The 121896-nt window shown below is 37.7% G+C and overlaps 5 protein-coding genes and 1 long non-coding RNA gene across 14 annotated transcripts in view; 2 read left to right on the top strand and 4 right to left on the bottom strand.

Moving 5' to 3' along the window:
• Window positions 1-358: 358 nt before the first annotated feature.
• On the bottom strand, window positions 359-71222 carry LOC125237351. 7 transcript variants are annotated; one of them, XM_048144347.1, is made up of 14 exons: window positions 70985-71222; window positions 65097-65329; window positions 57089-57295; window positions 18872-18997; window positions 10548-10709; window positions 9431-9499; window positions 8543-8638; window positions 6407-6467; window positions 5243-5354; window positions 4839-4918; window positions 4371-4499; window positions 4001-4322; window positions 1957-2470; window positions 359-449 (listed from the first exon to the last, which is right to left on the bottom strand). In XM_048144347.1, the coding sequence occupies exons 1-14, from the start codon at window positions 71095-71097 to the stop codon at window positions 364-366; spliced, it is 2310 nt and encodes a 769-aa protein (XP_048000304.1). In that variant the 5' UTR covers window positions 71098-71222; the 3' UTR covers window positions 359-363. The 7 variants fall into 7 exon arrangements, with proteins under 7 accessions (XP_048000304.1, XP_048000303.1, XP_048000308.1 ...); XM_048144346.1 differs by having other exon boundaries at window positions 4001-4499; window positions 70985-71219; XM_048144351.1 differs by lacking the exon at window positions 57089-57295 and having other exon boundaries at window positions 4001-4499; window positions 70985-71214.
• Window positions 15730-16675, top strand: LOC125237353. The gene is made up of 2 exons (XR_007178320.1): window positions 15730-16114; window positions 16526-16675. It is a non-coding gene; the product is annotated as an uncharacterized LOC125237353 (long non-coding RNA).
• Window positions 34556-41055, bottom strand: LOC125237352. Of its 2 annotated transcripts, XM_048144354.1 has the most exons (5): window positions 40772-41055; window positions 40579-40680; window positions 40361-40441; window positions 40011-40231; window positions 34556-35027 (listed from the first exon to the last, which is right to left on the bottom strand). In XM_048144354.1, coding segments are annotated over exons 1-5 (519 nt in total). In that variant the 5' UTR covers window positions 40774-41055; the 3' UTR covers window positions 34556-34914. The 2 variants fall into 2 exon arrangements, with proteins under 2 accessions (XP_048000311.1, XP_048000310.1); XM_048144353.1 differs by lacking the exon at window positions 34556-35027 and having other exon boundaries at window positions 38773-40231; window positions 40772-41050.
• A 15624-nt stretch (window positions 71223-86846) lies between the features above and the next one.
• LOC125237549 lies at window positions 86847-110795 on the top strand. 2 transcript variants are annotated; one of them, XM_048144680.1, is made up of 10 exons: window positions 86847-86868; window positions 87154-87278; window positions 87907-88147; window positions 93304-93414; window positions 93871-93940; window positions 95410-95521; window positions 105103-105188; window positions 105899-106088; window positions 109105-110020; window positions 110720-110795. In XM_048144680.1, exons 2-9 carry the CDS (start codon window positions 87189-87191, stop codon window positions 109918-109920), a joined length of 1716 nt encoding a protein of 571 aa, XP_048000637.1. In that variant the 5' UTR covers window positions 86847-86868; window positions 87154-87188; the 3' UTR covers window positions 109921-110020; window positions 110720-110795. The 2 variants fall into 2 exon arrangements, with proteins under 2 accessions (XP_048000637.1, XP_048000636.1); XM_048144679.1 differs by lacking the exon at window positions 86847-86868 and having other exon boundaries at window positions 86932-87278.
• Window positions 100376-104443, bottom strand: LOC125237550. Its single transcript, XM_048144681.1, has 2 exons — window positions 103775-104443; window positions 100376-100964 (listed from the first exon to the last, which is right to left on the bottom strand). Exons 1-2 carry the CDS (start codon window positions 103790-103792, stop codon window positions 100389-100391), a joined length of 594 nt encoding a protein of 197 aa, XP_048000638.1. The 5' UTR covers window positions 103793-104443; the 3' UTR covers window positions 100376-100388.
• A 10466-nt stretch (window positions 110796-121261) lies between the features above and the next one.
• Window positions 121262-121896, bottom strand: part of LOC125237468 (two pore potassium channel protein sup-9-like) — a 17362-nt gene continuing 16727 nt past the window's right edge. Inside the window, exon 9 of the mRNA XM_048144572.1 lies at window positions 121262-121896. This exon is cut by the window's right edge and continues 442 nt beyond it. Coding sequence (XP_048000529.1) covers window positions 121795-121896 — 102 coding nt within the window. The 3' untranslated portion in view covers window positions 121262-121794.

Here is a 121896-nt window from a genome sequence, read left to right as displayed (position 1 = left end):
GATGTAATTGATTAATGAATAATGATTAATTATTACAATAAAATTATTTGAATCACCTATATGCAGCGTGACGTCAAACTGATGTCATCGGCATGAAAGTTACGGGCCCTGATGATTATAGTTACTCGCCCAGCGGTGAGCTATACTCTAATAATTTCAGGGTACGTAGCCGAATGGCACAAACGCTCACGAAACGAAATGCACGTATCTATCTCTATCGCTCTTGCGTATTGGCGCAACAGAGCCAGACTATCTTTCGTGGCGTTTCGTTTTCGTTTCGCGTCGCAGAAATGCCATTCGGCTTCGGCACCAGGCCAGCCTACCAAGAACATGTATTATATGGAATAGAAATAAAACACCAGTTTAATTATGTTTATTTCCGTCATTCTCCCTCTTGTCTATCCACTTCTGTAAATCCGACAACGTAAGGGGCTCCAGTTGCACCGCGGCTGAAACAAACAGTTTTCTTTAGATATAGAAGAATAAGGAACCACAGTACAGGCTGAAACTTAAATTGTGAACCGAAAAATTGTTTAACCCCCGACGCAAAAACGACGGGGTGCAGTCTGTCTGTGGCATAGTAGCTCCCGAACGGATGAACCGATTAGGATTTAGTTTTTTTTTGTTTGAAAGCTGTATTAGTCGGGAGTGGTCTTAGCCATGTTTCATGAAAATCGGTCCACTATGTCGGGGGTTTTTACAAAATTTTTATTTTGTGGTTAGGTTATTTCTCTATCAACAATTGACTATTAAGGGTCCCTCCACGTCTAGCGTCGCGTCGGTCCAACTGTATGGGCAAAGCCTGATGCCGCGTCGACGCGACGTCTTTTTCCATACAGTTGGCCCGACGCGACGCTCGCGAGACGCTAGATGTGGGGTGACCCTAAATGTTCCGGGTGTCGCTTAAAACAGAGAAGATTTTTTTTTGTGTTTAATTTCTGATTTCGTTGTGGTTTTAGGATATTATATGAAATGAAATGAAATATTTATTTTTCCAAGTAGGCATATTACAATGCGCTTATGAACGTCAAATAAAACTACGCCGGCTCTAACCCTACGCCTCAGCCTCGAGAAGATTTCAGTCGGTTCAGTCCCCCCTCAGTTGGAGGAGGGTATCCACTATGGGACCGGCAAGAAACTCGGCGGGCCACTTCTTTTCAAAACATTACATCTTATAATTAACATGCATTAAAAAAAACAAGATACAATTTAATAAGCAAAAGTATTCATAAAAAAAATATTAACACAAGAAATTATACAAAGTACAAAGCTATTATGATTATTAATAAGAGATGTTAGAGATGTATAGAGTCTCTAAGTGTCAAAGTACATCTAAAAAAATTATACATGAAGAAGAATAACTTTAGAGTTGTAAAAGACTCTTATTGTCTTAAGCAAAGGAAAAAAAAAATATATATATACTTAATCTACTTTTTTCCTTAGAGATGTATATGGTCTCCAAGAGTCAGAAAGAAAATAAACAAACAAGGACCGAACAGAGTGCCTCAACGTAATCTCATTCAAAATTAATGTTACATAGAATAGCATAGCCCCTATTAGCTGAAACAGACCGGTCTTCACAAACATGTATAGCAACTGGTACTACGCGCAGGCCGCGCGGCCAAGTACAAGTGTTCCAAGGGAGTTTCGAAATGACATTACCTTACACTTTACATACCATTTAACTTTTTTTTTATTGTAAGTGTGATGAAAAACATTGGGTGTAACTAGGGGCGTAAGAATATTGCAAACTCGAGTCTTTAAACCGGCAAGCCGCCGCGATTTAACTCTCATTTGCATTCTACTTCCGCCCCACGTTGTCGGTTGTACAGTAAACCAATTGGAACCCTAGGCCACTCTACAACCATGTCAAAATGACAAGCAGTAAGGGATTTCTTACAATTTGATTTAGAACGTCACATTCTACAGTGGCTCCAATGTACTGTAAAAACTCACCTTTAGAAGTCACCGATCGAAGCATCATTGCTTGTGGCCCCCTCACAGGCATATTCGTCTTATCCGTAACATCTTGTGCCACTCTGCTATATGCAACCTTCCGATCGCCAGAAGTAACCGCTTGCACTTTCATATTAGATGGGATCTGTACAAATTGTTTTTTTCTAATACTGTTAGAATTGACAGTAGCTAGTGACCCGTCGGTTGTTCTAGTGATGACTTTTTGTGATCTGTCATCAACTTTAAAGGGGACTTTTCGGGCTTTTACAGTATTAGAGTGTGTTATTTGACTCATTTGTGTTGTATCTTCGAGTTTGAAATCACTAGGATAAAAGATTTCTACAGGTCTGTTAGCAGCGTTTACTGCGTCAATTTTTTGGATTTTTGCTAAAATGTTGATTGGAACTTTTACTAGTTTAGCACGATCTACTTTAACTGTGACATTAGGTATCTGTGGCGTGGAGTCCATGAGTCGAATACGCTTGACAGGACTTTCTGTTTCTTCGTCGACACACTGTAAATACAAAAATAAAGTTAGATTTTTTTGTCTTGAAACCCTCGCATCTCTTACAATTCCACTTTTAAATTTAGGGGTAAATATGGGCACAGTTAAACAACTTTGCACTCCGTAGAATAATTAGTATAATAGGGGTGAACAATAAAAAAAATGGCATTCTGTTAAGTTCATCAAAGTTTCGGAGTGGGGACTTGTGACGTCACTTCTAAGTATAAAATTGTACCTAGGCGTGACGTCGCGCGAAACTTCAACGCACTGTACTGTCTTCATTTTTCGTTTACGAGAAAAAAGAAAAAAATACGTGCCTAAAATTCTTTGATAATCTAACTGACGGACTAATTAGTTTTTTTTTTAGTCGTCTCGCCTATTACAGATGTAGTGCGAAAAGCTTTTCCGGAAACGTTCGTATTTGTCATGCTAGTTCAGACCAAGGCTCGGAACCGGTTTATTTTTAACCGGTTAAAACCGGTTTATTTCGATTTTACTCCGAACTTTGTAAAGAACGCGAACGTTATGAAAACTTTATTTTAACCGAAATAAACCGGTTTATTAGACGAGCGGCGAAACGCACCGGCGCCGCGTAAATACACCTACGTTCACGCAGCGACTTTTTTGTTTGGTCAGAACAGTATTACCTATCCATGCTGCTTACTAAACCGGTTTATTTTATTCTAAACCGGTTAATCGAACGAAACCTTTATGAAAGCGTTCCCCTAAAAACCGGTTTAAAAATAGCGGTTTTTCGAGCGAAAACGAAATTTAAAGGTTTTGCCGCAAGTACATGATAACGGTTTGAAAATTTAACCGGTATCCGAGCCCTGGTTCAGATAGTGTCAGTACGTTTTGAGACTGACTGAAATATGACACGTTCAGTCAAGTGTAAAAATATGGGTGCGTACAACTTATCAAAAATATGTCCTATAGCACTTTATGTCGGCGGAATAAGGTCTCGGTACATATTTTTGAGCGGATAAAATCGATACGTATTTTTGCACTTGACTGTTCGTACGTTTCCATAATAATACGAAGGAAACTCTTTTCGCACTAATTCTGTAACTAATTAATCATAATCATCATTAAGTGGAATATACACAGTGTAATTTTTATAACAGGCAATAATTGCCTGTTTTCTGCCTCTATTTATAATCATTTTTTTTTGTCTCCACTGTATCTTTTGCTGAGGTGTGCCAATAACGAGTATTTTATCTATCTATCTATTTTATGGGCATGATAGTAACCAGTTGGTTACCTACGTAAAATGGTATATCCTCGTAAAGCCCACCATAGTCAGTTTTCCCATTTTGAATTTGAACCTTATTATAATAAATAAATTGGTGAGATTTTCATTGGTTTCAAAAATCAATGTAACAATGGAAATCTACTTTATTTAGTTCATGAAAGGTTCAAATTAGATTGCAACAACTATGTGCATTGTAATGTACATTGGGTCTTACCAGGATATTTTGTTCAATTTTAGTTGTCTTGTGAAAAATGAAGAAGAGCAGAAATCAAATTCTCAATAAGTACCTTTTTCTCTTTGGTATTGGAGGACGGAGCCGCGAAGACCGGGTCGGGACGAGGTTCCGCTAGTGAGACATGGGGTTCCTCTGCTTTTGATCCAAGGTCTGGCCTCTCAGTTAGCGAGGCAAGGTGAGGTTCCTCAGTGAGCGAGTCGTCTAGACTCTCAGACAGCGAGTCGTCTAGCCACTCAGTCAGCGAGTCGTCTAGCCTCTCAGTCAGCGAGTCGTCTAGCCTCGCAGTCAGCGAGTCGTCTAGCCTCTCAGTCAGCGAGTCGTCTAGCCTCTCAGTCAGCGAGTCGTCTAGCCTCGCAGTCAGCGAGTCGTCTAGCCTCTCAGTCAGCGAGTCGTCTAGCCTCGCAGTCAGCGAGTCGTCTAGCCTCTCAGTCAGCGAGTCATGGTGTGGCCCCTCAATGAGCGAGTCAATATGGGGCTCCACTGCAAGAGGGTCAGGGCAGGCAATTGGCGACAGGGACTCCAAAGGCTCATGTTTGACTTCCTCCTTCATACTGAAATAACACCCGTGTTTAATAGACTAGGTATTGTAAGAGGTTAGGTTTCATGAGCGGAATGAAACCTTTTACAGCATTTGTTGTTCGACGACTGGCCGTAGTCCCCGATTTTAGAATAATATATAAACGTCAAGGAGAACGAACACTTGACGGGGCATTGCAATAGAAGCAGCGATTGGGAGCTACCATGGAATAAAAAAATATATATTTTTGTGTTTCAATAATGTATGCCCTTCACCGATAGGCCGTCTCTCTTACAGTATATTTATTGCCTTTGGCTAGTCTGTGGCCATTTATAATAATAATAGTAAAGACAATAAATAAAGTATGACATACCCATCTATATCAGTCTTGACGAATGTTAAGTTTTCGGCGAGATGTTGTCGTATAACTGCCAACACTGCCCGAGTTGGGTTCTGAAAATAAAACAGTTTCAATCAAACAGTATGCTTGTTTGCCACCGTTGTAGTATATAACTAACGAAATGTGCTGTTATGGGGTCTGATCTGAGCGTAAAATACGTAGATATGTGCTTTATACGTTGAAATTTTCGAAACGGTGAAATTACCAGCACCAGAACGAAAACACACACTAATAATAATAAACCTTTTGGCGAGCATAGCAAAAAATGCGCGTAATGCGTATCGGTCGACGCGCACGCCGCGCACAGCGCACCGCACAAACCACGCACCAGAACGAGAACACACAGTAATAATAATAAACTACCACTTAGTACTGACCTGAGTAAACCCCTTTGGCGAGCGTAGCACGAAATGAGCATAATGCGTATCGGTAGACGCGCACGCCACGCACAGCGCACCGCGCAAACACTGCACGCACCAGAACGAAAACCTGCACAGTAACAATTTCCTGTATTTTGACGCAAAGGATTGCACTGTCAGCTCAGCTGCCCAAAGCCTTCCCGCGCACGCGCGCAGTATCGTTATAACAATGCGTTGCCATGGTTCCAGAGCCAAACAATGCGTTTTCAGTTTTTTCGATACTGCGCGCATTGCGCGGAAAGCCGGCGGACGCTGGCTTGAGGAATAGACTTGTATGTAGGGTTTTAAAGATCTATGCACGACCCTTAAATGACGAATAACAGTTCGGGAATAGAAAAAAAAAATTTGGCTGTTCCGTAGAAATGAGCGATATCATGACAGTCGAAATGTATGAAACAGTCAAAATTTTTTGCGATTTCGCCATTGGTCCCATAATAAATATTGTTCTTTATGACCTCGAAGATCATTACGCAAAGTGAGCAACGCTGCCACAAATAAGTATAACAATTACAGTACCTACAGTCTGACCAATAAGAGTAGAATTTAAAAAGTGGCAACATCGTAGTCGTCCAGTTTTCTCACACATATTGATTTGAAAGAGATCACACTACAATGCCACTTTTGACGTGACAACGTCTAATAACTCGTTACTACGGGCTACATGCACGAAAAAGTCGACGTCATTGTCCCGTTCCACAAGCGATTGTCCCGTTCCTGTAATGTTTGACGTTGCCACGTCAAACTACCGTCCGCGTAAACCGTCTTTACAGACAACCAATTTTCAGTTTCTACTCTTTTCGGTCAGACTGTATAACAAAAAAATCATTTCGACGATTTATATTTATTTGTTTCTGGGTGAATCAACTTTTTCATGTTACGGTCCCCTGAGTCACGCTGGTTTTATGCAAAATTATGGTACTTAAACTATGCAAACACGCATTTTTCTGATGTTACAAGCCCTTTCCTTAATTTGCCACCTACTAACATGGACTACATGTATGCTTGCATAATTTCAGTACTCAGTAGCATAATTTTGCATAAAACCAGCGTGACTCAGGGGACCGTAACCATGGCAATAACAGGCAAGAAAAAGTTGATTCACCCTTCTGCAATGACACTTACCCGTCAATGGCTTCGGAACAATCCTTGCACATGAGTTTGACATTTTCCGGAACTGTCAGATCTACAAGAAAAAATAATACTTTATTGCGTGGGGACGCAAAATAAATTATAGTAGGGTAAATTGCCAATATCTAACTAGCCACCGTCACATCTTTGACACTGGCGATCAAATATATGAAAAAGGCGCGTTCTTAGCACACATTCTAAGCCCGCGTACGTGAACTACAACTTACCATGCTTGTACGATTGAGATATGACAGGTCAACTGTTCGCCTTTTTGACAGGCGGTAACTGTGAGGTAACCGAGAGAGGGTGGGCGGCACTTTCAGCGGGCAGGGGGAGTAGTCATACTGTACGATAGTACTCTTTATTATACTGTGCTACCGTGTACCAAAAAATCGTAAAAATGAACTCTTTATATTGGTCAACAGAATTCCTTTTAGTATAACGTGGCCAATAATATAAATAAGAGTTTTGATTGATTCACGGTTATTTTCATTAGACCTATATTGACCGGGATATAGACCGTGATTACCTTTTTGATTTTGATGTATTAATCGCGGAAACACAAAATCAAAATAGTATTTTACACAATCGTTATAATACAAAGCTTTTCAGTCGAGTACCATGTTTAGGCCACGAAGCTTGCTGAGTGGCCTAATAGTACGGTACGAGAAATTGTTTGTAATAACCGTCTCTGACTGGCCGATACCGCGACAGATAAAAAAAATGTGTTTCAGATGAAGGAAAATTTTACAGGTATCGCAAATTAGTATAGAAATTGTATGAAGTTCTATTTTTGAAATTATTACAGTTAACTAAAGTCAACTATAATGAGCTTATTATAATTGAGTCGGAACTGCCATAGAGTATCCAACACTAAAAAGTTAGCACTTATAGTTTAGTCTGTGGTGTCCTAATTGACAGATTACAGTCGACAAGTAGAAAAAGGTAATCATAATCACGGTCTTTATCCCGGTCAATATAAGTCCCGTAATATAAATTTCATATAAAAATGGACTCTATATGCTAAGAGAATTCAGTTTAACCTACATAAGAAAATACACTTCTTAATTTGTGTACAAGGAAGATAAATGACATAATTGTTTACACTATTTACAGCGAGGGTGTAATTTGAATCCTGAACGAACCAATGGATTTCACAAAATGCATTTTTTATAACCGGCAGTAATTTCTGGAAATGACGTTGATGATTATCAAGTTAATGTTGATATTGATGATATGACGTCCGATAGAGATATAGAAGAAAAAGACACGTTGCGCCAACCCCAACTGATTGGGTTAAAGCGCAACCTGTAATCCTAATCACCTTAAAAAATTACAGCCTGTATAAATGGATTTTTTTATGCTGTGGTTAGGGTTGCAAAAAACGGTTTGTTTCTGGCTTGAAAAAAAAACATGAAAAAAAACAGTTTCCCGCAATTTTCCATGCGTCGGTGACCCAACGAACTAACGGATGCCAGGCATTTCTTACATTTGTATGCGGCCACCATTCAATTTATTAAAAGAACTTTGATTTCTGGTCTTATATAACCTAACCACAAAATTAAAATTTTGAAAAAACCCCCGACCGACCGCGACATAGTGGACCGATTTTCATGAAACATGGCTAAGAACACTCCCGACTAACTCAGCTTTCAAACAAAAAAAACTAAATCGAAATCGGTTCACCCGTTCGGGAGCTACGGTGCCACAGACAGACAAACGGACAGACAGACAGACACGTCAAACTTATAACACCCCGTCGTTTTTGCGTCGGGGGTTAAAAAGTAACATTTACGAAATCTGCAGTTGGTAGTTATCACTATTTACTGTTGGCAACACCACCACCTCTCCGAGTTGCACGCCGCATCGGGAATTCCCCAATAAACGTTTGTATACTGAATGTTAATCGAATTAAAATGTACGTTTTTTGTTATTTAAACATCTTACAACTCACGAAAAGCCGTTATTGTCGAATTATTTGTTCATCTGAAAAACCCATATTTAGAAAAACAATGGTGCTCGGTTTTTTTTCATGTTCTTTTTTCATCCCTAATTCTGAAAAAAAAAACATTTGTTTTTTTTTCTATTTGCAACCCTAGCTGTGGTTTATATTATTATAGAGTGGCTTGCCTGGTAAACTGGGTTTTGGTTCGTCACAGAATAGAGATGAAGTCACGATGTCGTCAGGTAATCTTGGTTTGTCGGGCACTGGCACTGCTGGATCATCTGAAATATATTTTACTAATTAATTAATAATATATATATATATCTACCATCTCCGACTCTCCTCTAAGGTTAATTTGAAGAAATCCCTTACGCCGTGGCATGCGTGGGCGACGGTCGCGCGTCGTCGATGCGACGCATACGAAATGAAATCAAATATGGAAGTAGACGATGCGATGAGACGCGACGTTAATGGGATAAGTTCGCCTTTGTACAAATGATGTGTGTTATTTTTTCCTGTTATATGTGTTCTTATTTTTGTAGAATAAAGAGTATTATTACTACTAAATGGGCTTACTCTTGGCAACAGACCAGCCAAAGGCAAAGACGTGGCCTACGATGGAGTGAGCTCGCCCAGAAGATGCCTGTTCAGCCTTGATTTGATATATAAATTACTTAATAATCTTAATATGTATATATATAGTTCTTATTTTTTATCATGCACAAAACGTTTGTGAGCGATACTACATGTTTGTAAATTAAAAGAAAAATTTAACAATTCACAATTTTATAGGTAGATGTCGCTATACAAAGGCAAAGGCCAAAGGCGTTTAGGAATTGAGGTAATGTATGGAGAAATTCGCACACATCCATTAGGCCTCTGTGGGTCACTTATCTGTCGGAGGTTTCCATTTTTTTCTTGAATTAAAGGGCGTATGAAAAAAGATGCCGCGTCGGCGCGACGTCAGTTTTTGCCAAACAGTTGGCAAGACGCTACGCTCGCGAGACGCTAGATGTGGGGTGGCCCTTAAAAAATGTATATGTATAAATATACAACTTCCTTATCTACAATACCTGCTTTTATCGGCTCTGTTCCTTGCCACGAGAAAATATGTTCTTGAACTTCTTCAGTCTTAATTATCTCTGAAAAAAAAAAATGTCTAGATTCAGAATTCAGATTAAAATATAGGTCATATGAGCAGACCAAGTTATCAATGGTGAACATTTATTAATATGATAATATGAAAGTACGTGTAGTCTATACATAAAGTTATCTTTTCTTCTTAGTACATCACCTTTTTGTTTTCTCTCTGCACCATTTGTATTAAATTTCTGATGTAGTCCATTGGTTATTACGGTTAATTAGTCTAACTAATGACAAACTTTTACTATGAGACCATAGTCCAGAAGTGTTAAATCAATTTTCAAAGTCACGAAGTCAAATTGTAATGAATTCGACGATTTATTCTGCTATTTTTAGTGTTGGTTGCCATGGTCGCGTAATTATTGCTTACATTATATATTAGACTAGTTTCTTGCCCGCGGCTTCGCTCGCGTTAGAAAGAGACAAAAAGTAGCCTGTCACTCTCCATCATTTCAACTATCTCCACCTAAAAATCACGTCGATTCGTCGCTCCGTTTTGCCGTGAAAGACGGTCAAACAAACAGACACACACACTTTCCCATTTTAATATTAGTATGGATGTACATCAAGTACAATACTAAATTATTACAGATGACTGTTAACCAGGGCTCGTATACCGGTTAAATTTTCAAACCGTTTTCATGTACTTGCGGCAAAACCTTTAAATTTCGTTTTCGCTCGAAAACCGCTATTATAAAACCGGTTTGGGAACGCTTTCATAAAGGTTTAGTTCGATTAACCGGTTTAGAACAAAATAAACCGGTTTATTACGCAGCATGGATAGGTAATACTGTTCAGACCAAACAAAAAAGTCGCTGCCTGAACGTAGGTGTATTTACGCGGCGCCAGTGCGTTTCGCCGCTCGTCGAATAAACCGGTGTATTTCGGTTAAAATAAAGTACTCATAACGTTCGCGTAATTCGCGTTCTTTACAAAGTTCGGAGTAAAATCGAAATAAACCGGTTTTAATCGGTAATAAAATAAACCAGTTCCGAGCCTTGCTATTATATTAACAAACACGCTGTATAAAGAGAGAAATAAATATACCTGGCACAGGCGAGGATGGTGAGTCATCATCAAACGTATCCGCATAAGAGTCTATGTGATCATCTAAGTTTATATGATCATCTGAGTGTATGTGACCATGAGTCTCTATTGCATAATCATCTAATTTAGTACTGTCAGTGTCATCCTTTTCTGCTGGCAAGTCTGCGGAAAAAAAAAGTCTAAACTATAGGTTTTTAACACAAAGAGTGGAAGGGTCAGTTGGAAGTGGAAGACCTAGGCGAACTTCGCTCGACCAAATCGGGGAAATATTGCAAAAAGGCCAGGTCAGAAGTATACTCGAAACCGACGAGCGTGTATGGAAACGTTATGAAAGTGTGTGAAGCGAAAGTGGTTTGTCAGGATCGTATAGTAAATGGAAATCCGTGATCTCTGTCTACCTCTCTGGGAAAAAAGGAATGTACTATAAGGACATCACTAGTCGAACGTCCCCTTCACTAGCATCGCTGTCAAAAATGGCGTCAGACGGACTCAGAGCGTCACTTGAAGATAGCTTGTCATTGAATTTGTATTTTGAGATTCCGTTTAATAAACTGTATAATTAATAATGGTATCCTGGTGTTTTTACTCTAACAGTTTCAGAAGCGCGATATTAAGTACCCATATACGCCCGTACTATGAAATTTGTCCGAAATTGACAATATCATTCTCGCGCCGCGCTCATAACCATTTATTGTCGTCCAACAGTATTTAATTAACACCAGTCGATCTGATTCAACGAGTAAAGACACTAGCACCATATACTACAGTTAAAAGTATCCATTGCAGTTTAAGATATATTCAAACTTTGGAGTAGTATTTGATCATAATGAGTGCGTAACAGGAAGTAAAGGTGGTCCAAACACAGTGTTCTGGGGCTGAAGTGATCAACATCCACTATTGTCCAATAGTGTGTTGTTTCTTTCTTTCAGATCAAATTATGTACATGTTGAAGAAGTAAATACTTGCTCACAAAGTGTATTACAGTAACCCATGGACTGTGAAAGATGAACCACATCCAAGTTGTCAAAGAGTATTATTAGTATAATATGTATAGAGAGGCTGTAGTGAATAATCATTAGCTCACCTTGTGTGTTGTGTTTTTGTGCTTCCAGATATGTTTCAGAATACATAATACATATTGTACCTACTTGTGATATATTGACAATTGTCATGGTGTCACAGTGAAACAGAATATAAGATAAGTTTCAATCTAAATGGCACCTAAATGATTCCTTATAACAGGTGACTTTATGGGTTTTATGATCTACAAAGAGAGATGATCATTATCTTGCCCTATTTGTCATATTAAAAATAAGTTTGTCCGGAATGACATGGAATAAGGTATTTATCCTACTCAATAATATTGTGCCATTGCATCTGGCTTATGTAAGTATACTGACAGTAAATACATTTTAAATTCACTACAGGTTAGTATAATGGATGAGTAAATAAGCATAAGAAAACTTTGACAACTCTTTTGTGACTATAAGTTTTGTCACTTTACCGGGGACTGTATTTTGAAATCTGTCTTAGTGACATTCTTATGCATATAAACTCTGTATGATCTTGCATTTTTCTAAATGAGGAAACATGTTGCTATATTACATGGCACAAATTCATCAAAAATGTTGATAAAATAATAATAATATTAACATAATAATATTTTGATGAGGTTAATTATGCATCTTTGTAAAACCATAATGTGTGTTAAAATTAAGGGCATAGCACTGAAGTATAGTGTATTGTTGATGCTGTTTTGTTTATAATAATGCTGGTTTATCATTGCAAACATTTTTGACAAAAAAAAATGTATTCAATGTAATCATGTTCTAAATTGAACCAAAGACAAATATATTACCTAGACAGACACTTGGAACATTTATTATCATGACATAGTCCAGTGTCCATTTAATGCATTGACAGTGATATAATTTGTTCTTTAAATTACATTCCTTTCCAGATTAATTTATTGATTACAGTAGTTGCCTGCCGGTAATCCGGAGACTATTGACCATAAGTTGAAAATACTTGCATTGATAAGGCATGATTCCAGAAGTTCCTGAGGTTAAATCTTGCTAAAAGCTGGAAACACCAAACTGGATATCTATTGAACTATTTATGACACTGGTAAAATTTGTCATAGCTAATGGTAAGAGATTTTGATATTTATAGACCCGATGGACTTTAACGGTCTACATGCTATACTTGTCTGTTACAACAAATCAGTTTGATTTGGAATTGGGCTTGAAACATGCCAATCAGTTAAGTTTTTAAAAGATGTGCAATAATCTGAGGTAAATAACTTAATTGGAGCTTCTAATAATTTTAACCACTTCACTGCGAAGGAATGTTTCCGAACCGAAGCATGACAAACAGGTTACCGTTTGAAGTTGACAAGTATTGTCTACTTTTAATATGTTCTGTTCCTTGAAATATAAAAATAACTGTACACTTCTATTGCTTCTTGATTTCACAAGAATATATATATTTTACATGTTTGTGACTTTTGCAAGAATCAAAAATAATGATATTTTGTTATAAAAACTCATTAACTTGTACTAAGTATTCTTACATATGCATAGTATTAACACAACTAACAAAATTATGTAGTTGTGCAGGTGGCAGCTATATGGATAATGTTGTGCTTTAAATTGCACATATACCTACAGCTATAGCATCTCTCTAGTGTGTCTTTTGAAGCATTGTCTGGCAAGCTTGATGGTTTAATCAATAAGCACCATGCCTGATGATGATATATAAATACCTTTGTCAAGTGCCATATGATTATTCTTGCTTGACTGGAATGTATTTCAATACTGGTATAGTAGGCGTGTTACCTTATTTAGGAGCACGGGAAAAATAAGCCAAGTTTCATAAAATTATTTTTGGTTGGCTGAAATGTATTTCAATACTGGTATTTATAGTAAGCGTGTTACCTTATTTAGGAGCACGGGAAAAATAAGCCAAGTTTCATAAAATTATTTTTGGTTGGCTGAAATGTATTTCAATACTGGTATTTATAGTAAGCGTGTTACCTTATTTAGGAGCACGGGAAAAATAAGCCAAGTTTCATAAAATTATTTTTGGTTGGCTGAAATGTATTTCAATACTGGTATTTATAGTAAGCGTGTTACCTTATTTAGGGGAACGGGAAAAATAAGCCAAGTTTCATAAAATTATTTTTGGTTGGCTGAAATGTATCTCAATAATGCTATCTATAGTAAGCGTGTTACCTTATTTAGGGGCACGGGAAAAATAAAACAAGTTGCACGCCGGATTGACAACCGAGTTGTGTTTTGTCTTATTAGTCTCAGATTAAGAACTGAGTTGTCATTACATATATGCACACCGGATTAAGAACCGAGTTATGTTTTGCCTTATTAATCTCAGATTAAGACATTAGTTGTCATTACATATATGCACACCGGATTAAGAACCGAGTTATGTTTTGCCTTATTAATCTCAGATTAAGACATTAGTTGTCATTACATATATGCACGCCGGATTAAGAACCGAGTTGTGTTTTGCCTTATTACTCTCAGATTTAAGAACTGAGTTGTCATTACATATATGCACACCGGATTAAGAACCGAGTTATGTTTTGCCTTATTAGTCTCAGATTAAGAACTGAGTTGTCATTACATATATGCACGCCGGATTAAGAACCGAGTTGTGTTTTGCCTTATTAGTCTCAGATTAAGAACTGAGTTGTCATTACATATATGCACGCCGGATTAAGAACCGAGTTGTGTTTTGCCTTATTAGTCTCAGATTAAGAACTGAGTTGTCATTACATATATGCACGCCGGATTAAGAACCGAGTTGTGTTTTGCCTTATTAGTCTCAGATTAAGAACTGAGTTGTCATTACATATATGCACGCTGGATTGAGAACCGAGTTGTGTTTTGCCTTATTAGTCTCAGATTAAGAACTGAGTTGTCATTACATATATGCACGCCGGATTAAGAATTGAGAACCGAGTTGTGTTTTGCCTTATTAGTCTCAGATTAAGAACTGAGTTGTCATTACATATATGCACGCCGGATTGAGAACCGAGTTGTGCTTGTGCTATTACTCTCAAATTAGGAACCGAGTTGCCATTGCATATATACACGCCGGATTAAGAACCGAGTTGTGTTGCCTATACATGATGTTAATAATATATTCTGTTCACAGGGTTTCCTGATAAGCACATTGTACCTGAATCTTGTGGTATCCACGGTAGTGTAACTAATGTGATATCCACAAGTAAAAATGAAGTGATTTCCGTCACTTAAAGTGTGAATCATAATTATATTGATTACTGTAATGTCTGCTATACATTTGTTACTTTGATTATTGTTTCTTAAATAGTTCTGTTTATGCAATGTTGGCCTTAGGAGGCGGACCATGTGCATAAGACCTATTATTGTGGTGCAGGTCTTTGGAGACGGGCCATCATGTGTTATATAGACTATCCTTGCGAGGTTAGTTCTGTTTCTGGTATTTGTGATGCAGGTCTTTGGAGACGGACCATCATGTGTTATATAGACTATCCTTGCGAGGTTAGTTCTGTTCTGGTATTTGTGGTGCAGGTCTTTGGAGACGGGCCATCATGTGTTATATAGACTATCCTTGCGAGGTTAGTTCTGTTTCTGGTATTTGTGATGCAGGTCTTTGGAGACGGACCATCATGTGTTATATAGACTATCCTTGCGAGGTTAGTTCTGTTCTGGTATTTGTGGTGCAGGTCTTTGGAGACGGGCCATCATGTGTTATATAGACTATCCTTGCGAGGTTAGTTCTGTTCTGGTATTTGTGGTGCAGGTCTTTGGAGACGGGCCATCATGTGTTATATAGACTATCCTTGCGAGGTTAGTTCTGTTCTGGTATTTGTGGTGCAGGTCTTTGGAGACGGGCCATCATGTGTTATATAGACTATCCTTGCGAGGTTAGTTCTGTTTCTGGTATTTGTGATGCAGGTCTTTGGAGACGGACCATCATGTGTTATATAGACTATCCTTGCGAGGTTAGTTCTGTTCTGGTATTTGTGGTGCAGGTCTTTGGAGACGGGCCATCATGTGTTATATAGACTATCCTTGCGAGGTTAGTTCTGTTCTGGTATTTGTGGTGCAGGTCTTTGGAGACGGGCCATCATGTGTTATATAGACTATCCTTGCGAGGTTAGTTCTGTTCTGGTATTTGTGGTGCAGGTCTTTGGAGACGGGCCATCATGTGTTATATAGACTATCCTTGCGAGGTTAGTTCTGTTTCTGGTATTTGTGATGCAGGTCTTTGGAGACGGACCATCATGTGTTATATAGTCTATCTTTAAGAGGTTAGCTTGAGACCTTGTTTGTCAAAAGCATGTTTTATGACCTTAAAGAGTAGTGATCTCAAGGTTACCTTGAAAGGGTTGCTTGCGCTAATACTTTCCAGAGGTTGCTGGTGGAATTACGGTTTCCAATAGAGTGCATGCTACAGGCTGCGCGACAACCTTGTCATGAAGGGCCAACGTCTGCGGTCGTTGCGCCGCCAGCCTCGAAAGCAGCCGTATCACCGTGGCTTGCGTATGAAGCTTTGATATGGTAATGTTTGTTATCTTATAGCAAAATTAGTGGCTAGTACACATTGATTATTACCTTTTATTAATTTTATCATGTTGATAGATAAATAATTAGCAGTTGTTAAAGGTCCTGCCAAGGAGCAGCCATGTATTCTGCTTAATATATTTTCATAAAAAAAAGCTTACATGACAATATTTTCTACTATCTTCATTGTCATTGTTTATTACTAAATTATTTTACGGCTATGTAAGCCGGGTCTGTAATTGAGAGCATCGACTATGCCAATCGTACATTAATTTCTCGTAACCTTATCATGTTACTTGAACGACAGTTGTGTTGTACTGATTCTATCACCTACTGGCTTAGTTCCAAGGAAAAATTATCACGTTCTCGTTACATTAAGGAACTTAGTATTTCCCATGTATGTTACAGAGCTTTTTAATAAGAGCTTTCTTGCTGCTTGCTGTGTTAGAAGGCGGCTATGCTCACGCATGGAGTGTGTCATGTTCACCTCTCACGAGTTTGATGTACGCGTTGTTGCGCGTGCGGGGAGCTTCACAGCCTACAGTGACGGAGCCAACTGTGAGTTTGTTCCATGTATTTGCTATTTTAACAACGCCAATCATCATTGTTATATTTAGCGGTTAGTTTGGAATGCACCGCTCACGTAAGGTCTTACTTAGAACATAATACTTGCCTGAAATGAAATGTATTGATGGGTAAAGATATTTACAAGCAAATATTGGATGGTGCTTTGTACACCGGTAATTACCTGCCCGCCGCTATATGTCATATATTTTACATAATTAATTTGACTAATATATAGTATCGATCATGGCGGTAAAACATGTAGTTTTCGTACCATTGGCACCTTAATAGTTTTAAAGCCTTACTGGCCGTGGAATTGTTAAAAAAAAAATGATCTGACTTACTTGTACTAGGCTAGTCTGATCATGCAATCTTGAGTTTAGTTATGTCATTACTATGATTCGACTATAAAATGAGACCAATTACATATCTTGGTGTAAGTTAGTCTTAAACTACACCGGCCGTTTCCAACGGTACTCGAGTTAATCACTTCAAAGGACCAGGGCCTGAGTGTATAGCTGGAGTATACAAAGTTCTTGTTCACTCCGCAGAAAAGAAAAGAACAAATGAACAGATGAAGTCTACCGCCATCAGTTGGAGGCGCAGCCTGCTTCGGCTGTGTTGACTGCGGCAGTCATCAGTAGCAGCATGGATAGCAGAGACCTTCGGGACGAAAGGTCAAGGTCAGAATGGTCGAGTATAAGGACATCACTAGTCGAACGTCCCCTTCACTAGCATCGCTGTCAAAAATGGCGTCAGACGGACTCAGAGCGTCACTTGAAGATAGCTTGTCATTGAATTTGTATTTTGAGATTCCGTTTAATAAACTGTATAATTAATAATGGTATCCTGGTGTTTTTACTCTAACAGTACCTATGTATTTAAGACAAATTAATATTTTTATTATACAAAAGCAAAATTCAATTTTTCTTTATCAATTAAGAAAAGTCAACGCGTGGTCCGATATTTAACTTGTGAGAGATTTAGCAGCTTCGATATTTGATGGCGACAGTAGTCTGTAGGTATAAAGTGAGCACTTTCATATTATTATTTGTTACTATACCTAGATATTTTGCTCATTGCTGGCACGAACTTCAAGTTGTTAGCGCTTCACAAAATAAAAAAATCGACATTCCTTTTATCGATAAATAGCTTCGCATAAGGTTACTGATTAGGTACCCCTAATAATAATCTCTAAAATCTTGAATAATCATTCATGTAAGAAATTATGTAAACTATGAAAATATGGTTCGTTTTATTACTATTGTCCATTTATTTTTAAACATATATGTGACATTTGTATAAAATGTTATGTTTATATACATAAATTCAAGCCTATATTCAATAAACGGGGTAGGCAGAGCACATGCAACTACTATTCAATGCCACGGCAATAATTAATGACGTAATAAAATTATAATTATTATTGTCATAATATATTATTATCGATAAATTAAATATCGAAAGGAAGTCACTAGCGTCACTTCGTTCCTGCCAGAAAAAATATCTAGGTATACAGGGCGTCCCACGGCGATGCCACATGGAGGGAAAATACTCGTACCTTAAATAATAAATATCATAGATAGCATATTTTGCTGAAAGAAGACTTCACTTTATTTTTAAAACTTAGTACAATTACAATTGCATTCAAATTTTTTTTAATTCTTTTTTATTGTATGGAAAAAAGTTATCGCGTCGTCGGAGGAAAAGTACTTACCTTAATTATTGTAAATGAACATCTTTTCGATTAAAAAAAAAACAAGTTGAATTGCATTTTAAATAATTTCATGGTTAAACCGGGAATCGAACCTGCTACACGAGAAAAAAAAAGTGTAGCGGGTTCGATTCCCGGTTTAACCACGAAATTATTAAAAATGCAATTCAACTTGTTGTTTTTAATCGAAAATATGTTCATTTACAATAATTAAGGTAAGTACTTTTCCTCCGACGACGCGATAACTTTTTTCCATACAATAAAAAAAAATTGAATGCAATTTTTTTTTAATCTTTTATTTTATAGAGGCTTCCGTACACTCGTGGTGACGATGTGAATGCAATTGTATTAAGTTTTAAAAATAAAATGAAGTCTTCTTTCAGCAAAATATGCTATCTATCATATTTAAGGTACTTTCCCTCCACCTGGCATCGCTGTTGGATGCCCTGCATTCACTTCTGCATACTTCGACTTACCAATTGGCGCTTCTGGTGTTGACACTTGCAATGATATTTCCTTCGAATAACAATGGTCAGAATGAACCTCAGCCGGTTGCGTTTTTGGTGCAGATTCAGTATCATTTTTCTTTTTACCATTCGAAACTGTGGACAAAATAAAATATTTCAAAAAAAGCACGTGTGAGACAGGTTTAAATAAATTATCTATGAGGAAAGAGAAAGTCATAGATTTTATAGGTCCCGATACATTCCAAAATTCTATTCTTATATCATATAATTTATATCATTTTTCTTTTTACCATTCGAAACTGTGGACAAAATAAAATATTTCAAAAAAAGCACGTGTGAGACAGGTTTAAATAAATTATCTATGAGGAAAGAGAAAGTCATAGATTTTATAGGTCCCGATACATTCCAAAATTCTATTCTTTCCAATAAAAAATAACATAAAAATAATATAAAGCCATTAATTTATTCCTGGTAACTTATTACATAAACTGAAATAAATAATAAATTTCGACCCTTGCCGCCGTGACCGGTTGGCCGAGTGGTTTGAGGCATCCGTGGCTATAACGGAGTACGCTGGTTCGAATCCAGCATCGGACACTTGGAGGCCTTGGTCATTTTTTCTTTGTATATGACATTTATTTCAGTTTATAGTTAAATAATAGTAGTGTGTCTACTAAAAAAACACAAATTAAAATATTTCCTATGAAATAATTTAATTTGGTCTTAGAGTGAACTTATTACATAATTTACATATCCAATCCAACAAGATATTTTTAATCCTATGTTACACGGGTTACACCAGAACCCTCATTGGAGGTATAGGCCTCCCAGCTGACCAAGGCTCAAACCGGTTTATTTCGATTTTACTCCAAACTTTGTAAAGAACGCAAACGACATAGGGAACGTGCAAGAACTATAGAGGGCAGCACTGGCCGACTAAAGCGACACTGCGGATAAAATGGAAAGCTAAAACTTATCTGTCAAACAGCGGTCACATATTACAAACTGAAAAACACGAGTAAATAAATAAAATTATGATTAAAATAATAAAGTACGGCTTTCTTTCCGTGAAGAGCGACATCGAGCGCGGTCAGAACAACGCCAAAGAGCTCAAATTATTTCAGGCGGGCCACGTTTTAGATGTGACTGAGAAAATCAACGTCGACAAAACATCTAAAATTAGTGGACGAATCGTAGCCCAAAACTAAAATTATCTATATACTAATCGTGACCTAAAATTATGTCGTTACTTTTTACAAATTATTTAGTAAAATAGAGCTCAAAAAGTGAAAATTAAATTATATAATATTATTATTTAATTTGTTTTTGTGATATGGGGACTATTATATATTAAATGTGCAAAATATTTCTGGTATAAAGTTTAGGTGGAAATTAAAAAAAAAATGTATATAGTAAAATATTTTTTCTACTCCCGTACTGTTATTCGTGAGTTACAAGGTCGTGCATAGAACTTTAAAACCCTACATAAAAGATGTCAGGAAAAGTCTATCTAGTCTATACCCTGAAAACATTTAGTAGCAGTCGCACGATATAGCTGTTTTACAGTTCAGTAAATACATTGCTACCAACTTAACAAACCAATTCGCAGAGTCGAGACTCCTTCGTTTTCTGCTGCGTTCATTGGCGACGCGTCGAATCGCATTCAAATGTATAGAACTCGATTCAACTCGGCTCGATTCGTCTTAGTGGCCAGGCTTCAAAGAACCATACCATAGACAGTTTTATTTTCATGTTTGCACTCAAACTGCATATTCAAAATGGTAGGCGTCCACCTAGATAACTAAGATGACTGAAAGTAGGTATTTGTTGAATTTATAATTTTCTTTCAAAATAAGTGCTTGGTCGTAGAAAAAGTATTGCATGCAACGGTGTTTAACTGAGTCAAAAAATGCTCGTGGCGTCTTTATTAACAATTTTCGGCTTCGCCTCAAATTGTTACCCACGCCACTCACCTTTTTTGACCTCTTTTAACCACCAGTTGCATAAAATACTATAATTTACATACCTACTATTTAAAACATGCTTCTAAAAGTAAATTATAAAAACACTAAATACCTATAAATTGTACAACTAGGGAACAAATCAAATTATTTTATTGAATATTTTTCGATAAGTTCTTTTTAATAAATTTGTAATAATTATAAATTTGTAAATAGATATCATACACGAAAGAAAAACCGACAGGGTCACTGGTGACCGAGCCGGGCAGTGGGCTCTGTCGGTTTTTCCTTCGTGTAAGTATGATATCTATTTAAAAATTTATAACCTATAAATTGTGTCAAAAAAGCAATAGATCGCTGCCAGCAGCAGCCAGGAGCAGGCCAAGCACTAAGCCGCCGATGGTCAGGCTCACCAAAGACTCATAGTGTGACATAATTTATTATTGGATACTAATTTAATAGTAGAGTACATTACATACATGACATTACTCTGGCCAAGAGATGTACCCACACTATTTTAATTTTTTCTGCTCAAAGGAGCCAGGAAGCGGTAACTTCCTTTAACATAGTAGCCCAAAAATGTACACATTCCGGTCGGAGAACACAATAGATCAATTATTACTTAATGATTGGATTTTCAACATTCACTAAAGCACAAACAACAGAAACTATTTCATCTCTGTCAAAAATGTGAAACTGTTTAATCCTCTGCATTAGTCTTTCAACATGTAAATGCACTGAAGCTACTTTATAGGTTTGTTCGACTTCTTCAGGTGAAAATTGTGGTTAGTGTAGAAGTCAGAAATTCCGTGAAATCCTTGACAAAGATATGTATCCGTTTCTAAGTTCAATGTATTGCAACTGGAATCCTTCACAACTTTTCGAAATGGGACAGTCAAGTGTAAAAATATGGGTGTACACATCTTACTCAAAAATATGTCCCACAGCAACTTAGTCCAGTGTAATAAGAGTGTAGTACCATATTTTGAGTCGATTTTTTTTGCACTTGACTGGACAATATCTACTTGACAACTCATATTAGTCATTTTATTTGTTAAAACAGTTTGAACTTCAACAGTGCAGGCACCATTTAAATTCACCATATTGCAAAAAAGGTATATCGGAACAGGAATCTGGTTTTCATTTGATAAGTCCCATTCTACACTACACTAAATTTAGCTGGTCCTCTAAATGAATCATTACCACTTGGGTCCGGATTGAAACTTTCAGATACTTATTGAGTTTGAAATCTGTCTTTACATGTTTCCGTGCAGGAACTTTCGGAGGGTTTCACTTGCGCTAGTTTCATCCTTCGCTGGTATCTTTCAAATCTTAACAACTTGCTAGTTGATTTCATTTTATCAGTATTAGAAAAAATTGTTGGAGTATATGCCGGGTGCGAAGGATTTTCCGATTTTTGATGACCCAAAAAATGGGCGCTGCATATTCGTGTGTTTCTAGATGGGACCCATATATCTGGATTTCTACTGAAAATAAAAATAAGAGAGGTTATGTTTATTGACAAACAAATCGATATTATTGTTGTGTTGAAAATCTGTTTTATAAAGAATCATTACCACAATTCAGATATAAGCGTTATAATTCAAGTATTGATCATACATACGTATGTTTCTTTATTGCATTTATCCATAAATTTCGCTTTTCACGAGTCCAAGGTATGAAAGTGCTTTCGGCTGGAATGCTGTAAAATCTTATATTTTTCACTTTATGCTTGTTGCCCCGCGTTGTGCTAGGACACCTAGATACACAACAATTCATTTTAACGTCCTTTTATTCCCTATTTTAGCAAATATTTCCTAATTTCCGCGACAAAGCAAAGTGACACTGCAGTGTTGCCAGACAGAATCTGAAGTATACAGTGTATATATTTAGTTTAGTCTAAGTATACAGTAGAAAAATGAATAAAAAACCAGTAGATCGGGAGAAAAAGCAGTAGACTACAAATATTGATACCAAGTGAAGAAGAATGAAAGAAAAACTATGCTGTTACACGAAAACGGTCCTGGAACACTTTTAGACTTCTCGCGATTTCAAATTCATGAAGATTTGCGTTTATAGGTTTTGGAAAAAACATACAAAGGTCATTTTGACAAACTTTTTTTCTTTCTTATCCATGATCAAATTTTTGTATGAAAAAAAAAACGAATCGAAAAGCCACACATCAAGAAAAAACTTATCCCATACAATTTCTACGAAGATAAACTTATTCGACACAAGCGGCCCGCCCCAGCTACGCATGGGGATTAATTAGAAATGGTTATACCAACGAAGTAAGATAAACATGGAAGCCGCTTTTAAGAACATTACTGTTCATATTCTTGGCACCGTTTAGGACACATACACAATTACGCCTACATTTACACAAGACAATACGTTTACAGGCCCTGGAATCAAAACTGGTAAACAAAACAATAGTCATCTCTTTTATACTAATGCACACAGATAAGTGTAGCTGAAATGCATATAATGTCACTAACTACCAGGGATGTAACGGATGTGGTTTTAACGGAACCGGAAGCGGAAGCGGAAGTTTTGAATTTAGTTTAACGGAAGCAGAAGCGGAACCGGAACCAGAAGCGGAAGTTATAGATGTTAAAAACGAAATGAAAAAATGAAAAAAACAAAACTAATTAAATTACCTAGAACTTTTAGGTGTTTACTGTTCAGCCTGTAATCAGCCTTTAGGCCCACTTAGGTTTTAAAAACGAAAAGAAAAGTTACCTGATATTTTATCTTTAAGTATATCATTCATTACAATCCAAAAATTTAAATCACCTTGAACTTTAAGATGTTTAATTGTTTAGGTAATCACTAAAAATCACATATGAATCCTTTTAAACCTTTATTATGCCGTAAAAGGTTTTAGAAACGAAAAGAAAACTTACTCGTAGGTAGTATAATACAATCCAAAACTAACCAGTAAAAATAATATATGTACCTAATTGTTAGCACACAATTAAATTTTTAAATTAAATGGAGTGATTGTAAAAGAAGTAAACTGTATTTAATAAACAAAAGCTTAGCAGCTTTATCTCCCGGCAGTTTTCTTCTAAGGGGATCGTAAATAAGCCCTGCACCACTGAATAGTTGTTCACTCGCTACTAACTAGGTGGACAGGACAAATATTAGCGCGCAATGGAATGAAGCGATTGATATCGCAGCACGTGGCAGCGGAGAGATGAGCGAATGACAGGTATAGACCTGTTGGTCTTTGATGTACGCCGCTCATGTCCCACCGTTGCGCTAGGTTCCGACATCCGCTATAACTTCCGTTTGAAAAATAACAGAACCGGAACAGAAGCGGATGTGTAAAACAAAACGGAAGTTCCGCAGAAACGGAAGCAGAAGCAGAGCTCCGTTACATCCCTGCTAACTACCAATCAGCGATTTTATTCGGCTAAAAACCTTCTTGCTGTACGTACTGGCCGCTAAGAATTTGCGGTTCATATTTGACTAAAATTTGACACGAAAAGGGATGGGTTTATGTCATACATTAAAGAACCAAGCAGAAATAATTTTAATTTTATGCATATTAAAAAATAACTACATAATTAATTTGTTGTTATGAAGTAACAACTAGGGCTTCCAATACCGGGATCCCGGTATCTCGGGATCCCGGGATCCCGCCTTTTTTTGGGCACATTTCAATACCGGTATTTAATTTAGTAATACCGGGATCCCGGTATTTTTAGAAATTAATAAATTTTGCCAAATGAACGTAAATTACTCATCAAAAACGTTACATTTCTGCACCATGATGGTGGCTACACGCGTAAATCTTGCTTCTTGCTCTCGTTTCGCGATTTGACACATTCTCTGTTTGGTGTTTTTACAATATTTGTATGAAAATGATAGTTTTTTCGATGATTACCTAGATAAAGATGCGTGTCAAAAGCATTAATTGAGGATGGCCTGTCGCGAACATTTTTTGACACATTTGTTGCGCTTGTGAATTCGCACGTAGTTAAGTGTGATACAAAGCAACACGTCAAACGTTGCAACAGGCCACAGACCACAGACCCTCTGTAAACAAATCGCTCTGATGATAAAACATTTTACAAAAAATTGGTTAATGCATACGAACTAACGTATAACGTAGCTACTCTATGATTTAATGTGCATGTGCGTTAATGTGTTGTACTCTAGCGCTAAACTTTGCCGTAACATTTCCTATAGTAACGAAATTGGGAAATCTGAAGTATCAAAATCAAGAAAATTACTTTCGTAATCCGTAGATTGTTCCTGTTCCTAACCTTCTTGATTTTGATTATCATGATTATTTCTTAATGTGATTTATAATGAAATTATTTATGTGGGACAATTTTGTTTTTTTTTGGATAATTGTTCAATGATTTGGCGATTTTGGCGAATTTATTGTATTAGTACTTTAGCGCCTTTAGCGCCACCAAAAACAAAAATACCACTAAATTGTACCACAGATATTGCTTACAAATATTACAATGTGTTTCAAAAAAAAAATCATCTCATGTACTGGTTTCAAAAGTCAATTATGTGTCTTGTTATTTAATAAAGTGATATTATAGTTAAATCTACAGTACAATTACACCATTAACATTGACTATAAAATGCAAGAGATTACCTACTGAACTACAAGGTTCTATTCCGGACGAGCCTGAAGAGATCGATTTGGCAGAAAACATGGTTTGCTATGGATGCCCGCGTCTTCTTGGGAAATGTCCGATCTGGCGGTGGGCGATATCTAACTTACATAATCCGTTCACTATTGTCTTGCAGAAACTTTTTTTCGCATATATTTGATTCGTATAAGAGTTCTTGGCAGGAGTCACGATTGGCAGAAACATCTTACGCAAAATATGCTTTGGCATAAATCATTTCGCAGATTTTTGTAATACCGAATTGTCTGTTATCATAATGTGTATGTGCATAATAGTCTTCTAGTCGAACAATACTTTCGCAAATAATATTTAGGCATAATGTTGCAGATTGCTTTTGGATAGCGAGTTGGATGTGTTGGGGATGCAAGATACCTAACACTCCTCCTCATTTCGCTCGTCGTCGCACCTAACGGTGACTCTGGGGCAGCATTTCCTTTTTGATAGCGTGTAATAATTCTGCTCATGTGCGATACGATTATTATGGTATTATAAAACTATGCTAAATCAAAGTCGAGTAACGTTCTGTAAAATGTTATTCTACCAAATGTGGCTTATGCGAGGGTGGTAGTAATAATGCCAACCAAGTTTTCTGCAAAATGACCATTCAACCGATAGTGCTTCTGCGAAACATGTTGTGCAAAGTGTGTTTCTAACTAAAACTATTCTACCAGATGAGGGTAACCCTAATACAGAATCACCTGAGTAGAGAATTGACGCTCTTTCCCGCTTGCTTTTACTTATATACTGCATCCTCAGTCCCACTCATAACAAAAATAAAGAGCACGGGGCGTAGCCCTTTGAACTATGTATACTTATAAACAATAGATATTGAACCGACTTGGCTACATAAGTTTGCGAACCGTTTTGGGTTCAAATCGAAATTTATGAATTTCGAAATGTATTCGATTTGACCCATCACTAAGTCGGATTGGCAAGATTTCGCTGTAGTATAACACTTACGAAAAGTAACAAACGAGATTTTGAATAAAATTTGTTATTTTAAGCAAATTACTTGGTTTTTATACTTTCGCGATCTCAATACCGGGATCCCGGGATCCCGGTATTGAAATCGTTAATACCGGAATTAATACCGGTATTGGATAACGTCCGGTATTTGGAAGCCCTAGTAACAACCTACATATGAAAATATTAATTATGTCGTACACGTATTGCGCTATAATAAGTATTTTTATGGCTAGATAAATTCAATTTATATCTGTATATCAATATATAGTCACGTTCAGGTTGTTGTCAGTTGCCATCTATTGTTAACTTAGGCTTTCATTTTATAAGTTTTACCTTTTCAGGGGTGGTTTTTCAATCGCCAGATAAATAATATCTGTCAGATAAATGTCAGCTGTCACTGTCATTTATACGTAAGTCACGTGGTAAAGGGCCAGGCCCCCCCGGGGGGGGGGGCACGTGGTCTATTTGTATGGCCAGCCTAGGCTCCAGGGAGGGGTCATGACCCCCATGACCCCCCCTGGATCCGCGCATGTTTATACGTGTGATGAAAAGGATAGTGATAACTTTATCTGGTAGATATATTTATCTGGCGACTGAAAAACCGGCCCTTAAATATGTAATTACTATAGATAGCATAGAACACTACTTTCAAACAAAATGCCAGCCGAAAAGTGGTTCCAAGATCATAATACGCCGTACTGACCCGGACCACAGGTCACGTCTATTTCTATTCTACAACCCTCTAAATTAACAAGTTTAGGGACGCTTAGTGACGTCATCTGTCATAGACCAAAGGAAACAAATGACTACGCGTATGCTATACCCTACGTGTCCACGAATGTGTTCAGGCAGGCAATTATGGTCGCGCGATAAATGATAAAACATCTGGCCGACCCTATCGAACTTACTAATAGTGCGATAGGGACGGCCTGATATTTTATCGTCTATCGCGTGACCATGCTTCCCGTGCAGATTGGCCATTTAAACCACTATACCGGTGACACAAGGTCTGTGATCAAAATAATCGAACTCCTATGCCACTGACACGTACGTGTGTTTAAACAAGTTTACTGGCCTATGTCGGCCGCACAGCAGGCAGACAAACATGGTCGCGCGATAAATAATAAAACATCAGGCAGGCAATTATGGCTGCGCGATAAATGATAAAACATCTGGCCGTTCCTATCGCACTAACTGATAGTGCGATAGGGACGGCACGGTATCGCGCGACCACACTTGCTTGGCAGATGTGTTTAAAAACTTCATATCCCTATACCGCTGGCATAGGAATAAAAAAATGACTTATGCCAGTGGCATAGGAATGAGAATTTAGTATATCTACCGGCATAGTGTATTAGGCATTTAAAACAGTGCCGGGGAGAAACGCTTCGAATAAAATTATACAAAAATTAAAGTTTTTAAGTATCAATGGCTATTAAAAATATTGCATAACATCATCCCCATACAAAAATAGCTCGTACAAAATAAATCGAAATAATTATGATCCTCGCCAAATTACACATGAAACTTAATCCCATATTTTTCTTCGTATTTGTTGGAACGACTAGCACTTGATATTACAATACAAAACAGTACGGCATATTCTTTTTGTAAACATATATTCTAAATATGCCATACTACGACTGTTCCGACTGGCCGCCATTAGCGCACTGACAAGCTCCGTGGCACAATTTTGAGGCCCCGCCTACCGTGGCACAATATTCGTGGGGTCATTTTTGAGAGCTCTTTAGACATCTAGGTATATTAACAATCGCTGGGTTATACATAGTAAGTTATCCGTAAAAAATAGGCATATGCTTTCGCGGACTTTTATGTAAACCTATGAGAGATACAGTATTTCGTTATACATCTCATTGATATAGCTGAAACGGTTTGGGCAGCGTTTTCGATTAAGGCTCTCAGCCTGTGGGATTTTGTCCGACTTGTTTAGTCATATATCAAACAAAGTCTCAACAAATTATATGCTTAAACCTTCCCCAAGAATCACTTATTATAGGTGAAAACCGCATGAAAATCCGTTCAGTAGTTTTTGAGTTTATCGCGAACACAGACTCGAAGGGGGACTTTGTTTTATAAGGTGTAGGATGCATTCAATTGATTCCATTCCTATTCAGTGGGGCAGTTGCACAAATAAGAACATTTTCTCAAACTTGCAATGAAATGTTGTCGGGACTACTACGTATCCGGTGAGCTGAGTGAAGATGATATTTCATAGTACTGTTCACACCAAAGCCTGAAGCACCCTCCATATTTGTTTCTAAACGTCAAATGCTGACACTACACCATGACATTTACGCTCCGCGCACACGGATGCAACAGTTGCACGGCGACATTTTTTGTCTCTGTCGTGCGTCTAAGGAGTGACGACAGAGACAAAAAATGTCGCCGTGCAACTGTTGCATCCGTGTGCGCGGGCCCTTAGTAATCAGAAAAAAAAAACATTAATAGTACTAATGCACAGGGACCGGCCCGCTATCCCTTATACGGGGTTTTGTATGGGTATTTCGTTAGGCTTAACTTACCCTACCCTTTTGACGCGATACCCTTTCATTTTGCTTTTAAAGCCCTAACGAAAGCGCTTACCTAAAATAGCCCAATACCCTTTCAAAACCCTTATCATCGGCTCAGCCTAACGCCATAAGGGTGAGCCTTATATTGGGTTTTATTTGCTTTCCCTTATAGATCATATCGTGCGAGTTTAAATCCTGTACCTCGCTCATAAAGCACACATTACTCCGAACGAAATAACATACGATCGTTACCTATGGCGGCACTGTGTGTGATATTTGCGCGTTTCTGTTTAATGGAAACGGCTGTAGATAAAATAATGTTCAATTTTCAATACCAAATACATATAGTTTCGGAATCCTTTGTGAGCTGATAAATAAACATTTTTATTATTATTATTAGTTATGATAGGCTCCTGCTTTGCTCGGGTGTAACACAGGCAAACGCTGCTTTTTAGGGTTCCGTAGTCAACTAGGAACCCTTATAGTTTCGCCATGTCTGTCTGTCCGTCCGTCCGTCCGCGGATAATCTCAGTAACCGTTAGCACTAGAAAGCTGAAATTTGGTCCCAATATGTATATCAAATCAATCACGCCAACAAAGTTCAAAAATAAAAAATGGCAAAAATGTTTTATTAGGGTACCCCCCATGTAAAGTGGGGGCTGATTTTTTTTTCATTCCAACCACAACGTGTGATATATTGTTGGATAGGTATTTAAAAATGAATAAGGGTTTACTAAGATTGTTTTTTGATAATATTGATATTTTCGGAAATAATCGCTCCTAAAGGAAAAAAAAGTGCGTCCCCCCCCCTCTAACTTTTGAACCATAAGTTTAAAAAATATGAAAAAATCACAAAACTAGAACTTTATAACGACTTTCTAGGAAAATTGTTTTGAACTTGATAGGTTCAGTAGTTTTTGAGAAAAATATGAAAAACTTCGGAACCCTACACTGACCGTGGCCCGACACGCTCTTGGCCGGTTTTTTTTTATCGGACTTGTCTTGATGAGTACCCGAAGTCTAGCTGATGCTGAACCCTGGCTGCACCTAGGAGAACTCGGGTTTAGTGTAACACAGGCAAACGCTGTTTTCGTCATCGGACTTGTCTTGATGAGTACTCGAGTGAGCAGTACCCGAAGTGCAGTTGATGCTGAACCCTGGCTGCACCTAGGGGAACTCGGGTTTAGTGTTACACAGGCAAACGCTGTTTTCGTCATCGGACTTGTCTTGATGAGTACTCGAGTGAGCAGTACCCGAAGTCCAGCTGATGCTGAACCCCGACTGTACCTAGGGGAACTCGGGTTTAGTGTAACCCAGGCAAACACTGTTTTCGTCATCGGACTTGTCTTGATGAGTACTCGAGTGAGCAGTACCCGAAGTCCAGCTGATGCTGAACCCTGGCTGCATCTAGGAGAACTCGGGTTTAGTGTAACACAGGCAAACGCTGTTTTCGTCATCGGACTTGTCTTGATGAGTACTCGAGTGAGCAGTACCCGAAGTCCAGCTGATGCTGAACCCTGGCTGCACCTAGGGGAACTCGGGTTTAGTGTTACACAGGCAAACGCTGTTTTCGTCATCGGACTTGTCTTGATGAGTACTCGAGTGAGCAGTACCCGAAATCCAGCTGATGCTAAACCCTGGCTGCAGCTAGGGGAACTCGGGTTTAGTGTAACCCAGGCAAACGCTGTTTTCGTCATCGGACTTGTCTTGATGAGTACTCGAGCGAGCAGTACCCAAAGTCCAGCTGATGCTGAACTCTGGCTGCACCTATGGGAACTCGGGTTTAGTGTAACACAGGCAAACGCTGTTTTCGTCATCGGACTTGTCTTGATGAGTACTCGAGTGAGCAGTACCCGAAGTCCAGCTGATGCTGAACCCTGGCTGCATCTAGGAGAACTCGGGTTTAGTGTAACACAGGCAAACGCTGTTTTCGTCATCGGACTTGTCTTGATGAGTACTCGAGTGAGCAGTACCCAAAGTCCAGCTGATGCAGAACCCTGGCTGCACCTATGGGAACTCGGGTTTAGTGTAACACAGGCAAACGCTGTTTTCGTCATCGGACTTGTCTTGAGTACTCGAGTGAGCAGTACCCAACGTCCAGCTGATGCTGAACTCTGTTTGCACCTAGGGGAACTCGGGTTTAGTGTAACACAGGCAAACGCTGTTTTCGTCATCGGACTTGTCTTAATGAGTATTTGGGTGAGCTGTACCCAAGATAGAGCTGATGCTGAAACCTAGCTGTACCTAGGGGAACTCGGGTTTGGTGTAACATAGGCAAACGCTGTTTGCGTCATCGGACATGTCTTGACGAGGACTTGGGTGCGCAGTAGCCAAGACAGCGCTGTAGCTGAGCCCTGGCGGTATCTAGGGCAACTCTGGTTTCGGTACATTATAATATAGAAATATTTCATGCAATCTCAAGTTAGGCATAAAAACATAATATTAACTGAACAAAAATCTTACCAGAAATGAATATTAACATCAAGTACTTAGAACACATTTATTAATTTGCCATACATGAAACACTTTATTTATGTCTAAAAAAATACGTATGTATATCCATTTGAATATCAAAATTAAGTACAGTCGATTTCACTAATAGTAACACAGGGAATAAAGAGAATACTGGAGTTCCAAGCGTCCATAGACTGCGGTAACTACTTACTATCAGACGCGCTGTATGTTTGATTTCCACCAGAAAAGTATTTCTGTTTCAAACGATCTTCATAGAATTCACAACAATCAACAGGGGCCTTACCATGATCTCTTAACGCGATTCAGTTTAGGACCTAAACTGAACTGCGTCGCTATTTCCTACCACGACGTTGTTATTGCGATCAAATTTCGACCGAGCGAGCGATAAGCGTCCCAGCCGTTTCATTCACTCATCTCAAGTGTATTTCGTACCATGACATGCCACTTGAGCCTAAACTGAATCGCAGGAATGTCAAATTTAGCGATTCATAAAAAGTTACTCACTTACCGCATTATTCTGAATCGCTTTGTTGTAACACTAGCGATACTAAATAGTTTTGTGTTTTTATAAGGAGTAGGAGATAGAAAATATAACTAAAGCTAGTTTCATCACCTGATTAATTTATTATTTTGGTTTTTCGATCCTTACCGATTCGATAATAAAATATAAAGTTTTATTTATGATTTTTTTTAGTAATATTTACGGACCAACTATTCCAACTAACTACACGTTTTTACATTTTTAGAGTGCCCTATGATCTCGCAACTTTCACAAAAACGCAAATCAAAAAGAGCGAGAAAAAGTCTGATCCTTTTTTAGTCGATATGCAAGGAGTCATGTTAACACTTGCGACAAACTATGCCTAGGATGGCTAAGGAATCAACTAGGTCTAGCATAACTTAGCGATATACATTAAATTTAGACACGAGTGAGCTACCTACAAATACTAATGACTTACGTATTTGTTAAAATATCATCCAAACACTGCGAGTTCTATAGCCGAGCACAGCACTTCAAATACATAAATAAAAACTTTATTATTAATTACCTACTAGTCAAGGGCGCGATGTTCTAAACATAAGCTTTAACGAACTGTCATTATATATATATTTATCATTTATTTATAGTTTTGTTCAAAAAGACACGATATTTTACACAAAATCATTGTAATTATTGTGAATTTTACATTTAAATATTTTAAATGTTTCTTTTTCCAGTTTTAAGAATAAAATAAAATTAAAAATTAGTAATCGTTCCTGGTTTTCGAACGATCAAACGTCACAAGGGGAATACGAGATAGATTTATACGATTCCTATAGCGTCATCCTTTTCTTGTCAAAACGATTCAGTTGCGGACCAGAGACAATATCGGTCTTTCATTCACTTGTACGCGGTTCAGTTTCGACTCTGAACATTGGAGGTCATGGTAGCAAATTGAGACGCTCAGTTTAGGCACCTAAACTGAACTGCTCTGCGTTTGAATCGTTTTTAAAAAGATCGTGGTAAGGCTGCAGAAATAGTTTGACAGATTCTATGGTACTACTCAACTCAACCAAGTACCGGTCATAAAGACGAGTCTCAGATATTTCACGATGACAAAAACAGCGTTTACCTATGTTGCACGAAACCCGAGTTCCTCTAGGAATAGCCCGAGTTCAGCATCAGCTCTACCTTGGTTACTGCTCACTCAAGTACTCATCAATACAAGTCCGATGACAAAACAGCGTTTGCATATGTTGCACGAAACCCAAGTTCCCTTAGGAATAGCCAGGGTTCAGCATCAGCTCTCTACCTTGGTTACTGCTCACTCAAGTACTCATCAATACAAATCCGATGACGAAAACAGCGTTTGCCTATGTTGCACGAAACCCGAGTTCCCCTAGGAATAGCCAGGGTTCAGCATCAGCTCTGCCCTGGTTACTGCTCACTCAAGTACTCACCAAAACAAGTCCGATGACGAAAACAGCGCTTGCCTATGTTACACCAAACCCGCGTTCCCCTGGGAAAAGCCACTCACTCACTCAGTCACTCACTCAGTGGGAAAGCACTCTTGGGCTATTAAAACTTCATCTCAAATCGAAAAACCTCGGTATGTTATAGTTGGTTTGAAAACTGGTAGGAAAAATGCGTCCGACAAAGATATAACACATTTCGATCATTGTAACTTGAGAGAGGTTAAAGTTTTCTTGAATTCTATATATTATCCTTATGAAAATTTGAATGTTAGTTTTTCCGATGAGAAGTATGCTATATTATACGAGCAATATTCTAAATTCCAACAGTCCTACTATAATCGTAGTCAGGCACCCTTGTTAAATCCTTACGATTTCAAAGAAATAGCACCATTGTTTTTCGTGGATTGTTCAAGACAAAGTGACACTTTAAAATCGGGTGTTGTTGACATCAGAGTTGAAATAGAGTGCAGTGAGGATATAATATACCCGATCAAACATCTGCGTATTGTCTTATTTTGAATGATAGCATTATAGAGTATAGACCTCTTAGCAATATAACAAGGAAAATATCATGAGCACTAAAAGCTTATTCGTGGATGTTCAAGGATTTAAATCATTAAATAACGATTTTATAATAAAGGAATTCGCACTTAGTACTAAAGAATACACGCAAGTCTTTCTAATAAAACCACCCTACACGTTTTCTCATTTATCTCAGCAAGAAAGAAAAAGAGTAATATGGTTAGAAAAAAACCACGGGATTTTATGGAGGGAAGGATTTGTCGATCACAGAGAATTTAAAAGAATGATTGTGAACCATTTAAATAACAAGAACATTTATGTAAAAGGAGCGGAAAAAATTAAGTGGGTTAAAGATTTGTGTGCTAATTGTGCTGTAATAGATTTAGGTGAACAAGATTGTCCTAATTTTCTACATTTGCATGAAAAATATTGTAATAAGTCTAGTGCATATAACTGCCTGCATCATGAAAAAAAATGTGCTTTAAAAAATGTTATATGTATTAAAAAGTGGTATTTTGATACTATTGTGTCTGCACAAGATTTATAACGATGTTTACTATTTTAGAAATAAGCACTGTATTATGTTTTAATGATAATAAATAAAAGTCTGTAATGAAAGACCCATTTTTTATTTTACGCACACATACATTTTTAACCTTAACAATAAACTCAGAAATTTTCTTGTAACATTGATTTAGAGATTTGATTTATTAAACTGTATGCCGAATCCACAACATTGTCCACTGGTTCGCTGGCTATATATTGAGCACTAAAGATCATATTTTCTTCATCATCACTCTCTGCCTGGCTTTCCTGCCCGTTACGTAAGCCGATGATTTTTATTTGTATCAGACGGGGTCCCTCAGCAACGGATTTTCTACATTTCACAAAAGTAGTGGATGATTTTAATTTACGTTTTGGAGCACGCTGTTTAGTTTTTATTTTCTTTTTGTTGGGTGTTTCTATTGATGGTGCTGTAATGGTCACGTCATGCTTGTTGGCAAGTTCTGGATATGCGTCTTCAAATGTCTGGGTGTTCCACTCTTGAGCATGGGTAAAAGGATCCTCGGGGTCACAATGTTCGCACATGTTGAAACTGTAACACAATAAGTATTACCTTTAATAAAGCCTTACTATTAAGCATTAAATCTACCTCTTGTAATTTTAAGTTTTTCTTTTGTAAAATAAAGTTTAAATAAATAAATAATAATAATGTATTTAAATTATCACATAATATTTACTAAAAGTATATAATAAAAATAAAATAATTACTTACTTGAACTTATTACTTGAACGACCACTTCTTATTGTATCAAATTCATAAATGCGAACATGCGAACATTATAACAATATAGAGAATGTCAGTATTGCAGTTTTCCAATAATGTTGTTGACCTGCTTTTGCCAGCGTAGGCATGCACGCGCCAAGAAATTAGACTCTATTCAGCTATGCAATATATACAGGTTAGGTAGATAAGCTTCTTGTTACTTGTCGGCGTTAATTGATTTATCAAACAGCTCAAAAGAAGAGAGTCACATGTGATGAGCAAAATTAACACCTTTGTATACTTACTCATTATCATTAGTAAGAAATTGATGTATTTAATTATAATTTATAACACTGAGTGAAAGTTACTCACAGAGCGCACTTGCAACTATTATTTACTATAAGATAGGTATAGCTCTGTACTTCCTTAAAGAAAAATGAATCTACAGCACTCAGGCTTTTGAGTAGGAAACTTATAACAAAAATAATTGTCATCCTTTTAAGAATGTATTCATCTTTTTACATTATTTTCATTGGGAAACATTGTTAAAGCTACTTAAAAATAACATAATTATTTGTACAATAGGTACTATATTGAATACATTCTTAAACGGTTGATCAGTATTTTGGTTACACCCTGTAAAAATGGAAAGTATGGGAGTGTATAAGAAGAAATAAACTGAACACATATTTTTTATACGTTTATTAGATAAGTATACAAAATAAAAGCATAAAATACAGACGTGCGTTATTATATATATATATATTTATTTTCCAATGCAGTGAGTTAGCAGAGTATAAGTGGATATCCCTCATCCTGCTAAAATAAAGTGTAATTTTTTTCATGATTAACTGTGTTAACTAAGTTTAATAACAGTTTGAAACACTTTCACGGTAAATACAATTGAAATAGTACATTGAAATTCGCTACAACATATAATATTCAGCACTTACTTTTAGTTACAACTTTTCCATTATTTGTTTCGGATCTACAAAAAAGAACTATTACCCCATGCCATAGTTGAAACTTTGTCTGATAAAATAATTCGTTTATCATCTTTATTACATAAAGCAACTTTGTTGACCGTTTGAGTGAAGATGTCATGTTTGATAGTTTTAAACAAAATATTCTTTTTTCGAATGATTTTATCGTTTAAAAGTACGTCTTTGTAATTTTCCAGTGTCAAATCTTTGATGGCACCAGCCTTAGTACCTTTTGCTTTTTTTACAAAGCCCTTTTTCGGGTGTGTACTAGTTATACAATACAGCTTAGACCGCAATCCTACAAACTCTGTTATAAGTGATCCTTCTAGCTCATCTTTGAATAGTCCCGGAATCTTTTTATTACGCAAAGGAATCTGGAAATCATTTAAAGGACTGTAATTACTCGTATCAAAGAAATCTAAGAAATGTGTTCTTAAGTCTTGGTAAAAGTCTCTAGTTTTAATTTCATAAATGAAACTGTCAGTATCAGAATAACAGAGGCGAACGCGATCACTATAGTGGGGTTTTATTACCGAGTAGTGAAATTTGTACATATGGTTTTTGGATAGTTCTAATACCGAGAATCCTATGTAAATGGGTTTATCCAATACAACTCTTTCTGGCTTCATTTGAATGGCTACCAAGTTATCAGTGAGCACTGTGGCGCTATGAAAATTGGGTCTTGCTATTAAAGTACCGCCACAAGTAACCTTTTTAGTGCTGTTTCGTTCGTCATACCACTGGTTGACCAGTTTTACGTCAACGCGTCGTTCACAATCCTCAAGAGTTTTTCCGAATATCGAATTGTTCATTAGTTTAAATAGGTCCTGTTGAAATTGGGTTTTCGCATTTTTCCGCAACTCTGTATTTAAGTCTATGTATTTCTTTAAAAAAGAATTTTGTTTAAAAGTGAGTACACGATGTATTTTCTTAATAACCAAACCGTTTTTGAGGCATGTTTTTAGATGCTCGTAATGAATTACGTACTCATATTTATCGAACAAATTTGGAATTAATTTTGTATTTTTCCTCCCGGTGGAACAAACTTTTCTGCGCAAAAAGGATAGTCGTTGTGATCATGATGTAAATATTGCGGATATAGCAAGTCAACCTCAAGTATATACCCAAATTCCGCGTCGTCTGAAACCGATGTAATATCTAGGTGTGAAATTTCAAAGTCATCCAAAAACGAAAATCTGACACAGGCAGCGGTTGTGACATTGCATACCCGTACAAATTATTACAATCTATGTATATGAGAAACGAATCAGGTGATTTGTTATCGTAGGTTTTCATATACTGATTATTTGCAATGGAATGTCTAGTTGAACACATACAAATCCCTCCTCGAATCCCTTTTTGAATAAAGCGAATGATTTCTAGGTCTGATATTAGCTCTAATTTAATACCAGTCATTAGTAACATTGCATCGAATGAAAGACTAGGGAGGTTAAATAGAACGCAGGATCTAGTCGATAACTAACCATACAATTTCGCCGAAAATTTTCAAAGATGTCTGATAAAAGTAAAACGTCGGTCTGAAGGTAAAGATCCGTATATTGACCAAGATTTTTTATATTAAATGTATTCCATACAGTTTGCGCATGCACATAATCCTCATCACTTATGTTCTCCGAAGTTAACGAGTTATAAAATAAATCCTGCGAAGGTAATTCAGTCTCGGCAAACGTGTCCCAACATGTTATATAGTCATAAGGATAAACACCTTTTCTAGTCAATAGGTCAAATTTGATTTCATCAGGAAAAAACAATCGTAAGTGAGAAAAGTCTGCCTTAGCAAGTCCCTTCGCTAATTTTTCTAAACTTGTATCTAGGAATTTAAACGAACCTACAAATAGTATCCGCACATACTGATCGTCAGGCATCTTTAAAAACTTACTGAAGGATATATAGTTTTCCTTGTTCTTCGCAATTATTTGCACCTTTGAACCTACATCCTCGCATAACTCCTTTATAAACAAGTGCGCATCATATCCTGCTAAGTTATGAAAGAAAACAGGAATAAATTTGGGAACACTATAACGTAAGTTACAGTATTGATGAGCGGCCCCACGATAAACACCAGTTAAGTGGCAGTGATCTCTTACTTTGTCGCCAAATAAAGCAGTCAGGCAAATGTGGCATGTCTGAGCATTTTTGTGGGCTAAAGCATTTGTTTCTGTGAAAATCATAGGCACTTCTTCACGCAATATTTTATAAATATCTTCAACATGTCTGTATAAATATTTTAAAAATTTAGAAACACAGTCGGGTCCTCTGTATTGAATAAATCTATTTAAGCGTTGATCATAAGAGCAGACTATGTTATAGGCAAAAGCTGCGGGTATATGCATTTGTTTATTTACAGTGAAACTTCCCTGAGGTTCCTTTTCAGGCTCACATGATTGAAATGGCCTAAGAATTGTTTCAAAGTCACAATAAACTACAAAAGGAACATTATAGTGACGTTCATAATGTTTAAATTGTAGATATGTACCTCTTTCCGGGAGTACAGTGGCGATTCCACTACAGGAGTGACTTTCAAACTTGTCTAGGGAAGGAAAAAATAAGAGACAATCTTCACAAAAGTAAAGTTTACCATGATGTTTAGTTATTTGGGAACGAACCAATCGAGACAAATTATTTATTAAAACGTAGTGCGATTTATTTCCTTTCTCTATTAAAAGTAAATTAATTTTCTTACTCCTTTTATATTGAGATCTATAAATAGGTCCTGCCACTGTACGATTATCCATTAAAGAATACACATTAATACTTAAACCCACATTTTTATGCTCAAACATACCAATATCAGAGAAAGTTATGGGAAAACTGAGACCATCAATATTCAACACGTCTTTAAAGTAGGGGTATGAGGCCGTACGCTCTTTGTGATTTTTTGAGGGATAAAGCGCAGCAACAATACTCCACAGAAAACAATATTCATCTTTATTCTGTATGTTAATACAAGCTTTCTTGTTTTTAATAGACTTAGGTAAATCTATGTAAGAAGATCCTTTCAGAGGCTGGTATTTGTTAACATTAACCTCTAAATATAAATTAGATAAGAAAGTCCATCCACTATCGCGCTGCTCAAAATTTTCAATGTTATTTTTTATGTCGTTTATAACTTTTTGGTATAACTCAGAAAATGTATAGTTTTGATGTACTGTGAAGTTTTTTGTCGTAAACGACTTTGTTTCCTGCCGGTTGTTCTTAAATAAAAGAAAGTTTCCAAAATACTCGAAATTGATTTTTAAACACACGTGCTTTATCAAACACTGTTTTATAATATTTTCTAGTTTCGACGTTAAATTATCTAAAAACTGTTCAGGTATAGCAAATTCTAGCTCTTCAGATCCGAAAACTCTATAAGATGATATACGACCCTGAAAGGCAGACGAAATCTCAATTACGCCATCAGTTACTGCCACTAAAGAATTATTTTTGTGTTTAGTACTTCTCAAATGACCAACCCATTTATTTTTCAGAACTTGGATTGAACAGGCAGAGCAAAAAGGCATTTTAGTTCCACCTAACTAAATTCGCGTATAAAACAGTAAAATAAGTATTTATCTAACTAAAGTAAGTACCTATATGTATATGTGTGGTATCCGAATACAGTTCAAAATATACACTTAAAAATTATTTTTGACAATGCTGAATTTTTAACCTTTTTTGTTGTGAAAAAATGTAACTTCAGCATCGTCAAAAAGAGTTCTTAAATGCTTTGTGAGTTTTTGTAGATATTCCCACTGAGGAGTATCGTTATTTATTTGCGCTTTAACTGCCAGAAGGGCCTTTTTCCACTTATGCTCCGCTAACTCACTGCGTATATCGGCGGTGTTGTATACTCGCAGCTCCAAGAAAAACTCCCCCTCAAGATCAGCAGCACGCCGAGTCAATCCATCAGCCACGCGTTGAGTTATAGACGAGCGTAGCTGGTCTGGTGTAGGGCAATTTTTCGCAAATGCCTCGTCATCAGGAAATAGCTCGAAGACGTCGAAGGGGTTGCTGGCAGTCTTTTTCTTAGACGCTCCACTAGTAGTCCTGTAAATAATACAATAAAATATAAGTAATGCAAAACAAGGCAACAAAAAATATTTTTCAGATTATAACATAGGTGGGTGTCACAATTATAATAATCGAATAGATGCATATTTTAAATGTGTAACATACCTAGGAGATTTCGCCTGGCGAGGCTTCTTCACCTTCTTGGTCCCCGCGTCAATTTCTTCCCACTCTCGTTCTGAATCGGACCTGAAAATATTTTAACAATTTGTAAATTTAAATTCATAATGTAAGTAGGTAAAATAAAACGTAATAATCAAAAACAATTTACGTATGCAACGCATACAATATGTAAGTAGGTACGTGCAGGTGTCATATCTTTTTACCTATTAGCAGCATCGGACTTTCTTTTCTGCACCGGTTTTTTCGCTTTCGCACCTCCAGTCTTGTTATTTAGGGGTACAATAGTTTCAAACTCGGAGTCCGACCTAAAAGTAAATTAAAAAAATCATTTTAAACCTTGCACATGAGCAACTAGTATTATAATTTATAAAAAGACAAAATACAACACTTACTTACATGTTATATGTAGAAATGACGGTGGTTCGAACTTATTATTTATAAGACGTATGAGTACGTAATGTGCACTGTAAAGAGCAAAGTAGCAAAGGAATAAACAATTAGAATGATGGTTTATTAATAGCAATTTATTGATGATTTTACTAAACGAATCAGGGGTGTCACAGTCCTCATTTTACTAGTACTCGTAATAAATGCATGTAAGCCATTTGTATGACTAACTTAATATACTACGGTGTTTAAAATGCAAAATCGAGGCACACTTATTAAGTGATTAAGTGATAGTGGTATCTTAGGTGTAGGTAATCTTATTCAAGAAATCACTCCATAGCGGCAAGACAACATGTTGCTAAAGTAATTTATACTACTAAATTATTTTTGTAATTATTCTCAATTTGGTTTAAAAGCCAATATTCAAACATATTATTTTAGTGTACTTAGAATAAGTTAAACACCTAACAAGAAAACATTGGTTTTAAAACGTATGTTTTGCGCTGATGAAACATCCAAAACAGTGAATAAAGAGATTAAGGTGTTTATCCCGGTTATGATAATGTTACTTTATCATATCACCAATAATCATAAATCACCAAATACGTGCCGGCGGCAACCCTATATTTATGCCAATACTATGCTAACGCAAGTATCCTATAACAATTTACATCCGTTTCGAAATTACGAAATGTTAGATGTTGTTTTTAACAATTAGTGCAATCAATGCAGAATACCTAATTAGAATAACATATGGATATGACGTTGCATTTTCGCAACACGAACCTTGATGATCGGCTAAGGGATCATCCACATATTACGTCACACCAAATTTCAGGTTTTTGGACCCCTCCCCCCCCCTATGTCACGCTTTTTTGTATCCCTTTAACAGGGCTTGTCACATTTAGTATGACCCCCCCCTCCCCCTTACACTGTGACGTAATATATGGATGACGCCTAAGTAGCAGTACTTAACAGTACCTATAAAATGGATGGTCCTGGGTTCGAATCTCAAAAATGGCCAACATTTCTGTGAAGTGCTTATTATTATTTTTTCTCTTCGTCTTTAAATGAATGAATGAAAATGTTAATATCAGAAAAAAATATCCATATTTTTTAAATAAGACTTTAGACTATTGCTATTAAAAGTAATAATTGAGCAAATATATAATGACGTTACAATATATTTATGTGCATCTATTAAGTATTTATCCTCCTAATACAAACAGTCTAAAACTCTTGTTCCAATAAACATACATAGTTCGAAGTCATTATGAAATAATTGTTTTGCTCAAATAGGCTCCTTTTGTTGAGTGCTTAACTAAATGAACCCATGAGATTTTTTAGTTCGAACCATTGAAGGAAGCTCCTTACTATGGAAACGATAGTGAACGACATCTATGGAAATTAGCGCAACCTAGCATAATAATATATTGGATAACACGATGCCTTAGAAGCATCTAATTAACGAAGTAGCTAGTTAGTACCATCCTTCACTAATAGAGGCCGCACTTGCAGTAAAACATCAATGATAATAAATATGATCTGATTACATTCCCCCTTGACATAGCAAAATAAGACTATAGTGTATTTTCTGCCGTTTCAGACTTTTACTGTTTAATTACAAAGTTCACAATTGTTAATCAAAAGGTGGTATTTACTTCGTTTATTATAAACGATAGGTCTACATCGCACTATCAAAGTTTTTGATGTTACTTCGTATAAATAAACGCCTTATAGACGACGTTGATGAGTCTCGACGACCGGGGACTCCAACGTTCACACTTTTCGGAATTGGCCAACCGACTTGTGTGCAATGTTGAATCAGATACTTAGGGAAACTCTGTATATACGCGGTCGATATATATGGATTTCCATGCCTGAAGAGGATTGTACTTAAATGATGCACGTAAAATGCGGCCTTACGCCGGGGTTGAGCACCTTGGAGGTCCATTCATGTTCTGTGACGCTGACGAGTTGATCAGACATGTTGTGTGAAAACGCCATAGTCAACCGAGCATTCGCTTGGAAGAGACTCGCACTCTGGGACTGGCCACCTCAGAGAGTGAGTTGCGTTAAGCTTTTGCATCTTTTTTCAAGAAACATACATTTTATAACGTGTTCTTATAACTGATATTCACTGAAGATTCAAATAAAGTGCTCTCAAAACACCTTTGTTTCAAGAGACGACAAGTAATTTGAATAGTATGTAACATAGAAAAAATCTTAGCCCGATGTTTGAGAGCCCGGATATATGAGTTTGTAAGCACTGGAACGATTTCGATCGCGAAACGCTCGAACGGTATGAAGTGATTTTAAACTTCCCAACGGTATGGCTAACATGATCATGCAAACGCGATTATTATAGCAAAACGATATCGATGTGGTTTAAACTTCCTAACGATGATGATACAATTCTTGCCCAGATATTTGAGGGTTAGGATGTATTTGGGAGTTTAGACCACTGGAATGAGTTTGAGCGAGAATCGCTCGAACGAAATGAAAGTGGTTTAAACTTCCCAAATATATACTACTAGTATTTTGTTAAGCATGAATTATATCTTGTAATTACGCATGATTAATATAAGGACAAAACATAGTGTTACTGGCATATTTATTTATAAGACCAAATTTTTGTACTACCTATGTTTAACGAATAAAAATATTCTGATTCTGAATTGTTTATACTAAAAAAATATCGATTTGGAAAAAAGCAAATAGATTTCTTGAAAAATTACAAAAAAAGCAGTAGATCAGTAGATTTTTTCAAAATCAGGTAGATCTACTGCTAAATCAGTAGATCTGGCAACACTGAGTGACAGATTGATAGTATTTGGTTTCCCATTATAGCCACTAGATGGCAGACTCTCCAACAGAACGAGACCGATTATAACACAGAGAACCTCCTATAGAGTCGCAATCTTGTATATTTTGTTCGCGATACGAGTCACCAGTGTTTGGGGTGCGAGGAGCGGGCGGGGAATGTGTTAAGCGCGCTGTGATTGGCCGTTTCAAGGACGGCGGGCAGTCGCGCCAGATGAAAAGGGACAGAAGTATGACTGTCCCTCTACTGACGCGTAAGTGGCCAATGTAAGTTGACCTATGCCGGCTCTGAATCTAAATATATAAAAGAAGAAGCTGACTGACTGACTGACATATCAACGCACAGTCGAAACCGCTGGTCCTAGAGATTTCAAATTTGGCACGTAGGTTCCTTATGTAATGTAGAGGAGCACTAAGAAAGGATTTTCCAAAATTCACCTCCTAAGGGGGTCAAATGGGGGTTCAAAGTTTGTATGGGGAAACAAGATTAGTTTGACTATTTTATTCGAAACTTCACAGGAAGATTCCTTAAGACATATGACTGAATACGTGTTTCAGGTTTTTTGAAAATTTAACCCCTAAAAGGGTGAAAAGGGGGTGATAAAGTCAAAAAATCAATATGGGTATCGTTTTTATGGTTTATCGGGTCGCTGATCACGATAAATACAACGTTTTTAAAATCTAACGAGGCGGAAGTGAAATACCTTCTCCCCTGTTGTGGTGCAATGGGGTTGAAATATCAAAAATATATATAAAAGAAGATATTAACTGACTGACTGACATATCAACGCACAGCCGAAACCGCTGGCCCTAGAGATGTCAAATTTGGCACGTAGGTTCCTTATATAGTGTAGAGGAGCACTAAGAAAGGATTTTTCAAAATTCGCCTCCTAAGGGCCTCAAATGGGGGTTCAAAGTTTGTATGGGGAAACAAGATTAGTTTGACTATTTTATACGAAACTTCACAGGAGGATTCCTAAAGACATATGACTAAATACATGTTTCAGGTTTTTTGAAAATTTGACCCTTAAAGGGGTGCAAAGGGGGTAAAGTCAAAAACACAATATGGGTATCGTTTTTATGGTTTATCGAGTCGCTGATCACGATAAATACAACGATTTTAAAATCTAATGAGGTGGAAAAGAAATTTTCTCCCCTGTTGTAGTGCAATAGGGTTAAAATATCCAAAATAGCCATAAGAGGAGCACTAAGAAAGGATTTTTCAAAGTTCACCTCCTAGCATGATAATTTGACAGGGGCAAGGACAGGGACAGGGATAGGGACAGGGACAGGGACAGGGACAGGAACGGGATAGGGTTACGGTTAGGGTTAGGGATAGGGATAGGGATAGGGATAGAAATAGGAATAGGGGACGGGGACGGGGATAGGGATAGGGGAGGGACGGGGATAGGGATAGGGATAGGTATAGATAGGGATAGGGATAGAAATAGGGATAGGAATAGGGGACGGAGACGGGGATAGGGATAGGGGAGGGACGGGGATAGGGATAGGGATAGAAATAGGGATGTAAATAGGAATAGGGGACGGGGATAGGGATAAGGGAGGGACGGGGATAGGGATAGGGATAGGGATAGGGATAGGTATAGATAGGGATAGGGATAGGGATAGAAATAGGGATAGGAATAGGGGACGGGGACGGGGATAGGGATAGGGATAGGGATAGATAGGGATAGGGATAGAAACAGGGAGGGATAGGGATAGATAGGGATAGGCATAGAAATAGGGAGGGATAGGGATAGGGATAGGGATAGTGATAGGGATAGGGATAGGGATAGGTATAGATAGGGATAGGGATAGAAATAGGGATAGGAATAGGGGACGGGGACGGGGATAGGGATAGGGATAGGGGAGGGACAGGGACGGGGCGGGGACGGGGACGAGGACAAGGATAGAGATAGGGATTGGGGTCGGAATAATCGGTCGGCAATCGATATCTAGGCAGTGTAAAATGCAGGTGGCTCAGTGGGAAGGGATTAGTACTAGGGATGTTACGGAGGTGGTTTTATCGGAGCCGAAGCCGGAACCGGAGATTTTAAATTTGCATTAACGGAACCGAAATCGGAACCGAAACCGAAACCGAAGCCGAAACCGGAACCGGAGATGTATGTTTAAGCCGCGGAGGGAGAGAAATTAGTACCTAATTTTTCTCCCTTCGCCTGCGTCAAGTAATAAAATAAAACAGTGGTATTATTATTTCGTATTTTTTATTGTTAATTAAAAAAGTACCTTCATACAAATCGGTACCTACCTAGGTGTGTAGGTATAGTCTCGACATTATCAAACAGGCATGGGAAATAAAAATGAACACCTTATTGTACGATTGAAAATGTTATAGCACAGGTATGTAATACATACATACAAGTCCAAACCTGTTTTCATAGCCAGGCACGCGCCGCGTACCTACTGCGGCCATTAAGTTTCGGTTTCGGTATGACTTTCGCTTGAAATCAATCGGAACCGAAGCCGAAGCCGAAGGTGTGAAATCAACCGAAAGTTTCGGTATATCGGAACCGAAGCCGAAGCTCCGTAACATCCCTAATTAGTACGTAGGCATCGGCGAGTATCCTGCATCCAAGAAGATCGTTGTTTGCTTGCCTTTTATATGTTTACGTTTGCAATAAGTATAAGCAAAATGGAAAAAAATTGTAAGCGATAATGCAAGGAAGTACTTTTTACCCTACCGACCATAGCGTCGAGATACTGGCTATGTGGGTTGTATGAAGTTTCCCCAGTATAAATATTTGTATAGGTAAAATACATACATATTCGTACCTACTACCTACGCTGTGGTCGCTGTGTAACAATTCTACAATCATTGCAAGAATTTCTTTTAAAAAAATAGTAATATGTGTAAGGTACAGTCAGCCAAAAAGCAGTGTAAGGTTCTTGGCTGACCGTACAGCAAATAGATCAGTTACAATGGCCCCCCAGTCGAGAATTGCCCCGCTTTACCTTAATCGAAATAATCGCGGACAGATGTACCTACAAAGAAACCTACGGATCCAAATGAAAATCTTATTTTTTGTAAACGTTTCAATAAGAATACTTTTATTACGCGGGCGAAGCCGCGGGTAAAAGCTAGTAAATTATAAATATGACTTATTTGTGGAATGTAATGCCGTCTGTTTTTAAATTTGAGCTTCTTGTTACCTTTCCACACCATTTCACACTACAGGTGGACATCTTTAAGGCATCAAAATACCCTTTTCCAATTTTTTTGTGCGAAAAACACGCGCTGCTTTCGGGTCTGTTACTTGGTCGATACTGATCGGGCACGGCGAGCGCCCGCGCTTATATCAGTGCAAATACTAGGAAGGCTGGCGACCGCGAGTCGTCTTGTAATGGATGTCTATAGGGGTTGGTCTGTGGTTTATAAATAGCGATTTTTCGAGCGAAAACGAAATTTAACCGGTATCCGAGCCCTGCAGCTGACTCCATTTGATGAAGTTCCTCCAGCCAGTTGGCTTGTGCTACTTTTACCATGTCGTCTTCCCATCGTGCTTATGGCCAGCTCCTTTTTTAGGGTTCCGTAGTCAACTAGGAACCCTTATAGTTTCGCCATGTCTGTCTGTCCGTCCGTCCATCCGCGGATAATCTCAGTAACCGTAAGCACTAGAAAGCTGAAATTTGGTAGCAATATGTATATTAATCACGCCAACAAAGTGCAAAAATAAAAAATGGAAAAAAATGTTTTATTAGGGTACCCCCCCTACATGTAAAGTGGGGGCTGATTTTTTTTTTCATTCCAACCCCAACGTGTGATACATCGTTGGATAGGTATTTAAAAATGAATAAGGGTTTACTTAGATCGTTTCTTGATAATATTAATATTTTCGGAAATAATCGCTCCTAAAGGAAAAAAAGTGCGTCCCCCCTCTAACTTTTGAACCATATATTTAAAAAATATGAAAAAAATCACAAAAGTAGAACTTTATAAAGACTTTCTAGGAAAATTGTTTTGAACTTGATAGGTTCAGTAGTTTTTGAGAAAAATACGGAAAACTACGGAACCCTACACTGAGCGTGGCCCGACACGCTCTTGGCCGTCTTTATAACGTTCTACTTTTGTGATTTTTTTTATATTTTTTAAACATATGGTTCAAAAGTTAGAGGGGGGAGGACGCACTTTTTTTTCCTTTAGGAGCGATAATTTCCGAAAATATTAATATTATCAAAAAACGATCTTATTAAACCCTTATTCATTTTTAAATACCTATCCAACAATATATCACACGTTGGGGTTAGAATGAAAAAAATATCAGCCCCCACTTTACATGTAGGGGGGGTACCCTAATAAAACATTTTTTTCCATTTTTTATTTTTGCGCTTTGTTGGCGTGATTGATATACATATTGGTACCAAATTTCAGCTTTCTAGTGCTAACGGTTACAGAGATTATCCGCGGACGGACGGACAGACAGACATGGCGAAACTATAAGGGTTCCTAGTTGACTACGGAACCCTAAAAAATGAAACCGCCTTCAAAAATAAGCGCATTACAAAACACGGAGAAACTAAAAAACAATAAACCTTTTGCATTCAGATTTCTTGTCCCCTCAATTCCCTTGATTTCTCCAAGACCAAGATCCCATCATCAGACCCTGACTTGGTGCCAATGGGCCGCGCCCATGCTTTTGTATTGATGATGATGATTTTATCTTGTTGTCCCTCATCAGGGGCATAGGACTCTCAGGAAGGATTTCCACTGTTTTGATTTTATCCTGTTGTCCCTCATCAGGGGCATAGGGCTCTCAGGAAGGATTTCCACTGTTCCTGGTCCGACGCGGCCTCCTCCAGGCGCGCCCAGCCGAGGCCCACTGAGCCAGCTTTTCCACCGTGCGCCTCCAGGTCGTCCGCAGGCGACCTCTCCCCCTTGATCCGGGAATACTCCAAGTCAACCCTTGCTTGGACAGGTGGTTGTTTGGTCTTGGTTTGGATTTTGTATTAAAACTGATTAATTGATAGGTGAAATAATTACCAGATTGCTTGGGTCCATTGGCATTTACTTGGGATGGTGACGTTTCGCGTGTCATAGGTACATATTTCTTGACAAAGGGAATGTCTTTAGCAACACGAAGTGGAAAATTACGAAGCATTTCATCAGGAAGTGGAGCAGCCTTTAAGTTAATTGTAGGTACAGCAAACTTTTTAAGCCGGCTTCGTTTTTTGTTAAAAGCTCTATCATTAAAGTGCTTTGAGCATACATGTTTCAATGAGTGTAGCTTTTCAATGGGAAGATGTATAAGGTCTTCTTTTCCAACAGCTTTGACCCACGCTTTACATCTGTAACCATACAGACTTATTTATTTTGCATTCACATACAATATAAGAAATTAAACATGTCATGTGTGTGTGTGTGTGTGTGTGTGTGTGTGTGTGTGTGTGTGTGTAAGTGTGAAAAAATCCTGCAGGCATATTATGCCTCCAATTTTGTAACTTATCTATGTGGATTAAGTATCCGTCATGCTTTGGCAAGTATGTCAGTGTGAGAGTGATGGATATCTTATCCATGTATAAAACGCCGGCAGAGGGTGTAGCAAGCTAGGCCACTATAGAACCTTTACAAAGTAAATGTCAATGTAATTTTAAGGCAAATAGAAAAAGGTCTCAATAAGACAGGGTCATGGAGCCAGTGCCGGCCCATGCGCTCGATCAGAGTAGAGCAAGTTTGAGTGTCGGCGCTCTAGGTAAAAGTTTTTTCAATTTTTTTCCTTAAGCAGTAATTTCGGTGTGTTGTCACTGTATCCTATGCCCTTCGGTTTCCAAGTGCTTTGAACTTTTCTCATCGCCACGCTTAAGCTCCTTTGACGTATACAAAATTGCGTCTCTTTTTACGATTTTGGCGCCCCTTTACCATTTGGCGCCTAAAGCGGCCGCTCCACTCGTTCTACCCTTAATCCGGCCCTGAATGGAGCGGACTATTCAGATTGACTGACCATACATCCCTTACAATTATTCTGTTGTATTAAAATAACAGTAAAGGTAATATCTACATCCCTCATTCACAAAGAGAATGGGTTGAAATATCTTATTTATACATGTTTTTGAAGCCTGTTTCACCTAATAAAGCTAAAACTGGTCTGCAATCAATGTTTTTTAAGTATCTAAAACAATACTCACCGCCCTTCGTCCAAAGGAAACTTTGCCATGAACTTCCTTTTTTCGTTATTTACGCGATTTGTTCGACATCCACATATTTCACATTTTGTATTAGACTTCTTCTGCAGTGGTTCCCTCAATGCTGAGGACCGTGATATCATGTCATTCTGTTGATTAGGTCCCTCCATAGGCTGTTCCTCGCCAGGCATTTTACAAAAAATTAAATTTATCGTATCACTAGTTTAATGAAGAGTAGGTAAATTTCAGGGACATCTAAATAAATGTTAGATAATTTTTACACATTCACAAACACTTTATTGCGTACTGATCCATCAATGCGTCCGGGGGCTCTGAGGCTGACAGTAATGACAGTGACAGATAATCATAAAGCTAGGAACATACTACGCGGATGTCCGTCGTAAATCGACCGCGACCGATCAGTGTGCACGGTCACCAAAACATCCAGCGAGCTAGATTTCGATCGGACGTCCATGCGCTCAATGTCACGTCCACGTCCGTCGACCGATAGTTTGCACGGTTAAGTGTATATTCATTGTCCAGATCCCCGTCAACGGTCGATCGACGACGGACGTCCGCGTAGTATGTTCCTAGCTTAATGCATTATGGAAGAACCATAGACTCATCATCCTACTTGCGTTATCCCGGCATTTGCCACGGCTCATGAGAGCCTGGGGTCCGCTTTGACAACTAATCCCAAGATTTGGCGTAGGCACTAGTTTTTACGAAAGCGACTGCCATCTGACCTTCCAACCCGAAGGGTAACTAGACCTTATTGGAATTAGTCCGGTTTCCTCACGATGTTTTCCTTCACCGAAAAGCGACTGGCAAATATCAAATGACATTTCGCACATAAGTGAAAAACTCATTGGTGCGAGCCGGGGTTCGAACCCGCGACCTCCAGAACGAAAGTCGCACGCACTTACCGCTAGGCTACCAGCGCTTCGCGAAAAACCATAGACTATTAAGGCGAAAACCGGAAAAAGACAATTAAATCGCAACGCCTGCAGATGCCATATATGATATATGTTGAGCAGAATCATAGTATTTCCTATGATATGACTTAAATTACACTAAAAATCCGACGCGACGCCATGCTCTAAAAAACTGCAACGTGTTAATACGTCGCGTCGCGTTTTAGACATAGACATAGACATGCGTAGACATTAATAATGCGTTACCGCCTTTGAAGCTAGGAACATCCTTAGCGGACGTCCGTCGTCGATCAACCGCGGACGGGGATCTGGACGATGAATATACACTTAATAAAGCTAGGAACATACTACGCGGACGTCCGACGTAAATCGACCGCGGACGGGGATCTAGACAATGAATATACACTTAACCGTGCAAACTATCGGTCGACGGACGTGGACGTGGCCTTGAGCGCATGGACGTCCGATCGAAATCTGGCTGGCTGGATGTTTTGTTCCGTGCACACTGATCGGTCGCGGTCGCAGTCGATTTACGACGGACGTCCGCGTAGTATGTTCCCAGCTTAAACATTGGTACATGAACTATAGAGAGCAGCACCGGCCGACTAAGGGTGCGCGCCCACGGGGGCAACAGTTGCTCGGCGACTTTCGTATTTGTATGAAAAGGCGTCGACTCGTGTGCGCACTTTCATACTAGGCCATGGTCGCGACAACAGTTGCCCGTGTGCGCGCTCTCTAAAGCGACGCTGCGTAGATAAAGCACGATAAATGAAAAAAAAAAAAAACAGTCGAATTGAGAACCTCCTCCTTTTTTGAAGTCGGTTAAAAAAAAGCATTTGCTTATCTTTCAAACTTTCACTTAACGGCAGACTCTCCAACGCGCACCAATGTATTTTACTTCTCGTGTGTTAAAAAACTCACTTCGCTCGTGGTTCAACTATAGAATCCTTTCACTTGATCGTTTTTCAATTCCACACTCGGCGTTAAAATACAACTGTGCCCCCTTGTATAACAAACTAGCTTTTGCCCGTGGCTTCGCTCGCGTTAGAAAGAGACAAAAAGTAGCCTATGTCACTTTTCATCCCTTCAACTATCTCCACTTAAAAAATCACGACAATTCGTCGCTCCGTTTTACTGTAAACACAGAACACCCCAATAGAAGCCTAATGCAAGCGATATTGTTCGAGACGCAAATCACCAATCCTTGCGGGGTGAGGCGGGAGCGCACGGTGCTGGCATTGGTCGTTTCAAATAATGGCGCGCCTTTAGGATTAGCCGTAGGGATGGGAATGGGACATGTCTATTATATTATAGACAATGGTACCGGTACCAGTACTGTGGTGAATTTGTTTTGCAACAAATTATAATATTATAGCAGTTTTTCTAACTTATTTATATTTCTTTAGTTATAAAGTATTATTTCTACAAATGATGGTAAGAAATGCGCAAGTTAGGCGTTTTTGCAAGCTTTTATTTAACTTGCAATGTTAATATATTCGGGTTAAATCATGCGACTTTTAAAGCAGATATTTTTAACCGATTGAACTGAAATTTTGCACACATAATTGTGTAAATCATGTGACGATGCAATATTATGGTATCATGGAGCTGATCTGCTGATGGACCAGAAACGTGGCCATATTAGATTAAATTTCATATCTGATTATGATGTTGACCTCAATTCCAATAAGGCCTAGTTACCCTTCGGGTTGGAAGGTCAGATGGAAGTCGCTTTCGTAAAACTAGTGCCTACGCCAAATCTTGGGATTAGTTTCCAAAGCGGACCCCAGGCTCCCATGAGCCGTGGCGAATGCCGATGCCGGGATAACGCAAGGAGGATGATGATTGTGATAGCACCTCAATAAAAAACATTCTAGTAACTAATAACTAAACTGTGCATTTTTACTTACGTTTACTAAGTTAAATTACCAACTAAATATTCTAAACTAATCAATCAACTAAATAACACTACAGACTCTACAGATTCTAGATAATTATTCACATTTACAAATCTGCTTTCTTTTATAGGGTGTTTCCTGTAACAGGAGCAATAAATTAAATTTCATAAGTTGGTAGCACATGGTATGAACGGTAGTACGAAGTTCCCGCAACAGACATAAACTAACATGGCCCCATCCCTAGTCGTGTACGTGAAAGGGATAGCATATCGCATTGTTAACTAGGCAAAAAGGGATGGACACGCCTCGGCGCCGCTCAGTACAACCATATTGACCAGTATAAATGAACTCCGCGGATAATAAACAATATTCAACAAAATAATTAATTTGACTTAACTATGGAATGTTAGTCCATCTTTTTTATATGTGGAAGTGTTAGAAAACTTGCCACAACACTTTATGCTGCAAGAAACCATTGTTTGCAACCAAATTTAATTATTTAAGATTTTTCCCGAGCGGACACGAACACTGTTAGCGGGTCGTATACTTGGGCGCTACTGATCGGTGTCGCACGCGTTCAAACTTTTATACACCCGATTTGTCGTATGCTTGGTGACCGCGAGTCGCCCTGTAAGGGCCGTCTTGTTGTATTGGTCTGTGACTGTAAAGGACGGACAAACAAACAGAAACACACACTTTCCCATTTATAATATTAGTATGGATAACTATTGCACCCTTATTGCACCCGAGTGTAACACAAAACTTTCATCAGGGAGAGGAACAGCCTTTTTAAGCCGGCTTCGTTTTTAGGGTTCCGTAGTCATAGTCAACTAGGAACCCATATAGTTTCGCCATGTCGATACCTCCTAAGTATACTGAGCCAACCAACATTTTTACGAAAATCGGTTTTTTTCATATTTTCGTTTAAAATACTTAAATCTATCTTCCATAAAAATTTTGAGCTGAAATTCCTGTTAGTTTTGAAAATAAAACAGCGTATATGATTGTAACTAACACCATTTTTTAAGTGAGAACATTGTATACTGAGCTAAGTCACTTGGTCCATTGTACGCGGTACAAGTATCGCGCAAGTGCGGCGCAGGAGTGGTGTAACTGGTAGTTAGCTCAGTATGCAATTATGCATGCTTCTTGTCGATACGAGTGCACGTTGCAACAGTATGTCTGCCCGATGATTACCGCTGCATAGGTTTTCGTTGCTAAATATTTGATAAATTAAGCTTATTTATACCATAACACCATTAGTTTGCATGTGAATAAATAGTATCAGTGCAAAATGAAGAGGACGAGAGGCAGAAATTTAGTCGCAAAAACGATATGTTCAAAAAGAAAAGTCGCCAGTAATAAATTTTATGTCAACGTGGTATTATTCCAACTCAATATCATGATTTTTACAACAGTTTAATTACCTACATAGATTAAAAACAAACATGTGGGAAAACGAAAGTGATTGGTAATTTACCTACTATCGAGTGCCATAATTATTGTTTTATAATACTCAAATAAGACTGATTAAATTCTTAGGGTGCGTACCTTTAAGTTATAGTACCTTTAAGTTAGATATATTGTTTAAAACAATTAACAAAGATTTATGTTTTCAATCCTTTCAATAGGGTAGACCGAGGCTAATCGGATCACCGGGTATATCGGATCAAGGTCCAAAATCTCTTAGTGTTTTGAAAATCTCTTCAAATTAATCGCACTTCAGTTGAGCCACACTATCCCTCTTTGTCTTCGATCGATTACTTTTAAAAAATTTGCAATATACTAAGAGATTTCGGACCTTGATCCGATTTGCCCGGTCATCCGAATAGCCTCGGTCTACCCTATAGGTACCCAAGTATACTAAGGTACCTATATTATAGAAAAAACGTGATCTCTTTTGAGATTCCTAAATTAAACCATTGAAACAGTTCCTATATTCTTATTTATAAGAAAATATATCTTTATTAAATGTAGGCAAAACTGTTGTTTAGTTTCGAAGTAACGATATATTTTTTTGTTGATTTATATGTATACAGTCCAAAAGTGAATTGCGTTGTATTTTTTAGTAGCTACCTACCGCTGACTGACTAAAATAAGAAATCCAGTTCTTAAGAAAACAATATGTAGGTAGTATCTGATTAAGTATATTTTTTTGTTATAAAACATAAATGCAACCATACGAATGATGTATGAAGTATGTGATTAATGTGTTGATTTTCTTACATAATAAAAAATGATTTTGATTCTATATAATTTCGTGTTTTAACATTTATTAAAAAAAAACATATTATAGAAACAGATTCAATATACATATCTGTATATACACACCCATATATATAAATATAATAAAAATAACATAATACCCACAAGTTACTGTTTCACATTACAGATAAATCGTTATAGATATAACACATCAACGGAAAACGAGTACTTACCTACTATACATACAAGTATATTACCTACTATACAAGTATATATATCAAACAAAGTACCTTGTCATATATTTTATGTAAAAAAAGTATTTTATTTTACAAATATATTGATTATCCTCTATTATTATGCCACGACGTATATTGGAGCAAGTGGTACTTGATCCAGTATACCAAGAATGACAGCAAGCCGATTACACGTAAACTGGAGTATCTACAGTTATCTCAAAAACTATTATTTATAGCTATATTCTATGAATGCAGATAAGACTAGGATATATTCATATAAAATACTTATAAGTTTGATAAAGATATCTTTACGCATACTTTAGTTACAACACATTATACCTTTGAATGCCTCTCCTGTAAAATTGTGATTTTGCAGTTAGCTCAGTATACTTAGGAGGTATCGATGTCTGTCTGTCCGTCCGTCCGTCCGCGGATAATCTCAGTAACTGTAAGCACTAGAAAGCTGAAATTTGGTACCAATATGTATATCAATCACGCCAACAAAGTGCAAAAATAAAAACCGGTCAAGTGCGAGTCGGACTCGCCAACCGAGGGTTCCGTACAAACTTTCAAACTCTCCAGTTAAAATAATCTCATGTTTTCACATAACTCTTAACAACTTGACTAGAAGACAAAAGTATAGGTACTAATGAGTATTATTGTGTATAGCGCCATCTCTCGGTGAATTCGCTAATTAATTTGCGCGACCATAGTATGTTGGTTTTTCAGGGATTATTCTTTATAGCGACCCGCCCCGGCTTCGCACGGGTACTATACCTACATGTAAACCTTCCTCTACAATCACTCTATCTATCAAAAAAAACCGCATCAAAATCCGTTGCGTAGTTTTAAAGATTTAAGCATACATAGGGACATAGGGACAGAAAAAGTGACTTTGTTTTATACTATGTAGTGATAATGTTAACCGATTTAAACAATTTTTACTTTATTGGATAGAAGATGATTTACGTAACATCTCGTATTAATTTGAAGTACTATATACATCCGCAAAGGTGGGTAAATTAAAAGTAAAAATCTGAAAAGTTTTTTGTAAATTAAAAAAAAAGTTTCCAAGATACAAACACGATTATATTTTTCCTGTAATATTTAGCATAAAACCAATGTTTCCTAAAATTTTCATAATTTTTCTATGGTAAACTTTGAAGATAAGGGGGGAACGGTATTTTTTTTTTTACATTTTCCTTCAAAAAATTTTTTTTTCCACAACAAAAAAATTATAAAAAATAGTTTATTTACGTTCAATTTGAGCTCTTTCTAACGATACCCTACTTGACCTAGTAACTTGAAATTTACAGTTTGCCCCCTTTCATTTTGGCCATTTTCTACAATTAAAATTAATAAATTTAAAAAAAATTTACCTTCTATTTGTAGAGGTTCACAATGTTCACAACTATTCCAAATTTCAAGTTGATAGCACTAGTAGTTCTCGAGATATTTAGGAATGTGATGTGACAGACGGACAGACAGAGTCGCACCATAAGGGTTCCTGTTGTACCTTTATGGTACGGAACCCTAAAAATGGAAAAAAATGATTTATTAGGGTACCCCCTACATGTAAAGTGGGGGGCTCATATTTTTTTCATTCCAACCCCAACGTGTGATATATTGTTGGATAGGTATTTAAAAATGAATAAGGGTTTACTAAGATCGTTTTTTGATAATATTAATATTTTCGGAAATAATCGCTCCTAAAGGAAAAAAAACCGGCCAAGAGCGTGTCGGGCCACGCTCAGTGTAGGGTTCCGTAGTTTTCCGTATTTTTCTCAAAAACTACTGAACCTATCAAGTTCAAAACAATTTTATAAGAAAGTCTTTATAAAGTTCTACTTTTTATTTTTTTTCATATTTTTTAAACATATGATTCAAAAGTTAGAGGGGGGGGGGGGGGGGGACGCACTTAAGTATAAGGGTTCCTAGTTGACTACGGAACCCTAAAAAGGCGGTATATTTGAAAAATATAGAAGCGAAAGTTTATCGGTTCATCATGCCATGAAAAATTTACTTGACCATCTGCAGTGGCCAACCCATTTGACCGCTTTTCATTATTTAAATACTGTTTTAAATGCTTACCAGGTACAAGAATAGTCGGAATTGCATTTGCGCTTAGTCGTTTACTGCGAGTTCTATGTTCATCAATAAAATGGCGATCACAAACTTTTTTTTTCTTATAATGTTCATAGTCTGCTGAAGTGTTGAGCTCACCCCCAACTATAGAGACCCAAGCTTTGAACCGCTCTAGGAATTTATTTGGGTTCGGAAAGTTATGCAGTGATGTTTCTAAAACAAAAGAGATGGATTATAACTTTAAAAATATATCTACAGCAGTATTTAAAAATCAATGCTCAATCAATGCAATCAATGCTGCTAATGGGTTGGCAACACGCATGTGACACTCTTTGAGTTGCAAGTGTTCATAGGTTATGGTGACCGCTGTCTATCAGGTGGTGGTGGTGTCTGCCACCGAGGAAGTATAAAAAAAATCAATCAGGTTGGCTCCTAAATTGATTTTTAAGTCTGTTAATTTGGATAGTTTAGATCGATGCCCTTAACCAGGGGCAGCTTACTCCGCGAAATTTGCCAAGTTTGAAGTTACAAAGAAGTGCGGCGGCGCGCATTCAGCGATGATGTGGTGATGTCGACCTTACAGCCTGGTCACAATAGTAGAATAGTAGTAGGTTTTATTTTCTCACAAAGTTCGGTTTCAAAGGGATGACACTATGATGTTGCCATTTTTTTTAATTACTCTTTTTCGGCCATGTTTTAACTTTAGTCACTTACTTAATGAACGTTAACTAAATGGGCTAATTTAATTACTTGTTATTGGGTAAAATGATAAATAGAAATTCCCATAAGGCACTCAAACACAAGCAGAGCTGAGCAGATTGACATGTTTAGCTAGGCTGTTAATTTAAGGAATAAATAAGGAATAGTAGGTAACTACATAATATACGTCTGCTCATGAGGCTGTTATGGCAACTGGGCTGTCTCATTCGTTATTCGTCAAGTTCCTAATTTCGCCACATTCTGCGATCCTAGATGATATTATTCACACGTTTCACAACGCATATGAGTAACTCTTTTTTTTTGACGTAGTTTAAGTGTAACATGCCAGTCTACTGTATTTATAGTTTTTTTCTTTTACATTTTACAGGCCACCAAATAAATTACATACTTATTTACCTTCCGAGCTACATCCTAGAATACAAGCACGGGGCATTATTATGAGAAATTAATTACATTCACAGGATGAAATCACCTTCGTCGATTAATTAGGTACTTATAAAATTAAAAGTTTAAAACTAACTACTAATATCGGGGATAAACAGTAATAAAATGAAGTGAGTGACAGTCTGAAGAAGACGAAGAAGTCTGTATTGGAGCCTAAAACTGCTAAAACATGACATGACAATTGTCAGGTTGTGAACACAGAATTATACTTAAGCCAGAATGAGTAGTTAGGTCAAAAAGTGTGTCCACATGAGAGGGCATTGTTTGGGCTGGTGTCCCTCTCGCACTTACTGACAATGTCAACATTATTCAGTGACGTCATCACTGTCATAAATTGGGGATACCAGTCAATTTTCAAAGGGTCCCCCCACATCTAGCGTCTCGCGAACGTCGTCGCCTCTCCAACGCCCGCGCGGCGTCGACGCCGCGCTTCCGCAGCGTCGATGCGACGTTGCGGCGCCTCTCGAACGTCGACGTCGCAGTGACGTCCGCGCGGTGTCGACGCCGCGTTAGCGCCGCGCCTCCTCGACGTCAGTGGCAATGGCAATAAACCAAAAGTAGCTTATACGTTAGTTCGTATGCCTTAACCAATTTTTTGAAAAGTTATTTCTATAATGTAGGTGCATCAACTTGTTTACAGAGGGTCTGTGGCCTGTGTTGTATCAACTACGTTTGACGTATTGCTTCCCTGTCACACTTACGATTTCCAAGTGCGACAAATGTGTCAAAAGGTTCACGGCAGGCCCTCCTCAATGAATGCTCTTGACACGTATCTTTATCTAGGTAATCATCGGAAAAACTGTCATTTCATAGAAATATTGTAAAAACACTAAACAGAGAATGTGTCGAAGAAACGAGAGCAAAAAGCAATATTTACGCGTCTAGCGACCGTCATGATGCAGAAATTGAAGGTTTTGATTAGTAGTTTACGTTTATTTGCCATAATTTGTTAGTTACTAAAAATACCGCGATTCAGATTACAAAATTAAATATCGGTTTTGAAATCTACCCCAAAAATCCCGAGATACTCCCGGTATTAGAAGCCCTAGCTGGACGTTGGTAGCCGCTGGCATCGCGGAGGCGCTGCGCGGGCGCGGCGTTGGCGCGGCGTCGACGCCGCGCGGACGCCACTGCGACGTCGACGTTCGAGAGGCGCTGCAACGTCGCGTCGGCGCTGCGGGAGCGCGGCGTCGACGCCGCGCGGGCGTTGGAGAGGCGACGACGTTCGCGAGACGCTAGATGTGGGGGGACCCAAAGTTACTACTAAATCTACTAAAACCCAGTTGAAGGTATTTTTTAATTATATAAATCTTTGATTTATTGGCATCAAAATAATTACATGTAATTATTTGCCAATTCTTTAAAATATATCGAAACCTTAGTTTGAATATAACACTAAAATAATATAAGAAGTTATAAAGTCAGGTAATATACAGATAGAAATACTACTACTATGGTAACCTCATTAACAGTTAACACTGGCCACACGTGCGTAATGAGAGACATCTGTTTTAGCTGCCATGTGACATTGATTTTAAATTTAATAATAATGACATTCAAACTTTTTTTTTATTCTCTCATACATAACCGGAAATCGAACCTGTTCGAAGTCATGTAATTTAAACTTGAAAACGAAATTATACATTGCGGATTTATTTTTCAATATTCCCTTGCCAGGGGAATATTCCCGGGAAGGAGGGAATATGCCCGGGAATATTTCCAGTGGGAATATTCCCATTTCCGGGAATATTTCCACGGCACATCACTACACGTGCGAGAGGGACACCAGTCCAAACTATCCCATCCCAGCCCAAACAGCCTCTCATGTGGACCGTTTTCACTAGTCTGATACGATCACCTTTCTATCTCAGTGAGAAGGTTCAATTTAGTCGAGCAAAAAATGTGATTCCGCTGCGCGCTGTCCCCTGTAAAAGTCCTTGGTTGTGAACAGCTGTGATTCATGGAGAATAGAGGTAAGGAGGAAAAACTGTCGAAGTAGAACAGTCGCAAAAATGACCGGTTGAGCCTTGTAATTGCAGTTATGAATCTCTCCGCTAGGAGCGCATGTCTAGCTCAATGCTCAGCGACGTGACATGATTATTAGATTAGACGTTCTTTTCTCGAGGCTGATTTCGTCGGACTGAGCAAGTTAAGGCATACTTAGAACCGTGGTAGTGCACTGGCTTCGTATGCAGATGTTCTCAGGTTCGATCCTGACAGCGATTTTTTAGGGTTCCGTAGTCAACTAGGAACCCTTATAGTTTCGCCATGTCTGTCTGTCCGTCCGTCCGTCCGTCCGTCCGCGGATAATCTCAGTAACCGTTAGCACTATAAAGCTGAAATTTGGTACCAATATGTATATCAATCACGCCAACAAAGTGCAAAAATAAAAAATGGAAAAAAAAAATATTATTAGGGTACCCCCCCCTACATAAGCGGGGCTGATATTTTTTTTCATTCCAACCCCAACGTGTGATATATTGTTGGATAGGTATTTAAAAATGAATAAGGGTTTACTAAGATCGTTTTTTGATAATATTAATATTTTCGGAAATAATCGCTCCTAAAGGAAAAAAAAGCGCGTCCCCCCCCTCTAACTTTTGAACCATATGTTTAAAAAATATGAAAAAAATCACAAAAGTAGAACTTTATAAAGACTTTCTAGGAAAATTGCTTTGAACTTGATAGGTTCAGTAGTTTTTGTGAAAAATACGGAAAACTACGGAACCCTACACTGAGCGTGGTTCGACACGCTCTTGGCCGGTTTTTTATATTTTGATTTTCTTTTTGTGTATTTTAAGTGTGTTAAGTTATTGTTTTATTTATACAAATATCAACTTAAGCCCTTTTACATTGTTTTCCCCATCTTAGGTAATGTTGTAAGTTTTGCTAAGGTCAGTGTGGAAAAGACCGTCTACCCGGAAAGACTGTCTATTGACTATAACTTTTGTGTTTATATATCTACGCCTCTCACACCTCCGAAGGTATACCAGTTTTTTATCCTCAAGCCATTGGTCTTCAATACATATGCCTAGGACGAACACTAGTTAACAATAATCTTGATTTGTGTTTCGAACTCGAACACCGAGTTCAACATGGTTCCGCAAAAAATTAAAATAAAATAGAAGCAGTCGGAATATTTGTATATTGTATATGTAACGTAGTCATTTAATAACCGTTCTTTTTGACTAGTACTATTAATCTACTCAAAACGCGCTCAATTTCTAGTTTTATGTTCTGAAATATGTAACTTAGAAATTGTGCCTACTCAGAAAGAGAAAGAGAAAGGCAAGACCGGCATATGATAAACAAGGAGTTGCCAACCTTTTTTAGGCTTTATTGGAAATAAGTCGAGTGTAATGTAAACGATATCAATATATATATTGTGTTTTAATTTATGGTAGTTGTACCGTTTTTGATTTTAACTTCGAAATACAGTTTTGGTAATGATTCGTATGGTGTTACTAAATCATTCGAAAGTATTAAGTAAAAATAAAATATATGTGACATGGTTTTGTGAAGAATGATAAGAGGTGAACAGAAGTAAGCCTACACTGCATTATTCATCATCATATTTAAGTTGGTAGAATTATCATAAGTTCTACCCGTTTTTTATTATTTTTGTTATGTAGATTGTGCAAAATGCGGCGACAAATATTTCAAAAGTTGGTCATTATTTTTATAATCAGCAAGTATGTATGTTCCTATATCTGATTACTTATCTTGTATAAATATATCTATTCAAATGTTATGGGAACAAATGTGGAACAAAGATCAAGAACAAGGAAAAGGAAGATGGTACGAAAGCATACACAAAACCTTGCCCACGAGACCATGTAGAGCAGGCTCCAGGGGGATGTTCGTTTGCAAAAATAGCGCACCTCATTCTGACTTCTGATATATAATGTATAGATCCCGGACATTCTATAAACAGATGTTGCCAACCAGTTTTGTAGTCCCGCTCCCCGGCAATTAAAGATGACATACAAAGAAAAAATATTTTTTCATCAAACCATGCCATGTGGGGTATCAAATGAAAGAGCTTACTAAGTAGTTTACGAATATATAGCATACTATAAAATTTCTTACACTTTCTTTAAGATTTTTTTTAAAGTTTACTAAAATGCCCCATTTTCGAGTTAACTTTAAACCTTTGCTTGAGATAGTTATGAATATATTTTAATAATTATTATTTTATATATCTAACAATAGTTATTTGTTATACAAGGAAGGGGGCAAAGTTGTATTTTAACGCCGAGTGTGGAATTGAAAAACGAGCAAGTGAAAGGATTCTATAGTTGAACCACGAGCTTAGCTCGTGGTTCGAGAATAGAATCCTGAACTTGCGAGTTTTTTAACACACGAGAAGTAAAATACATTTGCACCCGAGTGTAACACAAAACTTTTCCCCTCACTATAGCGAGGAAACTACAACGCAAAAAATGCGTTTATCACTGCTTCCAGTAGTTCCGCAGGTGGTAAATCACCTTTATTACTAGATTCACCTACTTCTATCAATTTTAAAGCAGTTAATTTGACTTTATTCAAGGTCAAATTACTTTACCCACTAGTGGATAAAATGCGTTTTTACCCGCTGGTATTAAAGGATAAAACACGTGTTTCCGAGCAAGTGAGGGGAAAAAGTCCATTGCATACAAACTAATAGTTAATACAGTGAAAAAGTTGCATGGTGGAGCGGGGGGAGCAATCAAAGATGGCGAGTTTCGATATTTTTCTCGTGGCCAAAACTTGTGTATAACTGTTGTTTTAGATTGTTTTTGTCCTGCTTTCCTCCTCCCACTTTAATTTGTCAATTATATTGTCCCGCAATGATATTCTACTAAGAAATCGAATTTTAAGAAATATATTGAAATATCGAAACTCGCAGTCTTTGATTGCTCCCCCCGCTCCTCCATGCAACTTTTTCACTGCACGAACTATTGGTTCGCAAACAATGGATTCAGCATTACCCAACAGGGAGCGTATGGGTACCCTTAAAAACGGTTTTGACCGACTATTTTACGGCTACCCGACCCTTAATTGACATTGCTGACTGTCACTTTGACACAAAAGTCGTCATGGGTGTCATCAAATATGTTTTCGGGGGTGCTGATTTAAAAATTAAACACCACTTTAGAATCTGACATTGCTGCAACTTTTAAGTCAATGTGACAGTCAACTACGTCAAATTCTAAATTGATCATTAATTTAGGAATCAGCACCCCCGCAAACTTATTTGACGACACACCAGACGACTTTTGTGTCAAAGTGACAGTCGGCAATGTCAGATTTCAAATTAGTCATTAATTTTGGAATCAGTACCCCCGAAAACCTATCTGACGACACCTATTATGACTTTTGCGTCGAAGTGACAGTCAGCAATGTCAGATTCCAGATTGTTTATTAATTTTGAAATTAGCACCTCCGAAAACTTATTTGACGACAACCATGACGACTTTTGTGTCAAAGTGACAGTCAGTAATAACAGATTCCAAATTGGCCATTAATTTTGAAATCAGCACCCCTGAAAACATATTTGATAATGTTTGGGATGTGTCTGGGACATTGCTAAGAAATGTTACCAAACTATTTCACGTACCTAATGTCCTAGTACCTTTACTTAATAACCAAGTTTCAAAAACAAATAAGTACATCGTTGGATTTATATGAGCCTGTAATATTGTGACTAAATTGGACCTGAAAAGAAAAGGTTATGAACCCCATCTACGGGACATATGCCGGTCTTGCCTTATAAATGGAAAAATGCTTATATGTTTAAAATTTCAACGTTATTTTATTAATTATCTAGCACATTCTGCCCTGTTATTACGTAAAATAACAATGATCATGGTTTTGGAACCTAGTCTCATATGAAATTACGGGACAACAAGCACTAGACGGTCTTCCCGTACTCACCGCGGCGCGGGGGGACGGTCAACCCGCCGAGCCTTAAAAAATGTGATTTTTATCACTTAAAATTACCATATTTCGCCAAAATATTATAAATGCTTTGTAAAATATAATATTTGCTATCCCATAGGACCATGCGCATTACGCCAGACTACATTAATTATAGAGTTTTATCCACTCAAACTTTATTTCAAATAAACTATGCCGGTCTTGCCCGCACTGAACTTAATGAAATTTCGAAAAGTTATAACAAAACAATATATCTCTGGATATTAAAAAATCCCTTGTTCCTCGTAGATAACCAAGTTTGATAACTGGTTTTGTATGAGGAGAAATAATTCTTCTTAGCTAACTGGGTTATGAAATGGGATTTTTTTTTCTTTGTGGAAAACCATTATTTTTGCAGTTTTCTACGGAGAATATTTTTTCTTCTTTGCTTACCCGGTTATGAAATGGGATTTTTTTCTTCAAAGAGCTTTTCTTCTTCCTGATTTTTTTCCTCAAAGAAAACCATTATTGTACGCAGTTTTCTACGAAGATTTTTTTCTTCTTTACTTACCCGAATATGAAAACTGCAAAAAATAATGGTTTTCTAAGCGGAAAAAAAAACCCATTTCATAACCGGGTAAGCAAAGAAGAAAAAATATCTTCGTAGAAAACTGCAAAAAATAATGGTTTATCCTCATACAAAACCAGTTATCAAACTTGGTTATCTACGAGGAACAAGGGTAAAAAATAAAATAATTTCGGAAAGAATATCTAGAAAATAAAATAAAAAAGCATTCATCAGGATTTGAACCCGAGAGGTTACCGAGAAGGCTAAGACATTGTCAAACCCTTATGTACCTGCGATTGCAGCGCCACCTATCTTTTCTTTTAAATGTGCACTTCTGATATTTAAAGCTAATTGATCCTTATAGCAAATAATCGAAATACTAACCTTTTCTTGATTTTTCATATTCGGGCACAATAGGGAACGACGACAGAATTTCGTCCGAGAGCGGCGCATTGAGATTTCTAGATGGTATTGCGTTCCGTTTTAATCTGTTGCCTTTTTTGTTGAAGGCATCTCTCGAAAAATGATTTTCACATATAAATTTGTTTCCGTGTAATCTTTCAATTGGTAAATATGCCAAATCTTCATTACCAGTTAATTTTACCCATAATTGACACCTGAAATAAAAAAAGTTTATCGATAAGTTGGTCTCACTCTAATCGTGTTTTAATAACATACCTACGTTTTTTTTCTCGGCGGGAACTCAAAAAATAAAGTTATAAAATTTTCGCCCCGTGAGTTAAAATTGTAAAATAATTGTATAAACCAATCCAACTTGTATATATTAAAGTTAGTTTTGTATAAAATACCTTGAGGTAGCTTTTTAAAATGACTGACGACCCTCTAACCCGCCCACCTCCCACAAGAATAGGGCCTGCTCCCGGTTCTCTCAGTACCGGGAATTTCCCGGTACTCCCGGTACCGGGAGAACCGGTACTGAAATAATTTCCCGGTTCTTTCCCGGTTCTATGTTAAATAATCAAGATGCGTGTTTTTTCAGAGCTGTGTTGTGTAGGTATTAACAAATATAGCAGGAGATTATGTTTTCACCACACCAACTGGTAAAGACTTACTTTGCTATTCGAAAACAGATAGCAAAATTGCATTTTATCCACAAGAGTGCAAAGTAATTTCATACAAATTTTAACTTGATGTCTTGAGCTGGCTGGTATAATTTACGTGTAAACGATGATTCTAAATTGGGGGTGCTGATTTCAAAATTAAACACCACTTTGGAATCTGATATTGCTGACTGTCACTTTGACACAAAGTCGTCATGGGTGTCGTCAAATAGGTTTTCAGGGGTGCTGATTTCAAAATTAATGACCAAATGGAAATCTGACATTGCTGACTGTCACTTAAGTCACTTTGACTTGGACGTTGTCATGGGTGTCATCAGACAGTTTTTTGGCTGTGTTGGTTTATATTGGAATCAGTACCCCCGAGAGCCTTTTTGAGTGGTACCTAGCACCCATTATCCTCGTATCCCACCATAGTTTCCCATTTTCAATTTGAACCTTATTCTATAATTGGTAGGTACGAGTTTCGTTTGTTTCAAAAACGTTTTTTTTATTTTTATACTACGTCGGTGGCAAACAAGTATACGGTCCGCCTGATGTAAAGCGGTCACCGTAACCTATGGACGCCTGCAACTCAAACAGTGTCACATGCGCGTTGCCACCCCATTAGAAACTTGTACACTCCCTTTTGCTGTGTTAAGTACACAGCAAAAAGGAGTGTACAAGTTCCAAGGAGGGTTCGGGTTGCCGACGACTCAAAGGACAATAGACGGAACAAGTTAGTTCCGTAAGTCCTCCCGTCATCAGCACACCGCACCCTCGTTGAGCTCTGGCAGCCTTACTCACCGGCAGGAACACAACACTATGAGTAGGGTCTAGTGCTATTTGGCTGCGGTCTTCTGTAAGGCGGAGGTACTTCCCCAGTTGGGCTCTGCTCTAGATTCGAGCGAGACGATATCCGCTGTGCGGGTGCCCTCTATTTCGCCTATCATTAATTCGCATAATTTGAATTCGCATAACAGATTTGGCATAACATAATTGTTCATAATATTGAATAAGCATACTATTAAAAATGCATAATTCTTATTTCGCATAACAATGAATCTGCATAATTGAAATTTGCATACTATTTTTTCGTATAACTTTAATTATCCTAAAATGAATTGCCATACTTACTAACTGTATGGAGCAAGCGATTGGATCAATCAGGGGCTGATTTTCCAATTTCGAGCGCTCGATTTTGAGTGTTTAATTTTATACTGTCTCACTTATTAAACATGAAAAAAATAGGGGTAAGGTACAGCGGGGCAAATCTCGAGTGGGGGGCAAATGTAACTGTGGTCAATTTCTTCCATGTTTTACAATGTTTGCATTGCCAATAAATAAATAAAAATATTTAAAAAAAACTGTTTATTTTTAAGAAACATACTATGCATTAATGAACTTATCTGCTAATCTTAAATTAAAAAGATTATTTGAGTTAAGGAGTCTTTATTGTATTTATACATTACTTATTAAGTTTTTTCGTTTTTCAAAAGTGTTTTTCAGAAAATAGAGTGTCTACCAGTTATGTAGTAGGCGTGTTCAGTGGATACATGTAATAATATAATAATGGAAATAGTGTAATAATGGAAAAAAATGGATTAATTACAATTGCCTTTTAGTCTAGATTTGCCCCGCTGTACCTTACTAAAGAAATTGAAAATGGGATAGTATCTAATAGTTATTTGTTATACAAGGGGGCAAAGTTGTATTTTAACGCCGAGTGTGGAATTGAAAAACGAGCAAGTGAAAGGATTCTATAGTTGAACCACGAGCGAAGCGAGTGGTTCGAGAATAGAATCCTGAACTTGCGAGTTTTTTAACACACGAGAAGTAAAATACATTTGCACCCGAGTGTAACACAAAACTTTTCCCCTCACTATAGCGAGGAAACTACAACGCAAAAAATGCGTTTATCACTGCTTCCAGTAGTTCCACAGGTGGTAAATCATCTTTATTACTAGATTCACCTACTTTTATCAATTTTAAAGCAGTTAATTTGACTTTATTCAAGGTCAAATTACTTTACCCACTAGTGGATAAAATGCGTTTTTACCCGCTGGTATTAAAGGACAAAACACGTGTTTCCGAGCTAGTGAGGGGAAAATAATATTATTTCATCGTTCAAATCTTCGCAGATCGCACGTGCCAATACTGATACTCGAGCAAGCGGAAGATTCCAATATTGAACCGCGAACGTAGCGAGTGGTTCAAAAAGTGGAATCTTGAGCGTTGCGTGGGTTTCAATGCACATTAACCTTCGTACGACACGTTAAACATTGCCACCGAGTTTGAAACACAAAATTTTTCACCACCCCAACACGAACAAAATACTGACTATAAAACATCGGACTAAATTAAATCCATCGATTTCTTCAATATTTATGATTCAAAATCATCATTTATAGGTAAAATTCTATCAGCTAGCTTAAGACATCAAGTTAAAATTTGTATGAAATTACTTTTCACTCTTGTGAATAAAATGCAATTTTGCTATCTGTTTTCGAACAGAAAAGTAAGCCGTTACCCGTTAGTGTGGTGAAAATATAATTTTCTTGTTTGCCATTTAAACATTCTACGAAACAAAGTTATGCTTATTATACTTATACCAATTCATCGTTATAACAATTTACATTATGCGCATTAGCATTATACGAAATCTGTTATGCGAAATAATGATATGCGTATTAAACGTTATGCGTAATAAACGGTATGCCAATTCATATTAGGAGTATGATCTGTAAGGTTTCCTACCATAATTATTTAAAATACAAATATTTACTTATTTGTAGACTAAACCAATTAACTATTTAACGGTTTACAAAAAACGTTTCCAAAAGTTTCACATCCCAAACTATTGTTCCCAAATTATCATTTCCCAAACAAACGTTTGGCAAAACAACTTATCGCAAATTGACATTTAGCAAAACTTTTTTTGGCAAGTATTTGTTTCCCAAAATATTTACTTCTATCTATCTATCTATCTATTTAGCCTTTTCTTCTGAACGTGGTGTTTGTGATTGTTTGTTTAGATGAAGTCGCGTAGTTCAGTGTGCCTGTTGGCATAGGCCTCCTCCAGCTCTTTCCAGTATTTCCTCTGCCTGGCCAGTCTAGTCCAGAAAGGCCCTACAGTGGTTATAATTTCGTCCTCCCATCGTTTGAGTGGTGGGCGTTGAGCTCTTGAACCATCTCTGGGGTGCCACATGAGGACTTTTTGACTCCATTTTTCGGTCTTACATCTTACAGTGTGGCCGGCCCACCTCCATTTTTGCATGTCTATGTGTGTGAGGATGTCTCTAACTTTGGTTCTTTCCCTTATGTCGATGTTACGGCATTTATCCTTCAGTTTTACACCCAACATACTCCTCTCCATAGCTCTCTGGCACTTCGCAAGTTTGTCTCTTTGTTTTACAGTGAGGGACCAGGTTTCGCAGCCGTAGGTTAGACATGGCAGGACACATGTGTTGAAGGTTTTACTTTTTATCCGTATTCCCAGGTTGCTCTTCATGATCTCTTTGAGAGACCAGTATTTGTTCCATCCTGATGATATTCTTTTGTCGATTTCTTTATCCATTTGGTCATTGAAGGAAATTATTTGGCCTAGATACACATAGTTTTCGACAAAGTCCAGTAAGCGCCCATTGACTGAAATTTCAGTTTTGTTCGAGTTAGTCATTAACTTGGTCTTGGCAGAGTTGAGTTCTAAGCCCACTTCCTTACTCCTATTTGCTAGGTCTCTAAGCATGCATTCAAGTTTTGTTGGATCTTCTTCGAACAGAACTATGTCGTCGGCGAACCTTAGGTGGTTCAGGAGTGTGCCATTTATGTTCAGACCTCGGAGATCCCAGTCAAGTTTGGAGAATAGACGTTCTAGGACTGCGGAGAAAAGCTTCGGAGATAGTGGATCGCCTTGCCTGACGCCTCGTTGGATCGGGAATTTTTCGCCGGTTGATTCCAGTCTGATTTTACTTTTACTAATAGCATATATTTTCTTGATAATGTCTATGTATGTGTCGTGAACTCCCTGTTGCTTCAGACTTTCCCATATGCAAGTGTGGCTTAAGCTGTCAAATGCTTTGGAGTAGTCGATGAACGCCAGAAACAGAGGTTTCCGGAACTCTTTGTACTTTTGGATAACCTGTTTTACTGTGTGGATATGGTCGATTGTGCTAAAGTCTTTTCTGAATCCCGCCTGCTCCACTGGTTGGCATTGATCTAATGTACCTGCTATTCGTTCTAAAAGCACCTTTGCAAACACTTTGTATTGGCCGGTAGTTATTGATATCGTCCTTGGCCCCCTTTTTATGTAATAAGATAATGTCAGACTCTCCCCATTGCTCTGGAATCATCCCTGTACTTAAAATCTCGTTAAATATCGCAGCTAGGATTTGGCTAAGTTCCTCGGCTGTTCCTCTAATTATTGTGTTGGGTATTTTGTCTGGACCTGGTGATTTGTCCAGCTTTTGGGAATTTATTGCCTTCCTGACCTCTTCAGGGAGTATGGGTGGAGGCGTATCCTTTTCGTGTGATATCGAGGGCAATGGTTGAATGTCTGTTGGTGGGCTTTCATTTGAGTAAAAAATATTTACTTGGTCAAATTTCATTTTACCAAATATTATTTAGATGTGGTCCCCAGTTAAATGTGTTATCTATTATAAGGCCAAGATATGTATGTTTATCGACTTGCTGTAAGGGTTCGCAATCGCATGTGTTTGTTGTGATACTTGTGATACTGTGTAGGCACTGGTGTTTGTGTGCTATGATTCTAGGTTTTATCTGGCATTTTTTGTAAGCGGAATGGATATACATAAATTTTGTTTTGTCGTAATTAATTATTAGTCCTACATTGTGGGCCCAGGCACATAATAAATTAAAGTTATTTTGTAATATTTTTTCTGCTATTTTTATATCGGAGTGGGCGGCTACTAGACAGGTGTCGTCTGCGAATTGGTATACAGAACCCTCGCAAAATATATTGCACATGTCGTTCACATATAGTAGGTATTTGGTAGGTGAGAAAATTGATCCCTGGGCGGTGCACTTCTGATACTTAAAGCTTTCGCTCCTTACCTCTAATCTCCATAATTTAAAGATGCTAAAACATTAGCTTAAATCGTAGATTGTACACGATTATTAGTACTTTAAACTGATTAAATTAGTAATTATTAGCAACTCAAAAATAAAATATCGCATATAATATCAATTACCGACCTGTCTGGATCCAGTGGAAATCTAGCCAAAAATACGTCACAAGTTGATTTTTTCCAACGTCTTACGCCACAAATTTCACACTTCCTTATTGGTTTGCCGGGTTTGCCCGACATTTCAATAAGAACTTAAGCTTTTTTTAATTTTTTGATCAATTTAGAAAATTCAAATAACATCGACAGACCACAGATCATTTGACGTTTGACGTCAAAGAGAATATAATCTTAATCACTACGTTTTAAGAGTCGGGACTCCCATACTAGCGAGTGAAGTCAGTTACTATTAGTTTGTTAACAAAATCATTACCACAATTTACGACAAAGAATTGTCATCATGACAGTGTCATGTGTCAAAGATCTGTCAAATAGGGTTGGACGCTACATGCTTGCATTTGTTATCGATATCGATAAAATTGAGAGGGTTGAAACGTGGGCTCCACGCAAAATGTACTTTACTCGAAGTCAGGGTAAGGTCGAATCCACATTTAAGTTGTATATTATTTATGTATAATATTTGATTCAGTAGACTAATGCATGGATAGGCTTAAATGTGGACGCGAATTTATTAGTTGAAATAAAAAAATGCAAACAAATTGTATTGCGTTTAATTAACTCGAAATACATCCTGACGTTTCGGCGGTCAACAAGTCTTATGATAAATAAAAAAAAAAAAAAAATTCTTTATTTCAGACCATAGTACGATCCATAATAGGTTAGTAGATACAATTACACAAAAATCCTTACCGACTATGTTAGTATAACTACAAACTAGCTAAAGAAAACTAAAACTAAGACTATGTACACTTAACAAACTAACAACACAATTGCGCAGAAATTTATTTATTCCTGCCCGTCACTACTGCCACCCAGTATTCAGTGACAGGGCAGTTAAGGCGCCCTTCTAATGCATGAAGGAGGCTGTTGCTGCTGCTACGCACTCTTCTCATCAGCGAGGCAATTCTCTTCCGCCTAATTGCGAAGAAGTCGTCTGTGTGCGCTTCCGCGAACATGCCGGAAGCACTGCAGTGTTTCGGTAGCCTCAGCAACAACCTCAGGGCATTGTTGTATTGCACACGCAATGTGTTGTATGCCCTTTGCGTAAACCTTACCCACAGACTGCACGTGTAAAACGTCTGACAGTATGCTTTAAAAAGCGTTAGTTTTACCTGTTTGTTACATCGTGCAAATCTGCGGGCAAGCATATTAGCACGTATCGACATAGCTCTCCTTTCTCTTTCTATGTCATGGTCATCGCTTAGATCTTCCGTGAGTATATGTCCCAGATACTTAAACCTATGGACTAGCTTTAGAGGTACGCCGCACAGCATGATCCTAGGCTCAGTTGTTGGGTTGTATTTGCGTGCTTTAAAGATCATCACCTCACTCTTTGAAACGTTGTACCTAAGACCATGCCGCTCAACATACCTCTCACATATCTTGATCAGTCTCCGCATCGAGTCGACCGAGGGCTCAGCAGCGCCATATCGTCCGCATAGCTTATGTTATTAAAACATGTCCCAGTAATATGACATCCGACTCTTGTGCTACCAAGCTCCCCAATCAACCCGTCCACATAAAGGTTAAACAGCAGCGGCGATGTTAATCCGCCCTGCCTCAAGCCACATTTGAGCCTGTACTCTTCCGACTCCTCTCCGGCCCACCTCACTCGATTGACCTGGCTGTTGTACCAGTACTTTAACAACGCGACACATTCCTTGGGCAGTCCGGATTTGTCTAGCTTGTCCCACAGTACGTCGTACACAACCAGGTCAAAAGCTTTCGACAGATCTAAAAAACACGCGTATATAGGTGTATTTCTATCCTTATAGTACCTGACAGCCTGCTTAAGGCACAAAATTGCGCTCTCCGTCGATAGACCCGGCCTGAAACCGAATTGGGCGTCATGCAGCTCTATATGCTTGCAAAGTTGTGCATTAAGCAAGCTGTCCAGGACCTTGGCAAGTATCGTGGCGAGTGAGATGGGCCTGTAGTTACTAGGATCTGAGAGGTCCCCAGTCTTATTCTTCGCGATTGGCACAACCACTGTCCTCGTGAGTGCCTGTGGAAGATAAGAATGGTTAAGGCACAGAGTATAAAACATCGCCAATACACGAGGCAGGTGCCCCCCGGCATACTTCAAGTGCTCAATGCTGAGGCCGTCATGCCCCGGCGACTTACCCTTCTGCATATTTTTAATGATGGTATTTACCTCCTTAGCTGTAAAAACCACAGGGCTTACCTCCATGTCGGACTCAGCATTGTGCACCTCCTGAGTTGATGACCTAAGTAGTGGCGTTACATTGAAGGCATTTTTGAAATTATTTGCAATCATTTTACGGTCGCTAACACCACCGACGCCTGCAGGGACGCCGGGCCGGGCATTAAACTTGTTTGTGTTCTTCCAGAAGGCCTTAAAGTCCTTAGCAGCTCTGTTCATAGCAAGAATGTCATTTTTTATTTGTTCTTGCCTGTCCTGGCACCATTTTAGTTTAGACTTAAAAAACCTTCTGCTTTCACACATCTCGTTATATATAGGGCCTCTACTAGGTCTATTTGACGATACCCATACAAGAAATTTAAGTCTGGCATCCCTGTGAGCGTCCGCCACATACCTATTCCAACCAGTAATTTGACCTCTCCGCTTTCGGCTCACCCTGCTAGTCCTTCCGGCCGCCTCCGTCAACGCAGCGACTATACAGTCATACATTCTATCTAGTACTATTCTGTGACTAGGATTATTACATAATCGATCCGTACAGGACGTAAACTCGGCCGGAAAGTCCATCAGTCTAAGCTTTTCATTACATAACGAGTTATAAAGCTCCACTTGTGCCTCCTGTCTCTCCCCCCAAACTATACCTTAATTTGTTGGTGTAATCGGATCGGACTTGATCTGTATCTTACTCATACTCATACTCATACTCATATATTTATTCATAATAGTTCATATTATTTGTCACATAAATTTTAAATACAATTAAATTACTCAGATTACACTCAACTACAAGCGGTAGGTGGTCGGACCAGTACACGTCGTATTTAACATTAATACTGCACACTGTTGCCCGCGCTGCATCAGTGACAATGCAGTGATCCAACCACCTATTACAGCCATGGGCCTCGCTTGTAAACGTATAGGTGTCCGATTCTGAACCCAGCATATCTATATCTATACATAACCAATTTTGGGTTTCACAAAACTGTAGCAGTTCTTTACAAAAAAGCTCGGAGGGGTGAGCGTTGAAATCACCCAAGATATATATCGCTTCTACGTCGGGATTTTCTTCACTGATAGCACTAATCTCACTCAAACACTCAGTAAACAGTGGTAGATTGTCAGGTGCATTCACAGGCATGTATACGCTAAAAACCAAAGCCGCTGAGCTCGGCAAACTTATCTTAATGGCAGCTAACCGCACACTATCGCACTGCACTACATTAACAACCGGAAACACCGACTTTCTCCAAAGTAACGCCACTCCACCATGCGGGCGTCCCGCCAGCAAGCCGTCGCTGGTATCCACAGCTGACTTCCCCGTGTATGCGAAGTCGTGATTCACCGTTCCAAGCAGCGGCAGGTCATGCACTAACAGCCAAGTCTCTTGCAGCGCAATAATATCTCCTATTTTGCACAGCTCCCTCACGCCCTCTACCACAGTATAAAACCAGTAATAACTCTTCTTACAAACTTCACGCCGCGCGGTGTGTCCCCCTCCCTCCCCTCGCATGCGGCGAAAACATGCGAAACTGGTGATTATTGGGCTGGACAGTCGGGGCCGCGTTTGCGCGCTGTGTTGACGTGTTGAGTTCGGGAGAAAATGACGTCAGCACCGAAGACATATTTTCGTTACTGTAGTGTTTATGGGTGTATGGAAAGTTCTCAAAATGCGGAAATGTCATTCTTTAGAATTCCTAGACACCCAGAAAAGTGGTTGTTATATATTTGCAGTGTTAGGTACATTATTGCTTACGTAAATGGCGTAAAAGTGAGATTTAAAGCTAGAATGACACATTAAAATCAATAAGGATTTATCTGTAACGACATTTAGGTAGATGCTGCGATCTATCTAGCTCGAAAGTTTGGTACCTACTTAAATATTGTGCAAACATCTATTCAAACATTTTATGTAAATATGATTTCGTCAGTATTTAAGAAACAAATACGTACTTGAATCTTTATTAGATAAAAAGGTAGAAAGAGCGTTGGTACTAGCATAGCGCCATACACAGTTACTAATACGAGTAGGACAGTAGGTACCTACGTTTCTAGTTCAAACGAATCTTTTTTATTGTGATGGATTGGGTGTATTCTAGAGAAAACATATAAAATGAACACTTAAATTAACGCTTTTGCAATTATTGTTACACAATCTACTATTGCGCGTATGAGAGTAATATATTTATAATGATTTTTTGTGTCTTCAATACTGACTAATGTGGTGTCATGACGTGGTATTGTTATACTAAAACCTACTTACAGTTAATAGTACCTATTAGATTTACAACAACTTACATTGTACGAAGTCGATTATAGTAACGTTGTACATGTACAACCCTGCGTGACCTTGCGCAGTAGTAACGACCGCGCCGCCGCTGCCGGAGATTAACTACTGATATATCCTTATACTGTGCCTCTACCGATCTCTTAAACGACTTACAGTTAAAACTTATAAGCTTATTTAATTGACTATTTGATCGATTACTGGCACTATTCATTGACCAAATTTTCGTTTAAGGCTCCTCTTTCATCATTTTGGCTGCTCATTGCCCCCTGATATTCCCTACCAGTGAAAAAACGTCTGTAGTACACACCTTTAGGCCACAAACCGTTCTCCATAAACATATACAGTTTATCGTTGGGAACAAATAACTTGTACGATTGATATTCTTTTTCTCTGCGCATTTTAATCTTCACTACCGATACCTTTTCATTTGTTTTTTGCAATAAATACTCTCTAATATCATTTTCCGAAACATCTCTATGTACGTTGTAAATATACAACGGCACCTTGTTATCAGCTGCTTTAAACTTTATACTTCCGTTGGGCTCCGCGTTACCCCTACATCCGATAAATTTGTTTCTCAACTTCTTACGCTGTATTTTTACCCATTCCTCATCAACTTCAGGTTGCTTCCATTCTTTTCCATCCTTTAAAACGTTCGCAAAAGTCACAGGTGTAATTTGTGCATCCTCCGTTTCATGCCGAACCAAAACATTCATGTCTGCCTCAGACGGCATTCGACTATCAAACTTATGACTATTATCATACGGCAGCACCGTTTCCTGCTCTGTCGTTCTATTCAATATCGTACGCTCCGCTTCCATTCCCGGCTCAATATCTACATTACGCGCGGGCGGTGAGTGCGAGCGAGACAGTACTCTTTCTTCAGACTCGTGCGAAAGGGGCGGCTTATCACGACTCGGCCACGAAATGCCCGCCGCCGGCGCATCGCCTAGAGTGGTCATGATAATACTACAAACACCCGGAAGACAGCACTATAGAAGACGTGGGAAGGTAGGACTTCATTCCCCAGAAATTTACCCACTGCCTGCATCTGAAATCATACAGCATTAAACAACCGAGCAAACTTGCTCATTAGATGATCAGCTGATAGCTAATTTCCATATAAATAATATTTGTTGGCATCCAATTATTAACAACCCTTCATTAATGATCTAACTTTATTAACAATGGATATTAATTATATTATAGGTAAATTTCCATTGAAAAGCTTCAATAATAAAGTCCATCGCTTGCAAGTTGTCATGAAATTACACATAATAATTTTCTTTAATTATGTACATAGATTTACTAATAAGATTATAGTTATCGATAGTTCTAGTACATCCCTAGCTAACAATATAACTTGATATGAAGTCCATCGCTTGCAAGTTGTCATGAAATTACACATAATAATTTTCTTTAATTATGTACATAGATTTACTAATAAGATTATAGTTATCGATAGTTCTAGTACATCCCTAGCTAACAATATAACTTGATATGAAATATCTAATATTCGACAGATTTATAGCCTGCTGCACAAAAATAAGATCAAAGGTATCTAAATTAATACTCACAGGTCTTCAGCTAATGGAAATTTCACCATAAATTCCGTTTTTGGTCATTTTGGCGATTATTTCGTTTGCCACATATTTCGTAATTTTTATAACGTTTTTGCAGTCGCTGCATTGTGACATTTGTGACACGGTGGCACTTTGATCACAGTTCACTTTTTAGTTCAGTTCAGACCAAATAAAAATAATTTTAACAAAATATTTCACCAAAACACGGAGGACTCCATCACAAGTAAATGAATCAAACTGACAGATGCCTCGAATTTGAACTTGACAGATAAATAGCAGGGACGTTTTCTTTTTTTTGATTATTGGCAACATATTGGCAATGTTATCGATTACAAATTTCATACAAAAATTTGTTTTGTTCCTAGTTGCATCAGCCTGTTTGACGTTTTGATGACAAGCATAATGCGTCTATGTTCGAAAACACGTAGGTTTATGCTAACGATATGCAATAAATGACATTTTAATTTGATAAGAATATTTTATTGCCGCAATATTGGCAGCGTGTTGGCAGCCATCGCTTGCATGGGCTACCCAAAGTAGAGATGTGTCAACCCGGTTTGCCAACCCGGTTCAAACCGAGTTAGGCTCAACTCGGCCCGACTCGGTTTGACAGTTCACCAAACCGGTTCCAACGAGCAGACGGAACGCAGCCGAACGAACGTACCGATCGGTCCCACTCCCACATGACTCGACTCGAAAATGTTGATAACGAAACCGGCAATATCGGCATCGGAACTGCAAGCCAGCGAGTGCAAGCAGGACAGCTGTACTTTCGCGCGGAAGTGGTGCCACGGCCAGAATCTGAAACACGCTCGCGGTCCGCCCGGCCGTGCGCGCTTTGGTTTGAAATCAATTATAATAACAGATGGTGCTCTTTTTCCTAATAATAAATGGGAAAATATAAGTTTACAACTATATAGGTAATTAAATGCTTCCGCTATTCTGCCGTTGCCGATATTCTGTGAATTCTGTCTCCATTACGAATATTTTGATGAAACGAAATGAAATATATTTATTTGCATTAACTTAGTTTTAGTTTAGCTTGTTCAAACATAACTTTAATTGTGACGCTTTTTAAGTCGATATATCGCGCGTCACGTTATATAATGTGTTTCGGGCATAACTTGACTCGACTCGACTCAACCCGACCGACTTGATTCGTGTTTAATTTTGACGAATCGCTTCACACGGGCCAAACCTAACCGCTACATTAATACGCTAAGGACCGTCGTAGCAACTCGGTTTGGTCAAACCGGGTTGAAACCGGTTTACGTAGAAAATCAAACCGTTCAGCCCGGTTTGCGATATTTTCGGTTTGGCACATCTCTAACCCAAAGAGTATTGAATCACTACGTTTTAAGAGTCAGCACTCTCGAACAAGCCTCGAACCGACTCATGCAAGCGTTTTTTGACGGTCGTGACGTCATGTCACTGCTACTAATACCAAAAAAAAAAACACTAGGGCTACACCAACCCAGCCCCTAATATTTAGCGATATCGATATATCGAGGGTTTGCTGATGAAACCCGATAAATCGAGATAATTTTGTCCTTGAAATAACAACATTGTGGAAATAGCACATAGTTCGAATTTCAAAAACCAGTTTACTCAACTTATCGGGTTTCATCAATAACCCTCGATATATGCAATATTTTGCAGTATGGTGACCCTTAATGGAATTTTTTTATTACTTAAGAAAAATCTTAGGGAAGGCTGACAGAGGCGTATTTCAAGGGTTCCCTTTATCTTGCAGAATATCGATTGTCCGAAATACATTTGGCATAGCAGCTTTCGCAGAAACATTTTTACCCGAATGATACTTTTGCATCATAATTGTACAAATAGCATAACTGTCACATCACATATCATTCACTTGGCAGAATTCTGGATAGCAGAATACTAAAATTGTCGATTTTAATATAGCAGAATTGTATATAGCATACATTACATCTCACCGAATTAGTAATAGGCAATAGCATACTGCTAATATCGTCGACTTTGATTTTACAGCATTTTATGTTGCATAATACTCATGTTGCTGAATGTAATTTTGCACCGAATTTAGACGTTCCGCCGAATTTATTTTGTCATGTTGCCAGAAATGTACATTAGATTAGAACCCCCATCCTATCCAAACAAAATACTAACACGACACAAAAATCGTATATGTCACAGAGTCGGTTTAGGTGCGACGACGAGCGAAGCGAGGAGGAGCGTGTTAGGTTGACAGTGTTATGTTATTAGTTTGACAATCACGCGTACTTATAGCTCGACGACCTTTTTCGATTGTGTGTCACTGTAAGTACGCGTACTTAAAAACCGCCGCGCATGGTCGATCTAACCGGTTTGAAACCTTTAAGTACGCGTACTTTCTCGTACATCTATCACTCACTAGATATATAGTGACTCAAAAGAAATGTTGCCAGAAATGTAGATTAGGTTAGATTAGAATCCCTATCCAGACAAAATACTCAAACGACACAGAAATCTTATCTGTCACAGAGTCAGTGTAGGTGCGACGACGAGCGAAGCGAGGAGAAGCGTGTTAGGTTGACAGTGAGTAAACCGGACAACCCTTTTTAATAGCAGCGTTTTACCTTACAATAAAACGCATATTAAGCGAAATACCTTATTTGAAGCCTATTTAATATATTGAGAGACAGCGATACTGTTTGTAGATGCGTAGCGGTTCACAGCAGGTACCTACAGCTGAACACCTGTAAACAACTTGCAACTCCAGTTTTACGATTCAGGTTTCCCCTTCCCCCAGGCGACCCGTGCCGTAGGGACGGCAACGATGTTTCATCATTGGTTCTCAAAATATTAATTTAACCGAAGTTGCAATATACCACTTACCAAACGGTTGCATCATTTATGAATTCAAATGTGAAATGAAATAAAGACGTATCTTCGAAAACTGAATAGTCTAAAAATGTTGTTCACTAGCAGCGAACAACAAATACCCTCAAATGGAAAAATAAATGTGCCTTGGTTTATTGCAACTGAGTGTTGTAGCCACAGGCGTAGTTAAAAATATAGGCTTCAAATAAGGTATTTCGCTTAATATGCGTTTTATTGTAAGGTAAAACGCTGCTATTAAGCTTCTGTACCGTTATTTGAAGCCTATTTAATATATTGAGACGTGTCTGTATTCGCCTGGTGGTCAAGAAACGCCAATGTGATTAATTGAATCGCCAATGGACATAACAACTTCAAGTGCACTTCACACATCAGATACCTTGTGTACCTATATGGAGGAATGTGAATTGCAGCTGACAGCAGCTGCAGTGACTGAATTGATAAGTGCACAGTGACCTATTTTTCTATTGTAACTTATTATTCGTCGGTAAGGAAAGTTTGAAACATTTTTAAATTTTATGTATATACCTATTATGTATATACCCATAATGATATTAAAATAAATTATGAAAAACCTGTTACTTTTTTATTTCATCCCCCTAACAAGGTCAGGTCATGACTTATGTTTACGTTTATTTCATTATAATATTCAATTTAATACAATTAGTATGTTTTTAAAGTTTTGACCCCGACTCTGCAATTGCCAGTAAGTAGGGTTATTGCAGTATCATTTCTTTTAGGGTATAAGCGAAAAACTTAAGTTTTGGATTGTGTCTCAAATTCCTCGCAACTCGTTTATCTCTTTTCAGTATCATAGAATAATCGACATGACATAGGTACATTATATTGATATATTGATTTGCATGACATGATATTATTACATATGATATTATAGAAAACAGTTAAGGAACTGATCCATTCATTAATGCCTTATCCAAATAGTCACTATTTATTTCCGGCAATTACAGCATTACATAATAGACAGTGAATATTATAATTACTGCCTTATGGCTATGACATGGCAAAATTTGGTAGCGAAGAAAAATTTCGCTCAATCGGCTACAACTTTAAAAGTGTATAACACTAATGTGCGCAGCTATTGAAAACCTTAATACCCATGGTATGACTAATGTTCCGACAATCATGGTTCTTTCGTGATGTACTTAATTCGTTTTATGAAATCTAATTTTAGTATTTTTCCCGAGCATTCTAGTATGCCGGAAATATTCTTGGCCTCTTGGGTATAACCCATACTGAACCCATGTATAACGTGGTTCCAATTTTATTAACGGAAATAAATATTCTGGGCACGTTTGGTAAGTGCTAAAAAAAAAATAATCTAATCATTCTAAAAAGTCTTATTATCATATATTGAGGATAAGCACACTTGTGAATTTTTCATCATTGAAATCTCCTAAGCATAAGATACTCTTTTGGTAAACGAATCTATCATCCAGGAAGGAAGTGTAAGTATATCAAGTAACAAGACTATTGAGGCTTTGTATAAGTATAACTTAGTCATTCGTTATACATTATGAGTATACGTATTAAGGTCATTGAATCCATGTATGAATACAGTCCTAAACAAAGTACCTCCTGTGCAATTGGTAGTAGTGGTACTACAACAGTTCAACTTTTAATTGCCTTGGTTAACAGGCTACAACTTAACCTTAGACTTTTTGTCTGGAGAGTTCTCTCCCAGTTCCCTAATATTTTTTAGAATAGAATAGAATCGTTTTATTTGTTTAAAAAAGGGTAAGGGTAAGGGTAGGGGGGTTTTGTTAGTTATTTACCCAATATGTATGTACTTTCTGTTAAGCCAAGGATTGGCATAGGCTAACAACGCCTAGGCGGCTAGACGCACATGTGCGAAGCGTTTTATTTGTGATTTGTACACATGTTAAGCCAATACTGATGATAGAATTTTCTTCGTATATAAATGCCTTTTTGTTTTGGGTAACCAGCTTATGAAAGTGCAAGATGTTACAATCAAATATTTTTCTCCTTAAGGATACGTATGTATGCGGGTAAGACCCGTGATTTTCGTTGGAAGCATAAAGATATATAATCATTCCATTATATGGCATGACGTAGCCTTCTGGTTTTGTAATGAAGAATATGATATTGAGGTTAAGGTACCTAGATCTGTAGTTCCGAGATCTAAGGTCCAAACAAAATTTTGAGACACTCATCAAACCCCATGGGTCATGGGCTTATTCGGCATAGCTTTAAAATTGTTTTGACGGTCCATCTTTATATGAGTATTGAAATCATTTTGAAACCACATCAAGTACTTATCTTGCAAAATATTGTTACCAAAAACAATGATTAGGTATGAGAAATAGTTTTCCGAATACCCCATGAATGTGATATATTTATTAACTATAGAGGTTACTTTATTTAAAAAACAGATTAAAAGCTGTAATATGACAGCGTTTTAAGTTTGTAGTTGGGTTTATTAACCCGTACATTTCATCACTTCTTACGTAGGTGTCCTTTTCCCCTCTTTTATTTTTAAAAACGTGTTATGGCGGTAATCTTAACCTAAAACTCATAATTTAAATACGTATTGTTTCATTCGGACTAAATAATGAGTAGACGAGTCACCCCGTACTACTTTATGAGGATGTGAACACATTTTAATGTAATGGTTCTTTGTAACATTGGTTCAGGTCGTTCCTGGAGCCTCAAAATATGTAATAACATATCACAACTGCATTCTTACATAGCGAAAAACTATGCAAAAATGTTTGCTATTTCATCCACATAGCCAATTCCTTAAAATGTGTTCAGCCCACGTGGGCTTAACTGAACAAATTAATGACCTAAAACAGTCCAAAGCAATCTGATCTTTAGATTATTGGCCTCATGTGGCGCCGGAGCGGCCAGCGGGCTAGATAACTATTTGATTAAAATAATAGATAAATAACCCATTTAAGATGTTTGGGAAACGGTTAATATCCTGAACCAAAGAATACTGCGGCCTTGATATGCATCAACACTATCAACAGGTTTACTTAAATGATTAAATGACCTCAAATCCCACTTTAAAACCTAAATAAGTAGGCTGATAAATATTAATTTTGAATATTATCGTGTCAACTCACTCCGCGTCAGCGTGAGCTAGGTGTTTCAAACGTCGTTAACGACAAAGATAAAATATGTAGTAGATAACTATATAGTGGAAAAAGTTTCCACAAAAAAAGAAACCACGTTTATCAAGTCGCCAGCAATAACTGTGATAATCTTTTTAGTCTTCACCAGACTCATCATCATCCTCCTTGCGTTATCCCGGCATTGGCCCCGGCCTGTGAAGGCCTGGGGTCCGCTTTGACAAGTCTTCTCGAGACTATTTAATGATTACTGGGAAGTGATTCCGCAGTAGAAATATATAACCCCTGTCAAAATGACTTTGTAATTAACAAAGTAAGCACTTGGTACTAAGCTTAGGAGGCGTTATCATATTGTGTTGTTTCCTCCATCACACGTAAGTTTCAAAACGCCTTGCGTAGGCCGACAAAAACCGCTTTAGAACCATGCTAATTGTATTATACCTATTATACCACATCTGCTTGATCTGCTTGTGACGCAGGATATGTAAACACGCGCCTTGCGAAGGCGGCAGGTTTTCAGCAGGCTAAATAAAATATTTAATCGCCTTGCGCAGGCAGAAAATTGAGTCACGAAAATTGCAAGCCTTGCGCAGACTGCAAAATTTTCAGCTGTCTTAACAATCATATTATTCACACGCCTTGCGCAGGCGGGAAATATGAAAATGGGAAGATGCACGTCTTGCGCAGACGGCTGGTTTTTATCTAGATAAATAGTAATACTCATAAGCCTTAATAAGCGGGAAATTTATTATCGGTACCAAAATAAATAGACATTGGGGAATCTATTTTGCCAAAAACTGAGGAAGGCTTGTACTATGGTAGCAAGGCGACATATTACTCTTATTATAGACATATGTATACTTAAATACATAATAACACAACCGTAACTCGGGAAAAAATGGACGTAGTAAAAGGAAAAAGATCCAATTCATATAAACATAATTATTTGAATATAATCTCAACGTAAAAAGGGAAAAGCCATTCAAATAAAGGGCTATTTTCAAAGGATGGCTCTCTTTCGTTCAACTACGTCCCGCTATTTGTGTGCATCACACAAAACATATTCCCATACTGGGATTCGAACCCAGAACAATAGGCTCTGCAGACAGGGTCACTGCCTACTGTGTTAGACTAGTGCTTTTACACCGTCTTAACACTTGATATTTTTTCCAATCTAATGGACGCTGCTTAACCCATCATATTATTGATGTTGTAGGCCATTGATGAGCCTTTAATATCCTTAAGCGGACTATACACAAAATAAAAACATACTGGTTGTAAATTTCTTCACACCTTGCGCAGGTAAGAAGTTTTTAATGCACCCTTTTACTCTGCTTACGCAGCAGCCAAGTAATCAAATTAATCAAATACGCTCGCCTTGCGTTATTAAACGCTATTAATATAGTTAATAATTAAAGAGTGACTCTCTCGTATGCGGATTTTCTCAATTATCTTTAACCGGAACTTATATTTGGTAATTAATACAACTCTCCACATACCCGAGTTTCACTTTGTAATCCTTTACTTCCACTGGCAAGCGGTTTAGATTTGATTAAGGCATAAGAACATTACCAAACTACATTTTTCAGAGGTATCCCTGACGATACCGTACTGTGCATTTAACATTGCCCATATTTATTTACGGAACATTTTTCGGATTACACAAACATGTTCCCCAAAGACGCTAATGATATAGTTTTGTTAGTTACCTTTCTTTAGAGCGGAAAGTCGATTTTAAGGCACACAGGGATCGGATATAAAAGCCAACATGATACTTAGAATCAATAAATATTTATTGACGCCCTTGCCAAGTCCGGCAGCTATAGACTTTAACTTTCGACTTTTGATCTATTTCTGAATTCCGTTACAGAATATCGATCTATTTAAAGAGATTGTAAAGGAATTTTATCCCGCAGCACAGTACCTACCACAATGGGCACGCACGGAAATTATCAGGTCACAGCACAGGCTCATCTTCGGCCGCAAGGCAAAACAAACACTAATCGCGTCAATTACGACTTTAATTAGGACTGTTTTAGTCTCAAAGAGGACAAGGAGATCATTTTTCAATTTTTACTTTCTTGACCTGTTCCGTGCTTAAGACGAATCGATTCACTGAAAAAAATAACTGAAAAAGAAATAAAAAATCGCTTACTTACGCGACACGCTGCGCTCAAAGTGAATCGATCAGGTGCTCAGCTTCTAAACATTTAATTTATAATAGTAAACGAACGGTAAAACCGTTTTCTAAAACGATATTTTTGATTAAACTTACAAAAAATTCCAAGAATTAAAGAATTCTAAGAATTTTTTGTAGTGAACCGAACGTTCCGACAAACAGAACGCCAATGATGAAACATCGTTGCCGTCCCTACGGCACGGGTCGCCTGGGGGAAGGGGAAACCTGAATCGTAAAACTGGAGTTGCAAGTTGTTTACAGGTGTTCAGCTGTAGGTACCTGCTGTGAACCGCTACGCATCTACAAACAGTATCGCTGTCTCTCAATATATTAAATAGGCTTCAAATAACGGTACAGAAGCTTAATGTAAAAATAAATAAAACATAAGTGACATTAATCTGCGCATCAACATTATGCCAATGTCAAAATGAAAATTGACTAAGAAAATTGATTGATTAAGAAAATTGTGCGAAATGACAGAATGCCAAATCAATAGAATGCGACACAATTTTCGACAAAACAATTAATCGATAATACGACTATTATACAATTTACTATTTTGCCATTGTATTACTCTGCTTTAAATAATTCTGCAGAATGACAGTATGTCAAGAAATGTATGCAAAAAGTCATTCTGCGAAAAGATTCTGCCAAGCGTTGTTATGCGAAGTAGGGATGTTACGGAGGTGGTTTTATCGGAGCCGAAGCCGGAACCGGAGATTTTAAATTTGCATTAACGGAACCGAAATCGGAACCGAAACCGAAACCGAAGCCGAAACCGGAACCGGAGATGTATGTTTAAGCCGCGGAGGGAGAGAAATTAGTACCTAATTTTTCTCCCTTCGCCTGCGTCAAGTAATAAAATAAAACAGTGGTATTATTATTTCGTATTTTTTATTGTTAATTAAAAAAGTACCTTCATACAAATCGGTACCTACCTAGGTGTGTAGGTATAGTCTCGACATTATCAAACAGGCATGGGAAATAAAAATGAACACCTTATTGTACGATTGAAAATGTTATAGCACAGGTATGTAATACATACATACAAGTCCAAACCTGTTTTCATAGCCAGGCACGCGCCGCGTACCTACTGCGGCCATTAAGTTTCGGTTTCGGTATGACTTTCGCTTGAAATCAATCGGAACCGAAGCCGAAGCCGAAGGTGTGAAATCAACCGAAAGTTTCGGTATATCGGAACCGAAGCCGAAGCTCCGTAACATCCCTAATGCGAAGGTAAAATATGACAAACTGTCACTGTCCTAAATGTCCTAAAAGAATGAACTAGTACACTTCGGAGATCGTACTAGTAGTTGGGAGCGATCTTTTCAGTGAACGAGCAGGCACAACTTTACGTTTTGAAGGAAATGCGTAGATTTGAGCTACCAGAATATAATAGACCTTAGTGTATGGCAATAGATGTAATTTTAGTTCGGTAGGATTTTTTTTGTTTCGTAATGTTGGTAACCATCGCTTGCATGGGTGATCATACTATGGAGTGACGGGCTGAGGCTACCATACGTAGTATCTTCTTATTCTTACTTCAGTAGTTTGTGGGGCTACCTTGGTATGGAGCTATTTTTGTAAACATGATTAATTATTTATACGCTACAAGATAAATAAAATACTATTAAAAGGAAGCATTTTTTGTAAGTTTTGTACAAATACATATAATAACTAAAAGTAATCAGCCCAACGCAATAAAAACAGCTGTATAAGTATTAAGTCTAGTTTATCTATGGAATGACGTCATTCGGGTCGAAAACAAGATTTGACATTAGTAATAAGTGAAAGTATCCTTAACTCCTTGTGAATTAGCAGTTTTTCATGTCGAAACTCGAAAATCATGACTTCCACCGGTACATATGGTAAATATAGTAATTACCGTTATTGTGTTGTCCGAGAATGCAAGAACACATCAATTAAAACCCCAGGAAAATTATGGATACGAGTGCCCATTGAAGTAAATATGCGGAGGATATGGCTGAACCTTGCTCACAAGGATCCGGGTTCTTATGCGTCTGACTCTCTATTATATTTTTGCGAAGATCACTTCGATGTAAGTACTTTCATAATAGAATTAGGTACACATCCTGTCAATTAATATATTATACTACTAACTTTTGCCCGCGGCTTCGCTCGCGTTAGAAAGAGTCACAAAGTAGCCTATGTCACTCTCCATCCCTTCAACTATCTCCACTTAAAAAAGTCCCGTCAATTCGTCGCTTGGTTTTGCCGTGAAAGGCAGACAAACAAACAGACACACACTTTCCCATTTATAATATTAGTATGGATAATAGGTACTAATCCATACATATTACTTATAATTACTTATTACTTACGTTACTTATTACTTATAATCCATACTAATATTATATACGGGAAAGTGTGTGTGTCTGTTTGTTTGTCCGTCTTTCACGGAAAAACGGCGCGACTAATTGACGTGATTTTTTTTAAGTGGAGATAGTTGAAGGGATGAAGAGTGACAAAGGCTACTTTTTGTCTCTTTCTAACCCTCCACTTCCTTAAAAGGGGGGGAGTTAGGGGGGTGAAAGTTTGTATAGAGTGTTCTGCAGTTTTCGAATTTAATGTGAGTGAAGCAGCAGGCAAGAACTAATAATGAATAAGTAAGAGTTTCAGCTAATGCATCAAGTAATGTACCAAAATGTTTGTTAATTATTTTCCAGTTAGAGAATGACATGGAAAACTACATTAAATATAAAATAATGGGCTCAGTTAAAAGGATCCAAATGAAGCGAAACTGCATACCATCCAGGTTTGACTGCCGTACTGAACGAAAAGCCAAGCTTACCACAACAACAAATGACAAACAGTATAATAACTACAAAAAAACAGCAGCAATGCCTGTATCAAATTATTTTGAACAAAACTATTCCTTGGAAACATCAACGTCTTGTTTTCAGCAAGGTAATAAGTAGCCCTCTTCTGCAGAATAAAATTATTTAAATGCCTAAGGCACTGGTCCCACGGCGAGCTAGTAAAGCGATGAGCTATCGGCTATTTATGCGACACAAGATAGTTGTTGCCGTGTAAACAAAAGAAAGAGATGTATTATAGCTGAGCGATGAACTATAAAATAGTCAATAGCTCAGCTATAATACATCTGTCACTTTTATTTATAGTTTGCTAGCTCGCCGTGGGACCAGTGCCTAAGGTACAGCGGGGCAAATCTCGACTGGGGGGCAATTGTAACTACCTAATCCATTTTTTCCATTATTACACTATTATGTTGAGTTCTACATGTATCAACTGAACACACCTATCATATATAACCGGTGGACACTCTATTTAATACTGCAAACATTGTAAAACATGGAAGAAATAGACCAGTTACATTTGCCCCGCATTCGAGATTTGCCCTGCTGTACCTTATAAATAATAGTTATTTGTTATACAAGGGGGCAAAGTTGTATTTTAACGCCGAGTGTGGAATTGAAAAACGAGCAAGTGAAAGGATTCTATAGTTGAACCACGAGCGAAGCGAGTGGTTCGAGAATAGAATCCTGAACGTGCAAGTTTTTTAACTCACGAGAAGTAAAATACATTTGCACCCGAGTGTAACACAAAACTTTTCCCCTCACTATAGCAAGGAAACTACAACGCAAAAGATGCGTTTATAACTGCTTCCAGTAGTTCCACAGGTGGTAAATCATCTTTATTACTAGATTCACCTACTTTTATCAATTTTAAAGCAGTTAATTTGACTTTATTCAAGGTCAAATTACTTTACCCACTAGTGGATAAAATGCGTTTTTACCCGCTGCTATTAAAGGACAAAACACGTGTTTCCGAGCTAGTGAGGGGAAAATAATCATATTTCATTGTGTTCAACGAATACAAAACAAAAGCATTTGAGATTTTGAATTTCAAATGAGAATTATAAAATGTTCAAAGTTGGATACACCAGCAATAACATGTTACTCTTCAGAGGCTGCATAAATATCTGATACAATATTATGTGTAGGTAGAGCTCTGAGTGTCTCATATTTTTGCAGCTCTCAAAGTCATATGTTATTGCTGGTTACTGGACTAGTCAGACTCTTGACAAACGGGCTTTACAATTAACTCTACTAAGTAAATGTCAAAACTATGACATGTCAATCTCATCTCATATCAAACACACAAAGCCCGTTTCTCAAACTCAATCTCAAAAATATCTTTATTCATGTAGGCCTAATTATAAGTAGATCAGTCAATGAATGCTCAAAAGGGGGGTCTAGGTGGAATGGCCGAAAGCAGAAAGTTTCACTTCGGGATGTTGTTAGGGGTAGTCAGGAGACATACATACTAAAAGTCCTCGGACTTTGGACGTGAGCTCGAAGAGGGGGGGATGAAAAAAGGTCCCATTTTTTGGTTTTTTGCTCATATTTCAAAAACTATGCGTCATACGAAATTTTGGTTTACTACACCTTGAAAGCTTATAAAATTCTCTATAACTTTGATCTAGAAATTTTTTTTCTATTCTCAACCATTATCTAGGTATGAGCTCCTAAAAACTGTTAATTTTTTAAAAATCGTTTTCCCCCCCACTTTTTGCTTCATACATTGCTCCATATCTTGAAAAATATTTATCTTAGACAAAAGTTTTCTTAAAAAATCTTGTAGATCATTCAAATACCTTTCATAATATGTGTACATATGCTTCTGGGTCATGTACCGTTGAATAATTATACGACTTTAAAACGAAATGAAACAACAAATGTATGTGATAAACGTGTAAAATATGTATTTGATGAACATGATTGTATTATGATGCTGTATAAATGCATTCACACAACAGGTAACAATACAATTAGCTGTACACATCTACCATCCACCACTACTACAATGTGTGGTGCACCGGCAAAATATTGACTTCAGTATTTCTTCCGGAGCAGCTGGTACTTTGGTTTGCACAGGAATCAGTAAGTTGCTTTCGTTTCGTGCCATCCCCATTCATCATCCTCCTTGCGTTATCCCGGCATTTGCCACGGCTCATGGGAGCCTGGGGTCCACTTTGACAACTAATCCCAAGATTTGGCGTAGGCACTAGTTTTACGAAAGCGACTGCCTTCTTACTTTCCAACCCGAAGGGTAACTAGGACTTATTGGAATTAGTCCGGTTTCCTCACGATGTTTTCCTTCACCGAAAAGCGACTGGCAAATATCAAATTACATTTCGCACATAAGTTCAGAAAAAAGTCATTGGTATATTAGCGAGGGAGGTAAAAAAAGTGTGGAATACTAATACAACTAACTAACTTAGTTTCGGAGGTAAAAACAGCCTAAGTTACAATTACATATGTCCTAACTCTTAAAAGTTTTCTACTACTATTCTACTTTAAATCAAATTTTAACGTAAAAAAAAAAGGTTTTTACTTGACGAATGCTGGACCAAGTGCGCTAAAATACTCGTATACTGGATCAAGTACTCTTAGATCATAAACTGTTATAAATTTGAAATTCTCATGAATGCAGAAATAACCTCATTGATTTCGTTAAAACAAATCCGAATTTTTATGTTATTACGTGAACAAATATGTTAGTTATGTTACTTTGTACCTTTGAACGGCTCTCCTCTGCAAAATCATGAGTTTACACTTGCCTCAGTATCCTTAGGAGGTATGGATATAACTTACACGTGTTTTAATTTACTCGCTGCCTCTTTAGGCGGGATGATACTAATCGGTCTTCTTTGTTTGTTTGAAATGCTGTCGGTCTCACACCTTACTACTGTCAACACTGCAATTCTCTAACCTTGTGTGTTACTGTGTTTGTTGTCCCAAATAAATCAAACAAATTGAAACTGATTTAAACTTTCACGATTATACGGTTTAATATGTAGTTATACGCGATTAAGTCCCGATTTTAAAAATAATGAAATTGAAACTGTTTCTTCCATGTCATCTGGATCAGATGTGACAACTGTATCTTAGAAAATATCCTCCCCGCCGTTATCATCAGTGTCTTCCTCTATCCTGGGGGTGTCGTTGACTTTGTTGCGGGTTCGAACCCGGCTCGTACCAATGACTTTTTTCTGAACTTATGTGCGAAATGATGTCATTTGATATTTGCCAGTCGCTTTTCGGTGAAGGAAAACATCGTGAGGAAACCGGACTAATTCCAGTGAGTCCTAGTTACCCTTCGGGTTGGAAAGTCAGATGGCAGTCGCTTTCGTAAAACTAGTGCCTACGCCAAATCTTGGGATTAGTTGTCAAAGTGGACCCCAGGCTCCCATGAGCCGTGGCAAATGTCGGGATAACGCAAGGAGGATGATGAATGGGGATGGGCACAGAACGAAAGCAACTTACTGATTCCTGTACAAACCGGAAGAAATACTGAAGTTAATATTTTGCCGGTGCACTACAGATTGTAGTAGTGGTAGATGTGGGTATGACAAGGCCTTTATGTACAGCTAATTGTATTGTTACCTGTTGTGTGAATGAATTTATACAGCCTCGTAATACAATCATGTTCAATATGTTCATGAAATACATATTTTACACGTTTATCACATACATTTGTTGTTTCATTTCGTTTTAAAGTCGTATAATTATTCAACGGTACATGACCCAGAAGCATATGTACACATATTATGAAAGTTATTTGAATGATCTACAAGATTTTTTAAGAAAACTTTTGTCTAAGATAAATATTTTTCGAGATATGGAGCAATGTATGAAGCAAAAAGTGGGGGGGAAAACGATTTTTAAAAATTAACAGTTTTTAGGAGCTCATACCTAGATAATGGTTGAGAATAGAAAAAAAGTTTCTAGATCAAAGTTATAGAGAATTTTATAAGCTTTCAAGGTGTAGTAAACCGAAATTTCGTATGACGCATAGTTTTTGAAATATGAGCAAAAAACCAAAAAATGGGACCTTTTTTCATCCCCCCCTCTTCGAGCTCACGTCCAAAGTCCGAGGACTTTTAGTATGTATGTCTCCTGACTACCCCTAACAACATCCCGTAGTGAAACTTTCTGCTTTCGGCCATTCCATCTAGAATCGTTCGTTGACCAAGCTAAAGCTCTTATGAATAGTTCATTACATATACAGGGTGCCCGGTAATTAATGGACAACCTTTTATCCACCAAGAGGGCACCTTATACTGGTCCAGAAAATCGACCTTAAGGTTTAGTAAAAGTCGCCTGGTTTTCGAGATTTTCACAATTTTTAAAATTTTAATACTACCTAAAATTTTAAAAAGTTGATGTAACATCTATCACAGGTTATGAATTAAAAAAAAACTAATTATGCTATTCTGTTTCCTATTTTCCTAAAATGGACCTAACTACATATACACGGTGTTTCCGGTATCACTCAAAACCTCAGACACCCCAACTGATTTTTATTTTTTTAAACTCATCTAGAGTATTCATCTTTTAATCTGATCGTTACTTTTTTTTAAATTGAATTTTTAATTTTCTGTACAGCTCTACTTGACTTTTAGCTCTACACTCAATAAAATAGTTGCTAACTACCATCATAAACCATAAGACTATTTATTTGTGTACGTTACTGCAACGACATAAGGTTTACCAATAGACAGCTAAGATGTCACTGTAAAACACTTTAAAGCTTTGTCACAGTAAACTTCAAATTGGACAGGTAATCGCAGTAAGCAAATAAACTCAATATTCAAAATGACAAGGTTGTAATTAGGTACGAGTTCAATTTGTTATGACTTATGATAAACATTAAGATTGAACTGACAAACAACGTCAAACTAGTAGCGGAAAAAATAATCGTCCATGTAACCAGCCAGTATTAATACCCCTAAATACTGAAAAAAGGTAAACAACCTCTAGCAATGCGATATACACAATGTTGTATTACGAGTACAATAGAATGGGCACCTAAAAATAACTAATAATACTAATTTAAATAAAAATATTACCCCCATCAAGATATAGCTCAATCGATTCTACTCTCGATTCCGAACAAACTGTTTTCAGGTTTTTAGTGTTAAGTGAAACACGGTACCGAAGTTAACGGAATTCAATAAAAGCATAGTATAGAACAGCACATTCAGTTCAGTATACCTACTTATGAATGCCATGATTATGTCATCTATTGTATTTCAGATAAATCCAAACACAATGTGCCGCAGAAACCAAAGCATCCAAAGATATATGAAAATGGGCCTACATTGTCATTATTCTGTAAGGAAGCTCAGTCTCAACCCAGTCAACCAAGTAAGTGTACTATCACTGTACTGTGAAATCAGGGGGCACGGCAGTGCCTCCGCCAAGTCGAGTGCGAAGCAAACACTGCCGTACCATCCTTTGCTGGAACCATTTCACCGCATTTTCAGGCCCCTATTTGACAACCTCGGAATAAGGCCAGAACGCAAAAATTTTCGTCATCCAGTAAGCTATAAGCACCTACTGAAAATCCAAAATTTCAAGTCTGTAGGTCATCTAGTTTCGAAGTTAAGCGAAAGCAAAGTTTCGCATTTATGACACTCACTCACTCATTATCATCAGAATAGAACTAGTACTTCCCATAAACTCAGAGATCTGAAATTTACGGCCAAGTCACACATTAACTATAATAATAAAAAAATCGCAGTAAGGAACTACATTGTATTAAGTTCAAATAGAAGATTATTGTACAAAAAAGTACAAACGCTTTTTGACTTTTATTTTCAGTAGTTCCTGTTGCTCCCCACCAACAGAAGTATCCATTTAGTTGTAAAGCTTGTGGATTTATTATTGACAGGTGAGTAATCTCTACATGGTTTTGCACCCAAAAAACTTGAGGTTTTTCAGAAATAAATCCGAATTAGGCTGAATCAACTTTTTCTTGCCTGTTATTGCCATGGTTGCGGTCCCCTGAGTCACGCTGGTTTTATGCAAAATTATGCCTGAAATTATGCAAGCGTGCATATAGTCCATGTTTGTAGGTGTGACAAATTAAGGAAGTTGCTTGTTAACACCAGAAAAATGGATGTTTGCATAGTTTAAGTAGCACAATTTTGCATAAGACCAGCGTGACTCAGGGCACCGTAACCATGGCAATAACAGGCAAGAAAAAGTTAATTCGCCCATTAAAAGAATTATTAAAATTACATTACATACATTTTAATATTAATTATTATTAATATCAACCAAAAAATTCAATCAATTAATATTAATTATTTTAATGATATATTATATATTAGTACACATTCAGTAACTAAGTAAGGATAAACCGAACTACGCTCAGCCTGCGCTTGCCGCTTCTAGCGGCAAGGTTTCCGTGTTATTGCTTGTTTTGGTGTTGTTGTCACTGGCTACACGCAATGCGCGCGAACAATGAGGACTTTTGTTCAAGTACCCTTTTATTACTTATAATTTACTACCTGCACTCATAATCATAACAATGTTTTAAGTTATTAATGTTTTATCTCGTATAAGTGAATTGTAAAATTCTTAATGAGATTAAATGATCTTAAACCTTAAACCTTAAACCTTAAAACCAAACAGAATGGGCCCTGCAAAATCGCATTTTCATAAAAACGTCTTTTCATTAAATTTTGTAACACGAGATGGCGCTGTATATTTTTATATGTATTGACTTGTGACTGTTTGTTTAATCATTGTATATCATTTTGCATATAAAGTTCTATATCCCGTCTCTACAACTGTCTGTATTTTTCAGTACAGATGGTGCAATTTTGCGCACTAGTGCAAGAAGTGGTTCCTTTCTTGTCAGGTCGAAACTTTGGAGGGCCACCTGTACTGAAAAACGTCGTACGATACATGTGCGAAAAGGAAATTAACCGTAACCCGTGTCGATTTACAACATTCCCTTCAGCCGTGTTTTAATTTATCGCCTCTCGTTTCGAACTTCATTTTTTCCCCATATTATTAAATTAAAACGGGACTTAATCGCGTAAAACTTACGTTTTATATTTAACCCGACGTTTCGGACATGACATTACGTCCGTGGTCACGGGTAGACTGGCTGGGAGTTGTATCAACATCTTCTAGCTGTACGAGTTTTTCCTTTTTTCCCTTTTTTCCATTTATTTATTTAAACTTTATTGCACAAAATACACAAAAATGTACAAATGGCGGACTTTATGCCAAAAGGCATTCTCTACCAGTCAACCATAGGGCCAAACAGACCATAAACCATAGGGCACTTGTATCGTAATGTACTAATTATTTTAAGTACAGGCAAGTTCTCTATCTTTACATTTACAGGTTCTCTTTCTGGTGCGTGCAGTGTGCATACGGCCCGCTGTGCGGCGCATGCGCTCAAAGTTCGCAGCACGACACACATTTCGTGATGCGCGCGCCAGATGGCGCCACCCTTGTGAGTATTTTACGCCACTTTTGATTTGACGACCGGTCTGGCGTAGTCGGTAGTAGGCTTGTGCCGTTTCGTTCGTTGATCGGAGCGCTCCGATCTCGTTCAGTCGCTCACACGAACTAGTTCGCTCTTTTAGGTCTTTTGCTCATTTAGTTCAGCCAGACCACAGTATAAACCAGTAATAACTCTTCTTACAAACTTCACGCCGCGCGGTGTGTCCCCCTCCCGCCCCTCGCATGCAGCGAAAACATGCGAAACTGGTAATTATTGGGCTGGACAGTCGGGGCCGCGTTTGCGCGCTGTTTTGATGTGTGTCATGTGTGTGTGAAAATGACGTCAGTGCCGAGGTCATTTCATTACTGTAGTGTTTATGGATGTATGGAGAACAGTTCTAAAAATCCGGATATAACATTCTTCACAATTCCTAGACTTCCAGAAAAGTAAGTGGTTTTTATACTTATATTTTTGCAGCGTTAGGTAAAAGTAAGATATAGTGATGCATTAAAATCAATAAGGATTTACCTGTAACGACATTAATTACTTTGTAACCAAATATTTGTTTTTTATTTAGGTAGATGATGCGATCTATCTTATCTCGAAAGTTTGGTACCTACTTAAATATTGTGGAACCATCTATTCAGACATTTTATGTAAAATATCTGGGCAACCGAGCTTCGCTCGGTTCTGTTTCGTATCCTTGACATGTGTCGCCATCTAGTTCAAAAATGAATAGTACCTACATCGAGCGAAAGAATTCTCAGCCTTAACAACACAACTACTCCACACGAGATGGCGCGCATTTCGCCACAAAAACTCAAATAGTGTATTTTCTATTCGTTTTAGCCTTGACCTGTGTCGCCATCTAGTGTTTGCAATAAATAGTACTTACATTGACCGAAAGAATTCTGTCTTAACAGTACAACTACTGCACACGAGATGGCGCGCGAAGAAAAACGCATGAAAACTCGAAAATTCGCGTTTTCCGGGACCTAAGGATAAGTTAGACCGATTTTTCACCCCCAAAAACCCCCACATAACAAATTTCTGCGAAATCGTTAGAGCGGTTTCCGAGATCGTCAGTGTAAATAAATATATATATAAATAAATAAATAAATAAATAAATAAATATACAAGAATTGCTCGTTTAAAAGTATAAGATAAATACTATTTCGTCAGTATTAAAGAAAAAAACACGTACCTACTTGAATGATACGTAGAAAAAGTGCGTTTTTGTTTTAAATAATATCTAAGTATAACATATAAATTACCACATACGTGATGTGAAAAGCCGTCCCCGTGAATATCTCATTTTGCTCGGGATCGTTACACAATCTAGTATTGCGCTTATGAGACTAATATATGAATAATATTTTTTTGTGTATTCAATATTGAGGTGTGGTATTGTTATACTAGTACTTACAGTTGCCTAATAGTACCTATTAGATAACAACAACTTACTTTGTACGAAGTTGATTGATTAACTTTATAGTAATTTTGTTCAACCCTGCGTGACCTTGCGCAGTAGAGACCGCCCGCATCTACCTGCCGGAGATTAACTACTGAATATTCCTTATACTGTGGCCAGACCAGCGACCGTTGCGGTCGGAAAGATCAGAGCGAACGGGATCGAATAGTGTCAAAATGATACGAATAGTCCACAGATAGTAACATTCCGGGCCGAAAGGTTGTAAGTAACCGAAGTTTAATATGAAAACTTGACTTTTTTTGTTGCTCTGCTAAGTAGCTCTCACTCTCGGTCGGCGCAGTCACACATTCGTTCTCGATCCAAACCGCTCGCGTTCGCCGATCCTGTACTGAACTAAATGAGCAAAGACCGATTCTCAGAGCACGGAAAGATTCAGTTCATTTCGGTCATTGATGGGATTTTATTCCTAACAGTTCATAGTTCGTGAACGACACAAGCCTAGTCGGTAGTGACTCTTAGTCCTGGATGGTTTGAATCCCGGTAGGCATTTATTTGTGTTATGAACACGGATATCTGTTCTGTTCCTGGGTCATGGATGTTTTCTATGCATATTATATATCTATACATATAAGTATGAACAGGGCTCGAAATTATCAAGATAATCACGCTTCGTGATAATTATCAGATCTTTATCCGATAATTATCACGTGTATAGGACATTTACTTGTTACATTTTTCATAAGAAGAAAAGAAATCATTTTTTGGCATTTAAGCCAATATTGTTTGTTATTATCAATCTATAATTATCCACCTCCTACTATCGTGATAATTATCATGACAATTTGGACTTTATTTGAAAATTCTAACGTTATTAATTCCCTAGAAAATTTTGGACTAGGTACAGTAGGTAGTAGGTACGGCATTCTAGGGGTTAAGTCTTTCTATATCTTTGGTTCTAGCAGGGGCGGCTCACTCCGCGATTCTATCGCCGTGCTACAAGTACGTGCCGGCGGCCGCGAGTTTGCGGCCTAATCAGGGGTGGCGCGCGTTCTCACGGAACGCACGTTCGCACTTTCTATTGTTATTTTACGTCGCGAGTTTTTTTTAAGGTTCATATGCGATGTCCGCGTGTGGAATAGCTAACAATGCTGAGTTAAATAGACATCATTAATAAAATATGTACCATAGGACATTCTTACACAGATCTACTTGCTGTGTTCTAGACGTAGGTTTCTAAAGAAAACTCCAGATTTATAGAACACTGATGTGCTACGTTTAATGCTCGGACACAGACTGACATGGGTTACAACTACCCTCTATATGAAAACATAACAATTCCTCCACCAATAGTAAAGAAAGCTTAAAATTAAAATTAAAATATGACCTATCTAAGCATACTAATACATTCCCATATAACCATAATCGGTCGCCGTTCCTACGCAAATCCTCCTATTTTGTGTACACACAGGTCTTCGGGTCTCAATGCTTAGTCGCAGTACGGTCGACGTTTAGTCGCGGCGACCCAAATGGGGACGATTGGTAACAGGCACAAATGGTCACAAAAGTGACAGAAGTGTGCACTACGCGTGCACACATTGTTACCGTTTGGCGACTACTTTCCCAAAATCATTCGTTCATTTCATTCTTTTCAAATGGCGACTGTCAGAGACGTCAAAGTAAAAAAGAAATAAAATCATTTGACATTAAAATATAATGGCGTAAGAATTTGTTAAAGATAAATATTGTTTGCATTTGTAATATAATGTGGGCTAATTACCATGGCCAATTAAATTGCTCGAGTGATTTCATAAAATAAGTCTAAATTTATCAACGCGCCATCAATTTACCTCAGTTTAACCAGTAATAATATTATTGACTACTCGGTGTTTGCGTGTTATGTATATTGATTGGTGAAGTTTTAGTGCTCTGGTGCATATACTATACTGAAATAATAAAAATAATGCCTAGAAAACCAATAAAGTTGTTAAAGTATGGATTAAGACGGTAATATTCCATGTAAAAAACAGTCGCCAAACGGTCACCAAACGGTCAACAAACGGTCGCAAAATGGTCGCAGCGTACACGCGTGACCGAAAGCAGAATGGCTTCTTGTATTCATTTTTTTCAGGTATCCTCAAACTTTATAAACAATTAAATATGCCGTCGTACTCAGTTGCCCTCACTAAAGAAGATTAAAAAAAAATTGTAACGTGCGTACCGAGCTGCTGGGTTGTAAAGGATCGGGGATCATATTATTATGGTCTTCTATAGAGCAACTAGTATTGTGCGGCATTTCACAATTGACACTTGTTGAAGTAGTCTTCATTAATATTACTATCAACATTCATTTCAGCGATCTGTACTTCTTTTGTCAAGATTTTTGTATAGATAAGTGTCTACAAATTTGTAATGTTAAAGAGACATAAATAAAACGTAGTAGAGTAAATAATGTGTTTTTTTTGTAACCCAAACAAAATACTTGTAGATACGAGTGCGGAAAAGAGGAAAATCGATACAAGTAGCAATAAATTAATACACGAACGAAGGGAGTGTTTTAAATCGACACGAGTTGTGAATGTCCTTTTCGCACGTGTATCGTACGACGATTTTCAGTACCTAAATCTAAGCTAAGAGTTTCGACCAGACAAGAAATGAATCATTGCTTGATTTGCTCGCACTACTGCGTTAAAAAAAGCAGCATCTGTACTGAAAAAAACTATCATTGCACAACAGAAATTCTATTAATATCACAGTAAATACTCTATTTCATTTGATTCCTACTTTTATTGTGTAAAGCAACACTACACTTCATTTTTATCAATAAGAATTAAAAATTATATATTTAATACATTAAGTAACTATAAAGTGCTTATCTATTTGTATTATCATTCTGCACTTTTCTTAACTTTCCCACATTTCTATAAATGGTCGTCGTCGTTTATTATTATTTAATTCGCTCATATTTAAATGATTCAAAGCAACCAGTCCACAACTTCACAAGACAGTTTGAGAAACCTTCGTATTTCAGATTGTCATTTGCGGATACAGTGGTTTAGGAGCAGTTCGGTAATCAGACCTACACATGTGTGTACAAATTCTGTCAATGTCACTGTCAGAAACCGTTCTGACAGTGACAATGACAGCCACAAATTCGTCCACATGTTGTTACCGTTATGTGTGCAAACGTCGACTAATAAAGTGTCGTTAAAAGTCATTCTGACAGTGACATTGACAGCCACAAATTCGTACACATTTTGTTACCGTAACGAGTGCACACGACGACTACATTTTGTTATTGTATCAATACGGTCGCATTGTTTGCACGCCGTTACCACGCGTTATGTCACATTTGACAGTTAGTTACTGATTTGAAGATTTTGCGACTGAAATGGTTGTATGGGTTAGAAAGGTTACACACTAACAAACATAGGCAGCAGTAGGTATTTATCTGTACACTGGGTTAGGATTGCGAGTGGCACGGATATTACGACGATCTGCATGCGTCATAGGGTCTAAGGTAGTCTCGGTACCCTCCGCCTCACCGTCTAGAAAAACATCATTCTGGGCCACCGATGTGGCAGCAGGCGGGACTATGGAGTCGGGGGGTACACCTTCCCGTGGTATCAGCGACTGGCAAGGCTCATCTAAATTATTTCCACTTTCAACTAAACTTGAGTCAGAGGTCTGGCCTTCAATCGCTGGAGGTGACACTGCATCATGACTTGGAGATAACGACTCGTTGATTGTTATTTCCAGGTCAGATGAAATATCTTGGGTATCACTAGTAGTACCTACGCTATTATTACCTTTATACAATAGTAACTGATCTACATGTTTCTTAACTAATATATTTAAATCTATTATACGAACTAAGTACATTTTATTACCTATAAGTTTTTGTATACAACCTTTTTTCCATACGTGCTTATTTCCGTTACTAAATATATGTTTAACTAACACCTGATCTCCTTCCACAAAACACACCTTGCGCCGCCCTCCATAGTTCTTAGTTTGTGAGATCTGTTTAAAACAAACATTTTGGTTAGCTTCGGATGATAACGACATGTTAGGTGATTGTGAGTGTGATGAGTCATAGTTGTTGTCTAGCGACGCGTTATCGCGATGCAACAGATCGAGACGACAGCGGAGCGAGCGCCCAAGCATCAGCTGTGCGGGCGAAAAACCGGTTGTGCAATGAACGGAGTTTCTTATATTAAATAACAGCTGATGTATTCGCCTGGAGACAGGCTCCGTGTTGCTATTCGCCATTATTATTTTTATACCTCTTTTCAAAAAACCAATACTATTTTCTACTTGGCCGTTCGACTGCGGATGGTAGGGGGGGCTAGTCAAATGTTTTATGCCGTTTGCTACGCAGTAAACTTCCATTTCTTTCGAACAAAAATTCGCTGCGTTATCGGATACTAAAACCTGCATTAATCCAAATCTACTATTTACTTCTACCAACCTATCAATGATCGCTTTTGTTTCCGTTGATTTCATTAGAAAACATTCGACCCATTTAGAGTGTGCATCAATGATTGCCAAAAATTGCGTTCCTTCAACTGAAAACATGTCCATATGCACACGACTCCAAGGTCGTTTAGGGTAAGGCCACACGGCAAGCGGTGCGCGCGGCGGGGTCTTACGCATTGCGTTACAAATACTACAAGAACCTATCTTTTGTTCTATGTGTTTGTCAATATCGGGCCACCACATTCGTGATCGGGCTTCGGTCTTTGTTTTGACGACGCCGAAATGTGAACTATGTAACTCGTCTAACATTTTTTCGCGAAGCTCCCGTGGAATTATTAATTTGTGACCCCTTAGAATGCACCCATTTTCGACATGAAGCTCAAACCTACATTTAAAGTACGGTTTCAAAGTTTCATTTTTTATTTTGCGCGGCCACCCATTTATGACGTACCGTTTAACCTCATTGAGATTACTATCAGCTGTGGTCGCCTCTCTTACCTCTGATAACGTAATCGGCCTGAGCATGTTATCCGTAAAGTAATTAACGTATAAGCACGTATCTACGAGCTCACTATCACATTGTTCAACCCTTGATGAATAACTGGATATCGAGCGCGAAAGAAAATCCGCGATGTTTTGTTCGCTTTTTATATACTCAATATTAAAATTGTAACTTGATAAAAACAATGCGTATCGCTGTAAACGATTTGCAGCCATTTCCGGTATGCCCTTTTTATCGCCAAAAATAGTAATAAGTGGTTTATGATCCGTTCGTAAGACAAATGGCACGTCACGGCCATACAAGTAGTGATGGAATTTTTTTAGCGCAAACACTAAGCTCGCAGCCTCCTTTTGTATTTGAGCGTAATTACACTCTGCTTTTGAAAGTGACCGTGAAGCGTAAGCCACTACGCGCTCCTCGCCAGAGGGCTGCGTCTGTGATAAGACCGCCCCGAGGCCGGCGGGCCCTGCGTCAGCTGTCACTATCGTCACTAACTCGGGGTTGTAGTGCGCGAGAACCCTTTCGGAACCCATCTCCTCCTTAATACTTTTAAACGCTTTTCCTTGTTCTTCCCCCCACTCCCACTTTACGTCATTTTTTAAAAGTGAATACAAAGGCTTTAAAACGCTGGAAGTGTTAGGCACAAAACATCTGTAATAATTGACTAAGCCCAGGAAAGACTTAAGTTCTGTAACATTCTTTGGAGGCGTACACTTTAAAATGGCTTCAACTTTCTTTGGTGACTTATGCAATCCGTGTTTATCAATGATGAAACCGAGATATTCGACTGATTTTTTAAATAGATCACACTTCTCGCGTTTTAATCGTAACCCGGCATCCTCTAACCAACTTAAAACCTGTTCTAGCCTTTTTATATGAATATCGCGGTTTTCTCCGGTCACCAATATATCGTCAATAAATATACAAACGCCGTCTATGTCACCTAGTACGCTTTCAAGCGTCTGTTGAAAAATATAAGGCGCGTTTGTGAGTCCAAACACTAAACGGTTATAGCGAAATAAACCCTTATGCGTATTTATGCAAGTTAAGTTACGCGACTCGTCCAATTCCAGCTGATTGTACGCCCTAGACAGGTCGAGTTTTGAGAACTCTTCCCCTCCATATAGCTTAGCAAACAAATCCTCAATACGTGGAACCGGATAGTTATCAACATATAACGCCTTATTTAACGTAACCGAATAGTCCCCACAGATCCTAATATTTCCGTCGGCGCGCAACACGGGCACTATCGGCGTAGCGACATCGGCGTGGTCTACTTTCTCAAGGATCCCCAAATCTACTAAACGCTGAATCTCAGCTTCTATTTTACCTTTTAATGGCAATGGCACAGGGCGAGGCTTGAAAAACTTCAATGGCATGTCCGGTTTAACCTTAAGAGTGACTTTATATTTATTAAAACACCCCAGTTCGTCTGTGAATAACTTAGAATATTTAGTCATGATTTTACAGCCTAAGTCATCTCCTACTATATTGTTAACGTTTTGTCTACAAATTTGTAAACGAAATGCTCTAAAAAAATCGCGCCCCAATAAAGTAGGTCGATCCTCGCTCTCCACACAAACATAGAACATAACCTGGTTAGTTTCCCCATCGTAGGTGACGGGTAAGCTAACGGTACCCTTAAGTGCCAGCTTACTTTTATTATAGCACCTTAATACGAGCTTCGGCGACTTTAACTCATATTCTGAGAAATACCTATCGTAGATGTCGTGGGGCATTAGTGACACTGCGCTCCCACAGTCAATCTCGCAACTAATAGGCTCGCTCGCTATCGTAACGATCTGTACCATCGGTTCACCATAAACTGTAACAATACTGTAAACACTCTCACCTTGAATGATATCGTCATCCTCCTCTGCTACAAAATAATTCCTTCGCACTTTGGTTTTACACATTCGCTTTAAATGTCCTTTTTGTTTACACTTTTGACATGTATAGTTAATAAAACGACACTGATCCTTTGTATGATTTTTATAGCCGCAAACTTCACAACTTTCCAAGTTACTACGAGGGTTACGTTGCGCGCGCGACGTGTTGACGGCAAACACTGGAGTTTCGGGTACCGCGGGTTGTGTTTTTTGCAACGCTATTCGCGCGCACCGCACACTTTGCGCTAATTCTAATGCCTTGCTAAACGTTAAAGTGTCAACGCTCTCGGCAAATAACTTTTCTTTTTCTTTTACATTTTCCAACCCTAAGACAAACCTGTCGCGTAATACACTGTCCAACTCCGTTTTAAAACCACAGTACTGGGCCAGGCTACGCACTCGTGCGGCCCAATCTGGCAACTCTTCACCCGGTCGCTGTTCAGCCTTATAAAAAGTGTAGCGTTCAGCAAATGTACTCTTCTTTGGCGTAAAATGCGTATCCAGATGTTGTAACAAAACCTTGTATTCTACGCTGTCAACTTCCTTTGGCGCCACTAAGTCTCGAAGAATGCGGTAGGTATCTTCCGATAAGGCCGACAATAACACGGCACGGCGTTTCACTTCTGACTTGTCTGTTGTTTCCGCAATATCATTAACAGTGCAGAATTGAAACAATCTGCTCCTGAAGATACTCCATTCGTGAATCCGATGGTCAAAATTGAGACTGCCGCCGAACATTACATTTGCACTTGATGTAGTCATTTTTTCCAACCAATTAATTGAAAAAAACGTTCTCTGCACACGTAGATATCGATCTCGTCGCCAATTGCTGTGTTCTAGACGTAGGTTTCTAAAGAAAACTCCAGATTTATAGAACACTGATGTGCTACGTTTAATGCTCGGACACAGACTGACATGGGTTACAACTACCCTCTATATGAAAACATAACACTACTATTGATTAAGTCCCACGGAAAAGTTCAATAAGGCTTGTGATGTTAGAACTCAAACCAAAATACTGTACCTATATATATCTAGAAAGTACCCAAGAATTAAATATAATAGTATAAAATTTTATCTGAGTAATTAATTCGTTTTAATCCATAGGCAACTCTATCATCCGACGCTGCGCACGTGCGGCTGGTTTCTTTGTAAAAAAATGTAGGCATTTAAAAAGGCGGCATTTCGTGAACATCAAAGCAGTGGGCCTTCTGTACTTGTACTATTATATATTCTGTGGTTCTAGTTCACTGCTTTTACTACCGTATTTAACTAGATGATTTTGTTTTAGAAACAAACGCGGGCAGTACTAGCAGGTATAAGACAATATCTGCTCAATGAAAATCTACTAACATTGTATGACATCGACGAGAGCAAGTAAGTACCTCTTTTTTAAGTAAGTAAGGTACAGCGGGGCAAATCTCGACGGGGGGGGGGGGGGCACATTGTAAAACATGAAACAATGGACCAGTTACAATTGACCCCCCCCTGCCGATTTGCCCCGCTTATTGTTGTTTGTACCTACCACTAAAACCAAACATTATTTATTTATTATTAACTTTATTGCACTAATTTACAAAAAAAAGAGTACAAATGGCGGACTTAACGTCTTGAAGCATTCTCTACTAGTCAACCATTGGGCTAAACTGAAACCGAAACTGAAATTAAATAAGAAAAGACAAGTCAATACATTATCAACGGAAAGAACAGATTAAGGGCCAGTTGCATCAACCACATTTGACAGACACTTCATCGTCACGCAGCAGACTTCTATAGAACTTCCCATACAATCAAATTTAACGCTTTTACGATGACAGACGGTACGTGACGTGATTAATGGACGTCTCTTATCACCATAATATTATACCTTTAATAATAGCATTAATAACACTGCATTAGTACCTGCAGTCAACCAATTAGCATTTGAGGCCACTGTAGAACCCTATTACGTATTGACACCGTGCTTTATTTGCTATAGAAGTCAGTTTGACTTTTACTTCAGGGTTCTACAGTGGCCTAGGATTCAGATTGGTTGACTGTACTGTACATATGTCTTTTCTCTCCAGCTGACTATATAAAATTTGCAGTGTAAAGGTTGTAGTGAAACAGGAGCCAGAGGACCGCCCTGTAACACCACCGCCACCTGTGAGCCTGATTCGAGACCCTCTCGACTGTGGTCCCCTAATAGTCTCGGAACCCTATTCTATGTCTGAGGATTATCCTGAGGCTGTGGAGTTCAGAAGTTCATCACCCAAGGTCGAAAGCATAGCCAGTGAGGTAAGTTCATCATCTTCCTCCTTGCGTTATCCCGGCATTTGCCACGGCTCATGGGTCCGCTTTGACAACTAATCCCAAGATTTGGCATAGCCACTAGTTTTACTAAAGCGACTGCCATCTGACCTTCCAACCCGAAGGGTAACTAGGCCTTATTGCGATGTTTTCCTTCACCGAAAAGCGACTGGCAAATATCAAATGACATTTCGCACATAAGTTCAGAAAAACTCATTGGTACGAGACGGGTTCGAACCCGCGACCTACGGATCGAAAGTCGCACGCTCCTGCCGCTAGGGCCACCAGTGAGGTAAGTTCATGCTGTAAAAATGTTCGAACGCGGATAATATCGGTCACGACGGTCGACGAAACCAAGACAAGGCGGCGGAGAGTCGCTGTGCGCGGGGCTTCTGTCGCAGGAGGGGAAACGGAACTATCTACGTCACAGCACCGTGATGCGGAGCGACTAACACCGAACGGTGGCGGTATCTATCGCTTTGACGCGACGTCTACGACGTTACTCTCAATAAAGACCTCTGATATACCTACAACGACGTAACAAATAATACACTTTTGATCCGAATAGACGAATATGATACTGGAGGTGCCTATTAAACCGCCTGTGACCTTGCAAGACTCGCTCGACTTAAATTCCCAATTGAGGAGTGTCTTTTCAAAAGGACTTATTTCTAGAAAAATCAACAAGGGTTATTTCTCTAGGAAGACATAGATAAAAATAACCTCTGTTGACTTATAGAAATAAGTCCTTTTGAAAAGACACTCCTCAATTAGAAACAACGCCACTGTGATATTTCCTAGAGGCTGAGGTGTTCAGGATTTTTAGGGTTCCGTACCAAAAAGGTACAAAAGGATCCTTATGGTGCGACTCTGTCCGTCTGTCACATTCCTAAATATCTCGAGAACTACTTATGTCTCCCGAGGTAGAATATAAATCCGAAGTCTTGGACGCTCAATCGGACGTAGTTGATAAAAATATAAGATATAATTTCAACACTTTTAATCCTAAAAGTAGAAATTAAATTGAGACTGAAGGTGCATATGTCACCGTAAAATTGTAAAATCCGTTAGTTTATAATTTCACTAGCGAGATTATGAACTAACGAAATATTGTGAACCGTAACGTACAGTTCACAATTTGACGGATTATTTTTACGTTAGATTATAATCTAACGAAGCGAAACCGTCAAATTGTAAACTGTCATGGCGTCGGAACGAAGCTAGCGCTCTGATTGGTCGGTTTTATAGTAGATCGTTCTGTGGCCATAGAGTGACTGACACAAATAGACACTGCAATCACAGATGTCAATCAAAAACCTCATTAAACTTTTATTATCAAAATTCGATATATTGTTTAAGGAAACGGTCGAACTTGCCAGAGAAACAAAATTGTGAGTTACTTTGCTTGTTATGTGGCGGCTTAATTCATACATTTCTTGTGATTTAATATTCAGTTTTCGAAAAAAAAACGTTAGTTTATAATCTTACTAGTGAGATTATGGACTGACGAGTTATGGTGAACCATAACGTTCACAATTTTACGGATTTTTTTTTCGTTAGATTATAATCTAACTGAGAGAAAACGATAACTTGTAAATCGTCATATGCGCCAGAAGCTAGTGCTCTGAAAGATCAGTTTTTTTTATCTTTCTGGGCCCATAGAGTACCTTCTCGCACTTATAACGAAATGTACTATTTTAATACATTAATTGACATCTGTGATTGTAGTAGTGTCTATTTATGTTAGATACTCTATGGGCACAGAATGATCTAACAAAAAACTGACCATTCAGAGCACTAGCTTCTGACGCATATGACAGTTTACAATTTGACGGTTTCTCTCCGTTAGATTATAATCTAACGAAAAATAATCCGTTAAAGTGTGAACGTTACGGTTCATCATAACTCGTCAGTCCATAATCTCACTAGTAAGATTATAAACTAACGGTTTTTTTTTTCGAAAACTAAATATTAAATTACAAGAAATATATTAATTAAGCCGCCACATAACATAATTTTTGATTGACATCTGTGATTGCAGTGTCTATTTGTGTCACTCACTCTACGACCACAGAATGATCTACTATAAAACCGACCAATCAGAGCGCTAGCTTCGTTCCGACGCCATGACAGTTTACAAATTGACGGTGTCGATTCGTTAGATTATAATCTAACGTAAAAATAATTCGTCAAATTGTGAACTGTACGTTACGGTTCATAATATTTCGTTAGTTCATAATCTCGCTAGTGAAATTATAAACTAACGGTTTTTACAATTTTACGGTGACACATATATCATATATACCATCCGTGTACTTGCAAGACCCGCTTGTCTTAGAAGCCCAAGTAACCCAAATAACAGATGGTCATCAACTCATCACCCGAGGTCGAAGACACTCAACCCGTAGACCTAGTCGATAAGGTACAATACAATACAAATATTCTTTATTGCTCACCAATATAACAAGATGACATTTAAAAAAAAATCATATAACTTTGATTAACTATGGTAGACAACAGGCGGTCTTATGGTTAAAGAGCGATATCTTTCTTTCTTTCTTTTTTTTTCTTTGCGAGGTACGTTTCATATTGGCAACGTGCAACATAATTTTGATCCTGAAGGAGGAAATTAAAAGGGAACTGGAGGTGAATTTGTCATCACCAAGACTCGCTGGACACTGAACCCCCTCTGTGACAGTGGACTAATTTAGTGGTTCAGATTATCATAATTTTAGACAAAGTGGTCTCTCAAAAACATGACCAACAAGATACAATACAATACAAATCCACTTTATTGCACAACCTCACACGTTACTAATGACACACACGTAACCTCACACGTAACTTACGTTTGCTAATGGCAAATACACGTTTCCATATTATTTTTATGTATTTATGTATCAACTCTGACGTCACATAACATTTTATCTCATTTAGTTAAAATTATGTACTTATTAATTTTATTAAATATGATCGTATTATGAATTGTTTATTTTAATTCCAGTGTGTATCCGAAGAAACAAACGACCTTTTTTCCAAGCGGCTTATGAAAAAAAGACGAAAATATAATATTCCAAAAGGCCATCTAGCTCTTTCAGATGTATTATCTAGCGATATGAGATCAAAATCTCTAAATAAGTCCATACCTAGCAATAGCCCGGTATCACAATCTGAAATTAAAATTATACCTGAAGATCGCACAGAAAAACAATCTCATAGCAATAGTACGGTAACTTTTTCTGGTATAAAGAACATACCCAACAATGACTTAAGAAGTCGATCAATTTTAAAATGTCAGCCTAGCAAAAGTACAAGTATTCAACGAGGTAAAATCAGACGTTGTGAGAGAGATCCTGTCAAAATAGTATTAACTGCCGATCCAACTCACAAAATCAGAGGGGCAATTGCCTTAAAAGTCACGAAGGTCCAGAGCATCCCTAAAGACGAACCTCTCTTAAGAACACCACAGAATCCTCAAGATTTAAAAGTCCAACGGGTTTTCGAAACCCCTTCTCCCATAAAAGACCAAAATTCACCCTCGGAATTGAAAAAATTAGAAGAATTAGTCAATTTAATCGAAGCTCCACTGGTCGAACGCGAATATCAACAAAACCATTTCGAGACAGAAACTCGGCTAGAAAGATTAGAAGATACTGATGATAATGAAGATGATATAGACAGTAAAATTAACAAAGAGAATTGGAACAATCAAGATTCTATTATAGACTATATAAAAATTGAAGTAGATGATAGAGGTTTAGATAAAGATTATAGAATAGATGAAGAGGACAGGATAAACGAGGATACAATAGATAAGTAAGCAGAAGATGTTGCTGAAGGCGTGGACGGAGAGTGAGGAACGCAATACAAATGGCTGTGAGAGGTCCAAGCAAGGTCCAAGTGACGAGATGCGTCAACAGGTGAGTGGCGTGGATGCGATATTTTAGAGCCTTGTTTTATTTTTGTATACCTACCTGCTTCTACTAACTTAGTACCTATTTTTCTTGAAAAAGAGGTAATCCTTTAGCCACCTCCACTCCTGTAAGAAACCTAGCACTCCTAGCAATTTCTGTAGTCTAAGGGCCAGTTGCATCAACCACATTTGACAGACACATCATCGTCACGCAGCAGACGACTATGAAACTTCCCATACAATAAAATTTAACGAACGTTTTAACGGTGACAGACGGTTTGATGCAACAGGCCCTAATATAAATATATATTTTTAGTGTGTATGTTTATTTGTATCTTAATGGCAGATACAGATCATTTCACGAAAGCTAGCACGATTAAAATGATCATAACATTGATTCAGTGACACCTGTATTGATGTACGATTGGTCACTCATTTGTTCCAGCGCTTGTGAATTGGCCTCTACTATTGACATATTCTGAGATATGCTGTTTTTGATGTGGACTGTCCCAAAATCCTTGTTCCTTGATTTTGATAAATGTGTAGGTACCAGATTTCCATACATTTTCGTAACAAAAAAAGGAAAGCTTCATAGAAACTACCATGGACTCTTATCAGCCTACCAAGTTGTATCAAAATCAAAGACGTGATCCAAATGTACAAACTTTTCGGGAATTGTTGATGTAACGAAAACTTCTTGTTACAGCCGCGGTGCAGCTGAAGCTACTTACCTTTATTAGATGACATGCCAAGGAAAGACTGAAATAAACATTTAGGAATTATGTCGGTGTTTCGTTTTCTTCAGTTTATATTCCTTTTACCTGTTGTGGCCGAACCCAATATCATCGGCGAATCGAAAGCCCACACAGACTTCGCTGGTTCGGTCACTTACTTAGAATGGGAAACGTTCGGGCTGTCAAGAGAGTTCTTGGGTCGGTCCAGGTATCGCTGGGAGGACAGTGTGGTGGCGGATCTGCGTCGGTCAGAGCGTAGGTCAGTGACTGGCAAGAGGCTGCGCAGGATCGGGACAGGTGGCGGTGGCGATCTCTCGTTTCGGAGGCCAAGATTCACTTTGGATCATTGAGCCAAAATAGTTAGTTTGTTTGTGTATGAGAAGGATCTTGACATTTTGATTTGTATTTTTATTATATTGTGGATTTTTAAGATTCCTTGTTAAAATGGCACAAACTCATGGAGGCACTCCATACGCGTAACTTAAACATTAAGAACTTAATTATTTTCTGATAAAAGCAACAGCTTTAGAAGATAGCAGTAAATATGCTAATTGCTAAGGCCATTTTTAATATGTAACCTTTGGAATTAATCACTCCGAAAGTCAAAGCTTTTTACTCCTCGCTTTTAACTCGTTGATAAGGACTTATGTGGTGGTAATAAAAATCTGGTGTAGTCCGTATTTTTTAATGAAATTCGATTTATAGTACAATCTCATTTAAATTACATTACTTCAGACGTTAACTATAGCGGTCACACTTCGATTGTAACAGTGTATATTATTATACATACTTAAATACATAATACAGCCAAGATCAAAAATATGTATGCGAACAAAATGACAAAAATATACAGAGAATAGTTTAAAAACAAGATGGCAGTACTGATTTATTCAACTCAATTACTTAATTGTAAAGAAACTTGAAAATCCACCAATCATATTAAACCGACTTATTTGCCCGGGGCCTCAGTAGCGCCCCGCCTGGCGGAAAAAACAAACACCCTCCTTGTTTTGTATTTGAATTTAGAAGACTAACACAATAATAGTTTAAAATAGGTTTTGGAATGTATACAATAATGTGTAAGTCAACCAAATTGGAACCCTAGGCCACTGTAGAACTATGTCATAAGTGACGTTATAAATCTGAATGTAAGAGATCTCTTACTGTTTGTCATTTTGACATGGTTGTAGAGTGGCCTAGGATTACAATTGGTTGACGTACACAGGGATTTAGGAGGGTAATTACGTACATATTTTCTGGCACAATGATCGCATAATAATATCTTTGATGTTGGCTGTACAAGACGATGGTTTAATTTACACAATGAATTGGCACGTAATTTCAAATTTATTGATTTGAGATAAAAATGACTAGAAATGAAAATTAATTTTATACATAAGTTAAAGTGACTGATATTCCAATCTAGTGGCTAGATTTGTGTCAGTTGCACAAACATTCTTTAACTATGATCGGTCTGTTCCTTGTGTGTGTGTGTGTGTGTGTGTGTGTGTGGGGGGGGGGGGGTCACGTGGTCTATTTGTATGGGTCTACTCGTCTGCCAAAACCTTAATATTAAAACAGTTTACAACTTTTATTACAAGCAGAAGGAATTGAAAACAGAATACTGATTTGACTATTGTAATACATATTAGGTAAAAATTGGTGAGCATTAGACTTTCCGTTCGTCACAACATCTATTGACAATTTACGCTAGTTGACGCGTGATTGTCGCTAGATGTCACTTAACTATGCCTATACAAATAAGTATTTACTGATGTACCTATTAAGTTGCAACTCTTCCCTTATTTATTCCTCTATGCCAATACTAAACGCCCGGTATGTATTTCTATATTTGTGGTTGTCAAAAAGGATCTGTTAAATCTTAGTTCTAATGAATGTTTGTGCATCTATGCTTCATTAAATTAATAGTTTTCTATTTTCTTCAATCAGAAATAATACTGATCTAGCCACAATTTCAAGAAATCACAACGCACTGATGCCCGACATATTAATAATATCAGTCAAAATTCTTACAATCGATAACAGATAGGTCATTATACTGTTTATAATATGCATTTATATAGTAAAATCTTATAATTGGCACATGTGACATAATATACAATACAAGCTTTTCAAAGATCTGACAGGCAAGTACAACTTTGCCCACTAGTATGGTAACCTCACGTTAATCATCGATAAATGCACATTATATACATAGCATACTGACCACAGATTATAAAACAATATTATAATAAAATTTACAATTTGCTAAGCCTTAAAGAAAATCTAGAATACCTTAATCAATGAAGTATTTGTACATAACGACAATTCCATCCCATAATTAGCATTACACATTTAGACATCATTTAAATATACCCTTTTACCTTGGAATAATTTTACATACATTCGGCAGTTTTACTAGGACTAGAATTATCGTTTAAAATCTTCATTGACTGGTCTAGAAAACAATTTAGCCAAAGTCCACACGGACAGTCACCAACAAAAGTACTAACTATCATCACATTCACATGGCGCACGATTTAATCTGAAATATTTGTTAAACTATTATACTTAGATTTAATATTTACAGGGTCTCAGTCTACTTTTGTTGGTCACTGTACGCGTGGACTGAACGTAACAGATATTTATTTTCTATCTATATGCAAGATATTGGCACGTAGCGGTGGGGACTACAGGTTTCAAGCTGCAAATAACAGATTTAAGTATAAAATTAATCATAACTAATCGCTCTATGGTCGCCATATGGCTCTGCGATCCAAAGAGAATCTTGGCCTCCAAAACGAGAGCACGCCACTTATCCCGATTCCGCGCAGCTTCCCGCCAACTTCATTCTAATGTTACTAATTTTAATAATCGTCCCCATTGACTGAATAGGGATGACGATTACATAAAAAAATGGCATTCTGTTTAGTCCGTCAGTTAGATCGTCCAAAAATACTAAACACGTATTATTCACTTTTTCTAATTAATAAAAAAACAAAGATATAGAGCATCAAAGTTCCGGAGTGGGGGCTTGTGACGTCACTTCTAAGTAAAAATTGTACCTAGGCGTGACGTCACGCGAAACTTCAACGCACTGTACCGTCGTAATTTTTCGTTTACGAGAAAAAAGAAAAAATACGTGTCTAAAATTCTTTGATAATCTAACTGACGGACTAATTAGTTTTTTTAGTCGTCTCGCCTATTGGGATCTTTGTATTTATTCTTTATTTCATTTCATTAATCTTAATTTATAATTTTGCAATCTTTGTCTTACGTATTATTAGTCGTTTTATTTGCAGCTTTCACCATTTGCCCACCCCACGAATCACAGAACAATTAATACTGATGCAACTCAATGTTAGCCGAGTAACTTAAGTATACATTTTAGTAAGCAGATAACGATTAAACCACTTCCGATATTTAAAACCCTGATTTTAAATGAAAAGCTTCAGGAAGACAAAGTACCACCTTCTGTGTTGGGAGATCTGACCACGGGGTTTAATCGGGGTTCTTAGGCACTGGTTCCACCAGAAGCTAGTGAGCGACGAGCTATTGGCGATAGAAACGAACAAAAGGTAGTCGCTTCCGTATAAATATGTATAACCTAACCACAAAATTAAAAATTTGAAAAAACACCCGGCTAAGAACACTCCAGACTAACTCAGCTTTCAGACAAAAAAAAGACAATCTAAATCGGTTCATCCGTTCGGGAGCTACGATGGCACAGACAGACACACACACACAGACAGACACGTCAAACTTATAACACCCCGTCGTTTTTGCGTCGGGGGTTAAAAAGAGAGCTCGGCGATGAAAAATACTCGCTCGCGCTATTATCGCGTCCCTTTCTTGCATGGAAGCGACTAATATACTAGCTTCCTCGCTTTTGGTGTAATTAGTGCCTTAAGATGCATCAAACACTAAACGGATTTTGTTCGAGGGTAGAAGTAACCAACTGCGTGGTGAGCCATAAACCTTCACTTCCAAAAAGTATCACTATTTTCTATGACTTTTACCATTCCAAATTGCGATGTACAAATTACTACAGTATATTAATTTAATATCTTTTACGTTATAATTATAAAGTTATCTGTTTTAAAACGTATGTATTAATATTGCTATGTATTTTTCATGTATGTAAATATAGCCTGTGTGGTGACGGGTTAAGAATTTCACCACCCCCTTTCTTCCCGTGGGTGTCGTAGAAGGCGACTATGGGATATGGGTTAAATTGTGGCGTAGGCGAGAGGCTGGCAACCTGTCACTGCAATGCCACAGTTTCATTTTCTTTCAACCCCTTATTTGCCAAGAGTGGCACTGAAGCTTTAGTAGTTTCATGTGTTCTGCTTACCCCTTTATGGGATACAGGCGTGATTGTATGTATGTATGTAAATATGAAATTAAAAGATTCTGTCTTTGCAGGAATACAAATTTAACTTGTAGTCACAGTAATTATAAGTAAATGTGGTTTTATTGTTATCTGCTTACAAAAAACGTTTATTTAATTTCACAAAGGAGATATCTCACAGGTGCGAATAAACCTAATAAGCTTCTTAAAATATTATTTTTAATATCACTTTATTAATATTTGCAAGATTTAAAATCTATAACCGTTTCGAATATATAGTTTAATCAGACCAGATGTTTTTATGTAGGTAACAATTTTAGTTAGTTCTCTATTTTGCGGCTTACCATTAGAAGAGAAGGAACCTTATGATTCGGGTGAAAAAAAAAATACCCTCGCGTCTTTCTAGACCGACACGGTATCGACATTGATATCATAATAAAAGCGAAAAGAGATCGCTCGTTGTCGACAGGGTATTCAATAGGCTACTAGACTCATATCGAATTTGGCACAAGAAATGATTGTTTTCTGTAGTATTTGACATAAGAAACAAATATTTATAGATTTTGAGTATTAAAAGTGAATGATGACTAAGTATTTTCGATTTAAAATGTGTGTAATATTTTTTTTAACTTCGCCACCGAAAACGCTGTCAGCGATGTAGTGACGTCACAACCTAACATAACTTCATGTCAAGTCAATCACTGACATAATGAACTTTATGCCTCATACTTAAATGACAGAAAGTTTTGTGTTTAATTCGATTGACCTCATGCACAGACAATCTATAGATTAACATGGCTAATGTGGTTTTTGCTTGATAAAGTGAAAGTATACTTTAAAAATGTTTTTTTGCGGTTTTCAAGTCGTAATAAAATACGGTAAGATTTTTTTCGGTTAATTGGACAGTAATTAATAATATAAGATATACTTTAAAAACCGGCCAAGAGCGTGTCGGGCCACGCTCAGTGTAGGGTTCCGTAGTTTTCCGTATTTTTCTCAAAAACTACTGAACCTATCAAGTTCAAAACAATTTTCCTAGAAAGTCTTTATAAAGTTCTACTTTTGTGATTTTTTTCATATTTTTTAACCATATGGTTCAAAAGTTAGAGGGGGGGGGGACGCACTTTTTTTTCCTTTAGGAGCGATTATTTCCGAAAATAATAATATTATCAAAAAACGATTTTAGTAAACCCTTATTCATTTTTAAATACCTATCCAACAATATATCACACGTTGGGGTTGGAACGAAAAAAAATATCAGCCCCCACTTTACATGTATGGGGGGTACCCTAATAAAACATTTTTTTCTATTTTTTATTTTTGCACTTTGTTGGCGTGATTGATATGCATATTGGTACCAAATTTCAGCTTTGTAGTGCTTACGGTTACTGAGATTATCCGCGGACGGACGGACGGACGGACGGACGGACAGACATGGCGAAACTATAAGGGTTCCTAGTTGACTACGGAACCCTAAAAAGGGTCAAGTAGCCTATTGTTTATCCTCAGTTCAGTCAATCAAGGCGGTTTAAGAGGTTAAGCAATCGCTCTGGCTGTGGAAAGAGTTCCCTGCCAAGGCACACCTCGGACACTGGCGATCACATCTATGAAAGAATCGCGTTCCTACGCACACAGTCTAAGCTCGTGTAGGCGAACGCGTACCATGCCTGTACGAGTGAGATAAGACAGGACAGGATAGACGTTCTTGACAGGCGGTAACTGTGAGGCAACCGAGGCACTTTCAGGGAAGCAGGGAGTGACTACTGCGTTAAGCTCTTTTCTATTGGTTTTCGGTGATTCCACGTCGATACAGGTGACAGTGAGAAGACTTACATCATTTTGATATTAGATTCGTCAATAATTTTGAAATTCATATTTATAAAATATTGTTAGCTCCCAACATCTGGTCCGAGTAAGAAACAAAACCAACTCTTTTAATAAAATTTCGAAACGTTTTAGAAACTACAACAATCCCAGCTTCAGTAAATTAAAATAGTTTGACTAGATACTACATTTGTAGTTTATTTTTTCATAGTTTAAAGGCCCTGGAGGCGATATTTAAATATTTAAAATTAGGTTAATTATCCGCATATAATTCTGTCAGTTTGACTGTTTTATTAAAATGATTTTGAAATTTTAACAATACTAAAATTAAGATGCTAAGCAATAATTTCGTTCATTGACCTGTCATTTTCCGATCTCAATCAATCGTGATGTTTCATTCCTAAAAGGGCCCTTAGAGTAAGCGAGACAACTATAATATTATGCGTGTCCGATAAAGATAGAAAATGGCGGGTCAATGTTCGGAATTCTTAGCGCTTAGCGTCCTTATTGTTGGTTGAACACTTATTCCTTATCTAAGCAATGAGTTAACATAACTCATAGTGCGTTGGGATGCGTATATGTAAGATTTACAACTAGAGTTGCACACGGTTGCTATAGCAACGACCATTTGTAAAGGTTTTTAATATATTTTAGGAATTTCTTATACATAACTAGTTCAAATTGGCATCGCAAAGCACCCGTGTGCTCATTTTCTCAAAGTGAGGTACACAGCCTCTTTAATTGTGTCCTAAAAACAATAGTGTATGAGATTCAATTAAAATATCAAAGAATTTCAAGGTCTTCATAATAAAGCATGGACGCTAAACAAGAAGAAAATCGTACATTGACCCGTGATTTCCTTGACCCGAGGGTTAACCCTCCGTTTTATATGGAATTTGACAGATGACAGCCCACTAACCCTGAGTTAAGACGAACGCTCCATACAAACGCTCTCGACTATTTCCTCCCTGGTTTTTGAAGATAGAGCTATGATTTTTTTTAACACAGATTGTTATTATTTTTATCTGAGTCGGACGTTTTTGATTTTTTTGATATTCTGCTTTTTAAAGATTCTAGAGCTAATCAAAAATTTCCAAAAAACGGCCTTTTTCATTGAGGCGCAAAAAAAGGTGAGATACTAAAAATTGGTAACAAATAACCAAAAAAGCTAAACGGTCCGACATAGATTATTTCATTGTTATTCAGATTCTCAAATTTCGTTCCGATTGATTAAGTTTTGAAGGAGGAAAGAGTCGAGAGCGGAACCTCGATTTTAAAGATTTTTTTGAAATATCTTTTGACTGAGTTGTTCTTAATAGACAATTTTTTTTCGATAAATCTAGTTTTTAACAGTTGTATATTTAACTTAAATTCCCAAGTTGAAAGGGGGGCTCCTTTCCATTTTAGCATTTTCGCTACCGTATCCTCTTAAGTGGGTGCAAGTGGACCTAAATAGGCCATCTTAGGAAATGCCTCCGTAACGGTCAGCGCTAAAATTACGTGCCGTTATTTGTAATAATGACAGAAATTGTCGGGTCAATGTACGAAATTATTCTTGCTTATCGTCCTTACTTTAGAAGATTTTTTTTTTACTGGACATTGAGGGTGTACCTCACTATTCGCATTCAATAATGCGTTACACTTAACAAGTGGTCATTTTCACAACTCTGGATTTGGTGTGTCCCTCAGTAGACTAGTATTTAATAGTCATTGGCCTATACTCATACAATGAGTGCAAATTACAATTAATTGTATGGAGGAAGTGCCGCCGTACAGTTTTTAGGTTTTTAAAGTTTGAAATATTGTGTAATATTAATTTAATTATTTAAAAATTCTATCTAAAGGGAGCCAGGGATATCTATGGCAAGGTTGCTAGTCATATTACACAATATTTCAACAACGAGGCAGTAGACACCTATTTACATCGATTTTCACTAGGAAAAATGTTAATATTAGTCTAAAGAGGGCACCAATTGCATTTAATTTGGATTGGAACCTATCAAAGATAATCGATTTAACTTATGAAAGCGCTACTTACATTCATAACTAGGGCCGGCCCTCTTCTCAAAATGTATTTGCATTTCTTTGGTCAACTGTAGTTAATGCCAACAAATATGAAAGTAACAGCATTGACAGTTAACTGTGAAATATACATAATTTCATTAAAATGAGTCACTTACCTTAGGCACTGGTTCTACCAGGAGCGATAAAGCGATGCGCAAACAAAAGATATTCGCTCCCGTCCCGTGTAATTAAAAGAGCGAGAGAGTTATAGCTCTTCGCCCGGCGACGATCTATAACTCGCTTTAATTATGTAAAAATGCATGCAATAATTAGTATAATTACTTAATCATAAAAGGCAGGACTCCTTAACTCAAAAAATCTTTATTAGTTGAGATTAGTACTTAAGAAAAAACATGTTATTTGTAATTATAGAAATAAACAGTAATAGTTATTTGTTATACAAGGGGGCAAAGTTGTATTTTAACGCCGAGTGTGGAATTGAAAAACGAGCAAGTGAAATGATTCTATAGTTGAACCACGAGCGAAGCGAGTGGTTCGTGAATAGAATCCTGTACTTGCGAGTTTTTTTAACACACGAGAAGTAAAATATATTTGCACCCGAGTGTAACACAAAACTTTTCCCCTCACTATAGCGAGGAAACTACAACGCAAAAAATGCGTTTATCACTGCTTTCAGTAGTTCCACAGGAGGTAAATCATCTTTATTACTAGATTCACCTACTTTTATCAATTTTAAAGCAGTTAATTCGCCTTTATTCAAGGTCAAATTACTTTACCCACTAGTGGATAAAATGCGTTTTACCCGCTGGTATTAAAGGACAAAACACGTGTTTCCGAGCTATAGTGAGGGGAAATTTTTTTTTATCATCAAGCCTCTTTTATTTACACGGGAGTGACTATCTTTTGCTCGTTTCTAGCGCTGCGACGATAGCGCATCGCTTCTGGTGAGACCAGTGCCTTATAAGATCGATTTATTGAATATTTCCTGTTTTAGTTAAACATTTTAGTTTTTAGACTTTTGTCTTGATAACAAAGCTAAATATGTTCTCAGTGAATTTATAATGATATTAATGATGTTTTTGAAACAATATTTTGCCAATCAGCTGGTTCATTTATATGGCTAGGCCATTCATAACATTGTAATGGACTTTAGGCCAATAATATTTTGTAACAAATTGTTGACTTTTTAAATAACAAGTTTTGGCACATGGTTCTATTTGGCTTGAAATTTTTATTAGTTATACTGATTTTATCAATTACATAATAATAAAATGTAATTTTCGATATAAAATTTACAACAATAATGGGCCGTAAAAAAGGGCATATATCCTTATTAAAGCCCCATTTAGATGGTACGAGTTTCTCGCCTCGAACGTACGATTATCGAAGTACGAGAAAAAATATCGTATCATGTAAACTATGCGTACGATATCGCACGAGAGGGGGCGATAATCGCCTCGCCTTTGATATTTGTATGTCTCCGTGTAAACAAAACACATATGCGAGAATCGTATACGAGTTTATACGTTACTCAGTCGAAATGAATTCAGTAGAAATCATGTAAAACATGGTGTTTTTATATTTATAGCTGCCTCTCAGTAACTGCTAAAACCAAAAATAAATTCGGCTTATTAATATTATACAGTTAATGTTTACCTACTGACATTTTACCCCATATATCTATGGGTCAAAATGCCTACTATGATTTAAAAAAAATGTTATTTATATTCTATGTTTAATAATATCCTAAACCTAATCGCAAGTATCGCAACCAAGATTTTATTAGCTAGGTAACGCTACGGTCGAATTCATTATTTTCCCTATTGAGACCTTCATAAATCATTTATAGTGTTTTTAATATTATTGGGTACTATTCAACATAAATTCAAATAAATCCAAGGTAAATTATACCCAATATTATAAAAAAGCATATAATATATGTGTTCATAATTAATTAATTAGCAAGTAAGCACGCAAGTTGACAGGCAAAACTCGTATGAGAATCGGTTCGCTCCGATTCGTGCGATAATCGCACGTTCGAGAAAAAATGTCATACGAGAACCGGTTTAGACAAGTCGAGAAATGTTATGGAAATATCTCCCGAAAATTCTACTCTCCGTCTAAACTATTTCGCCTGGTGATAATCGCCTGGCGAGTCTCGCATACGATACTCGTATGCGAGTTTTTATTTCTCGCACTAATGTAAACGTTTTGGTACGATACTCGCCAGGCGATTATCGCATACGATAATGTCATAAGAGTTTCTCGACCAAGACGGGCGAGAAACTCGTACCATCTAAATGGGGCTTAAATGTGAATTTATTCCCGTCAAACAAATCACTCTTTACATTAAAAGTTAAGGACTTGTTTTGATTCATTTGGCTTTTATGGAAGACAACTAATTTATAATTTGGCAGAGATTTCGCAATTTTACATACTAAACATTGAATTTAATCAATGTTGGATTAAAAAATAAAAATAAACTCAGACACACCCAATTTGTTAGGCAGTCAGGGCGCGAAATTATTAAGTTTTAGTTGGGATGCATTTTTTTAAATTTGCCATTTTTCTTCTGACAAAGTGTGTGTGCCAGAGTGTAATACAGTAGGTACTTGCCATTCGAGAGGCCGGCGCTCCACGCACACTAAAAAGCCGCCGAAACACTGTACACTATCTACAGAAGCCAAGCTCAATCCATAGAACATGAATAAAAAACGCAACTACACACTATGTGTAAAAGCTATAACGTTCAAATTCTACCGCAAAATTGTAAAAGTCTACTTTAACCGTAGTATTAATTGGCCCATTTTTAGTTTGGAACTAACACTAACCTATTTGGCACTGACACTATATGCTCGCGCGATGCGGTGGCAGATTGAAAGTTAGAGTATCGTTCGCGTAATACTGTTCCAAGTCATCGTCATCAGGTAGGTAGTACCCGAAGCTTTC

The sequence above is a fragment of the Leguminivora glycinivorella genome, chromosome 21 (assembly GCF_023078275.1).
Source record: "Leguminivora glycinivorella isolate SPB_JAAS2020 chromosome 21, LegGlyc_1.1, whole genome shotgun sequence".
Taxonomy (NCBI): domain Eukaryota; kingdom Metazoa; phylum Arthropoda; class Insecta; order Lepidoptera; family Tortricidae; genus Leguminivora; species Leguminivora glycinivorella.
Note: the sequence above shows the minus strand (reverse complement) of the source record. Positions and strands in the feature narration are given on the sequence as shown.

Coding starts and splice junctions, on each gene's coding strand:
- LOC125237351 (XM_048144346.1), bottom strand. CDS start 71,097: ATGTCGGGCAAACCCGGCAAACCAATAAGGAAGTGTGAAATTTGTGGC. Junction 65,330..70,984: donor TTTCCACTGGATCCAGACAG/GTCGGTAATTGA, acceptor TTTTTATTTCAG/GTGTCAATTATGGGTAAAAT. Junction 450..1,956: donor TCGATCGGTGACTTCTAAAG/GTGAGTTTTTAC, acceptor TGTTTGTTTCAG/CCGCGGTGCAACTGGAGCCC.
- LOC125237549 (XM_048144679.1), top strand. CDS start 87,066: ATGACTTCCACCGGTACATATGGTAAATATAGTAATTACCGTTATTGT. Junction 95,522..105,102: donor CGCCAGATGGCGCCACCCTT/GTGAGTATTTTA, acceptor ATTTTGTTTTAG/AAACAAACGCGGGCAGTACT. Junction 105,189..105,898: donor TATGACATCGACGAGAGCAA/GTAAGTACCTCT, acceptor TAAAATTTGCAG/TGTAAAGGTTGTAGTGAAAC.
- LOC125237352 (XM_048144353.1), bottom strand. Junction 40,442..40,578: donor AAGTCCGATGCTGCTAATAG/GTAAAAAGATAT, acceptor AAATATTTTCAG/GTCCGATTCAGAACGAGAGT. Junction 40,232..40,360: donor CGCCAGGCGAAATCTCCTAG/GTATGTTACACA, acceptor TATTATTTACAG/GACTACTAGTGGAGCGTCTA.